At 42.9% G+C, this 144179-nt stretch overlaps 1 protein-coding gene across 4 annotated transcripts; it reads right to left on the reverse strand.

Moving 5' to 3' along the window:
* Positions 1-1799: 1799 nt before the first annotated feature.
* On the reverse strand, positions 1800-88771 carry setd7 (SET domain containing 7, histone lysine methyltransferase). 4 transcript variants are annotated; one of them, XM_034181002.1, is made up of 8 exons: positions 88615-88771; positions 82776-82905; positions 62274-62475; positions 48963-49152; positions 33501-33582; positions 33275-33392; positions 5936-6084; positions 1800-2300 (listed from the first exon to the last, which is right to left on the reverse strand). In XM_034181002.1, exons 1-8 carry the CDS (start codon positions 88652-88654, stop codon positions 2123-2125), a joined length of 1089 nt encoding a protein of 362 aa, XP_034036893.1. In that variant the 5' UTR covers positions 88655-88771; the 3' UTR covers positions 1800-2122. The 4 variants fall into 4 exon arrangements, with proteins under 4 accessions (XP_034036893.1, XP_034036892.1, XP_034036894.1 ...); XM_034181001.1 differs by having other exon boundaries at positions 5927-6084; XM_034181004.1 differs by lacking the exons at positions 1800-2300; positions 33275-33392 and having other exon boundaries at positions 5944-6084.
* Between the last annotated feature and the right edge of the window lie 55408 nt (positions 88772-144179).

Here is a 144179-nt window from a genome sequence, read left to right on the forward strand (position 1 = left end):
CCCAAAATGCATTGCGGGTCACAGGATGTGCTCACAAAACCTTAAAAATTAGCACATTACTTTAAAACTAAAACATATATCTGATATTTTCACTTAATAAAACTTCAGACATGACAGTTTCTCTTTTATTTGCAGAGGATTGAAATGCTTTTTATACAAGTGGCTCTCTTCTGTTAGCAAAAATTATAGCTGTGCGTCTGTTACAAAATTTTTAACAGGTGAGTGCTAAACTAATTTTAAAAATGCTTGTCGCTGTTCAGCTTTGTTTATTTTGTTTATCGGTTTAAAAGTTATCAGACAAAGATTAATCGGAAGATAATTGGTCCGATAATGGTTTTTAAAGTTATCTAAAAAGATAATCCGATAAAGAAAACATTATCTTCGATAATTATCTGTTATCGGAAGTGTGCCCACCACTGATTTGGAGGCACAAATAGACACAACAAGGCTTCAAGATGTACAGATTCCCTTCAGATCCGAACAGAAGAAACATTTGGGAAAATAAAAGTCAGCTGCCAACATCTAACGTAGATGTTAAAAAAGAAGCCATTGTTGTCCAACACTGGACAAACTGATGGACACTATGGACGATGCCAGTCAGCCTCTGCACACCATCATCAGCAACCAGACCAACAGACTGAGAAACTCCTTTGTCCCTCAGACTATCAGACTGAACAACTCCTCACTCAGGGGGAGGAGGAACAACAGGAAGACAGAGGACAGGAAGGAGACCAACAGTAGGAGCCAGTAAACCAGTACTGATCAGTATGTCTGGTATTTATATTTGCAAATTGCTTTTTTTTTGTTTACGTTTAATACTCTGTGTGCTTCTTACCCTGTGTGCTGCTACACAATGCTGCTGGAAACTCAATTTCTTCCCAAGGGATCAATCAAGTTCTACTAATCTAATTCATAAATGACACTGGACTATAAATCGTTGGACCTCTAAAACTAGTCAAAAGAAGAAGAAGAAGAAGAAAAAAAGCAACTTATACTCTGGAAAATACAGTATTTATTTTATGTCCCTCCACTATGATGAGTCTGTGGGACAGCATGTCCTCACATCTGCATGAAAGCAGACACATTTTCAAGACGATCATTAAATTCAAGATAGGGAATAAATATTTAAAACATGAGCAGCTTTGTGGGGTTTTGGGGCCTAAACCTGCAAATTAACCACTTTTAAGTGATTTCAGTTGTGACTATAATCGTGAACACAGTCAATCAGTAACAAAGGTAGATGTGCGGTAAAAAATGGCGACATCCTGGAGACATAAACATCTAAACATCTGCACAGAACCACCTCCTAAACACTCTGATCTCCCCCACAGGTCAACCAGGAGCTGCTCGCAATCAGAGTCCGTAGAAGTTCAAGCCACAAACAGGTGGAAGGAAGCATCACAACATGACGTGCGGCGCGACATGATGTGCGGCACACCGGCTTCAAAGCCACAGGACACACTGTGACGGCTTTGAGATCTTTGTTTCAGTGGGAGAGGAGAGGGGTAAGTCTTCCTCCCAGACTGTTCGTGGTCTTTAGCCCTGGAGTGGTTCCATTCTGAGCGCTGCACTGATGACGGCGCTCCTCTTTACCGCCGCGTGTACAGTGGATGTCCCCTGTGTTTGGTGTCCCTCCCACTCATGACCTCATCGTTGTTGCAGCTGCTGAGCAGTCGCTTTCTGTTCCATCGTCTGATGTTTCTGTGTTAAGATTGTCTGCTTTTCAAACGTTATACTTCCAGCCCAAGTGAACCCGCTGAAGCTGCGCCAACCACCAGGAAATGGGCGGGGCCATTCTAACCATCTGTTAGTGAAAACGCAGCTCTGAGACATTACAGACTTTTTGTTTTGCCAATATCTATCAAGCCAGTCCGAACGTTTGTCTGCAGGGCCATGTTTGGACAGGTTCTGTCCTCCTGCTGTGAGGAGGCGGAGCACGTGGTGGCTTCTTGCGTAGTTCTTCACTCACGCCACTGCCTCCAGAACAGTGAAGGTCTCCAGCGTTTCCCATTTGAACAGAAAATGAAGCCCTCTGACAAATCAACAAGAGCATGAGGAAGAGCATGTCCTGATGGGACAGGAAGAGGGACGCTGTCCCATCCACAGGTCAAAATCCTTCTTCTCACTGGTCATCGGGTACAGCCCGTTTCTGCTTAAACTCCTCCATCTCCTGCTTGTACCAATCAGGGGCGTCCAGCCCGTCGTGATCATAGCCGTAAGCAACAGTCAGCTCTTCACCTTTCTGCACCGGCCTCAGCGTTCGAATGCACTTGATTGGCCCAAAGCGAGGGTGGACAAACCTAAAGAAAAAAAGAAAAGAAAAGAAGAGTGAGCAAGAAACATGCTCAGCATGTGGAGCCGCTCCATCAGGCCCTCCAGGAACTCAATGCTGCAACCACAACAATTCAACCAACCCACAAAAATTCCGTGCAGTCCTGCAAAGCGAAACATAGAGAGAGAGAGAGAGAGAGAGAGAGAGAGAGTACAGAGCATCCAGAAAGTATCCACAGCGCTTCACTTTTTATGTTACAGCCTTATTCCAAAATGGATGAAATCATCATTTTTTCCTCAAAGTTCTACACACAATACGCCATAATGACAATGTGAAAAAAGTTCTAGTAGGTTTTTACAAATTTATTAAAAATGAAAGAACTAAGAAATCACATGTCCATAAGTATTTACAGTCTTTGCCATACAGCTCAAAGTTGAGCTCAGGTGCCTCCTGTTTCCACTGATCATCCTTGAGATGTTTCTACAGCTTAATTGGAGTCCACCTGGGGTCAATTGAGTTGATTGGACATGATTTGGAAAGACACACACCTGTCTACATATAAGGTCCCACAGTTGACAGTCAGAGGACAAACCAAACATGAAGTCAAAGGAATTGTCTGTAGACCTCAGAGACAGGATTGTCTGGAGGCACAAATCTGGCGAAGGGTACAGAAACATTTCTGCTGCTTTAAAGGTCCGAGTGAGCACAGTGGCCTCCATCATCTGTAAATGGAAGTTCAGATCCACCAGAACTCTTCCTAGAGCTGGACGCCCATCTAAACTGAGCAATCGGGGAAGAAGGACCTTAGTCAGGGAGGTGACCAAGAACCTGATGGTCACTATGTCAGAGCTCCAGCATTCCTCTGTGGAGAGAGGAGAACCTTCCAGAAGGACAACCATCTCTGCAGCAATCCACCAATCAGACCTGTATGGTAGAGTGTCCACACGGAAGCCACTCCTTAGTAAAAGGCACATGGCAGCCCACCTGGAGTTTGACAAAAGGCACCTGAAGGACTCTCAGACCAGGAGAAACAAAATTCTCTGGTCTGATGAGACAAAGATTGAACTCTGTGGCATCATGGTTCACATGACAGGATTTTAATATTATCTGTAGGTTTCCAAAACCTGAGAGACCACACACATGGAGATAAAAAAAAAAAAAAACATACATCTAACAGTGTTGGTGGTACAGTGTGTGGTGTTCAGCCACACGGTAACAACACTACACACCAACGGATTTCACACACCAACATTCCCAGGTCAGACAGGAAATCTCGCAAAATCTCGAGATTAAACGTGACTTCAGAGTAAACAGACAGAGATAGTTTGTAGACTATTTAAAACAGAGGGAAAAAAAAATGACACAAAAAGAAAAAGAAAAGTCGTTCTTTAAAGGAGTGGAGACAGCGCGACCACCGGACTTTCTGCTAAGTCAGAACAGCTGTTTTGATTTTATTTTCTGTCCGTGCATCCGCCGCTTTCTGATTGGCTGTACGTCACATATCGGGCCAAAAAAATCCAACATGTTGAATATCCCCGATTTGATCGGAGCGCCCCTGATGTCCTCCCAAGCAGATCAGAGTGCTCTGAACACACCACACATGGCAGGAATATCTGATAAGATTATCTTTAGCGTCATCACGATTGTCGGGGCGTCCTTAAGACTGTCAGAAGGGGAAGATCGGGTCCGATATCATCCTAATTATCCCGCTGTGTGAACCAGGCTTAAGGACCTTTGGGCAAGGTCCTTAATCCCCTAGTTGCTCCCGGTATGTAGTGAGCGCCTTGCATGGCAACAGCCTCACATCGGGGTGAATGTGAGGCACTGACGTGTAAAGTGCTTTGAGCGTCTGATGCAGATGGAAAAGCGCGATATAAATGCAGTCCATTTATTTCTTTACCATGTTTGGAGGAAACCAGGCACCATCCCTACAGTGAAGCATGGTGGTGGGAGCATCATGCTGTGGGGACGTTTTTCAGCAGCAGGAACTGGGAGACGAGTCAGGATTGAGGAAAAGATGAATGCAGCAATGTACAGAGACAACCTGGATGAAAACCTGCTCCAGAGAGCTCTTGACCTCAGACTGGGGCGACGGTTCATCTTTCAGCAGGACAATGACCCTAAACACACAGCCAAGATATCAAAGAAGTGTCTTCAGAACAACTCTGTGAATGTCCTTGAGTGGTCCAGCCAGAGCCCAGACCTGAATCTGACTGAACATCTCTGGAGAGATCTGAAAATGTCTGTGCACCGACGCTCCCCATCCAACCTGATGGAGCTTGAGAGGTGCTGCAAAGAGGAATGGACCAAACTGTCCAAAGATAGGTGCACCAACCTTGTGGCATCATATTCAAGAAGACTTGAGGCTGGAATTGCTGCCAAAGGTGCATCAACAAAGTACTGAGCAAAGACTGTGAATACTTATAGACACATGATTTCTTAGTTTTTTATTTTTAATTAATTTGCAACAATTAAAAAAAAACTTTTTCATGTTGTCATTATGGGGTGTTGTGTGCAGGATTTTGAGGAACAAAATGAATTCACTCCATTCTGGAATAAGGCTGTAACATAAAATGTGGAAAAACAGAAGCGCTGTGAATACGTTGTAGGTGCACGGTGCTGCTGAAAGCGGCACGGTGGCTTAGTGGTTAGCACTGTTACCTGACAACAAGAAGGTCCTGGGATTGTGTCACAGCAGGTCCTTTCTGTGTGGAATTTGCATGATCTCTCCATGTTCCTGTGGGTTTCCTCAGGGTGCGCCGGCTTCCAGCCACATCCAAAAACATGCAGATTTAGCTAACTAGTGTCTTTAAATGGTGCACAGGCGTGAGCGTGTTTGTATGTGTCCCTAACACAGACTGACGTCCTGTCCAGGATGAACCCCGCCTCACACCCTATGACTGCCCGTGACACTGAACTGGAGTAAGTGGGTACAGAGAACAAGTAAATCCTTTATAAATGGCGTTACAATGATGGTGTTATTTTACTCTTTCATGTTTAGGAGACACAAAAAGCAAAATATAAGAAACACATCTGGCAATATGGACAGTTCTAAACAAACAGCTATAGACACACAGTTGTGTTTAAAATAATAACAGTCCAACACCACCAACCAGACTGTACAGCTGTTCTTCACTTTGTTCCACAGCTCTGCTTCAAAAACAAACACCTTGTTTTCATCTTGGACTGATCAGGTTCTTCCATGTTCACAGACCAGCCCAGTCTCACATGTTTTTTGTACTCCTATCACAAAATGAGTCAAATTTACGTGAGTTTTTTTTTAAAACTCACTATTACTAACCCTACTCCTTCCCCCCACCCTAACCATAACCACCCCCCCCCCGCTTCACTTTTAATTTCGTGCAGCATCACAGAATGAATTTGTGCTGCTGTGACGACAATGAGGTGCTTTTTGTCACAATATCACAAACCAATATTTTATATTTTGTGCTGCTGAATCATGACTTGCCGTGAGACCAGGTTGTGGTACACAGACACTCACATGAGCGTACACGGTTCCTTATGGAGCGGAACCGGTACCAGAACCACTGATGTATGAGGGGACCTGGTCTTTCTCTGCATATTCCAAAAGCTGGTTCATTTGGGTTCTGAAAACCATTTTCCTGGGTTAGGAAAGTTAAGATGAGTACTCACGGGTCGTACTTGCAGTTGGGCGTGAAGGAGTGGTTCGCCTTGTGACCCAGGGAAGCACAGTATCGCCCCGTCTGGTCAAATGGCTGAGGGACATCGATGACCGTGTCCTCGTCCAAAGAGATGGTGTTTCCATTCAGTGCCCAGTCTCTGCTGTCGACCTGAGATGTGGAACCATGAATGACAAAGACAACCATTGACTTTCCATCATCAGAGCAGGAAGCATGAGAGGATCAAAGGACCAACACACAAAACTGCTGTAACGTCAGGTCTGTGTCTGTAGAACAGAACTGCACTCCTAAAATGGGTTTTGGTTTATTTTACACCGGACACACACACACATATATGTGTGTATGTATATATACACATTTACAAGGCCAACAGTAATAAACTCAAGTTGTTTTTCAATTAAGTAACAGTGGCTGAAGGCAAACTGCAGCCTTTCCAGGTGTCCCACGGGGCTCTCCCTCAAACATGGCACACCAACAAATGAAGGCACACAACAACAACAACATTATCAACACAAACAGCGACTGACGGGGTCCAAACCCTGTTCCTGATATTCAACCAACAAATAACACCCCAGGACAGTTTGTATTGTCAAAGTCTACTGTCGTGTTACAGCACCACCATGGGAAAAAACCTTCAAAGATCCTTTCAAAATCGTTGTTTGGATTGGTTCAATCATACGGCCCACACTTTGTAAAGATTCAGGACAAATTGTTGAAGGAATTGTTATGTGTCGGACACAGCTCGGAGAACCGACCAGCGTTTGAAGGACCCAGTATGAAATAAGCAGAGCACAGTACAAAGGCTAACTGAATTTAATACATAACAGTGATGTGATACAAAACAACAAAAGAGTGTGCGGTCTGGCGTGGTGGTGATACGGTGCGCTCCCAGCAGCGCTAACGGTCCGGAGCCAGAAGCCGTTCGGACCCAAGGACCCCGCCGACACCCCCCAGGTGGCCGCAACAAACCGAGTCTGTGAAAGAAGGAACCATTATGTGAGTCCACACTCTACACACAGAGAGACCACTCAAAGGTGTACATAAACAGCAAACACTTCCTGGCTTAATTACTAATCAGCTTCCCAACCTGCAGGCATGGAACATCCAGTTCACAAAACTCCACTGCAGTGGAAGCCGATACATGACTAACATACAGCTCAATATAATAAGGTGTGAGGGACACCACATTTACTGACTGTATAAATGTTAGTCACAAAATCTAACGTACCTCAGGAAGTGTGCTGACGAGCGTGAGACCTCACCCCCTCCTCTTTCACAGACCGTGCATCAAACCCTGGACGTTCTCTGCATCCACTGATGATGAGATGGCTCCCGAGACGACAATCTCACCCGTCTGGTCACAAGGTCGAGTCTCTGGCAAATACACACTGTATACTCCAGTCTTAAATGCCACCATGTTCCAATCCATATAGATGCACCACAGCTGTGAGTCCTGACGAGCCGCAGGTGATCAGGGTGAGGTCCTGATAACCTCAGCAACACAGCCACTCAGTCCCAAACGCAAGCCACCTGGAAGGAAAAACAAAAGACAGAAACAAAAAGGCAGCCAGGCCCCCCAGCCATACAACAGGAATAGTAACAAAAAAACAGTTTATCAAAAATAAAAAAAACAGCCAAAGATTTTTGAGGTTGAAGTGGGTGGGGCCTACACAATCAGCTGCAGAATCTTCCATGTAATCCTGATCCATTAGAATTTTCATTGTAGGCCTCCGGTTTCAGAGGTTATTGCCCAAACTATATTGTGGTGGCTGTATCGCCCCCATCAGGTCAGTTAAGGTATCAGTTGTTACAAATGTCCATAGTAAACATGTCCACCAAGTCTGGTATCTAAAAAGTAATTCTTTCATGAACGACAGCTGATTTTCTAAATGAGGCTGCACCAACTCAAATCCATCAACCACCAAAGAAGAAATATTAAAATCCAACACAGATCTTTGATGTGGCTCCATTCAGACCTTTTATGTGCCATGTTTTGTGACCACTGAGCAAGAATTGCCAGAGGAGAACCAAAAACACAGATTTGTTAAAAAAAAAAAAAAGGCCAAAAAGGCTTTTGTTAGGGTACAAATTTGAGGCACCAATGTTGCTAAATGCAGAACCATCATGGGAACCCAGATAACACAGAATTTAGATTTCTGGCCCAATGTTTGTGAAGTTATTGCTAAAAATCCATTTTGGTGATTAAAGGGTGGCTGTAGCGCTGCCATCGAGTCGTCTCAGGTGTCAGTTTTTGCAGAGCTTTATACTGGTCTTGACCACTAATTCAGATTTCAAAAGAGCAACTCTGAGCTATAAGAGATTCAGTGACACAAGCCACACCCATTCAACCTTAGTCACAAATTGTTGCAAAACAGTAAAAAGGCTGGAAAATTCATGCGATACCTTTTGTGTGGCTCACTTCTGATAAGGCAAAAATTATAGGGGAGTCGTAAAAAAAACAAAAAAACACTTTAACAAACAATTCAAAATGGCTGAAAATGTTCCATGCAAAACTGAGCGTGGCCAGTGATGTTATCTGAAGGGCACGCCAAAGAAACTTGATGTCAAAAAACTTTGATTCTATGTCTCACGGTTCAGGAGTAATTAGCCAAAAGGTTAATGTGGTTAGTATAGCGCCACTATGTGGTTTCTCAGTTTGTTTTAATGAGTAGTGGGCGACTTGACAAAGCTGCACCACAAGTTTCACTGCTGTCACTTTTATGGTCTCTGAGCAACAAATTGTATGAGTGAAGAGTAGGAATAGTTCAAAATGGCAGCAAAGCTACAAAACGGATGTAGGCGGGGCCAACATGGAATACCAGAAAGAAAGAACCGTCATTCTAAGATCCGGGAAGTTCCTGGTACTGAGGGTGTTGGTACTGCTGGCTGGAGTTCAGGTTCAAGTACCTTTGACCATTTTGGTGTTTTGTCCAGACAGTCTATGACTACTTCTGATGTGAGGGTCTGGTGTTCTCTCTTCTGTGTGTGTCTGTGTATGTGTGTATGTTTGTGTGCGTACAGTATTTACATCAGACATCTTCCATCTCCCATACCACTCCCAGACACTCATCTATGGTCATGAGATTTGGCTCATGACCGAAAGAACAAGATCACGAATACAAGCAGCCGAGATCAGTTTCCTCCGCAGGGTGGCTGGCGTTCCCTTAGAGATAGGGTGAGGAGCTCGGTCACTCAGGAGGAGCTCGGAGTTGAGCCACTGCTCCTCCACTTCGAAAGGAGCCAGCTGAGGTGGCTCGGGCATCTTTTTCAGATGCCCCCTGGATGCCTCACTGGAGAGGTGTTCCAGGCATGTCCCATCGGGAGGAGGCTCCGGGGAAGACCCAGGACATGCTGCAGGGACTATGTCTCGCAGCTGTCTTGGGAAGACCTCGGGGTTCCCCCAGAGGAGCTGGGGGAGGTGTGTGTGGATCAGGAGGTCTGGGCAGCTTTGCTTGAGCTGCTGCCCCTGTGACCCGACCTCGGATGACGCAGAAGAAAATGATGGATGGATGGATCTTCCATCTCCTCTGTCCAATGACTGTGTTTGGCACCTACATACAGGGTCCAGAACACAGACAGAGCAGCTCGTGTACAGACGTACAGGGTCCAGCACACAGAAAGAGAAGCTCGTCTACCAACATACTGCATCACCGTGGATCCTGTGTGTGTGACCTGAAGAAGCTTCACGTGGACCTATGCCCTCCCTTTGCTGCTCAATGTATCACCTATCCAGATGTAGCATGAGGCTATGAGTCACATCAGCTACAAAATGCAACTGAGGAAACAGAAGGAACAATAAATTAATTCTACATGCAACAAGCATTGCCGGCAGTGCAACAGAGGCTGCTTTATCTACAGTGGTTATATCCCAAAACAGAGCAGCTCCTGGGAATAAAAACACTTTGTTTCCATAAACAGAACTGGAGGACCAGGAAAAAGGGAAGGACAGTACTGCAAGTGTGTGAGGACCAACCCCGCCAAACACCCCCCCCCCCCCCCCCCAAACAAGTGGGATCAGTAACCACAGTATTCTTGTACGTACTCTCAATTCCAAACGACAGGAAACTGTACAATGAGAACAAAGTTGGAACAAAGACATTGATAGAGAAAATGCACACGTTGGCACAACACACATTTTATTTCTGAAGAAGAAACAGGAGGGCATGGAAGAACAAAGATGCCAGTGGAGATGGAAGCTATATTTCTAACAACTCCATGGAATCACATTTCCACAAACAGGAGCAGCCTGCCTTCATCAATCGATAAGAGCACAATGTCCCCTGCCGGGAAGTGCTGCTACATTCTGAAAAATTTCAAGGTCTTGTACCAAGGCTCCTGAAATTCCTCCTAAAAATGTGTGAGGAGTTGATTTCAGAATGCTTGGAACCTGTTTGGTACGGACAGACAGACAACATGAATCCCCCTTCGGCCTTCGGCCAGTGGGGAATAGAAAGCAGAAAGGGGCAGGGAAGGGTCAGAAGGATCCTTCAGAAAACTGGATCCCCAACAAAGAACTGTAGTGTGGATGGTTCAGGGTGTGAAGCACCTGGAGGCAGATCTTCATTCCAACAGGAGTCACAGCTGTGGAGTCAGCGTTCCTCTCTGAGGAGGCGGGACCACAGCCAGAGGCAGAACAGCGAGCTGGCTGTACGGGTCAGGCAAAAGGACAAACAGGCCATCTCCCAGCATGGGTTTTTTTTCAAGTTAAACTGAGGAAACAAATGTATAACTTGCAATGTTAAAGGGCACGTATTGGATGTGATTTTGGAGCATGATTTAAACTGACAGAGCTGAGTGGGGTTCCTCTGAGCACGTCTGTCCACAGGTCAGGTTCTTTTGCTTGTCATCTCTTTTCATGGAAGACTTTCCAGAGGGCCTGGTGATGAGCTGACCCATTTGGAACTAGAGAGAGAAAGACCCCAACAGCCGTGGATAGCTGGCAAACCTGCGACACTCCCCACTGTGGGAGGGTCAGTTCTACACACACTCTCATATGTAGCCCTGAATTTAATTTCCCTGGAGTCCCAGACTTATTTTCTTTTCCTCATCCTGGAACATTGGACCCGTGATTACGTCATTGTTTTAGGGTTACTTCCTCACTTTGAACTGAACTTATTTTTTTTGCATTAATTCATTACCCGGAAGTGGAAGCTCACGGTTGCTATGTCGGACCTCCTCCTCACCTGACTCTTGTATGTGGTCTCAACTGAGCCAGGATTGTGTTTTTTGGGTTATTGTTACTTGTGAATTTGAATGAAATAAGTTGAATCTGAAGGTAAAGAAATTCAAGTGATAAGAGTAAACTCAACACATGATTTATGCCCAATAGTGGGATATGATCTAGGTTTGGCCAAACCAATAACTATTTGGATACTTTTCCTTTGAAATGTTGATCATTTAGCTTTATGTGAAATGGAATAACTCCACTTTATGTATGTATACATGCATTTAAATCTGTACATATGTTCATAGGTACAACCCCAATTCCAATGAAGATGGGACATTGTGTAAAATGTAAATAAAAACAGAATACAATGATTTTCAAATCCTCTTCAACCTATATTCAATTGAATACACCACAAAGACAAGATATTTAATGTTCAAACTGATAAACTTTATTGTTTTTGTGCAAATACTTGCTCATTTTCAAATGGATGCCTGCAACACATTTCAAAAAAGCTGGGACAGTGGCAACAAAAGACTGGGAAAGTTGATGAAAGCTCAAAGAACACCTAATTGGAACATTCCACAGGTGAACAGGTTAATTGGAAACAGGTTAGTGTCATGACTGGGTATAAAAGGAGCATCCCCAAAAGGCTCTGCCATTCAAAAGCAAAGATGGGGTGAGGATCACCACTTTGCGAACAACTGTATGAAAAAAATAGTCCAACAACAATGTTTCTCAATGTTCAATTGCAAGGAATTTAAGGATTTGATCATCTACAGTCCACAAGGCTGGGTAGGATTACTTTGAAAGAATACATGTGGATTACATGTATGTATGTACATACATCTGGATTACTTGTAATCTAATTACTTTTGGATTACATTTCAAAGTAATCCTACCCAACCTTGACAGTCCATAATATAATCGGAAGATTCAGAGAAACTGGAGAACTTTCTACATGTAAGTGGCAAGGCCGAAAACCAACATTGAATGCCCGTGACCTTCGATCTCTCAGGCAGCACTGCATTAAAAACTGACATCATTGTGTAAAGGATCTTACCGCGTGGGCTCAGGAACACTTCAGAAAACCATTGTCAGTTAACAGAGTTCATTCACTGTTGGGGAATGTCTGTCACATGCAGACGATCTTTGTGATCTTCGGCTCTGTGCGCAGACGGCAGGGCCACGACACTGGAATATCGCACAAAACACTGGAAATATACTTTTTTGCTGCTTTTTTCTGATGGGAATGTACTCTGGAGACACTATGATGAAATAAGATTGAAAGCAGTGAGGCTTTTGTGGAAAGATCAGCAGCAGGAGGAAAGGCCCAAACGGAAGAGCCGCGGGTCACGAGCGCAGCTTCCCCGAGGCCTCGAGCAGCAACCGTGGATCCATCAGCGTGGTTACACCAGCGCGGATACACTGAGGCCGCACGCCACCAGTGCAGCGCAGATTCATCCCGGCTCGCGGTGACCAACAACACAGGCAGATAACATCGGCGATTGCCAGCGAGCAGCCAACAAGTCGACCATGGGGCCTAAGAAGGTTCTGACGGCGGAGGAGGATGATGACATTAAAAAGTCTCTGGACTTTTTATCGGAGGAGATTTCTGTTGTGAAACTGCAGCAGAAATCAATCATGGATCTGGTGGAGGAGGTAAAGGCGTCATGGCTCCAGAACGCCGAGAAAGACCGGCGTCTGGTTCATTTGGAAAATCGAGTAGCTGAATTGGAGCAACACACTAGAATTAATGACGTCATCATCCCAGGTCTTTACATCAAACTACGGTCCTATGCACGGGCGGTGATAGATGAGAGCGGAGAGGAGCCCAGTGAGCAGGAGGTCAGCTCTGTGGAGCAACAGGTGGCTGACCTCCTTCAATCCAAAGGTATAGAGATGGATTTGAGCAATATTGAAGCGTGCCACCCTCTGCCCCGGAGAGATGATGGTGACAAATGAGCCGTCATCATGAGATTTATTAACAGAAAACACAAAACCGCACTGTTAAAACAAGGAAGAAAACTGAAAGAGTCAAACGTTTTCATCAATGAACATCTGACCAAGCGAAATGCCGACATCGCCAGAAAAGCACGCTTCTTAAAGAAACAGGGAAAAATACAACACACATGGACTTCAAACTGTAAAATATTCATTAAATTGAATGGAACGCCTGAACAAGCAAAAGTCATAGCAATTAGAAACATCGAGGAGCTGGACAAATATGAACAATAAGGTATGAGGACTCAAACACATCACAGCACCATGAGACAGACTGGAGCAACCCACTCATCCACATCATCTACACCCGGAGACAAGAGGGATATAATGACCAAGGAAAATGATCTGTTTATTTCTGCCCAGGAGCTCTGTCTAGATACATTGAATTATAATAACTCTGCTAACCGCCCCTTCGAATCTGATAATGATCCAGATTCCTTTTTTAGTGAGAATATCGTGAGACAGTGCAAATATTTCACAGCAGAACAATTCAAAGATTATAAAATCAACGATGAAGATTTTTCAATTATACATTTCAACAGCAGAAGTCTTTCTCATAATCTGTCCACTATTAATGATTGTTTGAAAACATCCAAAAAAAGTTTTTCAGTTATTGCAATTTCAGAAACATGGTTAACTGAGGATAATAAAGATCTGGTATATCTTGATGGTTATGAACTGTTCCTGGTTAATAGGCAGACGAGAAGGGGCGGAGGCGTTGCACTGTATGTACGATCAGATTACAACTGTAAATTAGTTAACAACATGTCATTTACTGTGGACAACATCATGGAATGTGTTACCATAGAAATTACACTTATAAACTCCAAAACCATGGTTGTTTACAGAGCTCCTGGGGCAAATATTGACACCTCTGAAGACGTCTTGGGAATGTATAACAAAATTAAAAGAAATAAACACTTATTTGTCTGCGGAGATTTCAATATAGATTTTTTTTAAATCCTCACAATCATCCACAAATCACTTCATTTATAAACACCTTGTACTGTTTAGGACTGTTTCCAACCATCATTCATCCTAGCAGAATAACTATGGACTCAACAACTCTCATTGACAATATTTTAACTAACGCTGTATCCGGTAATCTTAGTGGGGGACTACTGGTCAGTGATATTACTGATCATTTGCCTGTTTTCTTAGTTTTTGCATTGGAGGGCTGTTATAAGTATCGAAGTAATACTAAAATCATGAGTAGAAAAGTAACACCTGAATCAATTGAAAATTTAAGGGAGGATTTATCAAGTCAGAATTGGTCAGATGTTTTTGTTGTTGATGTTGTCATATGATGCTTTTATTTCCATTATGTCCAGGTTATATGACACTGTCCTCTTGTTGACAAAGTGTACAAAAGTCAATACAGCAATAATCCATGGATAACTAAGGGACTTCAGAGGGCATGTAAAAAGAAAAAATTTACTGTATAAACAATTCATAAATCTATGAACTAAGGAAGCTGAAAGTAAATATAAAACATATAAGAATAAGTTAACCAACACCATGAGACTCAGTAAGAAAAGGTATTACAGTGAGTTACTTGTCAAAAGTAGAAATAACATAAAAAATACATGGAACATTTTAAATGAAATAATAAATAAGAATAGAACTACTAGACATTATCCTTCTTTTTTCATATTAATAATAACATCACAATTGATAACAAGTCCATTGCTGACCACTTTAACGAATACTTCGTTAATGTGGGTAAAAATCTTGCAAGTAAAATTGATTTGACTAATAACTTCTGGGTAAATAATTCAACATTTAACAAGTCTGTTTCAATGTTTATTGGTGGCACCTATGAAAGGGAAATACTTGATCTGGTTCATGGCTCAAAAAGTAAGAAATCGACTGATTTCAATAATTTGGATATGGCTTTATTAAAAAAAATTATTGACTGTATAGTAAAACCGTTCAGTTACATTTGCAATATGTCTCTTAGTACTGGTAAATTTCCCTCTCAAATGAAAATAGCCAAAGTAATACCTCTGTTTAAAACTGGTGACAAACACACTTTTTCTAATTATAGACCTATATCACTCCTGCCACAATTTTCCAAAGTTTTGGAAAAAATATTTGCTAAAAGATTGAATGATTATTTATTGAAGCAGGACATAATAAGTGAAGAACAATACGGATTCAGAAAGTTTTGAACTACATCACAGGCTTTGATGGACTTTGTGGAAAAAATAGCAACTGCAAAAAATTCTGCCTGCGTAGCCCCAGGGTTCAGTCCTTGGGCCATTGTTGTTTCTTTTGTATATTAAAGATATATGTTTGGTTTCTAAGTATGTAAGTTGTATTTTATTTGCGGATGATACGACTGTGTTTTGTAGTGGGGATAATTTGGGACAGCTCTTGGACAAGATGGAGAATTAATTAGATCAATTTAAACAATGGTTTGATTTAAATAAATTATCGCTGTCTATTATTCTTGCTTTCAATGCATCTAAAACCAGTCAAAATGACTCACAACGCACCGCCTCGGGTGATAATTGCCAACAGCACCGTTATACTAAAAACTTTTGGGGAGAACCAGAAGTTTGCAGATGGCAGTAATCCAAGTCTTGTCACGCCACACTTTTCCAAGTCCATGGACAGCAGTCCCTCCTCCCTGGGCCCCAACACACGAGCCTACCAGCCCCTTAAAACGTGACTCTGGCAAAGGCACATTCTGTAAGACAGGTTTACCAGACCCTGACAGTTATAGCACTGTAATGAAACCCCCCCCACACACACAGATACAAAACTCATTCAGAGGAGAGTTCTTTGGCTCGATAGGAATGGTTGTATTCCAGTTTAAGCCGTTCATCATTTCCGTCCTGTGTGTTGTCCAAAGCCTTGTAATTGTCCACCACTGGGTAGTTCTCCATATATCTGTCTAGTTGGGCCTTGAACATGTTGACACTTGGTGCTGTCACAGTATACAAATAATGACCAAATTCGTTCCATTGAAAGAATGTAAAAACGTTCATTATTTGTTTTACATAACAGCTAAAATAGATCCTTGTCATTTGATTTTGTATTAATTTATAAACAACAGAAAAGGGACTTAAATTTCGGTGTTCCACTGTAACGTGTAGTCCAGTGATGCTGTGCACTGACTTCAGACTTCCATTTAAAAAAAAGTCTTTGTGTAGTTCCTCAGTCCAGCCAAAAATCATGTCAGCTTTTCATCTGAACAGCTCTTCATGCATCCACACGGCTTACAGTGGAGTGGATTGTGTGTGTGTTACAACAATTTAGCACCGTCAGGTAGCCCAATCAAATCATTGTCTTGCTTGCGTCGTTGTCCCGCACGCATGCTCACACAACCGGGTCAGCTCTTGTACGCGTGTGTAGTATAAAAAAAAAAAAAAAAAAAAAAAAAAAAAAAAAAAAAAAAAAAAAAGACGTGTACATCCTCAGGACAGCGTAAACAAAAAAAAATCACGTCAGAAATTAGTCCAGCTTTTCATTCTAACTTCCTGCTAACAGCCTCCAGACAGCGCAGCGGATTTCTTTTGTGTGTGCGTGCACGTGTGTGTTGTGCATGCATGTGTGCGTGTGTGTGTGCGCAGAGAGCAATGGTACCAAAGGTATGGAACCAAATTTGCACTCTAAATGGAACCAAACTGCACTCTAAATGCAATGCAACACAAATGAGACAAATAATCCATGTCATGTGACTATTATATAGTCCAGAAGATCATGGGTTCAAATCCCCACCTGACTGGAAAATCCCTTGGGCAAGGCCTTTAATCCCCTATTGCTCCCAGTGTGTAGTGAGCGCCTTGTATGGCAGCATGTTGTGTGCTGGGGTGTTTGGCTGGCTTGGTTTTTGTTTTTCTGTTTCTCCCACCAGGTGGTATGCATTCAGGACTGAGTGGCTGAGCATTAGGACCTCACCCTGAACACCTGAGGCTTGTTATCACGTGCAGGTCATCAGGACTCACAGCTGTGGTGTATCTGTCTTGATCAGAGATTGCTGCACTTAAACCTTGAATGCACAGTGTGTGATTGCCAGAGACTCGACCTTGTGAGCAGATGTGTGAGATCGGCGTCAGGAGAACAATCTCACCATTACGGACGCAGAGACCGCTCCAGGTTTGACGCCACAGTCTGTGAAGGAGGACTGGGTGAGGTCTCACGCTCTTCAGCACACTTCCTGAGGTAATTTGGTTTTGGTGACTTTTATGAAGTAATGACAGTGGATTTGGTGTCCCTCACACCTTGTTGTATTGAGCTGTCACATTATGCTAATTGTCTAATCAGCTTCTGCTGCAGTGGAGATTTGAACTGAGTTGTTCCGTGCCTACAGGGTGAGAAGCTGATATATATTTAAGCCAGGAAGTGTTTGCTGATTGTGTGCACCTTTTGAGTTGTGTCTCTCTGTGTGGAGTTGGACTCACCTCATGTTTTCTTTCTTCACAGACTCGGTTTGTTGCGGCCACCTGGGGGGTGTCGGCGGGGTCCCTGGGTCCGAACTGCTGTGGCTCCGGACCGTTTGCGCTGCTGAGAGCGCGCCGTGTTTTCACCTCACCAGGCCGCGGACATTTTTGGTTGTTTATCACTAAACTCACTATGATTATTAAATTCTGTTATCTTTTGAACCGTGCTCTGCTTATTTTATGCTGGGTCCTGTCAAACGCTGGGTCGGTGCTCCGACCGCGTCCGACACATAACACAGCACCCTGACATTGGGGTGAATGTGAGGCATAATTGTAAAGCACTTTGAGCGTCTGATACAGATGGAGAAGCGCTATATAAATGCCATTTACCATTTACGTGACATACAAAGCACCAATGAAATGACAAGGATCCACTCAGCCGTTATATAATCCCAGCTGTTAAACTGTTCCATTGTGATACTATGTGATGACTAAAGAAAAGCAACCTTCTGTTGCACTTAGCCGTTCTGTGTGTTTGCAGACATAAGCGGTCTGCTCTTTACTTGACATTTGTTGTCATCAGGTGTGCAGTTCTTCATATCATATCTTCCGTATGCATATTAAAGGGTTATTAACCGAGCGTGAGGCCTGTACGGGGAAAATATCAGACCGAGGTCTGTACAAAAAAGACATTCCCGTACAGGCCGAACAAGCGAGGTTAATAATTGGTTTGTTATGTGGCTGTTCTGAGTTGTGTTTTCATCTTGTTGGTCTTCATTTTTCATGTCCACTTCAAACTCGTTTGCTGTTAATTCCTCCAGTTCAAACTCATCAGTGTAATAAAATTTGCTTGGAGAATGGTCCTCTTTCTCGCTCAGAATTTCTTTGTTCGCTTTTTGTTTTATTTTGTGCCGTGAAAACTGTAAACAAAGTCGCAAATCTGATACACAATCCGGACTGATTGTCACGGTAACGGTTTGATATGGGAAAATATCAGACCGGAAATCAGCCAATCACAGTGTGTGCACTGTCGTAGCCATATAATAATTAAAAGTTACTGATCAAGTCCCCACATGTTCTTCTATACACAACTTGAGAGCCTTAAGTCTGTCCTGGCATGAGAGTTCCCTTAATACTGGTACCTGTTTTGTGGCTCGTCTCTGGACACAATCAATCCATTCCATTAACTTCCACATGTAAGGTGACCACACAGGGGCCATGTTCAAGGTGTGGCCATATCAGTGACTTGTACAGAAGAGCGAAGACCTCCTCATCTACATATTTAAATGTCCTCCAGAGGAGTCCAGCAATCAATCAATCAATCAATCAATTTTTTTTTTATATAGCGCCAAATCACAACAAACAGTTGCCCCAAGGCGCTTTATATTGTAAGGCAAGGCCATACAATAATGATGTAAAACCCCAACGGTCAAAACGACCCCCTGTGAGCAAGCACTTGGCTACAGTGGGAAGGAAAAACTCCCTTTTAACAGGAAGAAACCTCCAGCAGAACCAGGCTCAGGGAGGGGCAGTCTTCTGCTGGGACTGGTTGGGGCTGAGGGAGAGAACCAGGAAAAATCTGGTTTTGCAATCTAATTTGCTTTTGAGATAATAGCTTCTATAAGGTTTTTCAAACCTGAGCTCTCTGTTAACGATTAGCCCCAAATCTTTTTCTTGTTGTGTAAAGGCTAGCGGTACCACTGTTGTTTCATCCACCATGGTATAAGCAGGGATTAAAGCAGAAAAAAAATATATATATATATACTCAACAAAAATATAAACGCAACACTTTTGGTTTTGCTCCCATTTTGTATGAGATGAACTCAAAGATCTAAAACTTTTTCCACATACACAATATCACCATTTCCCTCAAATATTGTTCACAAACCAGTCGAAATCTGTGATAGTGAGCACTTCTCCTTTGCTGAGATAATCCATCCCACCTCACAGGTGTGCCATATCAAGATGCTGATTAGACACCATGATTAGTGCACAGGTGTGCCTTAGACTGCCCACAATAAAAGGCCACTCTGAAAGGTGCAGTTTTGTTTTATTGGGGGGGGATACCAGTCAGTATCTGGTGTGACCACCATTTGCCTCATGCAGTGCAACACATCTCCTTCGCATCATCCGTGAAGAGAACACCTCTCCAACGTGCCAAACGCCAGCGAATGTGAGCATTTGCCCACTCAAGTCGGTTATGACGACGAACTGGAGTCAGGTCGAGACCCCGATGAGGACGACGAGCATGCAGATGAGCTTCCCTGAGACGGTTTCTGACAGTTTGTGCAGAAATTCTTTGGTTATGCAAACCGATTGTTTCAGCAGCTGTCCGAGTGGCTGGTCTCAGACGATCTTGGAGGTGAACATGCTGGATGTGGAGGTCCTGGGCTGGTGTGGTTACACGTGGTCTGCGGTTGTGAGGCTGGTTGGATGTACTGCCAAATTCTCTGAAACGACTTTGGAGACGGCTTATGGTAGAGACATGAACATTCAATACACGAGCAACAGCTCTGGTTGACATTCCTGCTGTCAGCATGCCAATTGCACGCTCCCTCAAATCTTGCGACATCTGTGGCATTGTGCTGTGTGATAAAACTGCACCTTTCAGAGTGGCCTTTTATTGTGGGCAGTCTAAGGCACACCTGTGCACTAATCATGGTATCTAATCAGCATCTTGATATGGCACACCTGTGAGGTGGGATGGATTATCTCAGCAAAGGAGAAATGCTCACTATCACAGATTTAGACTGGTTTGTGAACAATATTTGAGAGAAATGGTGATATTTTGTATGTGGAAAAAGTTTTAGATCTTTGAGTTCATCTCATACAAAATGGGAGCAAAACCAAAAGTGTTGCGTTTATATTTTTGTTGAGCATATATATATGTTCTCCACTCAGATTGCAATAGCCAATCACAGATTTCTGTCCATCATTTACCTGTATTTTGGCATGGTTGGTGCCAGAAAGTTATGTTGGATGCAAAGGGATCCAAAAAGGCTCGGACCAAAAGTTATACTGGATCAGTTCCCACTGACCAATAGCATTAGAGCTTACTGCCAACAGCTAGCCAATCAGAGTGCGGCATACAATTATTCATGAGATGACATCACTAATGACGTAGCGGAGGTCAGGAACTTGCTGACAGACGCTGGTTGAAAAAATGGCACCAAACATGTCAACAACAGCAGAAAATTGTCTGCCAGCGAGGTTTGGTGAGTTCACAGAGGAGGAACTGGTGGAAATATTGAACTCCAAGGATGCCAGAAACACTAAGAAGGTAGACAAGCACGCTACTGATGTTTAGAAGCATTCATATGTTGTTCACAACAAAATAAATTGATCTAATTTACTTGACACTTTGTTGTTTGCTTAATTTGGGAGGGGGGGAGAACATAACAATTGATGGATGGCAAGTCGTCCAACATAGAGAAATATTGGATGAAGAAAAGTTATATTGGCCTTGGCTATGCCTCGTCCAATATAACTTTTCTTCATCCAATATTTCTCTATGTTGGACTCCTTACCATCCATTATTTGTATTATATATATATATATATATATATATACTAGGGGTGTCACGATTCTCCAAATCCTCGATTCGATTTTATTTTCGATTTTAGGGTCACGATTCGATTCGATTCTCGATTTTCTTTTTCTTACAACAGAGCCAGGTTTAGATTAGTCTATGATCAGTCATTGGTTTGATTTATCAAAGTTGGGCTTGGTATAAGTGATACTTTTTGTAATACATTACATTAGGCACTAATGGTAAAATTTTAATAATTTAATTAAGATATAATGTAACAATCTTCTCAGTCAAGTGGAACAACAAAAACAAATATAACAATAATAACAAAAATTAGAGGTCACAGAGGGAACCTGCCATCTAGTGGCTTTTTTTGGTAGCAGCAGTGTGCGCTATTAAAATAGCAATGTGCAACATAACAAAATAATAAAACAAAATACAGTAACAGTCATGTGCAAAGTAATAGAACAATTAGAGCCATAACAAACTAAACTCTATCCTACAACAGTTGAACATAAAAAAATAAAACTTTTGGTCCCTGAGAATGACAACTGTCATTTTTCTTTAACTAAGGTATAACTTTATGTGGGGAGAAAGATGCTCATTAAGGTACCAAAACTATTAACATATTTGTGGCTAGACAAGACAACAGTTATTTTTATATTTTCAAGTTTTTGTTTAAGAAGATGAGAATGTCCACATTCTCTGGAGAAAGGGCTGCTCTGTGAGCAGTCACTTGGTCCCCTGCTGTGGAGAACACTCTCTCACTTGCTACACTTGTTGCTTGCACAGCAAGATAATGTTTGGAAAGCTTGGACAAATTTGGGTACTGATGCTCATTGTTTTTCCACCATTTCAGTGGATTTGCATCCACAGAAATTACTTTTGCCATCCTGTATAGCTCAATCTCCTCCTTGACAACATCAGGCCATGATTTTGGTGTTGTTGATGTAGTGGAGGCTGTGCTATAAAAGTCACCAAACAGTTCACTGAGTGTGATTCTCTTTGCTGGGGGGCTGCCTTCACTGGATGCTGCAGTTTCTGGGTTCTCTGCATGGTATTGGCTGGTCGCATTTCCTGAGGCCTGAGTCTAAAAAAGAATATAAATTTATGAATGTATCAGTATTTCAATTACAAGATAAATTTGCATCACTATTAATAGCTGACATTTCATCATATGAATTTCAATTGGTCACATACCTGTGTGGGATGCTTTTGTAGGATTTTCTCAGCCAGACTGTTGAATATCTCTTTCCGAGAGGGGTCATCCAGATGGGGTAAAGACTTGAACCGAGGGTCCAAGGCAGTGCTCTCATTCAGGAACTGTTGAAGACTGAGATCTGAATACCTCCCTTCAATGTTGGTTGCTATAGCAGATTTAACATCCTTCACAATCTGTGAATCTGTGCCAGTATGTTTCATTGTTGTGAGAATGGAGTGTTTGAGTGGCAGGATCATAGACACAGTGGGCTGCTGTTCTGAGCTCAATAGAGTTGTGATTGTTTTCATGGGCTTCAGAGGCTAAGCGTAAATTTGGTAAGATTGTAATTCACGTCGGCAGTAATGACACCCGGTTACGCCAATCGGAGGTCACTAAAATTAACATTGAATCGGTGTGTAACTTTGCAAAAACAATGTCGGACTCTGTAGTTTTCTCTGGGCCCCTCCCCAATCAGACCGGGAGTGACATGTTTAGCCGCATGTTCTCCTTGAATTGCTGGCTGTCTGAGTGGTGTCCAAAAAATGAGGTGGGCTTCATAGATAATTGGCAAAGCTTCTGGGGAAAACCTGGTCTTGTTAGGAGAGACGGCAGCCATCCCACTTTGGATGGAGCAGCTCTCATTTCTAGAAATCTGGCCAATTTTCTTAAATCCTCCAAACCGTGACTATCCAGGGTTGGGACCAGGAAGCAGAGTTGTAGTCTTACACACCTCTCTGCAGCTTCTCTCCCCCTGCCATCCCCTCATTACCCCATCCCCGTAGAGACGGTGCCTGCTCCCAGACTACCAATAACCAGCAAAAATCTATTTAAGCATAAAAATTCAAAAAGAAAAAATAATATAGCACCTTCAACTGCACCACAGACTAAAACAGTTAAATGTGGTCTATTAAACATTAGGTCTCTCTCTTCTAAGTCCCTGTTGGTAAATGATATAATAATTGATCAACATATTGATTTATTCTGCCTAACAGAAACCTGGTTACAGCAGGATGAATATGTTAGTTTAAATGAGTCAACACCCCCGAGTCACACTAACTGTCAGAATGCTCGTAGCACGGGCCGGGGTGGAGGATTAGCAGCAATCTTCCATTCCAGCTTATTAATTAATCCAAAACCCAGACAGAGCTTTAATTCATTTGAAAGCTTGTCTCTTAGTCTTGTCCATCCAAATTGGAAGTCCCAAAAACCAGTTTTATTTGTTATTATCTATCGTCCACCTGGTCGTTACTGTGAGTTTCTCTGTGAATTTTCAGACCTTTTGTCTGACTTAGTGCTTAGCTCAGATAAGATAATTATAGTGGGCGATTTTAACATCCACACAGATGCTGAGAATGACAGCCTCAACACTGCATTTAATCTATTATTAGACTCTATTGGCTTTGCTCAAAAAGTAAATGAGTCCACCCACCACTTTAATCATATCTTAGATCTTGTTCTGACTTATGGTATGGAAATAGAAGACTTAACAGTATTCCCTGATAACTCCCTTCTGTCTGATCATTTCTTAATAACATTTACATTTACTCTGATGGACTACCCAGCAGTGGGGAATAAGTTTCATTACACTAGAAGTCTTTCAGAAAGCGCTGTAACTAGGTTTAAGGATATGATTCCTTCTTTATGTTCTCTAATGCCATATACCAACACAGTGCAGAGTAGCTACCTAAACTCTGTAAGGGAGATAGAGTATCTCGTCAATAGTTTTACATCCTCATTGAAGACAACTTTGGATGCTGTAGCTCCTCTGAAAAAGAGAGCTTTAAATCAGAAGTGTCTGACTCCGTGGTATAACTCACAAACTCGTAGCTTAAAGCAGATAACCCGTAAGTTGGAGAGGAAATGGCGTCTCACTAATTTAGAAGATCTTCACTTAGCCTGGAAAAAGAGTCTGTTGCTCTATAAAAAAGCCCTTCGTAAAGCTAGGACATCTTTCTACTCATCACTAATTGAAGAAAATAAGAACAACCCCAGGTTTCTTTTCAGCACTGTAGCCAGGCTGACAAAGAGTCAGAGCTCTATTGAGCTGAGTATTCCATTAACTTTAACTAGTAATGACTTCATGACTTTCTTTGCTAACAAAATTTTAACTATTAGAGAAAAAATTACTCATAACCATCCCAAAGACGTATCGTTATCTTTGGCTGCTTTCAGTGATGCCGGTATTTGGTTAGACTCTTTCTCTCCGATTGTTCTGTCTGAGTTATTCTCATTAGTTACTTCATCCAAACCATCAACATGTTTATTAGACCCCATTCCTACCAGGCTGCTCAAGGAAGCCCTACCATTATTTAATGCTTCGATCTTAAATATGATCAATCTATCTTTGTTAGTTGGCTATGTACCACAGGCTTTTAAGGTGGCAGTAATTAAACCATTACTTAAAAAGCCATCACTTGACCCAGCTATCTTAGCTAATTATAGGCCAATCTCCAACCTTCCTTTTCTCTCAAAAATTCTTGAAAGGGTAGTTGTAAAACAGCTAACTGATCATCTGCAGAGGAATGGTCTATTTGAAGAGTTTCAGTCAGGTTTTAGAATTCATCATAGTACAGAAACAGCATTAGTGAAGGTTACAAATGATCTTCTTATGGCCTCGGACAGTGGACTCATCTCTGTGCTTGTTCTGTTAGATCTCAGTGCTGCTTTTGATACTGTTGACCATAAAATTTTATTACAGAGATTAGAGCATGCCATAGGTATTAAAGGCACTGCGCTGCGGTGGTTTGAATCATATTTGTCTAATAGATTACAATTTGTTCATGTAAATGGGGAATCTTCTTCACAGACTAAAGTTAATTATGGAGTTCCACAAGGTTCTGTGCTAGGACCAATTTTATTCACTTTATACATGCTTCCCTTAGGCAGTATTATTAGACGGTATTGCTTAAATTTTCATTGTTACGCAGATGATACCCAGCTTTATCTATCCATGAAGCCAGAGGACACACACCAATTAGCTAAACTGCAGGATTGTCTTACAGACATAAAGACATGGATGACCTCTAATTTCCTGCTTTTAAACTCAGATAAAACTGAAGTTATTGTACTTGGCCCCACAAATCTTAGAAACATGGTGTCTAACCAGATCCTTACTCTGGATGGCATTACCCTGACCTCTAGTAATACTGTGAGAAATCTTGGAGTCATTTTTGATCAGGATATGTCATTCAAAGTGCATATTAAACAAATATGTAGGACTGCTTTTTTGCATTTACGCAATATCTCTAAAATCAGAAAGGTCTTGTCTCAGAGTGATGCTGAAAAACTAATTCATGCATTTATTTCCTCTAGGCTGGACTATTGTAATTCATTATTATCAGGTTGTCCTAAAAGTTCCCTAAAAAGCCTTCAGTTAATTCAAATGCTGCAGCTAGAGTACTGACGGGGACTAGAAGGAGAGAGCATATCTCACCCATATTGGCCTCTCTTCATTGGCTTCCTGTTAATTCTAGAATAGAATTTAAAATTCTTCTTCTTACTTATAAGGTTTTGAATAATCAGGTCCCATCTTATCTTAGGGACCTCGTAGTACCATATTACCCCAATAGAGCGCTTCGCTCTCAGACTGCAGGCTTACTTGTAGTTCCTAGGGTTTGTAAGAGTAGAATGGGAGGCAGAGCCTTCAGCTTTCAGGCTCCTCTCCTGTGGAACCAGCTCCCAATTCAGATCAGGGAGACAGACACCCTCTCTACTTTTAAGATTAGGCTTAAAACTTTCCTTTTTGCTAAAGCTTATAGTTAGGGCTGGATCAGGTGACCCTGAACCATCCCTTAGTTATGCTGCTATAGACGTAGACTGCTGGGGGGTTCCCATGATGCACTGTTTCTTTTTCTTTTTGCTCTGTATGCACCACTCTGCATTTAATCATTAGTGATCGATCTCTGCTCCCCTCCACAGCATGTCTTTTTCCTGGTTCTCTCCCTCAGCCCCAACCAGTCCCAGCAGAAGACTGCCCCTCCCTGAGCCTGGTTCTGCTGGAGGTTTCTTCCTGTTAAAAGGGAGTTTTTCCTTCCCACTGTAGCCAAGTGCTTGCTCACAGGGGGTCGTTTTGACCGTTGGGGTTTTACATAATTATTGTATGGCCTTGCCTTACAATATAAAGCGCCTTGGGGCAACTGTTTGTTGTGATTTGGCGCTATATAAAAAAAATTGATTGATTGATTGATCAGAGAGTGTGATGAGATCTTTGGCATTCTTTTTAACATCTTTTTCTGAGTGCAGAATAAACAGCAGCTTGTTGCTCTAAGTAGCGTTTGAGCATGTCATAGCTGGAGTTCCACCTTGTAGTGACATCTTGAATCAGCTTGTGAGGAGGAAGCTGGAGCATCTCTTGTTTGGCCTTTAAGACAACTGCTGCAGTCGTGCTCTTATGAAAGAAGGTGACGACTCTCCTGACTTTGCTCAACAGACGAGAAATCTGGTTTACTCCCAACCCCTTCTGGGATGCCAGGTTTACTGTGTGCAAAAAACCCTATATGCTGTGACAATCCAGCTGCATTTGAGGCATTGACAATGTTTTTGGCATTATCAGTGGTCACAGGGATGGTTGTATTTTGTTTATCCAGTTTCCATTCTAATACTGCTTCCTTTAGCACTTCTGCCAAATTATCACTTGTGTGTGATTCATAGATAGGGCGAGTTTGAAGTACTGGATTTTCAATCTCCCAATCATTATTGACGTAGTGTGCTGTCACTGTAATGTAGCTCTCAGTTGCTCTTGAGGTCCAGCCATCTGTTGTTATGGCAACTAACTCCGCAGTGCTTAGACCCCTCAAAACTTTTTCTTTAGCATCTTCATACATGGAGGGCAACAATTTGGTTGTAAGATGCGATCTGCTGGGAATACTGTAGCGCGGCTCAAGTACGCTAATTAAATGTTTAAACCCAGCGTTTTCCACCACTGAATAAGGCTGCAGGTCTGCTGCTATGAATAGCCCTATAGCGTTAGTTATTGCTTTAGCGCGAGCTGAGGTCTGTGCAAGTTTCATTACAAACGAAGAGTCAATAGTTGGCTGGACCAATGATGATGTTTTTCCAGCCAAATCAACATCTTTGTGATGACGGCGAATGTGTCCAGCCATGTTCGTTGTGTTTCCCATAGCTGGGTAAGGCACACGCGTGTAGCACATTTTGCACACTGTTGTCTTCTTGTCGACAACACGAACGCTGTCGACATAACTCACCGCGAACGCAAAATATTTCCATACTGCTGATTTAAGAGAAGCAGGAGCGGCTTCCAGCTCCAGTAAGGCGTCCTTATCTGCACTTGCCATGGTGACATACTCTGCAGGTTAGCAAACTAGCGGCGTCAGCTACAGTGTACTGCGTCGCGTGCGTGCTTGCGCAGCTTAGGGGGCGGGATCGTCGATCCCCTTTTTGACTTCGAGGCTCGAGACCATGACGTAATTTCGATCGATTTTGATGAAATATCGAAATCGTGACACCCCTAATATATACACACACACACACACAACAAAACTTGCATATAATAGATTCGGATGGACCAACAAATTTTGTCCTTTATAATTGAAATCCGCTGTATGTATAAAAGGGATAAAATCCGTTACATGTATAAAATTGATAAAATCCGTTATATGTATGTGAAGGATTAGTTGCAGTCAGGAGGTGCTGAACGATCTAGTGGGAATCCCCAGCATGTCCCGTCTTAAGGCCCACTTTTATTCTTTGGCTTTTAACACCGTGTGAGTTGTACGGTCCTTGTGTCTTATTTTATTGAAATTTATTGTTTTATCATGGTTTTATTTATTTATGTATTATTTTATCTTATCTATTTTACTGTTATTATTGTTATTAATACTATTTTGCATGTTTATGCTTTTGCTGCGCAGCACTTTGGAGACTCAAGTCTGTTTAAATGTGCTTTATAAATAAAGTGGATTGGATAGGATTGGACATGCGCATGGCCCTTGTAAAGTTCTCCGTCACACTGGTGGGAAGAGCGGCTTTTTCTCAATTAATCTGTCCCTCAACGAGCTCCACTTCTTTATGCAATTATCAACCACCAAACCAATCGTATGGTACGTTCAATTTCCTGCATGAATCACAAGGTCATTTGAGCTGATCATCGTTCCTAGCCTCACGTAACCTTTGCAGGAATGTAAAGGTATTAACATGGATTGGAGCGTTTGGAATCAATAATATTATATAACATACATACATTAACATTAGTTTGATATATTTAGAGTGAGGGTCATGGTAGCTGAAGAAAAGTGTGCTCATTTCATTACATCAGCTTTCCATTCATGACACAATTATACAAAATTAGAAACTGCACAGTCATACACAGAAAACTGACTGAAAAATATTCAATTAAACTTATTTGAACTGATGTTCAATAGTCGAATAAAATAGCTGTGTAGATTCAAAACAAGGTTCTAGATGATGTCATGGAGTGAAATAATCAGTTTTAAAACTGCATGTCAGTGCTGCTTTATCATGTATCAGTGAGAATGAAACAGCTTCCACTGAACTAAGAGATTAATGAGACAATGCAACACCTGAACCACTTGTGTCAGAATTTAACTGTTTCATTGTCATTTTAAGTCGTTCAGACATTTCCAGGCTGCTCACAGTAAAATCATTGGGCGACTGGCTTCAAAGCAGATGAGCCATCTTTCAGCAAAAAACCCAGAATCAACACGCAAGCATCACTTCATGAACAGAAGAAACTCAGGAAACAAAAAACAAACCATTGATAGCCTACTGTTGTGGTGAGAAACATCACTGGAAGTTGTGTTGATTTCACAGACTTTGTCGTGGTGACAGAGACTCTGTTTTCCACGTGAATCAGACTTCAAGTGGTCGTGACACCAGAAACATTTTTGAAAACAGTAAATTTTATATCTTGCGTCCAACCTTGATTCTGTGTCAGGACGGCATCAGCGTGAAACCTGCCTTTTTGGCAGCCCACTTGACAGAAATCTGTTGTAGCGACAGAGAACTTTAATACATGGAATTATTGTACTTTTATTAGGCTGGAAACATAGCTGCCACTTTGCTGCCCATTCTTGTAAAGTGGAAAGATCTTGTTTTAACTTACACTCACACTGCTGAATAACTGGACTATACACCGTTGTGTCATCTGCAAATAGTCTCAGATGACTTGAAACTACTTTTGGCATGTCATTAACAACACTGATAAATAATACTGGAACTGGCACAGTACCCTGTGGCACTCTGCTATTTACATCAGCCCATTCAGACTTTGCTGCGTTGACACATACTCTTTGCTTGTGTCCAGTAAGAAAGGCGCTGATCCATTGTAAAAGGTTACCTTTAATGCCATAAGGTTCAACCTTTGCTCAGAGAAGCTTTATCAGTACAGAGTCAAAGGCTTTATAGCCCCATTCCACAGGACACCGTTCCATTAGAATGCCCCACGATCCAGTACAAGTGCAAAAACGGGATGTAACGGCTTACTCCAGCTTGCCTCCTATCAGGCTGTCTTATAAAGTGCAAGACCTGGAACCCTGCTCCAAAATGAAAGCAAAGCTGCGTCCTTGGCCAGGACCGCAGCAAATGCCGCTTCTGCTTCAAATTTTTATCCCAATGGACAACAATCAAACTAGATTCAAGCTGTACTCACTATTAAAGATGTTTGAGCATGATTGAAGCTACAAAGACTACAAACACCTGGAAGTGACCACGTAATTACGCCGATTTGGCAAATCTTCTTCTTTGTCTTTCGGCTGTTCCCGTTAGGGGGCGCTACAGCAGATCAATCATTTCCATCTCACGCTGTCCTCTGTCTCTTCCTCTGTCACACCAACCACCTGCATGTCCTCCCTCAGCACATCCATAAACCTCCTCTTTGGCCTCCCTCTTCTCCTCCTGCCTGGTGGCTCCATCCTCAGCATCCTTCTCCCTATATACCCTGGGTCCCTCCTCTGCACATGTCCAAACCATCTCAATCTCGCCTCTCTGACTTTGTCTCCAAACCGTCCCACCTGAGCTGTCCCTCTGATATGTTCATTCCTAATCTTGTCCATTCTCGTCACTCCAAAAGAGAATCTCAACATCTTCAGCTCTGTCACCTCCAGCTCTGCCTCCTGTCTTTTTGTTAGTACCACTGTCTCTAAGCCGTACAACATAGCTGGTCTCACTACTGTCTTGTAAACTTTCTCCTTCACTCTTGCTGATATTCTTCGGTCACAAATCACTCCTGCCACCTTTCTCCACCCACTCCACCCTGCCTGCACTCTCTTCTTCACCTCTCTACCACACTCTCCATTACTTTGAACAGTTGACCCCAAATATTTAAACTCATCTACTTTCACCACTTCTACTCCTTGTAACTGCACTATTCCACTGGGCTCCCTCTCATTCACACACATGGACTCAGTCTTGCTTCTGCTGACTTTCATTCCGCTTCTCTCCAGAGCACATCTCCACCTCTCCAGACTAGACTCAACTTGCTCTCTACTCTCACGACATATCACAATGTCATCTGCAAACATCATAGTCCATGGGGACTCCTGTCTGATCTCATCCGTCAACCTGTCCATCACCACTGCAAAAAAGAAAGGACTCAGAGCTGATCTTTGGTGTAATCCCACCTCCACCTTGAATGAGTCTGTCATTCCTACTGCACATCTCACCGCTGTCACACTATTCTTGTACATGTCCTGCACTACCCTAACATACTTCTCTGCCACTCCAGACTTCCTCATACAATGCCACAACTCTTCTCTTGGCACCCTATCATAAGCTTTTTCTAAGTCCACAAACACACAATGTAACTCTTTCTGGCCTTCTCTGTACTTCTCCAACAGTATTCTCAGAGCAAACACTGCACCTGTAGTGCTCTTTCTCAGCATGAAACCATTTTGCTGCTCACAGATCTTCACCTGTTTTCTAAGCCTAGTTTCTACTACTCTTTCCCATAACTTCATGCTGTGGCTGATCAGCTTTATGCCTCTGTAGTTACTGCAGCTCTGCACATCACCCTTGTTCTTGAAAATAGGAACCAGCACACTTTGTCTCCACTCCTCAGGCATCCTCTCACTTTCCAAGATTTTATTAAACAATCTGGTTAGAAACTCTACTGCCATCTCTCCTAGACATTTCCATACCTCCACTGGAATGTCATCTGGACCAACTACCTTTCCACTCTTCATCCTCTTCATAGCAGCCCTCACTTCTTCCTTACTAATCTCTTGTACTTCCTGATTTACTCTCACCACATCATCCAGCCTTTTCTCTCGCTCATTTTCTTGATTCATCAGCTTTTCAAAATATTCCCTCCACCTTCTTAGCACACACTCCTCACTTGTCAACACATTACCATGTGCATCTTTTACCACCCTAACCTGCTGCACATCCTTTCCAGCTCTGTCCCTTTGTCTGGCCAATCAGGTGCTTTTCTCCTTCCTTACTATTCAACTTCTTGTACAGCTCACAATATGCCTTTTCCTTCGCTTTTGCCACTTCTCTTTTTGCCTTAAGCCACATCTCCTTGTACTCCTGTCTACTTTCTTCATCTCTCCGACTATCCCAAAACTTTTTCGCCAATCTCTTTCTCCTGATGCTTTCCTGGACCTCTTCATTCCACCACCAAGTCTCCTTGTCTTCCTTCCACTGTCCAGATGTCATACCCAGTACTGTCCTAGCTGTCTCCCTCACCACATCTGCAGTACTTTTCCAGTTGTCCAAAACTGCTTCCCCTCCAACCAGTGCTTCTCTCACCTGCTCGCTAAATTTCACACAACAGTCTTGCTCCTTCAGCTTCCATCATCTGATCCTTTGTTGAGCTCTCACGCTCTTCTTCTTTATCTCTAAAGTCATCCTACAAACAACCATCCTATGCTGTCTAACGACACTCTCTCCTGCCAACACCTTACAGTCTCTGATTTCTTTAGCTTGCATCTCCTAGAAAGAATGTAGTCCACCTGTGTGCAACTTCCTCCACTCTTATATGTACGAGGTCTGTTAGAAAAGTATCGGACCTTTTTATTTTTTTCAAAAACCTGATGGATTTGAATCACGTGTGCTTGCATGAGCCAACCTTGAACCTTCATGCGCATGTGAACTTTTCCACGCCTGTCGATTGCATCATTTTCTGGTAAGCAGCCTTTGTGTGAGGTGTGTGTCATGCGCTCCGCGTTTTTTCATTCCAAGGAAAATAGCGGAACGACTGGAGCAGTGCCGCATCAAATTTTGCCAGAAACTGGGCAACAGCCAGGTGGAAACCATTCGGATGATTCAGACAGCTTTCGGTGACTTTTCAGTCGTGTGACTATTCGAGAAATTGTGGAAGAGCTGGGCATGTCACAACATGTCCTGTGAGACTTCAACACAGAGGCTCCACCATCAGAAGCTTCAGGAAAGAATTTCGTCACCACTCTTTTCATGGCAAAATCTTCTGTCACAGTGGAATGTGTCGAAAAAGTGCTGATGTCCACCTCTTCCACAATTTTTGGATAGTCACACGACGGTCCCACATCACCACAGCGTTCACTTTGGAAATGATCTGGTCATTTCAGCATGTTGATGGCCGACCGGAGCACGGCTCGCTCTCCACCGTTGTGCGGATGTCTTTAAACCGGTTGTACCGCTCCTTAATCTGTGTGATGCTCATAGCATCGTCACCGAAAGCCGTCTGAATAATCCGAATGGTTCAAAAATCTTCTTCAAAAAGGAATTTTTTCATTAAATTTACACCTCCCCCATTTCCAGCTAGTTGAAAGTGTGTCTGCTCTGAGCATTCCATATAAGAAAGAAGTGTTGGTTCCGCTCTCTCGCTCTGCAGAGTGTTATGAAAGACTTTAAATGAATTATAAAAAATATATACTGCCATTTATTTTGATATTTTTAACCATAATATCAGAAGAAAACATGAATAAAACACCTCATGTCTGTGCATTTTAAGACATATTTTATTACCCACTGAGACCTTATCTTTACATGAACGGACTCGATGCCCGTGGAGACATTTGAAGGAGGTGTGGGAGGTCTGCTGTGACAGAGGGACGCCTCAGAAGCTGGCAAATAAACACATAGAAACGCAGTCCTACCTCTGAGTGGGTGATGCGCACACCGTTGTAAAAGGCCATGACGGAGTCTGCGTCAGCGTCCGTCTGGGCAAACAAACCCTGTCCGGCTCCTTTGATCAGTGAGTCTGCCACAAACACTCTGAAACACAGAAACACCACGGCATCACTCGCACACTCAGCTGAACGCGCTTCTCCTCTTGATACATCCTGGTTGTCATGACAGGAGGTACGTGTGAAGCTGACCCACCTCTGGCTCTCGTAAGGGTCGGGCAGCAGCGTGTGCGTGGCGATACATGCAGACGTCGACTTATCGTGCGAGTACACAACACCTAAAAAAGGACAGTGATCAAAGTGAACAAAACCTGAACTTTGTTGAAGATACCCATGGATGGTGAACCTCGGCCGCTTAATTTTTTGAAACTCTACAAGCTTGTGCAAAATTCAGTGAATAGGTTCAGTTCAAAAATCACCGAAAAAAATAAAAGAAAAAAACAACTCAGAAATATGATAAACTCATAGTATTTGCACCTCTCATAACAACAGACTGTATGGATCAGCTATGATCTGTTACACTATGGACAGTCACACGTCTTTTCAATAACTACCATGAGCTCCACGGAGTCTGTCCGTTTACCGATTTGTCAACAGTCAGGTTTCTGTGCGGCAGCCTCCAAAATGTTGATAGGACAAATATTTTTTGAGAAATTCGCAATTTTAGCTAACCAGTAAACAATGGACATTGTGCTACCATGTACCATTTGAGGTTTTAACCCTCCGGGGTCCGAAGGCATTTTTTTGGGCAGTTCACTCGCCTGGCATAAATGTTTTATTATTGCTGTTAACAATCATGTTATTGGAGCCCACAATCATGTTTTATGTCTCTTTTTTTTCAGGACAACCTGTACTTTGAGAATATATATGTTTTTGTTGTGTTTTATAAGTGTAATAAAGGTTTACAATCAGAAATAAGAAAGGAAAAAGTAAAGCGGGAAAATAATTTTCCACACACATCAATCAATCAATCAATCAATTTTTTTATATAACGCCAAATCACAACAAACAGTTGCCCCAAGGCGCTTTATATTGTAAGGCAAGGCCATACAATAATTATGTAAAACCCCAACGGTCAAAACGACCCCCTGTGAGCAAGCACTTGGCTACAGTGGGAAGGAAAAACTCCCTTTTAACAGGAAGAAACCTCCAGCAGAACCAGGCTCAGGGAGGGGCAGTCTTCTGCTGGGACTGGTTGGGGCTGAGGGAGAGAACAAGGAAAAAGACATGCTGTGGAGGGGAGCAGACATCGATCACTAATGATTAAATGCAGAGTGGTGCATACAGAGCAAAAAGAGAAAGAAACAGTGCATCATGGGAACCCCCCAGCAGTCTACGTCTATAGCAGCATAACTAAGGGATGGTTCAGGGTCACCTGATCCAAGCCCTAACTATAAGCCTTAGCGAAAAGGAAAGTTTTAAGCCTAATCTTAAAAGTAGAGAGGGTGTCTGTCTCCCTGATCTGAATTGGGAGCTGGTTAGGAGAGGAGAGGAGCCTGAAAGTTTACACTAACTGTCAGAATGCTCGTAGCACGGGCCGGGGTGGAGGATTAGCAGCAATCTTCCATTCCAGCCTATTAATTGATCAAAAACCTAGACAGAGCTTTAATTCATTTGAAAGCTTGTCTCTTAGTCTTGTCCATCCAAATTGGAAGTCCCAAAAACCAGTTTTATTTGTTATTATCTATCGTCCACCTGGTCGTTACTGTGAGTTTCTCTGTGAATTTTCAGACCTTTTGTCTGACTTAGTGCTTAGCTCAGATAAGATAATTATAGTGGGCGATTTTAACATCCACACAGATGCTGAGAATGACAGCCTCAACACTGCATTTAATCTATTATTAGACTCTATCGGCTTTGCTCAAAAAGTAAATGAGTCCACCCACCACTTTAATCATATCTTAGATCTTGTTCTGACTTATGGTATGGAAATAGAAGACTTAACAGTATTCCCTGAAAACTCCCTTCTGTCTGATCATTTTTAATAACATTTACATTTACCCTGTTGGACTACCCTGCAGTGGGGAATAAGTTTCATTACACTAGAAGTCTTTCAGAAAGCGCTGTAACTAGGTTTAAGGATATGATTCCTTCTTTATGTTCTCTAATGTCATATACCAACACAGAGCAGAGTAGCTACCTAAACTCTGTAAGGGAGTTAGAGTATCTCGTCAATAGTTTTACATCCTCATTGAAGACAACTTTGGATGCTGTAGCTCCTCTGAAAAAGAGAGCTTTAAATCAGAAGTGTCTGACTCCGTGGTATAACTCACAAACTCGTAGCTTAAAGCAGATAACCCGTAAGTTGGAGAGGAAATGGCGTCTCACTAATTTAGAAGATCTTCACTTAGCCTGGAAAAAGAGTTTGTTGCTCTATAAAAAAGCCCTCCGTAAAGCTAGGACATCTTTCTACTCATCACTAATTGAAGAAAATAAGAACAACCCCAGGTTTCTTTTCAGCACTGTAGCCAGGCTGACAAAGAGTCAGAGCTCTATTGAGCTGAGTATTCCATTAACTTTAACTAGTAATGACTTCATGACTTTCTTTGCTAACAAAATTTTGACTATTAGAGAAAAAAATACTCATAACCATCCCAAAGATGTATCGTTATCTTTGGCTGCTTTCAGTGATGCCGGTATTTGGTAAGACTCTTTCTCTCCGATTGTTCTGTCTGAGTTATTTTCATTAGTTACTTCATCCAAACCATCAACATGTTTATTAGACCCCATTCCTGCCAGGCTGCTCAAGGAAGTCCTACCATTATTTAATGCTTCAATCTTAAATATGATCAATCTATCTTTGTTAGTTGGTTATGTACCACAGGCCTTTAAGGTGGCAGTAATTAAACCATTACTTAAAAAGCCATCACTTGACCCAGCTATCTTAGCTAATTATAGGCCAATCTCCAACCTTCCTTTTCTCTCAAAGATTCTTGAGAGGGTAGTTGTAAAACAGCTAACTGATCACCTGCAGAGGAATGGTCTATTTGAAGAGTTTCAGTCAGGTTTTAGAATTCATCATAGTACAGAAACAGCATTAGTGAAGGTTACAAATGATCTTCTTATGGCTTCGGACAGTGGACTTATCTCTGTGCTTGTTCTGTTGGACCTCAGTGCTGCTTTTGATACTGTTGACCATAAAATTTTATTACAGAGATTAGAGCATGTCATAGGTATTAAGGGCACTGCGCTGCGGTGGTTTGAATCATATTTGTCTAATAGATTACAGTTTGTTCATGTAAATGGGGAATCTTCTTCACAGACTGAAGTTAATTATGGAGTTCCACAAGGTTCTGTGCTAGGACCAATTTTGTTCACTTTGTACATGCTTCCCTTGGGCAGTATTATTAGACGGTATTGCTTAAATTTTCATTGTTACGCAGATGATACCCAGCTTTATCTATCCATGAAGCCAGAGGATACACACCAATTAGCTAAACTGCAGGATTGTCTTACAGACATAAAGACATGGATGACCTCTAATTTCCTGCTTTTAAACTCAGATAAAACTGAAGTTATTGTACTTGGCCCCACAAATCTTAGAAGCATGGTGTCTAACCAGATCGTTACTCTGGATGGCATTTCCCTGATCTCTAGTAATACTGTGAGAAATCTTGGAGTCATTTTTGATCAGGATATGTCATTCAAAGCGCATATTAAACAAATATGTAGGACTGCCTTTTTGCATTTACGCAGTATCTCTAAAATCAGAAAGGTCTTGTCTCAGAGTGATGCTGAAAAACTAATTCATGCATTTATTTCCTCTAGGCTGGACTATTGTAATTCATTATTATCAGGTTGTCCTAAAAGTTCCCTAAAAAGCCTTCAGTTGGTTCAGAATGCTGCAGCTAGAGTACTGACGGGGACTAGCAGGAGAGAGCATATCTCACCCGTGTTGGCCTCTCTTCATTGGCTTCCTGTTAATTCTAGAATAGAATTTAAAATTCTTCTTCTTACTTATAAGGTTTTGAATAATCAGGTCCCATCTTATCTTAGGGACCTCGTAGTACCATATTACCCCATTAGAGCGCTTCGCTCTCAGACTGCGGGCTTACTTGTGGTTCCTAGGGTTTGTAAGAGTAGAATGGGAGGCAGAGCCTTCAGCTTTCAGGCTCCTCTCCTGTGGAACCAGCTCCCAATTCAGATCAGGGAGACAGATACCCTCTCTACTTTTAAGATTAGGCTTAAAACTTTCCTTTTCGCTAAGGCTTATAGTTAGGGCTGGATCGGGTGACCCTGGACCATCCCTTGGTTATGTTGCTTTAGACGTAGACTGTGGGGGGTTCCTTTCTCTTTTTGCTCCGTATGCATCACTCTGCATTTAATCATTAGTGATCGATCTCTGCCCCCCTTCTCGGCATGTCTTTTTCCTGGTTCTTTCCCTCAGCCCCAACCAGTCTCAGCAGAAGACTGCCCCTCCCTGAGCCTGGTTCTGCTGGAGGTTTCTTCCTGTTAAAATGGAGTTTTTCCTTCCCACTGTGGCCAAGTGCTTGCTCATAGGGGGTCGTTTTGACCGTTGGGGTTTTTCATAATTATTGTATGGCCTTGCCTTACAATATAAAGCGCCTTGGGGCAACTGTTTGTTGTGATTTGGCGCTATATAAGAAAAAAGTTGATTGATTGATTGATTGAAAGCTGAAGGCTCTGCCTCCCATTCTACTCTTACAAACCCTAGGAACTACAAGTAAGCCTGCAGTCTGAGAGCGAAGCGCTCTATTGGGGTGATATGGTACTACGAGGTCCCTAAGATAAGATGGGACCTGATTATTCAAAACCTTATAAGTAAGAAGAAGAATTTTAAATTCTATTCTAGAATTAACAGGAAGCCAATGAAGAGAGGCCAATATGGGTGAGATATGCTCTCTCCTTCTAGTCCCCGTCAGTACTCTAGCTGCAGCATTTTGAATTAACTGAAGGCTTTTTAGGGAACGTTTAGGACAACCTGATAATAATGAATTACAATAGTCCAGCCTAGAGGAAATAAATGCATGAATTAGTTTTTCAGCATCACTCTGAGACAAGACGTTTCTGATTTTAGAGATATTGCGTAAATGCAAAAACGCAGTCCTACATATTTGTTTAATATGCGCTTTGAATGACATATCCTGATCAAAAATGACTCCAAGATTTCTCACAGTATTACTAGAGGTCAGGGTAATGCCATCCAGAGTAAGGATCTGGTTAGACACCATGTTTCTAAGATTTGTGGGGCCAAGTACAATAACTTCAGTTTTATCTGAGTTTAAAAGCAAGAAATTAGAGGTCATCCATGTCTTTATGTCTGTAAGACAATCCTGCAGTTTAGCTAATTGGTGTGTGTCCTTTGGCTTCATGGATAGATAAAGCTGGGTATCATCTGCGTAACAATGAAAATTTAAGCAATACCGTCTAATAATACTGCCTAAGGGAAGCATGTATAAAGTGAATAAAATTGGTCCTAGCACAGAACCTTGTGGAACTCCATAATTAACTTTAGTCTGTGAAGAAGATTCCCCATTTACATGAACAAATTGTAATCTATTAGACAAATATGATTCAAACCACCGCAGCGCAGTGCCTTTAATACCTATGACATGCTCTAACCTCTGTAATAAAATTTTATGGTCAACAGTATCAAAAGCAGCACTGAGGTCCAACAGAACAAGCACAGAGATAAGTCCACTGTCCGAAGCCATAAGAAGATCATTTGTAACCTTCACTAATGCTGTTTCTGTACTATGATGAATTCTAAAACCTGACTGAAACTCTTCAAATAGACCATTCCTCTGCAGATGATCAGTTAGCTGTTTTACAACTACCCTTTCAAGAATTTTTGAGAGAAAAGGAAGGTTGGAGATTGGCCTATAATTAGCTAAGATAGCTGGGTCAAGTGATGACTTTTTAAGTAATGGTTTAATTACTGCCACCTTAAAAGCCTGTGGTACATAGCCAACTAACAAAGATAGATTGATCATATTTAAGATCGAAGCATTAAATAATGGTAGGGCTTCCTTGAGCAGCCTGGTAGGAATGGGGTCTAATAAACATGTTGATGGTTTGGATGAAGTAACTAATGAAAATAACTCAGACAGAACAATCGGAGAGAAAGAGTCTAACCAAATACCGGCATCACTGAAAGCAGCCAAAGATAACGATACGTCTTTGGGATGGTTATGAGTAATTTTTTCTCTAATAGTTAAAATTTTGTTAGCAAAGAAAGTCATGAAGTCATTACTAGTTAAAGTTAATGGAATACTCAGCTCAATAGAGCTCTGACTCTTTGTCAGCCTGGCTACAGTGCTGAAAAGAAACCTGGGGTTGTTCTTATTTTCTTCAATTAGTGATGAGTAGAAAGATGTCCTAGCTTTACGGAGGGCTTTTTTATAGAGCAACAGACTCCTTTTCCAGGCTAAGTGAAGATCTTCTAAATTAGTGAGACGCCATTTCCTCTCCAACTTACGGGTTATCTGCTTTAAGCTACGAGTTTGTGAGTTATACCACGGAGTCAGACACTTCTGATTTAAAGCTCTCTTTTTCAGAGGAGCTACAGCATCCAAAGTTGTCTTCAATGAGGATGTAAAACTATTGACGAGATACTCTATCTCACTTACAGAGTTTAGGTAGCTACTCTGCACTGTGTTGGTATATGGCATTAGAGAACATAAAGAAGGAATCATATCCTTAAACCTAGTTACAGCGCTTTCTGAAAGACTTCTAGTGTAATGAAACTTATTCCCCACTGCTGGGTAGTCCATCAGAGTAAATGTAAATGTTATTAAGAAATGATCAGACAGAAGGGAGTTTTCAGGGAATACTGTTAAGTCTTCTATTTCCATACCATAAGTCAGAACAAGATCTAAGATATGATTAAAGTGGTGGGTGGACTCATTTACTTTTTGAGCAAAGCCAATAGAGTCTAATAATAGATTAAATGCAGTGTTGAGGCTGTCATTCTCAGCATCTGTGTGGATGTTAAAATCGCCCACTATAATGATCTTATCTGAGCTAAGCACTAAGTCAGACAAAACTCACAGTAATGACCAAGTGGACGATAGATCATAACAAATAAAACTGGGTTTTGGGACTTCCAATTTGGATGGACAAGACTAAGAGTCAAGCTTTCAAATGAATTAAAGCTCTGTCTGGGTTTTTGATTCATTAATAAGCTGGAATGGAAGATTGCTGCTAATCCTCCGCCCCGGCCCGTGCTACGAGCATTCTGACAGTTAGTGTGACTCGGGGGTGTTGACTCATTTAAACTAACATATTCATCCTGCTGTAACCAGGTTTCTGTAAGGCAGAATAAATCAATATGTTGATCAATTATTATATCATTTACCAACAGGGACTTAGAAGAGAGAGACCTAATGTTTAATAGACCACATTTAACTGTTTTAGTCTGTGGTGCAGTTGAAGGTGCTATATTATTTTTTCTTTTTGAATTTTTATGCTTAAATAGATTTTTGCTGGTTATTGGTAGTCTGGGAGCAGGCACCGTCTCTACGGGGATGGGGTAATGAGGGGATGGCAGGGGGAGAGAAGCTGCAGAGAGGTGTGTAAGACTACAACTCTGCTTCCTGGTCCCAACCCTGGATAGTCACGGTTTGGAGGATTTAAGAAAATTGGCCAGATTTCTAGAAATGAGAGCTGCTCCATCCAAAGTGGGATGGATGCCGTCTCTCCTAACAAGACCAGATTTTCCCCAGAAGCTTTGCCAATTATCTATGAAGCCCACCTCATTTTTTGGACACCACTCAGACAGCCAGCAATTCAACGAGAACATGCGGCTAAACATGTCACTCCCGGTCTGATTGGGGAGGGGCCCAGAGAAAACTACAGAGTCCGACATTGTTTTTGCAAAGTTACACACCGATTCAATGTTAATTTTAGTGACCTCCGATTGGCGTAACCGGGTGTCATTACTGCCGACGTGAATTACAATCTTACCAAATTTACGCTTAGCCTTAGCCAGCAGTTTCAAATTTCCTTCAATGTCGCCTGCTCTGGCCCCCGGAAGACAATTGACTATGGTTGCTGGTGTCGCTAACTTCACATTTCGCAAAACAGAGTCGCCAATAACCAGAGTTTGATCCTCGGCGGGTGTGTCGCCGAGTGGGGAAAAACGGTTAGAGATTTGAACGGGTTGGCGGTGTACACGGGGCTTCTGTTTAGGGCTACGCTTCCTCCTCACAGTCACCCAGTCAGCCTGCTTTCCCGGCTGCTCGGGATCTGCCAGGGGGTAACTAACGGCGGCTAAGCTACCTTGGTCCGCACCGACTACAGGGGCCTGGCTAGCTGTAGAATTTTCCACGGTGCGGAGCGGAGTCTCCAATTCGCCCAGCCTGGCCTCCAAAGCTACGAATAAGCTACACTTATTACAAGTACCGTTACTGCTAAAGGAGGCCGAGGAATAACTAAACATTTCACACCCAGAGCAGAAAAGTGCGGGAGAGACAGGAGAAGCCGCCATGCTAAATCGGCTAAGAGCTAGTAGCTACGCTAAGCTAGCGGATTCCTAAAAACACGCAAAGTGAATAATGTGTAAATAATTTAGAGGTAATTCAGCAGAAGGAGTGCTTTAGTTAAGGCACATAAAGATTACACTGGGAAACAAATCGTAATCTAGATAACTAGATCAATCTAACTGCGCAGATTAAACAGCTAACAGATACAGAAAAACACCGCTGTGCTCCGGAACAGGAAGTGATACAATACCGCAGTGAGAGCCAACCACCAGTAGAGGCAAGCAAGAGTCACTCAATTTATTCGAAACACAAAGCAAACTATAATAAACTGTTTTGACACTTTATAAAGGTAATTTGAGGTCTTGTGTGAAAGACTGTACAACAAAAAGGTTCAAACAATAAGCACAAATGCACATTTTGAACAATATATACAAAATGGTCTGTGCATTGTGTTTGTCTTCATCTCAAAGCAATTTCTGTCTGCTATTACACAAAGGTCACATCACAAACTTCTATTATGAAGTTGACTGTGTGTGTTGACTGTGGCTGCACTGTGAAAGCAACATTCACACTTCGAGTCTCATTCAGTTTGAGGAGCAGCCCCTCCCCCTCGCTCCACTGATCTGGTAAACAGTGCTTTATGCCGGAGCGAGAGAGTTTGCCACAGGCTTATACAGTAACATTCACAGGAAAACTCATCAAGCAATCCTGATACTCACACACACTTTGTTTGAGCACGTGAGATTGTCATCAGAGGCCCTCCGTCCGCTCCGTCTGCTCACTTTTACTGATCGCTGTGCGTAATGGTGCAGGGTGCATTGGAGCTAGCAGACAGGGGGCTATTCAAACCGCCAACTACTAACACATCACTCCTAAAAACAATCTTTGGTTTATCATGAGGTAAATCTGCCCTATGATTGGATGTTGGAAAACCATGTGACAGTGAACCAATTCTGATTGGACACTCACATTGTGCACGTCATCACACAGCTTCTATGAGGAGTACAAAGATGGTGGCTAGCTGGCTCAAAAGTCTGCGGAGTTAACTTATCAGCAAAAAAAGAGTAAGTTTCTATCTCATATCATTAAAAAGTTCTTTATAATTTAGTAAAGCTTGGTCTCAGCCGTCATATACGACGGCGTCGGCCCCACAGGGTTAAATGTTATTACTGTGGATCATGTTAGTTTAACAGCATTGTTATTGATTTGTAGCTGAATTGGTTTAGTCAGTTTAGTTAAGTTTTATGTTGCTGTCACCATGAGTGAGTTTAGTCTCATGCTGGTACCATGCATGAAATATGCAATGCTTTTAATGTCTTTCACCATTTTCTCTTTTGTCAAATTAAAAGCACCTGCTTACAGCAGATTGCAGAAAGACAAAAAAGCTATGGGTGCACACACTTATGATCACGCACAAACTGGGGAGAGCTGACATTTGCAGTTTGGTACATTTATGTATTTATGGTATGTATGGTCAAGGATGAATGGCGCCAAAACCGAACGTTGATACAATTCGCATTTTTAGAGAAGCTACATATATTAGCTAACAACACTGAACAATGGACATTAATATTTACACTCTGGAGTCACGCACCATTCCAACAGGGGGCAGTAAATCATCTATGTATTAAAAAGTGAGTGTGTGTGTTTTTATTTAGTAAGTTCAATGTAAGTACATAATATAATTGTAAATATGTAAAAAAAAAAAAATGGATGACACAAGAAAGAGAAAACACTTATTTCCATTGTGGTCCATTTAAAAATCAAATGACAAAACAGAAGTAAAAATAAAATACTACTACTACTACTAATAATAATAATAATAATAATGTGTATATGATAACAAGAAGGTCTGAGGTATTTTGAGGTCTAAGGTTCTAAAAACATTCTGGACTCACACACCATTCCAACTCCCTATAGAAACTTTGATAAATTTATTGCCACACTTGAAAAATGTCAGCTAACTATTTTATGAACATGACCCAATCTAGAGCCCATGGATCCCCACGGACAACACGCTAGTCATGTTTAGTTATTCTCAAGACTTTTGCAGTTAAAGCCCTTTCACACCGGGCCAACTTGGAGTTGTGTAACGCAGCATACTGACTATGCAGCCTATGCAATCTACACGACACTGAGCCGCCATGTGTAAATCTACATGACAATGAGCCGCTGTATGGCCCTTCTTTTTAAACGCAGTCCAAAAATAGACACTCCATCACAGTTCCGCAGTTGTGCGCTGTGCGCCAGGCTGCTGTCCACCTGTAATGCACCAGACCAGCTAGACCTGAACCACGGGTTCCTGGAGAGCCGCCTCTGTGCTCCTCGCTGGCTCCGCAGCTCTCTGGCTTTTTTTTTTTTTTGCGGCTTTAAACACACAAAACTTTATGTTTGTCCGTTTATTTCTGCAAAATTGCTCTTTTGCGCGCACGCTGCTGTTGTCCTTTCATGGACAGCCGCCTCTCTGCTCTTTCTGGCTTCCTTTCCATCCGTGGCTTGCTGGCTTTATTTTTTCCCTGGCTTTAAGCACAATCATTTTTACAACGTGAATCCACTTTAACTTTGTGTTAGTCCGTTTATTTCTGCAAAAGCGCTCTTTTGCGCGCGCGCTGCTGTTGTCCTTTCATGGACAGCCGCCTCTCTGCTCTTTCTAAGTGGCTTCCTTTCCATCCGTGGCTTGCTGGCTTTATTTTTTCCCTGGCTTTAAGCACAATCATTTTTACAACGTGAATCCACTTTTGACTTTGTGTTCATCCGTTTATTTCTGCAAAAGCACTCTTTTGCGCGCGGTGCCGTTCTGCATACAGAATGAGGTGGCCGTTTTATTATATACACATGTGGATCATTTTCTATATATGTATTTCTTTGTTTCTTCCACAGCTTACAAGTCACCATGATACAACTTTTAACTTTGTGTTGTCTTCAAAATCGGTCTTTTGCGCGCTCTCCACCTGTGTTGCCGCACAGCTCCTGCTCTTAGCTGCTCCACTGGAGTTATTATCTTTCATGGCTTTAAACACACATCCACTTTCACGCAGTCACCCAAATTTTAACTTTGTGTTCGTCCAATATTGCCTGAAATATCACTCTTTTGTGAGCTGGCGTTCTGCATAAATGCTTGTTTGAAGCGTGATGATGAGTCACTGCCTCAGTGCGCACACACAGCGGAGCTCATGTGATACATTAATTCCAGAAGTGATTAGAGGTATTTTCGGCATCCAAGGTTTGACAGAAAATGGTTAATCCGCTACAAAATAATTATTTTATATAGAGTCCAGCGCACAGAGCCAGTATAATTGTGTGCGCAAAAGCCGCTCCAAAAATAGCCTCTCAGGTCCTGCCTCAGTGCGCACACACAGCGGAGCTCATGTGATCCATTAACAAGATATTAAATTAACATACTTTTACATACAACAGATATCAACATACATACTTTTACAGGTAGGAACTGTTTTATCAAGCTATAAAAAAACATTAAAAATAATTACCTTAAGCTGTTCAAAATACATCCCACATGGAGCAGGAAAGAGAGGAAAAAAAAGTGTCCAGATGAAACAGTCCTCTGTGATGCCAGAAGTGATTAGAAGTGTTTTCAACATCCAAGGTTTGGCAGAAAATGATTAATCCACTACAAAATATATAGAGTCCAGCGCACAGAGCAGGTGCAATTGTGTGCGCAAGAGGAGGAGCCGCTCCAAAAATAGCCTCTCAGGTCCTGCGAAGGTGCCAGGCGCACGGATAATGGACTTTTAGCAGACTCGTAAGCACCACGCAAATGCCTCTAAGCCTTAGCAGTAACTCGAACACAAACTGCGCCACGCTGTTGTTGCTAAATTTTGAACATCTGAGCCACTATACTGCCACGATAGCTCACGAAACAAAAAAAACAGGGTGCGTGGCTCCTTCTTCACTCCTTCTTCACTCGGTGGGACCGAGGCTTAAATCTACTGCAATTGTACACAATCCTATGCCAGGGTGAAAAATCCTTTTAGGTTTTTCTTTTAATCAGTACAAGCCTGCATTCATAGATTTTATTCATCCCACTGGACTTTGCTGGCAGTGAAGCTTCAAAACCACAGAAGAAGAAGAGGCAGCCAAGCTTCCACGTTTATGAACTCCTATGGACAGATCTCCAGCAAGAGGACATGTCCACGTCCACGTCCACTCCTCATGGAGGAGTGCAGCTTCTTCTCTCATTACTGTGAAACATTAAATAAAGTCCATGAACTCCCGCTCACGGACGTATGACCAGTGAGAGGTCCACTGTCCACTCCTCATGGACAGATTGCGTATGTGACTGCTGGCTGCAGCTTCGTTTACCTCCTCAAGTTCTCTCATCATTGTGGCACATTAAATAAAGTGCATTAACTCCTGCTCACAGGCTGATCACCAGTGAGAGGACATGACCACCATCCAATCCTCCCAGATGCATCGCACGCATGATTGCCTGCTGCAGCTCTGCTACGCTTTCACGTTCTTGAGTTCTCTGATGGTTGTGGCCTGTTAAATAAAGTCCCTTAACTCCTGGAAATAATGTATTCTGACTTTTTCCAATGTATCAAATCCATCTGCATGTCCAGGCAGTCTGTAAAAACAGCGTCATGGAGCCAAGCTCCTCCCACCATGCCCACAAGGGGTTGTTTTTGTTTCCCCTGCACGCAAGTTACACAGCCATTCCAGTCTACTAGATACGCACCATAACGCAATTCCAATTAAGCCTGGTGTGAAAAGGGCTTTAATTTGCATCTTTTATTCTCGGTATGTTTCTTGTGACCCCATTGGCTATTTGCAACAAAACCTTTGTTCAGTGACCACGCAGCAATAGTTTATCCTTTTCAAGAGTGTTTTACAATTTTTGACTTTTTAGTGTCTGTTACATCTCTTTCTTTAGCCCATTTTGCCTGAGGCAAGAAGGAGTTCTGTCCAGAGATCAAGGTTCCATCATGTAGGATCCAGTGACCATGTACAGACTTTATTGATTTCTATTTATGTCCAGAGATCAAGGATCCATCATGTACATTATGGATCCAGTGACCATGTACAGACTTTATTGATTTCTATTTATGTCCAGAGATCAAGGATCCATCATGTACATTATGGATCCAGTGACCATGTACAGACTTTATTGATTTCTATTTATGTCCAGAGAGCAAGGATCCATCATGTACATTATGGATCCAGTGACCATGTACAGACTTTATTGATTTCTATTTATGTCCAGAGATCAAGGATCCATCATGTACATTATGGATCCAGTGACCATGTACAGACTTTATTGATTTCTATTTATGTCCAGAGATCAAGGATCCATCATGTACATCATGGATCCAGTGACCATGTACAGACTTTATTGATTTCTATTTATGTCCAGAGATCAAGGATCCATCATGTACATTATGGATCCAGTGACCATGTACAGACTTTATTGATTTCTATTTATGTCCAGAGATCAAGGATCCATCATGTACATTATGGATCCAGTGACCATGTACAGACTTTATTGATTTCTATTTATGTCCAGAGAGCAAGGATCCATCATGTACATTATGGATCCAGTGACCATGTACAGACTTTATTGATTTCTATTTATGTCCAGAGATCAAGGATCCATCATGTACATTATGGATCCAGTGACCATGTACAGACTTTATTGATTTCTATTTATGTCCAGAGATCAAGGATCCATCATGTACATCATGGATCCAGTGACCATGTACAGACTTTATTGATTTCTATTTATGTCCAGAGATCAAGGATCCATCATGTACATTATGGATCCAGTGACCATGTACAGACTTTATTGATTTCTATTTATGTCCAGAGATCAAGGATCCATCATGTACATTATGGATCCAGTGACCATGTACAGACTTTATTGATTTCTATTTATGTCCAGAGATCAAGGATCCATCATGTACATTATGGATCCAGTGACCATGTACAGACTTTATTGATTTCTATTTATGTCCAGAGATCAAGGATCCATCATGTACATTATGGATCCAGTGACCATGTACAGACTTTATTGATTTCTATTTATGTCCAGAGAGCAAGGATCCATCATGTACATTATGGATCCAGTGACCATGTACAGACTTTATTGATTTCTATTTATGTCCAGAGATCAAGGATCCATCATGTACATTATGGATCCAGTGACCATGTACAGACTTTATTGATTTCTATTTATGTCCAGAGAGCAAGGATCCATCATGTACATTATGGATCCAGTGACCATGTACAGACTTTATTGATTTCTATTTATGTCCAGAGATCAAGGATCCATCATGTACATTATGGATCCAGTGACCATGTACAGACTTTATTGATTTCTATTTATGTCCAGAGAGCAAGGATCCATCATGTACATTATGGATCCAGTGACCATGTACAGACTTTATTGATTTCTATTTATGTCCAGAGATCAAGGATCCATCATGTACATCAAGGATCCAGTGACCATGTACAGACTTTATTGATTTCTATTTATGTCCAGAGATCAAGGATCCATCATGTACATCAAGGATCCTGTGACCATGTACAGACTTTATTGATTTCTATTTATGTCCAGAGATCAAGGATCCAGTAACAACTTCATATTTATTTATTTTAAGACTCAAAGTGTTGTTGACATAGAAAACCTGTAAAGCCTACTTTTAGTACACAGAAAATTCACAGGAGGTAAACAGGGAATCGAAGAAGAATCGGATTGATAAGCAGAATTGAAAATGCCACAGATAGATAAAATCTTATCAATACCCATCCCTAATCGTATTGCATCATACCGCATTGTGAGGAATTGAATTACCATCAAATACATATCAAATCTCATCGAATCAGGAACAGGGGTATGTATGTATAATATCGCTGATAGTGTATTGAGATGCATGTTGAATCGTTATCAGTGATGAGATTCACACGCCTATACCCGACTCGTCAACTAATGATTTTCACTAGTCGACTAGTCAGTGACTAACTGTACCTGACTAGTCGACTAATAATTTTCACTAGTCGCCCCAACCCTGGACAGAATACACACTTAGTACATGATGTGTATGTCATAATGTTTAATTAAAAACACCATAGCAGACCAAACACTTTTTCTAAATTCTATAAAAAACAATGAATAATTTCTTGAGGCGGAAAAGCAGCCAAAAACATCCTCCTGAAAGTACAACTACCTAAATACCGCACAAACTGACACTGTTACTTACCGTTAGGTATCATTTCAAAATGCGCAGTGCCAGTTTCATCGAAAACAAGGTTAGCAAGTTGAGCTTCAATGAGTTCTCCATCGACAAAGGTTCCATAGAGAGCCGTGCAGCCATCAGGGTAGATGTAAGACACGGAGTCCCCAGTCATCTCCCCATCTTCATTAACCTCCCCAAACACACCGCCACCATCCTGGACACACACACACGATTCAATCACTTTATGACGATTGTGATCTCATGGATAAAAGATATTAAAAGTGCAGCGTGGGAGGTAAATTCAGCACGAGTCCCCTGCATGCAGATGGAGGAACATGTAAATCTGATGACAGTGAACGTGGAGAAAAGGAATGTCACTTTGAAGGCACAATGACATAAAGACAAGTTTTGTCGACTTGTACCATTATTGTCAGGACGCTGTAGCCAGATCAAAGTTTAGCCATGACAGACTTGGCTCTCAGCAGCAACAACAAAAGACTTGAGGTTTTTTCTTTTTTGCCTATTAAATTTAAACGACAGCTGTGTGACAGAGCTCACTGAATCAGAGCCACGGAGCCAACAGAGGAGGTCTCTGTGTGTATCACATATTGTTGGCAGTAAAGCTTTTGTGAAGATACAGAGCATCCAGAGAGTATTCACAGAGCTTCACCGTTTACACCTGTTATGTTACAGCCTTATTCCAAAATGGATGAATTTCTTTTTTTTTCCCTTCAAAATTCTACACAACACCCCATAATGACAATGTGAAAACATTTTTTCTTTTGTATGATTTTGAGCTCAGGTCCCTCCTGTTTTCACTGATCATCCTTGAGATGTTTCTACAGCTTAATTGGAGTCCACCTGGGATAAATTCAGTTGATTGGACATGAAGTGGAAAAAAGTCCCACAGTTGACAGTCAGAGCACAAACCAAGCATGAAGTCACAGGAATTGTCTGTAGACCTCTGAGACAGGATTGTACCAAGACACAAATCTGGGGAAGGGCACAGAAACATTTCTGCGCTTTGAAGGTCCCAATGAGCACAGTGGCCTCCATCATCTGTAAATGGAAGAAGTTCAGATCCACCAGGACTCTTCCTAGAGCTGGCCGTCTGTCTAAACTGAGCGATTGGGGGAGAAGGACCTTAATCAGGGAGGTGACCAAGAACCTGATGGTCACTCTGTCAGAGCTCCAGCATTCCTCTGTGGAGAGAGTAGAACCTTCCAGAAGGACAACCATCTTTGCAGCAATCCACCAATCAGGCCTGTATGGTAGAGTCTCCAGACAGAAGCCACTCCTTAGTAAAAGACACATGGCAGCCCACCTGGAGTTTGACAAAAGGTACCTGAAGGACTCTCAGACCAGGAGAAACAAAATTCTCTGGTCTGATGAGACAAAGATTGAACTCTTTGGCGTCCTGTAGGGATGGTGCCTGGAAGCATGGTGGTGGCAGCATCATGCTGTGGGGATGTTTTTCAGCAGCAGGAACTGAGAGACTAGTCAGGAAGGAGGGAAAGATGAATGCAGCAATGTACAGAGACATCCTGGATGAAAACCTGCTCCAGAGAGCTCTTGACCTCAGACTGGGGCGACGGTTCATCTTTCAGCAGGACAATGACCCTAAACACACAGCCAAGATATCAAAGGAGTGGCTTCAAGATAACTTTGTGAATGTCCTTGAGTGGTCCAGCCAGAGCACAGACCTGAATCTGACTGAACATCTCTGGAGAGATCTGAAAATGTCTGTGCACCGACGCTCCCCATCCAACCTGATGGAGCTTGAGAGGTGCTGCAAAGAGGAATGGACCAAACTGCCCAAAGATAGGTGCACCAAGCTTGTGGCATCATAGTCAAGAAGACTTGAGGCTGGAATTGCTGCCAAAGGTGAATCAACAAGGTATTGAGCAAAGACTGTGAATACTTATGGACATGTGATTTCTTAGGTTTTTTATTTTTAATACATTTGCAAAATAAAAAAACAACACTTTTTTCATGTTGTCATTATGGGGTGTTGTGTGTACAATTTTCAGGTAATAATGAATTTACCCCATTTTGGAATAAAACTGTAACATAAAATGTGGAACTAGAGCACCACGCTCGTAGAGTGCAAACCTCCACCAACACTAGTTTCCAATTCCACGGGCTCATGGGCGGGTGGGGGGATCTGTGTGTGAAGGGTCAGGGACTTCTGTTTCCTGGGAGTCCACATAGAGGAGAAACCGACCTGGGACAGATACACCACACACTTGGTAAAGAAGGCACAGCAAAGACTCCACTTTCTAAGAATCCTCAGGAAAATGAACATCAACCAGAGATGTCTGGTGTCTTTTTCCCCACTCTTGCCATGAGGAGCATCCTCACATACTGCCTCTGGATGTGGTTTACCAGCTGCATGGGGGCAAACAGGAAAGAGTTCCAGAGAAGATAACTGGGTGCCCTCTACCCACACTGGGGGACCTTCATGGCTCTGACTGTCTCAGGAGAGCCAACATCATCCTAAAGGACTCGTCCCACCCTGGACACTCTCTATTTGAGCTGCTGCCATCAGACAGATGGTACAGGACCATTAAATCAAGAACAAATAGACTGAAAAACAGTTTCTACCCAACTGCTCTTAGAGCTTTGAATGGAACCAAACAGCCAGGTCACATGACACACTTGGAATGAGGGAAATATTTGTTTGCGCAATATCCACGGCCACTGAAATATCCAGTTTTGTACATACTTTTCTCTTTTTTATATACAATCTATTTTGCTACTACATACTTTTATGTTCATTGTCTTTTAAGACCTTTCGAGTCTGTGTGGGGTTTACTCAGGTTTATATTTTGCACCTTACATTTTGTTGTACTGGTTACGACAACAAAGAATATGAATCTGAATAAAAGAATATGAGTTTGACCTTTTCAAGGTCAAAGTCCTGTTAGAAGTGACTTTCATAAGCTGAAATGTAATACAAAATATAGATCAAAAGGGTTGTCAATGCTAAAATCAAACATCCGCTAAATCCACAATCCGGTGTCACAGAGCAAATGGTCCGCCCTGCCTCCACTGCGCATGTCATTTCAGAGCTCAGCAGCTCTGTCAGGCGTGGCACAAACAGAGCAGGACACAAATGCAAACTCTCACTGCAGGTGCTGTTAGAATTAGGTTTAATCGTAAAACAGGCAGGGATTCGTACACAGGTGGTCTAGCGAAGGCAAAGGTACAGATAGATGTGTGGCTGAGGCTTGGTCCAAAAAACAGGCTGAGATAAAAAAAAACACAGCGTGGTGGTACTCAGAGGCAAAGACAAGTACGAGGTCAAGGGCAAAACAAGGTCAAACACTGGCAGGCTGATATAAAGGCTAAACAAGACGAGAAAGGGCTGGAAAGTGAAAAACATTCAACAATCGGGCCGTGAGAATAAGTTATGGACTGCATTTTTAACCAAAAACACACGTTTACTGTGACAACAAACTATTTGAAAATCTTGACATAAACTTTGTGTGACAATCACAAAGACCAGTTTAATTATTTCACATTGTTAGCAACATACTAATGTTCCTAATATCAGTGAGTTCTTTGAGTTTGTGTGGGCCTGGTTCCTTTGTCTCGTTGGAACCTGTTAGATTTTGCTCACTAACTTCAGTCGCGTTCTGTTGTTTTGTCACCAAACTTTGGGCTCCTTCTCGGCGTCCAGCATCAGTCTCAGTTTTTCAACAACAACAAAAATTTCTTCCTAAGTAACCCCATCACCACCCACCTTCTAAAAATCACACAGCGTGAATTCTGGCTGGTCCAGACCACAGTTTGACCAAAAATACACAAATGTTGAACTATCAACTATTTAAGCTCAAGCACTTGCAGGTTAAATCTTTCTTGAGGGCCGTGATTTTTCTTCATGTGACGAGGCCGACACTCGGACACAGACCGAGTCTTTCCTCCACATTAGACCCAGACATATGTGGCTGCACCCCCCCACAACAACAGTACTCGGAAGCTACACTTGATGCTAAACGTAAAGTGCATTTCACAAGTCAATAAAACGTCAAATGAGCTGACTCTTCAAAATCAACGAAGAATGATGGAAATATTGATGGACTGTGATTGATTTTTGGTCCTGAGAAGTGAAGTCCTGAACATGAGGAACTGAACCTGATAAACACTCAGAAACATCAGCCTCTCAGAAAACTGGACTTTGATGACATCATGGAAAGTAACAACCCCTTGAGGCTGTCTACGGAAAGTGTTTTTGTGGACTTTGAAGGTGAACAGGTCAAAATGGTTCAAATGTGTGTTTTATGGCCTGGTCACACAGCACTAATGAAGGGCAACGAAGCCCAAATGAAACAAGAAATCTGGACTTTCACGGACGTTCGTTGGCATCGTTTAACCTTCACACAGCTTCGTTCCTGCAGCTGGCGCTTCATCACAATTTTTAAGCAGTCAAAAACTTTGAACTAATGCCGCCAAAAACAATTGGTCTGTATTTTCTTTTGCTGTCGTTCTTGACGTTTTTTTTAAATCGTTTGCTTAGTTTTTATAATGTTAGCATTTAGTTTGACTTCATTCGCCAAGCTGAATGTTTTCATACAGTCCAGAAGCTGGTCTGTGAGTGCTGCTGTGGAGCAGAGATGCAGATGCTTCCTCCACGGGCAGTGCTGGTGTGTGGTGATATGGTGATAGTGAAGTTTATCTGCCAGGGAAGGAAATACAAAAAGTTCAGACTGTGGCCTGTTTCTGTAGACGTGTCCATAAAAATCATAGAGGGATATGCTTTGCAAACTTAATACCCATTACTACATTGGATGATGTTGAAATTGAGGATGGCCCAGTGGTTGTTCCAGCAATATCAAAGATCTTGTGTCTGCGACCTACAACGCGGGTGGAATGTCTCAAACCTAAACCTACTTCCAGGCAATCTTATGCTACTCTGGAACCACCCCTAAACCCAAAGACTCCAACTGTCAACCCCACTGAGGTCCTTAGACTGGGTCTCATTAACATAAGATCACTGTCCTCAAAATTATTGTTGATTAATGATCTAATTATGGATCATCACTTAGACATGATTGGGTTATGTGAAACCTGGCTTAAACCTACAGCTCTCCTCCCCTTAAATGAGGCCTGCCCACCGGCATACACCTTTAGTCACATGATGCAAAGCAAGGCTTGGGTGTTGATTCAATTTATAAATCTAGGTTTAGTTTATTAGCTGTTGGGAGTTACAAATATAACTCATTTGAGTATCTGATTCTCCGCTCTGCCCATGATGCTACGCATTGCTAAGGACATCATCATCATCATCATCAATTTTATTTATATAGCGCCAAATCACAACAAACAGTTGCCCCAAGGCGCTTTATATTGTAAGGCAAGGCCATACAATAATTACGTAAAAACCCCAACGGTCAAAACGACCCCCTGTGAGCAAGCACTTGGTGATAGTGGGAAGGAAAAACTCCCTTTTAACAGGAAGAAACCTCCAGCAGAACCAGGCTCAGGGAGGGGCAGGCTTCTGCTGGGACTGGTTGGGGCTGAGGGAGAGAACCAGGAAAAAGACATGCTGTGGAGGGGAGCAGAGATCAATCACTAATGATTAAATACAGAGTGGTGCATACAGAGCAAAAAGAGAAAGAAACACTCAGTGCATCATGGGAACCCCCCAGCAGTCTAAGTCTATAGCAGCATAACTAAGGGATGGTTCAGGGTCACCTGATCCAGCCCTAACTACAAGCTTTAGCAAAAAGGAAAGTTTTAAGCCTAATCTTAAAAGTAGAGAGGGTGTCTGTCTCCCTGATCCGAATTGAGAGTTGGTTCCACAGGAGAGGAGCCTGAAAGCAGAAGGCTCTGCCTCCCATTATACTCTTACAAACCCTAGGAACTACAAGTAAGCCTGCAGTCTGAAAGCAAAGCGCTCTATTGGGGTGATATGGTACTATGAGGTCCCTAAGATAAGATGGGACCTGATTATTCAAAACCTTATAAGTAAGAAGAAGAATTTTAAATTCTATTCTAGAATTAACAGGAAGCCAATGAAGAGAGGCCAATATGGGTGAGATATGCTCTCTCCTTCTAGTCCCCGTTAGTACTCTAGCTGCAGCATTTTGAATTAACTGAAGGCTTTTCAGGGAACTTTTAGGACAACCTGAAAATAATGAATTACAATAGTCCAGCCTAGAGGAAATAAATGCATGAATTACTTTTTCAGCATCACTCTGAGACAAGACCTTTCTAATTTTATGATATGTAGGACTGCTTTTAAAAAAGCAGTCCTACATATCTGTTTAATATGCGCTATGAATGACATATCCTGATCAAAAATGACTCCAAGATTTCTCACAGTATTACTAGAGGTCAGGGTAATGCCATCCAGAGTAAGGATCTGGTTAGACACCATGTTTCTAAGATTTGTGGGGCCAAGTACAATAACTTCAGTTTTATCTGAGTTTAAAAGCAGGAAATTAGAGGTCATCCATGTCTTTATGTCTGTAAGACAATCCTGCAGTTTAGCTAATTGGTGTGTGTCCTCTGGCTTCATGGATAGATAAAGCTGGGTATCATCTGCGTAACAATGAAAATTTAAGCAATGCCGTCTAATAATACTGCCTAAGGGAAGCATGTATAAAGTGAATAAAATTGGTCCTAGCACAGAACCTTGTGGAACTCCATAATTAACCTTAGTCTGTGAAGAAGATTCCCCATTTACATGAACAAATTGTAATCTATTAGATAAATATGATTCAAACCACCGCAGCGCAGTGCCTTTAATACCTATGGCATGCTCTAATCTCTGTAATAAAAATTTATGGTCAACAGTATCAAAAGCAGCACTGAGGTCTAACAGAACAAGCACAGAGATGAGTCCACTGTCTGAGGCCATAAGAAGATCATTTGTAACCTTCACTAATGCTGTTTCTGTACTATGATGAATTCTAAAACCTGAGTGAAACTCTTCAAATAGACCATTCCTCTGCAGATGATCAGTTAGCTGTTTTACAACTACCCTTTCAAGAATTTTTGAGAGAAAAGGAAGGCTAGAGAGTGGCCTATAATTAGCTAAGATAGCTGGGTCAAGTGATGGCTTTTTAAGTAATGGTTTAATTACTGCCACCTTAAAAGCCTGTGGTACATAGCCAACTAATAAAGATAGATTGATCATATTTAAGATCGAAGCATTAAATAATAGTAGGGCTTCCTTGAGCAGCCTGGTAGGAATGGGGTCTAATAGACATGTTGATGGTTTGGATGAAGTAACTAATGAAAATAACTCAGACAGAACAATCTGAGAGAAAGAGTCTAACCAAATACCGGCATCACTGAAAGCAGCCAAAGATAACGATACGTCTTTGGGATGGTTATGAGTAATTTTTTCTCTAATAGTTAAAATTTTATTAGCAAAGAAAGTCATGAAGTCATTACTAGTTAAAGTTAAAGGAATACTCGGCTCAATAGAGCTCTGACTGTTTGTCAGCCTGGCTACATTGCTGAAAAGAAACCTGGGGTTGTTCTTATTTTCTTCAATTAGTGATGAGTAGTAAGATGTCCTAGCTTTACGGAGGGCTTTTTTATAGAGCAACAGACTCTTTTTCCAGGCTAAGTGAAGATCTTCTAAATTAGTGAGACGCCATTTCCTCTCCAACTTACGGGTTATCTGCTTTAAGCTGCGAGTTTGTGAGTTATACCACGGAGTCAGGCACTTCTGATTTAAAGCTCTCTTTTTTAGAGGAGCTACAGCATCCAAAGTTGTCTTCAATGAGGATGTAAAACTATTGACGAGATACTCTATCTCACTTACAGAGTTTAGGTAGCTACTCTGCACTGTGTTGGTATATGGCATTAGAGAACATAAAGAAGGAATCATATCCTTAAACCTAGTTATAGCGTTTTCTGAAAGACTAGTGTAATGAAACTTATTCCCCACTGCTGGGTAGTCCATCAGAGTAAATGTAAATGTTATTAAGAAATGATCAGACAGAAGGGAGTTTTCAGGGAATACTGTTAAGTCTTCAATTTCCATACCATAAGTCAGAACAAGATCTAAGATATGATTAAAGTGGTGGGTGGACTCATTTACATTTTGAGCAAAGCCAACTGAGTCTAATAATAGATTAAATGCAGTGTTGAGGCTGTCATTCTCAGCATCTGTGTGGATGTTAAAATCGCCCACTATAATTATCTTATCTGAGCTAAGCACTAAGTCAGACAAAAGGCCTGAAAATTCACAGAGAAACTCACAGTAACGACCAGGAGGACGATAGATAACAACAAATAAAACTGGTTTTTGGGACTTCCAGTTTGGATGGACAAGACTAAGAGACAAGCTTTCAAATGAATTAAAGCTCTGTCTGGGTTTTTGATTAATTAATAAGCTGGAATGGAAGATTGCTGCTAATCCTCCGCCCCGCCCCGTGCTACGAGCATTCTGGCAGTTAGTGTGACTCGGGGGTGTTGACTCATTTAAACTAACATATTCATCCTGCTGTAACCAGGTTTCTGTAAGGCAGAATAAATCAATATGTTGATCAATTATTATATCATTTACTAACAGGGACTTAGAAGAGAGAGACCTAATGTTTAATAGACCACATTTAACTGTTTTAGTCTGTGGTGCAGTTGAAGGTGCTATATTATTTTTTCTTTTTGAATTTTTATGCTTAAATAGATTTTTGCTGGTTATTGGTGGTCTGGGAGCAGGCACCGTCTCTACGGGGATGGGGTAATGAGGGGATGGCAGGGGGAGAGAAGCTGCAGAGAGGTGTGTAAGACTACAACTCTGCTTCCTGGTCCCAACCCTGGATAGTCACGGTTTGGAGGATTTAAGAAAATTGGCCAGATTTCTAGAAATGAGAGCTGCTCCATCCAAAGTGGGATGGATGCCGTCTCTCCTAACAAGACCAGGTTTTCCCCAGAAGCTTTGCCAATTATCTATGAAGCCCACCTCATTTTTTGGACACCACTCAGACAGCCAGCAATTCAAGGAGAACATGCGGCTAAACATGTCACTCCCGGACCGATTGGGGAGGGGCCCAGAGAAAACTACAGAGTCCGACATTGTTTTTGCAAAGTTACACACCGATTCAATGTTAATTTTAGTGACCTCCGATTGGCGTAACCGGGTGTCATTACTGCAGACGTGAATTACAATCTTACCAAATTTACGCTTAGCCTTAGCCAGCAGTTTCAAATTTCCTTCAATGTCGCCTGCTCTGACCCCCGGAAGACAATTGACTATGGTTGCTGGTGTCGCTAACTTCACATTTCTCAAAACAGAGTCACCAATAACCAGAGTTTGATCCTCAGCGGGTGTGTCGCCGAGTGGGGAAAAACGGTTAGAAATGTGAACGGGTTGGCGGTGTACACGGGGCTTCTGTTTAGGGCTACGCTTCCTCCTCACAGTCACCCAGTCGGCCTGCTTTCCCAGCTGCTCGGGATCTGCCAGAGGGAAACTAACGGCGGCTAAGCTACCTTGGTCCGCACCGACTACAGGGGCCTGGCTAGCTGTAGAATTTTCCACGGTGCGGAGCCGAGTCTCCAATTCGCCCAGCCTGGCCTCCAAAGCTACGAATAAGCTACACTTATTACAAGTACCATTACTGCTAAAGGAGGCTGAGGAATAACTAAACATTTCACACCCAGAGCAAAAAAGTGCGGGAGAGACAGGAGAAGCCGCCATGCTAAACCGGCTAAGAGCTAGTAGCTGCGCTAAGCTAGCGGATTCCTAAAAACACACAAAGTGAATAATGTGTAAATAATTTAGAGGTGATTCAGCAGAGGGAGTGCTTTAGTTAAGGCACGTGAAGATTACACTGTGAAACAAATCGTTATCTAGGTAACTAGAGCAATCTAACTGCGCAGATTAAACAGCTAACAGATGCAGCAAAACACCGCTGTGCTCCGGAACAGGAAGTGATACAATACCGCAGTGAGAGCCAACCACCAGTAGAGGCAAGCAAGAGCATAAGCAGCTGTATTACTTTGTCACTGTATATAGGCCTCCTGGCCCATATTCTGAATTCTTAGATGAATTTGGTGTGTTCATTTCTAACTTGTCAACAAGTGCAGATAACATTCTGATTATTGGTGACTTCAACATTCATGTAAATAAGCCTTCTGATCCCCTTTGCAAATCATTTATGGAAATTGTGGATGTATTAGGATTCCGGCAATACATTCAGGACATGACTCACATTAATGGAAATACTCTGGGTCTGGTTCTCACACGTGGAATTGCTGTCACAAATACTGACATCATGCCTCTTACGTAAGTGGTCTCTGATCACTCACTTATTAAGTTTACAGTTTCGCTGCCATGTTTAGTGGAACAACAACCTTATATATCACTACAGCAATGTATCAACTCCTCAACTAAGACTGAACTTGAAGTTAAACTGCCTGATGTCTTAGCTTCACATTTGGAAAAATGCCCAATCAGTAGACAGTCTCATGGATTGTTTAAACTCAGTGCTCAAAAATACACTTGACGTGATTGCACCACCTTTATTAAAACCATGCCCCCCCAAAAACACAGTCACCTTGGTTCAATGATTATCTGCATGACCTCAAGCATAAAGCAAGAGGTCTATAACGGAAATAACGTCGTTCAAAATTAGAAGTATTCCACCTTGTGTGGCGTGATGCTATCTTAGACTATAATCATGCATTACTGGCTACAAAGCGGACCTACTACTCTGATTTGATCAACAAAAACAAGCATAACTCAAAGTTCTTGTTCGACACGGTGGCAACACTTATTCATGGACAACCACCTGTAGTTTGCTCTCCTTTTACAGCACAAGACTTCCTGGATTACTTTGAGAAGAACACAGAAGACATCAGGTTAAACATATCCCAGCATGCCTTAACCCAGCCACTACACCCTGCTATTGAGGTGGGCGCCATTACTGAGGTATTAACTAGATTTACAGAATATGATAGTCTCTCTCTAGGCATGCTGATAAAACTCGTAACGTCAATAAAAAGCACAACCTGTTTATTTGATCCTATACCAACAAAACTGTTTAAGGACTTGTGGCCCACTCTTGGGCCGATTGTGCTGGAAATTATTAATCTTTCTTTAACTTCTGGATCTGTTCCTAAATGTTTCAAATCTGCAGTGATTAAACCATTACTTAAGAAACCTAATCTTGACCCTAGTATATTGAAAAACTATTGGCCGATATCAAATCTATCATTTTGCTCTAAAATTCTGGAAAAAGTGGTTTCACGGCAGCTCATAGACTATCTTACTGAGAATAATCTCTTTGAGCCACTGCAGTCTACTTTTAGAAAATATCATTCCACAGAGATGGCTCTCACTAAAGTGGTGAATGATCTTCTGCTTACAATGGATATGGACACCACTACGGTTCTGTTGCTGTTAGATCTCAGTGCTGCATTTGATACAGTGGATCATCATATTCTACTTGATAGGCTGGAAAATCATTTTGGGATTACTGGGAGTGCCCTTGCATGCCTGACGTCATACCTGACCAGTTGTTCTCACTGTGTTTTGTAACACTACCTCTAACCTTAGTGGCATGAAGTCTGGGGTTCCGCAAGGGTTCATCTGAGGCCCCCTGCGTTTCTCCCTTTATATAGCACCCCTTGGGCACATATTGCAGTGTTCTGGGATTAACTTTTACCGCTATGCAGATGATACTCAGTTATATATGCTGATAACTGCTGGCAATCTCATCCACATAAAATCCTTAGAAGATTGCCTTGCATCAGTGAGAAGCTGGATGTCGAGCAACTTCCTACTTTTAAACTCTGATAAGACTGAAATGATGGTTCTAGGTCCAGTGAGACATCGGCATCAATTTGACCACTTAATGCTCAGCCTAGGCTCGTGTGTCATACATCACACTGACAAAGTGAGGAACCTTGGGATGATTTTGATCCTACATTGTCCTTTGACCTCCACATTAAAGATATTACGAGAACTGCTTTTTTCCACCTGCGAAATATAGCGAAGATTCGTCCCATCCTGTCTATGGCTGATGCTGAGACCCTGATCCATGCGTTTATCTCTTTTAGATTGGACTACTGCAATGTTCTATTTTCTGGTTTACCGCAGTCCAGCATTAGGGCTCTCCAATTGGTTCAAGATGCTGCAGCTAGACTTTTGGCACAAAGCAAAAAGTTTGACCACATTACACCCATTTTAGCGTCTCTTCACTGGCTTCCTGTCCCAGTGAGATCAGATTTTAAGGTTCTGCTACTAGCTTATAAAACTGTTCATGGACTGACACCTCCCTACCTAGCTGACCTAATTAAACCTTACGTACCGGCCCGGGCTTTGCGTTCTCAGGGTGCAGGACTACTATGTGTCCCTAGGGTGAATAAGACGTCTGCGGGTCACAGAGCTTTCTCTTATCATGCCCCTGTTCTGTGGAATGATCTCCCTGCATCAATAAAACAGTCAGATTCCGTAGAGACTTTCAAGTCCACACTTAAGACACACTTATTTTCCGTTTCACATGGTTAGCATACTGACATAGTATGTTACTATGCTTTATTACTCTTTTAAATTCATTTTATTAATAAACTGAGCGGGGCCGTGGCCTCAACTTTACCTAAATTCTGACTTCAACTGTGAGAGACAGAATCTAAAAAAATAAAAAATCCAGAAAATCACATTGTATGATTTTTTTAATAATTAATTTGCATTTTATTGCATAAAATAAGTATTTGAACACCTACCAACCAGCAAGAATTCTGGCTCACACAGACCTGTTAATTTTTCTTTAAGAAGCCCTCTTATTCTGCACTGTTTACCTGTATTAATTGCACCTGTTTGAACTTGTTACCTGTATAAAAGACACCTGTTCACACACTCAATCAATCACACTCCAACCTGTCCACCATAGCCAAGACCAAAGAGCTGTCTAAGGACACCAGGGACAAAACTGTAGACCTGCACAAGGCTGGGATGGACTACAGGACAACAGGCAAGCAGCTTGGTAGAAGACAACAACTGTTCTGATTATTTAGTAGAAAGTGGAAGAAACACAAGATGACTGTCAATCTCCCTCAGTGCTGCTGGAACCTCAATTTCCCTGGGGGAGTCTTCCCAAGGGATCAATGAAGTTCTATCTAATCTAATCTCAACAGTCAGTAAGCAGTGGGTAGAGACACACTGAAGAGACTGTTGGTGATCTGGACATTGTAGCCCAAGTAGCTTCAGAGACAGGATAAGGACAGAGAGGAGACATAGTGTACAGAAGAGACAAGGAAGAGAGTTGGGGACATACATTTAGAAGATACGACTGCCTGGAGGTGGGGGGAAGAGGAGGGTATCTGAGCCACAGACTTTTGGGATTCCACTCTCCAGGTGTTGAGCTGACTTACGGGGTAGTAAACCCAGCATGTCCCACAGCGGTTATTGTTTCTGTACTGTCCTTTAAACACCAGGCGGCCTTCTCCATCATACTCCTGAGCAGGCCCGTTCAGCTCACCGTCCACGTACGTCCCGTGGAGGACAGCGCCGTCTTCATATGTGTACACACCTTGGCCCTGAAGAGCGTCATCCACATAGAATCCTTCCAAGGTACTACGGAGCAGAAAAACAAGAAGAAGAAGATAGGTTCAATAAAATCACCTTTAAGCAACATTTTCACTGATATGTGTAACTGACGTAAGATTATCAAGTAACCATCGCGCACAACCAAAATGGGGCTGAAATGATGCATGAAACTATTTTAAGTTATAAGCTGTGACTCATAAAAGCAACATCTGCGGTTAAACGCTGACATATGGGCACAAACTGTGACCCATGTGTACCAACACTTTGGAGAGGGCTAAAATATGAGGGGCAGCGTGATATGCGTACTGATGCAGTGTGTGAGTGAGCCATAACTCATACATTCAAAAACACGTGTCACATTAACATTGTCGTGTTTGAAAGTGAGGCGCAACGATGCCGACAGGAGTCATTGGATCGCTTCCCACCTGGTGTGAGTGTGAATGTGGTTATATACGTGACCCTGTGATAGACTGGAGTCCTGTCCAGGGTGCCCCCCACCCCAAACTGGAATAAGCAGGAATGGAAAATGAATGAATTCCTCAAGCCACAGCTGCTGAAATGAAAACATATTGTGATGGACATAACTGGAATACTGCAATCATTTGGACAACGTGTGATTTCATTCCTGCTACACAGGAAAGAAGCAAATAGTTTAATTCCTGCAATGTTCTATTAAAAATGGACCCATGTTATTTTTGCCGGTGACACTTTCTGAGGAGAGACTTTATCTTAATAAAGACAGCAGTGATTACTGCCCAGCAGTGCACAGAATTCTGAGAAAAATAACAACTAATTGACTATTTATTTGGAAAGTTTCATGCTGGTTGTTGTTGTGGGATTTTTAAAGCTTGCTAAAGCGTCTTAGAAACTCAGCCACATGAGGTGTGCAACCAGTACATTCTGAGTGCCAGTCTCAAGCCTGGATAAATGAGTACGATTGTGTCAACCCAACATAACCATGCAGAGTACAAATCGAATTTCCATACCTGATCGGTTGAGGCCCGGGTTAACAACAACCGCCACCGGTGCTGTTGCGCAACAGGATGATGGTGGAAATTGGGCTACTGCTGGGCAAAGAAGAAGAAGAGGAAGAGAACGTGTCCACAGACAGCGGGAGAAGAGGAAAACTAGAAGGGTGGAAGTGAGAGCGGGGACTTTGAATGTTGGTAGTATGACTGGTAAAGGGAGAGAGCTGGCTGATATGATGTGGTGAACACCTACTTTAAAAAAAGGGAGGAGCACAGGGAAACATAAGAGTGGAGGAAGGTGCACATTCTTTATAGGAGATGCAAGCTAAAAGAAATCAGAGACTGTAAGGTGGTGGCAGGAGAGAGTGTCGTTAGACAGCATAGGATGGTTGTTTGTAGGATGACTTTAGAGGTAAAGAAGAAGAACAGAGTGAGAGCTCAACAAAGGATCAGATGGTGGAAGCTGAAGGAGGAAGACTGTTGTGTGAAATTCAGTGAGCAGGTGAGAGAAGCACTGGGTGGAAGAGAAGCAATTTTGGACAACTGGAAAAAGTACTGCAGATGTGGTGAGGGAGACAGTTAGGGCAGTACTGGGTGAGACATCTGGACAGTGGAAGGAAGACAAGGAGACTTGGTGGTGGAATGAAGAGGTCCAGGAAGGCATAAGAAGGAAGACGTTGGCGAAAAAAAGTTTTGGGATAGTCGGAGAGATGAAGAAAGACAGTAGTACAAGGAGATGTGGAGTAAGGTGAAAAGAGAAGTGTCAAAAGCTAAGAAAAAGGTATTAGTGAGCTGTACAAGAAGTTTAATAGTAAGGAAGAAGAAACAAACTTGTTTCTCCTTCTTTACTATTCAGACAAAAGGACAGAGCTGGAAAGGATGTACAGCAGGTTAGGGTGATAAAAGGTGCAGATGGTAATGTGCTGACAAGTGAGGAGAGTGTGTTGAGAAGGTGGAGGGAGTATTTTGAGGAGCTGATGAATGAAGAAAATGAGAGAAAGAGATAAGGCTGGATGATGTGGTGAGAGTAAATCAGGAAGTACAAGAGATTAGTAAGGATAAAGTGAGGGCAGCTATGAAGAGGATGAAGAGTGGAAAGGCAGTTGGTCCAGACGACATTCCAGTAGAGGCATGGAAATGTCTTGGAGAGATGTCTGGGGAGTGGAAATGAAGTGTGCTGGTTCCTATTTTTAAGAAGAAGAGTGATGTGCAGAGCTGCAATAACTATAGAGATATTAAGTTGATCAGCCACAGCATGAAGTTATGGGAAAGAGTAGTAGAAGCTAGGCTTAGAAAACAGGTGTCAATTTGTGAGCAGCAATATGGTTTCATGCAGAGGAAGAGCACTACAGATTCAATGTTTGTTCTGAGAGTGGTGGTGGAGAAGTATAGAGAAGGCAGTTACATTGTGTGTTTATGTTTTAGAGAAAGCTTATGACAGGGTTCCAAGAGAAGAGTTGTGGTATTGTATGAGGAAGCTTGGAGTGGCAGAGACGTGTGTGAGGGTAGTGCAGGATGCAATGTATTAGGGTATAAAAGGGCCACTACTCCTCCACATCAGCATGTGGTGCTGTGCGCATGTCACTGGATGTCCAGGTGATCACCATTAAACCGGTTGCAATGTATCTCTGCTTGTCTGTCTGACTCCTTCAACCGTTTGCATATTGATGTCATGTATGTGAGTACAACCCCAATTCCACTGAAGTTGGTATGTTGTGTAAAATGTAAATAAAAACAGAATACAATGATTTGCAAATTCTCTTCAACCTATATTCAATTAAATACACCACAAAGACAAGATATTTAATGTTCAAACTGATAAACTTTATTGTTTTTGTGCAAATATTTGATCATTTTGAAATGGATGCATATTGAAAAACTATAGGCCGATATCAAATCTATCATTTTGCTCTAAAATTCTGGAAAAAAGTGGTGTCACGGCAGCTCGTGGACTATCTTACTGAGAATAATCTTTTTGAGCCACTGCAGTCTGCTTTTAGAAAATATCATTCCACAGAGACGGCTCTCACTAAAGTGGTGAATGATCTTCTGCTTACAATGGATTCGGACACCACTACGGCTCTGGTGCTGTTAGACCTCAGTGCTGCATTTGATACAGTGGATCATCATATTCTACTTGATAGGCTGGAGAATCATTATGGGATTACTGGGAGTGCCCTTGCATGGTTGAAGTCATACCTGATCAGTCGTTCTCACTGTTTTGTATAATAACACTACCGCTAACCTTAGTGACATGAAATTTTGGGTTCCACAGGGGTCCGTCTTAGGCCCCCTGCTTTTCTGCCATTATATAGCACCCCTTGGGCACATATTGCAGCGTTTTGGGATTAACTTTCACTGCTATGCTGATGATACTCAGTTATACATGCCGATAACTGCTGGTAATCTCGTTCACATAAAATCCTTAGAAGATTGTCTTGCATCAGTGAGAAGCTGGATGTCTAGCAACTTCCTACATTTAAACTCTGATAAGACTAAAATGATGGTTCTTGGTCCAGCGAGACATCGGCATCAATTTGACAACACTCAGCCTCGGCTCGTGTGTCATACATCACACTGACAAAGTGAGGAACCTTGGGGTAATTTTTGATCCTACATTGTCCTTTGACCTCCACATTAGAGATATTACGAGGACTGCTTTCTTCCACCTGCTAAATATAGCGAAGATTCGTCCCATCCTGTCTATGGCTGATGCTGAGACCCTGATCCATGCATTTGTCTCTTCTAGATTGGACTACTGCAATGTTTCTGGTTTACCGCACACAGTCCAGCATTAGGGCTGGACTGCATTAGGGTTACTGCTGCCAGACCTTTGACATGAAGCAGAAAGATCAACCACATTACACCCATTTTGGCATCCCTTCATTGGCTTCCTGTCCCAGTGAGATCAGATTTTAAGGTTCTGCTACTAACCTATAAAATTATTCATGGTCTGACACCTCCCTACCTAGCTGACCTAATTAAACCTTACGTACCGGCCCGGGCTTTACGTTCTCAGGGTGCAGGACTACTTTGTGTCCCTAGGGTGAATAAGAGGTCTGCGGGTCACAGAGCTTTCTCTTATCGTGCCCCTGTTCTGAGGAATCAATCAATCAATCAATTTTTTTTTAATATAGCGCCAAATCACAACAAACAGTTGCCCCAAGGCGCTTTATATTGTAAGGCAAGGCCATACAATAATGATGTAAAACATTCCTGATGCAGGAATGACCCTGCATCAATAAAATAGTCAGATTCTGTGGAGATTTTCAAGTCCAGACTTAAGACGCACTTATTTTCCCTTCCATATGGTTAGCATACTGACATAGTATGTTACTATGCTTTTTCTGCTTTTACTATGCTCTTTTAATTTATTAGTAAGCAGAGCGTGCCGCAACCTCAGCTTTATCTAAAGTCTGGGTCTTTTATTGAAGGTCTTTCATACACTTAAGAAAATTCATGATCTGAGTTTATAAAAACTTGTTCTGTAAAATAGTTCCTTTGCTATTGTGATCAAAAACATTGAATCTCAATTCTAAGGCTGTTCTGTAAATATTCATTCATAAACTTAAGAATATTCATGTTCTGAGTTTATAAAAACTTGTTCTGTAAACAGTTTTCTTACTTTTGTGATCAAAATCATTGATTTGAATCTCAATTCTGAGGCTGTTCTTTAAATATTAATTCATACACTTTCAATTTATTTGAAAGTAACCATGTGCAATTAAAACATAAATGTCACCATTTGATGCATTGCACCAGAGTTAGCCTTAGGCTAATTTACATCTGCAGTCCCTGACCCGAATTAATATGACACATATAAAATCATCAAATATCACAAATAAATACAACCAAGATGTTAAACATCACTTAAATAAAAACATGTAGCGACACTACGTATTGTAAATAGAATGCCCCTCATAACAGCATGCACAGCACACAACACTGCCCCCAGTCTCTCACAGACACACACACACACACACACACACACACACACACACACACACACACACACACACACACACACACACACACACACACACACACACACACACACACACACACACACAAAAAAAACTTGTTCTGTAAACAGTTTTCTTACTTTTGTGATCAAAATCCTTGATCTGCATCTCAATTCTTAGGCTGTTCTTTAAATATTCATTCATAGACTTAAGAATATTCATGTTCTGAGTTTATAAAAACTTGTTCTGTAAACAGTTCTCTTACTTTTTTGATCAAAATAATTGATTTGAATCTCAATTTTGAGGCTGTTCTGTAAATAGTTTTCAAATAAACAATAAATATAGCAAATTCTGATCAATCCATATCAATTTCAGACTTAAAATAATGTACTAATTTAAGCCCAACCCATTTCGGGTTAAACCATGCCCAGTTCCAGTTTAGGCCCTGCCCACTCCGAGTACAGATACAGATTACTTAAGCCTGGGTCCCACCGAGTAACGAAGGATGAAGAAGAAGCAACGCATGTGTGTGTGTCAGAGATTATTTGACGAATGACCCACGTTTTCATCTATCACGTAACCGCTATGAAGGGGCCTCTATGTGCCTCTCTGTACCCCGCATGTGCCACGTAGCAGCCTCTAGTGAGCCACGACCGACCGGTCATTACAGCCTCGAATGGCTCACATCAGCCACACTAAGCCACGTAGTGCCTTGATAGCGCCATGATAACGCCATGTTGGCGCACGTTTAGGCATGGGTTTGGTCCAAACCTCCAGCCCTCCCACACCTGGTCCCTTTAAAGTGTGAGTTTTCAATTCACAGATTCACAGCAGCATTTAAAGATGTCACAGTTTTTTAAACACAGTCCAAAAATAGATGCTCCAGAACAGCTCTGCAGTTGTGCGCCAGGCTGCTGTCCACCTGTAATGCACAAGACCAGCTAGAACTGAACCACGGGTTCCTGGAGAGCCACCTCTGTGCTCCTCGCTGGCTCCGCAGCTCACTGGCTTTTCTTCTGCAGCTTTAAACACACAAAACTTTATGTTTGTCAATTTATTAATGCAAAATCGCTCTTCTGCGCACGCGCTGCTGTTGTCCTTTCATGGACAGCTGCCTCTGTGCTCTTTCTCAGTGGCTTCCTTTCCATCCGTGGCTTGCTTGTGCTCTTTCTCAGTGGCTTCCTTTCCATCCGTGGCTTGCTGGCTTTAAACACAGTTGTTTTTACACCGTGATTCCACTTTTAACTTTTTGTTCATCCATTTATTTCTGCAAAAGCCATATGGATTTGAATCACGTGTGATTACATCAGACATGCTTGAACCCTCGTGGGCATGCGAGAGTTTTTTCACGCCTGTCGGTTACGTCATTCGCCTGTGGGCAGTCTTTGAGTGAGGAGTGGCCCACCCTCTCGTCATTTTTTTCATTGTTTAGGAATGGCTCAGAGACTGCTGCTTTGTTTGATCAAAATTTTTTTAAAAACTGTAAGGCACAACTGAGTGGACACCATTCGATAAATTCAGCTGGTTTTCGGTAAAAATTTTAATGGCTGATGAGAGATTTTGGTCTGTAAGTGTCGCTTTAAGGACGATCTGTGCTCCGAGGCGGCGTCGTCTCGCAGTTTCAAGCTGAAAACTTCCACATTTCAGGCTCTGTTCACCCAGGTCGTCGTCAGAGAACAGAGAAGTTTCAGAAGAGGTCGGCATGAGGAGTTTATTCGGACATTCCACTGTTAAAGGAGATTTTGTAATGAAAGAACGTGCGGGCAGATTCGCATATCGGGCCGGACCCAACCGCGGGGGGTCGCGACAGGAAAAACACCTCCATTGGAAACCTTAACAGACAAGTTGGAACATGCCCAGCTGTTAAACAATTTCTCAGATACTCACTTGTTGAAAGCCATCAAAAGCCGCCTGAATTTTACAAAATGGTTTTCAACACGGAGGTGTTTTTCCTGTCGCGGCGCAGACGGATTTGCGGCGTCGTCACGGATCCAACTCGGCGAATTTGCCCGCACGTTCTTTCATTACAAAATCTCCTTTAACAGTGGAATGTCCGCATAAACTCCTCATGCCGACTTCTTCTGAAACTTCTCTGTTCTCTGACGACGTCCTGGGTGAACAGAGCCTTAAATTAGGATGTTTTCAGCTCGAAACAGCCAGACGGACGCCACCTCCGACCGCGCCGCACTGATCCGCTTTGTGAGCTGTCCGTAAAGCGAAAGAAACTCCACAATCTCTCATCAACCGTTAAACTTTTCACCGAAAACCAGCTGAATTTCTCGAATAGTGTCCACTCGGATATCCTTCACAGGTCCTGAAAAATTTTTGATAAAGCAATGCGCACCGTCTCCAGCAGCATCTCAGACAAAGGATTTCAGCCGAGAGGGCTGGACCAATCAACCAATCAATCAATTTTTTTATATAGCGCCAAATCACAACAAACAGTTGCCCCAAGGCGCTTTATATTGTAAGGCAAGGCCATACAATAATTATGTAAAACCCCAACGGTCAAAACGACCCCCTGTGAGCAAGCACTTGGCTACAGTGGGAAGGAAAAACTCCCTTTTAACAGGAAGAAACCTCCAGCAGAACCAGGCTCAGGGAGGGGCAGTCTTCTGCTGGGACTGGTTGGGGCTGAGGGAGAGAACAAGGAAAAAGACATGCTGTGGAGGGGAGCAGAGATCGATCACTAATGATTAAATGCAGAGTGGTGCATACAGAGCAAAAAGAGAAAGAAACAGTGCATCATGGGAACCCCCCAGCAGTCTACGTCTATAGCAGCATAACTAAGGGATGGTTCAGGGTCACCTGATCCAGCCCTAACTATAAGCTTTAGCAAAAAGGAAAGTTTTAAGCCTAATCTTAAAAGTAGAGAGGGTGTCTGTCTCCCTGATCTGAATTGGGAGCTGGTTCCACAGGAGAGGAGCCTGAAAGCTGAAGGCTCTGCCTCCCATTCTACTCTTACAAACCCTAGGAACTACAAGTAAGCCTGCAGTCTGAGAGCGAAGCGCTCTATTGGGGTGATATGGTACTACGAGGTCCCTAAGATAAGATGGGACCTGATTATTCAAAACCTTATAAGTAAGAAGAAGAATTTTAAATTCTATTCTAGAATTAACAGGAAGCCAATGAAGAGAGGCCAATATGGGTGAGATATGCTCTCTCCTTCTAGTCCCCGTCAGTACTCTAGCTGCAGCATTTTGAATTAACTGAAGGCTTTTTAGGGAACTTTTAGGACAACCTGATAATAATGAATTACAATAGTCCAGCCTAGAGGAAATAAATGCATGAATTAGTTTTTCAGCATCACTCTGAGACAAGACCTTTCTGATTTTAGAGATATTGCGTAAATGCAAAAAAGCAGTCCTACATATTTGTTTAATATGCGCTTTGAATGACATATCCTGATCAAAAATGACTCCAAGATTTCTCACAGTATTACTAGAGGTCAGGGTAATGCCATCCAGAGTAAGGATCTGGTTAGACACCATGTTTCTAAGATTTGTGGGGCCAAGTACAATAACTTCAGTTTTATCTGAGTTTAAAAGCAGGAAATTAGAGGTCATCCATGTCTTTATGTCTGTAAGACAATCCTGCAGTTTAGCTAATTGGTGTGTGTCCTCTGGCTTCATGGATAGATAAAGCTGGGTATCATCTGCGTAACAATGAAAATTTAAGCAATACCGTCTAATAATACTGCCTAAGGGAAGCATATATAAAGTGAATAAAATTGGTCCTAGCACAGAACCTTGTGGAACTCCATAATTAACTTTAGTCTGTGAAGAAGATTCCCCATTTACATGAACAAATTGTAATCTATTAGACAAATATGATTCAAACCACCGCAGCGCAGTGACTTTAATACCTATGGCATGCTCTAATCTCTGTAATAAAATTTTATGGTCAACAGTATCAAAAGCAGCACTGAGGTCTAACAGAACAAGCACAGAGATGAGTCCACTGTCCGAGGCCATAAGAAGATCATTTGTAACCTTCACTAATGCTGTTTCTGTACTATGATGAATTCTAAAACCTGACTGAAACTCTTCAAATAGACCATTCCTCTGCAGATGATCAGTTAGCTGTTTTACAACTACCCTTTCAAGAATTTCTGAGAGAAAAGGAAGGTTGGAGATTGGCCTATAATTAGCTAAGATAGCTGGGTCAAGTGATGGCTTTTTAAGTAATGGTTTAATTACTGCCACCTTAAAAGCCTGTGGTACATAGCCAACTAACAAAGATAGATTGATCATATTTAAGATCGAAGCATTAAATAATGGTAGGGCTTCCTTGAGCAGCCTGGTAGGAATGGGGTCTAATAAACATGTTGATGGTTTGGATGAAGTAACTAATGAAAATAACTCAGACAGAACAATCGGAGAGAAAGAGTCTAACCAAATACCGGCATCACTGAAAGCAGCCAAAGATAACGATACGTCTTTGGGATGGTTATGAGTAATTTTTTCTCTAATAGTTAAAATTTTGTTAGCAAAGAAAGTCATGAAGTCATTACTAGTTAAAGTTAATGGAATACTCAGCTCAATAGAGCTCTGACTCTTTGTCAGCCTGGCTACAGTGCTGAAAAGAAACCTGGGGTTGTTCTTATTTTCTTCAATTAGTGATGAGTAGAAAGATGTCCTAGCTTTACGGAGGGCTTTTTTATAGAGCAACAGACTCTTTTTCCAGGCTAAGTGAAGATCTTCTAAATTAGTGAGACGCCATTTCCTCTCCAACTTACGGGTTATCTGCTTTAAGCTACGAGTTTGTGAGTTATACCACGGAGTCAGACACTTCTGATTTAAAGCTCTCTTTTTCAGAGGAGCTACAGCATCCAAAGTTGTCTTCAATGAGGATGTAAAACTATTGACGAGATACTCTATCTCCCTTACAGAGTTTAGGTAGCTACTCTGCACTGTGTTGTTATATGGCATTAGAGAACATAAAGAAGGAATCATATCCTTAAACCTAGTTACAGCGCTTTCTGAAAGACTTCTAGTGTAATGAAACTTATTCCCTACTGCTGGGTAGTCCATCAGAGTAAATGTAAATGTTATTAAGAAATGATCAGACAGAAGGGAGTTTTCAGGGAATACTGTTAAGTCTTCTATTTCCATACCATAAGTCAGAACAAGATCTAAGATATGATTAAAGTGGTGGGTGGACTCATTTACTTTTTGAGCAAAGCCAATAGAGTCTAATAATAGATTAAATGCAGTGTTGAGGCTGTCATTCTCAGCATCTGTGTGGATGTTAAAATCGCCCACTATAATTATCTTATCTGAGCTAAGCACTAAGTCAGACAAAAGGTCTGAAAATTCACAGAGAAACTCACAGTAACGACCAGGTGGACGATAGATAATAACAAATAAAACTGTTTTTTGGGACTTCCAATTTGGATGGACAAGACTAAGAGACAAGCTTTCAAATGAATTAAAGCTCTGTCTGGGTTTTTGATTAATTAATAAGCTGGAATGGAAGATTGCTGCTAATCCTCCGCCCGTCTCTACGGGGATGGGGTAATGAGGGGATGGCAGGGGGAGAGAAGCTGCAGAGAGGTGTGTAAGACTACAACTCTGCTTCCTGGTCCCAACCCTGGATAGTCACGGTTTGGAGGATTTAAGAAAATTGGCCAGATTTCTAGAAATGAGAGCTGCTCCATCCAAAGTGGGATGGATGCCGTCTCTCCTAACAAGACCAGGTTTTCCCCAGAAGCTTTGCCAATTATCTATGAAGCCCACCTCATTTTTTGGACACCACTCAGACAGCCAGCAATTCAAGGAGAACATGCGGCTAAACATGTCACTCCCGGTCTGATTGGGGAGGGGCCCAGAGAAAACTACAGAGTCCGACATTGTTTTTGCAAAGTTACACACCGATTTAATGTTAATTTTAGTGACCTCCGATTGGCGTAACCGGGTGTCATTACTGCTGACGTGAATTACAATCTTACCAAATTTACGCTTAGCCTTAGCCAGCAGTTTCAAATTTCCTTCAATGTCGCCTGCTCTGGCACCCAGAAGACAATTGACTATGGTTGCTGGTGTCGCTAACTTCACATTTCTCAAAACAGAGTCGCCAATAACCAGAGTTTGATCCTCGGCGGGTGTGTCACCGAGTGGGGAAAAACGGTTTGAGATGTGAACGGGTTGGCGGTGTACACGGGGCTTCTGTTTAGGACTACGCTTCCTCCTCACAGTCACCCAGTCGGCCTGCTTTCCCGGCTGCTCGGGATCTGCCAGGGGGGAACTAACGGCGGCTAAGCTACCTTGGTCCGCACCAACTACAGGGGCCTGGCTAACTGTAGAATTTTCCACGGTGCGGAGCCGAGTCTCCAATTCGCCCAGCCTGGCCTCCAAAGCTACGAATAAGCTACACTTATTACAAGTACCGTTACTGCTAAAGGAGGCCGAGGAATAACTAAACATTTCACACCCAGAGCAGAAAAGTGCGGGAGAGACAGGAGAAGCCGCCATGCTAAATCGGCTAAGAGCTAGTAGCTACGCTAAGCTAGCGGATTCCTAAAAACACGCAAAGTGAATAATGTGTAAATAATTTAGAGGTGATTCAGCAGAAGGAGTGCTTTAGTTAAGGCACGTAAAGATTACACTGGGAAACAAATCGCAATCTAGATAACTAGATCAATCTAACTGCGCAGATTAAACAGCTAACAGATACAGAAAAACACCGCTGTGCTCCGGAACAGGAAGTGATACAATACCGCAGTGAGAGCCAACCACCAGTAGAGACCAGTGCTCACTCAAAGCCTGCCCACAGGCGAATGACGTCACCGACGCGTGAAAAAACTCACGCATGCGCACGAGGGTTCAAGCATGTCTGGTGTAATCTCACGTGATTCAAATCCATATAGTTTTTTTTTTTTTTTTTTTTATAAAACTGCCGGTTAGTTTTCTAATAGACCTCGTATTTTTTTGGGACACCCATATATATATATATATATATATATATATATATATATATATATATGGGTGTCCCAAAAAAATATACAACATTTGAAACACTTGGTTTGACCCTTAAATGCTACAACATTCATCACTTATGTTTCTTTTTTACTTGCAGAGACCCTGAAGTTTATGTTGATGCCAAGCAAGACTCAGGAAAATGCCAAGATTAACCAAACTACAGCAAACAAAAATTATTGAGTTTTGGCACCAGACCAAGAGTGTCAAACAGGTGCAGTGACTTGATGCTAGACTGATAAAATGCAGGGCCAGTAATGACACTGGTATGAAAAACTTCAACCTTTCAGCTTTCTATCCAGACATAAATTTATTTCCTAGACATATGCTTTGACCATTTTCTTTGCTGATAAAATGTTGCATATTTTTTGGGACACTCGATAATAAATATATATACGAGGTCTGTCCGTAAAGTAACGGTCCTTTTTGTTTTTTTCAAAAACTATATGGATTTCATTCATATGTTTTTACGTCAGACATGCTTGAACCCTCGTGCGCATGCGTGAGTTTTTCCACGCCTGTCGGTGACGTCATTCGCCTGTGAGCACTCCTTGTGGGAGGAGTCGTCCAGCCCCTCGTCGGAATTCCTTTGTCTGAGAAGTTGCTGAGAGACTGGCGCTTTGTTTGATCAAAATTTTTTCTAAACCTGTGAGACACATCGAAGTGGACACGGTTCGAAAAATTAAGCTGGTCTTCAGTGAAAATTTTAACAGCTGATGAGAGATTTTGAGGTGATTCTGTCGCTTTCAGGACTTTTCACAGTGCGAGACGTCGCACAGCGCTCTCAGGCGGCGTCATCAGCCTGTTTCAAGCTTAAAACCTCCACATTTCAGGCTCTGTTGATCCAGGACGTCGTGAGAGAACAGAGAAGTTTCAGAAGAAGTCGGTTTCAGCATTTTATCCGGATATTCCACTGTTAAAGGAGATTTTTTTAATGAAAGACGTGCGGGCGGATTGCAGCGTCGGCTCGCAGCCGCCGCGACGCTCCGCCACAGGAAAAACACCTCTGTTGGAAGCCTTGAGGACACGTTGGAACATCTCCAGCTGATAAACAATTTCTCATATACTCACTCCACTGAAAGCCATCAAAAGCCGCCTGGATTTTACAAATGGTTATCAACACGGAGGTGTTTTTCCTGTGCCGCCGCACCGCGTCCGCACGTCTTTCATTAAAAAAATCTCCTTTAACAGTGGAATATCCGGATAAAATGCTGAAACCGACTTCTTCTGAAACTTCTCTGTTCTCTCACGACGTCCTGGATCAATAGAGCCTGAAATGTGGAGGTTTTCAGCTTGAAACAGGCTGATGACGCCGCCTGAGAGCGCTGAGCGACGTCTCGCACCGTGAAAAGTCCTTAAAGCGACAGAATCACCTCAAAATCTCTCATCAGCTGTTAAAATTTTCACTGAAAACCAGCTTAATTTTTCGAACAGTGTCCACTTCGATGTGTCTCACAGGTTTACAAAAAATTTTGATCAAACAAAGTGCCAGTCTCTCAGCAACTTCTCAGACAAAGGAATTCCGACGAGGGGCTGGACGACTCCTCCCACAAGGAGTGCTCACAGGCGAATGACGTCACCGACAGGCGTGGAAAAACTCACGCATGCGCACGAGGGTTCAAGCATGTCTGACGTAAAAACATATGAATGAAATCCATATAGTTTTTGAAAAAAATAAAAAGGACCTATACTTTACGGACAGACCTCGTATATTTATTTCTTCCGCATCTTACAAGTCACCGTGATGCAACTTTTAACTTTGTGTTATGTCTTCAGAATCGGTCTTTTCCATGTTCTCCTTCTGTGTTGGTGCACAGCTTCTGCTTTTAGCGGCTTCACTGGAGTTATTTCTTCCGTAGCTTTAAACACACATCCACTTTCACGCAGTCACCCAAATTTTAACTTTGCTGTTGTTGTCCATTCGGCAGCTCCCATTCTGTTTGGGGTCGCCACAGCAGATACATTCAGATCTGCATTGGCCTTTGGCACAAGTTTTATGCCAGATGCCCTTCCTGACACAACTCCAGTTTTACCAGGAGAAACACAGCCACTGGTGTTCCGAAGAGGTTTCCCATCCAAGTACTAACCAGGTCCTGCACTCCTTAGCTTCTGAGATCTGATGGGATCTGGCTGACACAGAGCAGACCAGCTGCAAACAATAATTACAATAAATACAAAACATGAGATTATGTACAATACATCTCACCTGTGTTGACAGGTTTGATTGTTTATGAGCCATTTTTAAAAGCACTCAGGGTGGGACTGTCTCGTGTCCTTGTTGGAAGGCTGTTACAGTTTGTCCAACCCCTCACAGAGATGGTGTTTTGTCCTGTGGCAGTTCGTCTGAGGGGCACCTCACAGTCCCCTCTAGAAACAGACCGAGTGCTGACGTTAGGATATCTGTCTAATAAATTCCTCCAGAGGAGGAGGGGCAAGGCCATGGAGAGTTTTATAAATGAGACAAGCACGCTTAGTCATTATAAAATTGTTAAAACTTAAAAGATGGTATTTCTCCAGAATTTCACAGTAATGAGTGAAATATGGCTTTTTAGCAAACACTTTGACGGCTTTTTTATAAAGTTGCTCTAAAGGTTTTAGTGCTGTCATACCAGCAAATGACCATGTTGTGCAGCAATATTCAGTATGAGACAGGATCATACAGTGAAGGTACGATCTAGCAGCATCAGTCCAAATTAGGGATGGGTATTGATAAAATTTTATTGATATCGATGCCATTATCGATTCTGCTTATCGATCCGATTCCTTATCGATACCTCTTGTGAATTTTGTACTAAAAGTAGGCTTTACAGGTTTTCTATGTATTTCACTGAGTCTTAAAGTAAATAAATATGAAATTGGTCCCTGTATCCTTGATCTCTGGACATAAATAAAAACAAACAAAACAGTGTTTCACTTTGAAGTTATTAATTCCAACTGGATTCTATCGTTCTAACTTGACTCAGCAGAGAGACGCGCAGCGTTTGGAGCTGTGTGAACAGAACGGAGGACGATTCTCGTTTCTTTCTCTCAACAAGACAGGAGTCCCAGTTAGTGACTTTAATTTGCACAAAAGTGACTCACAATTTCGCATATTCAGGGATGAAAGTGGTGAAAAACAAAAAAAGATGAAACCCAAAATTACCCCCCAACACCACCTGCACGAAAATGTTTGAATTCTAGGAGCTCTGAAATGCAATCTGGGACTATTCCAGACAATAAACTGCAGTGAGTGCAGCATCCATTTAGTGAGGAAAAAAAAACAGCTTTCCTTATTCAAATTCATTCCAGTAGTATTCTGCTCTTACTAGGATGCAGCAGTTTTCTAGTTTGGCAGACAGTTCTGGAGGAAATCACTGAAGAAATTAACAAACTGAAAATATGGTTTGACCGAAACAAACTGTCATTAAACTTAAATAAGACAGGGATGAAGTGGAGGTGTGAGAGTCACGAGGTGTTCACAGGAAACACTTATTTATTTCTGTATGTATTTCTTTATTTATGTATGTTCATTGTTAGTTGGTTTTATATTTTCTGTTGTGTTTTTATTCAGGTTGTTTTTGTCTCTTTCTCTAAAATTGTATATAATCATTAGATTAGTTATTATTACTATTATTGTTGTGCTTGCTATTATTATTAATATATAAACAAAAATAAATTTAAAAAATATTACAATTTGTAATACATTTGACTCTTTTACAACAACAAACGCTTGACAGCTGGAACAGCTTAATGCTAACTTAACATTGGTCCCGTTTTTAAGTTATAAAATATATCTATCAACTGTTTCAGAAAACCATAACAGGTCGGTTTAACATCAAAAAGGTAAATAATAATCACAGCCATATGCTTTTTAGGGTTTTAGCGGGGGGAACGCGAAAGAAAAAATTAATGAACAAATCAATGATCGAAGCACTGCTTCGATCTGCGAATCACTGCTTCGATTGGTTCAAGGTTTAAAGCAAAGCCGCGCTGCAGAAAAGTTGATTACAGACCCGCTGCAGGGTCTGTAATCAATGTAGAGAAATTATAATTTTCCTGACAAACACCCCCAAAACAACAGCCACTCTGAAGGACTGATAAGGGAATCATTAAGTAAAAAGGTTACTGATGTCGGTGGATCGAATCATTTCTTAACGATACCCGAAAGGAACCAGTTCTTGATACCCATCCCTAGTCCAAATACAAAGCCTGATTTGTTTAAAGTTTTGAAGGTTAAATTTTACAGTGTTGACAACTTTTTTCACATGTTTTTTGAAGGAAAGATTAGAGTCCAAGATGATTCCAAGGTTCTTGAAATGGGATACCGTTTCAAGTACCTCCCCACCTATCGAAACTTTGAGACTGTTCTGCTCTACTGGTCTAGTTCAAAATGTCATACAAACTGTTTTAGTTGTGTTAATATTAAAAGCTCAGAAGCGATATTCTATCCATTAACCGAGTAATCAGACAAAAAATTATTTAATTTCATTAACTTACTTAAGCTTAATTTAACAGTAATAGCTGACACATAAAATAATAACAGTCAGTTTAATTAACAACCAATTCAACTCCTCTTAAAATAAATATTTTTATTGGCAGACTGCTTCTTCCAAGAAAGAAACGAGTCCATTTAAGTGGCTTTGGCATGTTCTGGATTTTAAAGATGACAGAAAAAAACATTTTAAATGTCTTTCTCCACACTGGTGTGTGTCTGTGTGTGTGCTCAACTCATTAAAAGGAGCCCGTGGTTGCAATGAAGACAATTCAAAGCATGTCAACCTGCTCAGAACAAAGGCTTGCCCTGCACTCCAACGCACTGTTCCTGCCGCAGGAACCTTTTACCTTTTCATGTAATAATCAATCTCTCTCTCTCTCTCTCTCTCTCTCTCTCTACCGCCGGCAGCCAGCCGAGCCGAGCCTTGAGAGACCACAGCGTATCTCAGTAAAAGAACAAAAATTCTGTCAAACTCTTCCAATAAAAAAAGCTCCTTCTGCGTGCATAGCTCCAGATAAGATGGTGTGAGAGTGACGAGTCTCTCATTCCCTCACACAAAGAGAGAGAGACAGCAAGAGAGAGAGAGGAGGAGTTAGTGTGAACAGCGGACTTTAGGTGCTACACGCTATAAAAAAGCAGCAAAGAAATCAAATCAAAATCAAATCAATTTTATTTATATAGCGCCAAATCACAACAAACAGTTGCCCCAAGGCGCTTTATATTGTAAGGCAAAGCCATACAATAATTACGGAAAAACCCCAACGGTCAAAACGACCCCCTGTGAGCAAGCACTTGGCGACAGTGGGAAGGAAAAACTCCCTTTTAACAGGAAGAAATCTCCAGCAGAACCAGGCTCAGGGAGGGGCAGTCTTCTGCTGGGACTGGTTGGGGCTGAGGGAGAGAACCAGGAAAAAGACATGCTGTGGAGGGAAACAGAGATCAGTCACTACTGATTAAATGCAGAGTGGTGCATACAGAGCAAAAAGAGAAAGAAACACTCAGTGCATCATGGGAACCCCCCAGCAGTCTAAGTCTATAGCAGCATAACTAAGGGATGGTTCAGGGTCACCTGATCCAGCCCTAACTATAAGCTTTAGCAAAAAGGAAAGTTTTAAGCCTAATCTTAAAAGTAGAGAGGGTGTCTGTCTCCCTGATCTGAATTGGGAGCTGGTTCCACAGGAGAGGAGCCTGAAAGCTGAAGGCTCTGCCTCCCATTCTACTCTTACAAACCCTAGGAACTACAAGTAAGCCTGCAGTCTGAGAGCGAAAATGAGAAATATATTTCTTAATTCCTTAATTATTTGCAGTACCGGGCGGTGCTCCTCTGTGCCGCCTAGCGTTAGAACCCTGATGGTTCCCATATTTTAGATGGCTTTGAGCAAGCCGTCCACTATTTTTGTGGCTGTCTTTTTTGAAAACTGACAGCTGGACGGCTCGCTGCCTAAAACTATGTACAACATTAATACTACCTGTTGGGTCCGCTTGGCAGGCTTGATGCATACAGTGGATGTTTTCAGTTCAGGTGCTGTAACACGGAAGAAGTACTGTTATGGAACGCTAATCCCATAAGCGGAAGTGAGCGCGCTGTGCAGATATCGTACACATAGTAGTAAATTCAATGAAGCCTCAAGGCAGATTATTTTGCCTCAAAGCATTTTAGTAATCGAACTACTCAAATTATTCAAGGAATCGTTTCAGCTCTAAAAGAGACCCAAACTAAGGACCTCATTGGATTCAGGGGTGGTTCCAGAGTAATATACAGTGTGGAAAATAAGTATTTGAACACCCTGCGGTTTTGCAACTTCTCCCACTTAGAACTCATGGAGGGGTCTGAAATTTTCATCTTAGGTCCATGTCCACTGTGAGAGACATAATCTAAAAAAAATAAAAATAAAATCTGGACATCACAATGTATGATTTTTTTAATAATTTATTTGTATGTTACTGCTGCAAGTAAGTATTTGATCACCTACCAACCAGCAAGAATTCTGTCTCACACAGACCTGTTAATTTTTCTTTAAGAAGCCCTCTTATTCTGCACTCTTTACCTGTATTAATTGCACCTGTTTGAACTTGTTACCTGTATAAAAGACACCTGTTCACACACTCATTCAATCACACTCCAACCTGTCCACCATAGCCAAGACCAAAGAGCTGTCTAAGGACACCAGGGACAAAACTGTAGACCTGCACAAGGCTGGGATGGACTACAGGACAACAGGCAAGCAGCTTGGTAGAAGACAACAACTGTTATGATTATTTATTAGAAAGTGGAAGAAACACAAGATGACTGTCAGTCTCCCTCGGTCTGGGATTCCATGCAAGATCTCACTTTGTGGGGTAAGGATGATTCTGAGAAAGCTCAGAACTACACAGGAGGACCTGGTCAATGACCTGAAGACAGCTGGGCCCACAGTCACAAAGATTACATTAGTAACACATGATGCTGTCATGGTTTAAAATCCTGCAGGGCAGCAAGGTCCCCCTGCTCAAGCCAGCACATGTCCAGGCCCATTTGAAGTTCACCAGTGACCATCTGGATGATCCAGAGGAGGCATGGGAGAAGGTCATGTGGTCAGATGAGACCAGAATAGAGCTTTTTGGAATCAACTCCACTTACCATGTTTAGAGGATGAGAACAACCCCAAGAAAACCATCCCAACCTTGAAGCATGGGGGTGGAAACATCATACTCTGGGGGTGCTCTTCTGCAAAGGGGACAAGACGACTGCACCGTATTGAAGGGAGGATGGATGGGGTCATATATTGCAAGACTTTGTCAAACAACCTCCTTCCCTCAGTAAGAGCATTGAAGATGGGTCATGGCTGGGTCTTCCAGCATGACAATGACCCCGAACACACAGCCAGGGCAACTAAGGAGGGGCTCTGTAAGAGGCATGTCAAGGTCCTAGAGTGGCCTGGCCAGTCTCCAGACCTGAACCCAATAGAAAATCTTTGGAGGGAGCTGAAACTCCAAACCTGAAAGATTTGGAGAAGATCTGTATGGAGGAGTGGACCAAAATCCCTGCTGCAGTGTGTGAAAACCTGGTGAAAAACTACAGGAAACATTTGACCTCTGTAATTTCAAACAAAGGCTACTGTACCAAATATTAACATTGATTTTCACAGGTGTTCAAATACTTATTTGCAGCAGTAACATACAAATAAATTATAAAAAAAAAAAAAAAAATCATACATTCTGATTTCCAGATTTTTTTTTTTAGATTATGTCTCTCACAGTGGACATGCAGCTAAGATGAAAATTTCAGACCCCTCCATGATTTCTAAGTGGAAGAACTTGCAAAATCGCAGGGTGTTCAAATACTTATTTTCCACACTGTATATGAGATGCCTAAGATTAGGTTTGGGTTCATTAAGTTCCATGCATGTTGAAGGTAGCAGACACAAAATATTTGATGTTACAGAAACAGCCAGTGAGGCATCCTCAATTATTCCAGTGTAGTTCCTGGCACATAAACTACACTGTCACCATAGTGGGTTTCCTGCACTAATTTCTGCACTAGGGTAATGGATTCCACAACCACATTTATAGTAATCCCTGCAGGTTCTCTACCTTCCATCCAACCTCCTTCTCCCATTATTACTGTTGTTACCGTATGCAAATCTGGAAGCTACATTTGACAAATTATCTATGATACAACATAGCAGGGGCTGCGTACAAACGGATAAGTGCATTGGTTTCCAGAGCAGAAGGTATCAGGTTTCAAGGCCACCCCTGCCCATTCTCCATGTAATGTGATGATGTGTCTGGAAGGGCATCTGGTGTAAATGTTGTGCCAAGTCAACATGCAGATCTGCTGTGGTGACCCTGAGTGAAAACAAGGGAGAAACTGAAGGGACTAACATATGTATAGCCCTCCAACATGCACATAAACATTTGAGGCACTGAGGGGAGTTTCCATTAGTGTATCTCATTCTTTCAGTACCTTCCATCAAAAAAGAAGAACTTGCCCTTGCCATTCTTTTCTCCATGTGTGAAGTGTCCTTCAAATCGATCACTGGATGAGTAGGTCACTGTACATAAGCCATGGGGTTGACAATCTTCATCCAGTGGACCTGAACACAAAGACAGTCATGATGGAAGTTCATTTTTCACACTTTAAGGAGCTATGCTGGTGAATTTTAACATATGAAAAGATGATTTTATGTGGATAAAAAAAATGCTCTCATTTATACGAGCAAAGCACTGTGCAGTCGCGCGAAGCTCACTCATGGCACACTGACTCCCAAACAGGAAGTGACAAATGTACTTCCTGGATCGACAATACATGAGATCTCGTATGATCTCACGGGAATTCGGCGGCAAGTTGAGACTAAAACAGGAAGTACCAAATTTTGAGTCCACAGTGAAACAGGAAATGTCAAACCCTAACCCTATTTTTTTATATACCTGTTCTTTGGTATGTTGTTTTTGCTGTTGTATTTAATCCTCTGTAAGGTTTCTGTGTAACTTTTTGTTTGTCTCATTAAATAAAACAAAAATAAAAAAAAGTAAAATGTTGAACACTTCCTGGACCGACACTTCCTGGTTTGACAATAAACGAGATCTCGTGGGATGTCGCACAAATTCACTGGCAAGTTGAGAATGAAACAGGAAATGCTGAATTTTGACTCCACAGTGAAACATGAAATGTCAAATATTGAACAGTTCCTGGCATGGGTGTAGCTGGGTTGCACTGAACTCCCCTGAAATCTGATTGGACACCCCAGGTGCCACCCAGATGATTGACATGTTGTGGCACCGCACCTCTATGTGAAAAGAGCCAGTTTGAAATCAGTGACACATATTGACTGCTAGGTCCCTCCTGTACAGTAGTTGCAGGTGTGTTCCACAAAAAGTTCTAATCCACCTTAGTAGAAGAACAATTTTTGATCCAGATGGTTGTTAACAGTGGCATTTCTCCTTTAACCCTCTGGGGTTTACGCCGTCGTATACGACGGCTGAGACCAAGCTTTACTAAATTATGAATAACTTTTTAATGATATGAGATAGAATGTTACTTTTTTGCTGACTGCGTAGACTTTCGAGCCACCGTCCACCATCTTTGTACTCCTCATAGAAGCTGCGTGATGATGTGAGCAATGTGAGTGTCCAATCAGAATTGGTTCACCATCATATTGTTTTCCAAAATCCAATCGTAGGGCAGATTTACCTCACGTGATAAACCAAAGATCGTTTTAGTTGTGATGTGTTAGTAGTTGGCCCGTTTGAATAGCCATCTGGCTGTTGGCTCCAATGTGCCCTGCGTCATTACGCACAGTGAAAGTGAAAGTGAGCAGATGGAGCAGACAGAGAGCCTCTCACACAATCTCACGTGCCCAAACACAGAGTGTGTGAGTTTCAATGATGCTCCGCTCCTCATTACCTGTGAATGTTATTGAATAAGCCTGTGGCAAGCTCTCTCGCTCCGGCGTAAAGCACTGTTTACCATATCAATGGCGCGACGGGGAGGGGCTGCTCCTCAGAGTGTGAGGAGCCAAAGTGGGCCAAAGTGTGAAAGCTGCTTTCAGAGCAGGGCAGAACACTCCAAAACACAGTAGAAGTTTGTGATGTGACCTTTGTGTAATAGCAGACAGAAATTGCTTTGAGACAAAAAAAAAAAAAAAAAAAAAAAAAACACAGACCATTTTGTATATACTGTTCAAAATGTGCATTTGTGTTTATTGTTTGAACCTTTTTGTTGTACAGTCTTTCACATATGAGCCCAAATTACCTTTATAAAGTGTGAAAACAGTTGTTTATTATAGTTTGCTGTGTGTGGAAAATTATTTTCTGCTTTACTTTTTCCTTTCTTATTTCTGACTGTAAAGCTTTATTACACTTAGAAAACACAACTATAGCATATATATTCTAAAAGCACAGGTTGTCCTGAAAAAAGAGACATAAAACTTGATTGTGGGATGCTGGGAGAGCTGTTAACAGCAATACTAAAACATTTATGCCAGGCGAGTGAACTGTCCAAAAAATGCCCTCGGACTCCAGAGGGTTAATCAGGTTGCCTTACATATACACGTGTTTCTCCTGTGATTTTAGATTAATAAAATGAGCAGGCAATAGCTGATTCATGCTCTGTTGGCTTACTTGAGATGTAAGATGCTACCCGAGTGTTTCTCAATTACCCTCAAAATTATTGGAACACTTGGTATTTCACACATTTTAATTTGTTGATGACATTTCAAATACAACCCCAATTCCAATGAAATTGGGAAAATGTAAAATGTAAATTAAAACAGAATACAATGATTTGAAAATCCTCTTCAACCTATATTCAATTGAATACACCACAAAGACAAGACATTTAATGTTCAAACTGATAAACTTTATTGTTTTTGAGCAAATATTTGCTCATTTTCAAATGGATGCCTGAAACACATTTCAAAAAAAGCTGGGACAGTGTGTCCTCAGTGCAGCTAAAAAAAAAAAAAAAAAAAAAAAAAATCACGTCAGAAATGAGTCCATCTTTTGTTATTTCTTCCTGCTAACAGCCTCCAGACAGCACAGTGGATTTGTTTTGTGTGTGCAGGCACGCACATGTGTGGGCACGCGTGCATGTGCATGTGTGGGTGTGCACGTACTCGTTAGGGCTGAAATGATTACTCGAATAACTCAATTACAAAAAAACGATCAAGGAAAATTCTGTGCCTCGAAGCTTCTTTTAACCTTGTAGTACATATGCCAGGCCTGTGTGTGGCGCTGTAATGTCCCCAGAAAAACAATAGAAGAAGACTAGAACATGCGCTCAGGCCGTGTAACAGCTAATAATTTAGCCCTTAAAGCTACGGGACACAGAGTAAAATAAAGCCTTTTAAGAGAAAGAGACTCCACACTGATCATCTGAAATAGACTGACTGCACATTTAAAGTGAAACAGTGTGTTTGTTATTAAAATCACATGGTCTGCTCCACGTGGTGAGTGACAGCCGGGTACCCACAGTCGAAGCCGGCTGCTGTCTGTTTTGTTCAGACTTGCTCTAAGTGTTTCGCTTTTTCTGGGCAACACACAATGCTTCACAAACACAGTAACTTGAAAAAAAACAAAAAAACTGCGAGGCTGCATGTTCAACCTCCTGCTGAAATACATCTGCTGAATCGCAGAGAAACAGGGATAAAAAAAAAAAAAAAACATCATGTAGGGATCCAGTCCACCAACCTTTAAAAAAAAAAAAAAAAAAAACAAAACCTCAAAATGGTTACATTTTACAAGTCAGGGGGAAAAAAAACAAAAGCAGAACAGAAAGCCACATCCCATCACCATTTCAGCAAAATGTCAAGACTTTGGCACAGGGACATTCTGCCATTGCTCAGGGAGAGCCCTGGACTATTGATGTTGTTTAAAAACGCAAAAGTACTTTTTATCAGATTACTCGATTTATCGCCAGAATAATCAATAGAATACTTGATTAAAAAATAATCAATAGCTGCAGCCCGAGTACTCATGCACGAGCGCACACACGTGCGTGCACGCATGCACATGAGAGTGCAATGGTACCAAACGTATGGAACCAAATTTGCACTCCAAATGAAACCAAGCCGCACTCTAAATGCAGTGCAACACAAATGGGATGAATTAATCCATGTCATGTGACATACAAAGCACCAATCAAATGACTAGGATCCACTCAGCCCTTATATAAAAGAGATTATTGCCTTTATATGAACAATGTTTGAGTCAGTTAATTATGCACGAGACAGTCCATTTGTGCACGCACGTCCTCCTGCTGGCGATCAGCGCAACCTGGACGTGGACATGTCCTCCTGCTGCCGATCAGTCCGACCTGGATGTGGACATGTCCTCCTGCTGCCGATCAGTCCGACCTGGATGTGGACATGTCCTCCTGCTGCCGATCAGTCCGACCTGGATGTGGACATGTCCTCCTGCTGGTGGTCGTTTGTGAAACAGGACTTAATGGACTCTTTTTTTAACGTGCCACAATTGACAGACGGGAGGAGGTGAAAAAGGAAGCAAAGTGAAGATGCTTCTGGCGGCCACGTGCGACGCACCATGAAAAGTGAACGGTGGACGTTGGACATGTCCTCCCGCTGGTGATCAGTCCATGAGGAGTGGACATGGACATGTCTGCTGAACGTGGAAACTTGACTCCCCTCTTCTTCTGTAGTTTTGAAGCTTCACTGCCAGCAAAGTCCAGGATGAGTAAAAGCCATCAATCCAGGTTTGTACTGATAAAAGGATTTGTCGTCCTGGTGTGTAGAATTGCGGAGGCTTGTTGAACAGTTAGCACAGTGTTGTGTAGATTTGCAAACAGTTGCGGTGTGTTGTGTTGACTAGCTTAAAACCCGCGTACTTTCTGCGTCCGGCGGTCTACGCTGAATGGGTCGTGTAGCGCACAGATTACTGCTGCATAGGGAGCAAAAACTCAGCGTAGAGCTGCATAACTCAGCGTAGATGCTATGCCACAACGCGCTACGCCACAACACGCAATGCTACGTTTGCACTGGTGTGAAAGGGGCTTTAATCTAAAATGGGCTGCTGTGGCCATGACAATTATAAGACAAGGACATAACGCCGTCGTACTCAATGGAACCACTGGTGTTTTAATCTCATTTAAACTTTTTATTTTGTGGCTTTTTGATTGTTTTGTTGTATTTGCTTCGTCTGGGCTGTTTTTGTGTCTTGAATAAAATATTTGAGTTTGATTATTCATCTCTACGGGTAAATGCGTGTGTAAATTAGAGGTGGGCAGATCGATCCTAATAGTAATAATAATAATATCGATACCAACGCTGGTATTGATACTGAACGATCCTCATGTAAAAAGATCGATACTCAAGCTTTTTTCTTTCCTGCACGCACTGACTGCTGCGCACGCAGATTCCTCAAAGTCTCCTCTCTGTAAGAGCAGCACTGTGTCACACAACACGGAGCAGCGCACCCTTGTGTTGTGGTTTGTCAGCCCTCTACCTCAGGAGATTTTGTTTTAAGTTGTGTTGAGTGTTTTTTTTTTTAACAAAAAGGTTGATTGTGATAATAAAGTATTTTGTTGTCATGTACAATGTTTTGTGAAAGTCTATCCTAGGTCTTTTGGATCCTTTGGATCTACACAGCTTAAATATGAAAAAGTATCGGTATCAGTATTGATACCGGCCATACTGGGCCTGTATTTACTTGGTATCGGATAAATACCAAAATTCCTGGTATCGCCCACCTCTAGTGTAAATAGAAGGCATTTATAAAGTGTTTTTCCATCTGCCTCAGACACTCAAAGTACTTTACAATGATGCCTCACACAAACACACTCACACCCTGATGTCAGGGTGCTGCCATGCACGGTACTCACGACACACCAGCAGCAACTACAGGACCTTAGTGATTTTCTGGTCAGGCTGGGATTTGAAACGAGCATCCTCTGGTCTCACGCCCAACGCTTAACTACGAGACCATCACCTCCCCCAGTGTGTCCATTTAAACCTTAAAATTAGACATGTTATTGAAGGAGTTTGTCGTGCGCTTGTTTACTATTACTTCACAATTCATAACGCTGTTGGTTGTGGTGATGAAACTAAACATTTGACGTTCAGATTACTCGCGCATTCACACAGCAGCGGCCCACGGAGGACCCCACGGGCGCTCTCACGCGCCTCCCACACGGCCTGCATAGGAAATAAAGTCCGCGGCTTGCTCGCGGCCCGCTGCAGCGCTGCTCGGGGACGCTTTCACCTTACGCAAACGTGAATGTTGAGGGACCGGGTTGTTTTCGATTTTAACAGTTGACCATAAGTTAGAAAAAGACAGTAATGTGTTCGTACCTTCCACCAGCTCCTCGGTCGTGTCCTCGTCACTGTCCATGCTAACAGACTGCGGGACGTAGAACTCGACGAGCCGCCAAAAAAGGAGCTCCGCTTCAGCCCCGGTTACACAACAAACGAAAAGAGACTCACAAACCACACGACAAACTAACACAGACACACACAAACCACACGACAAACTAACACAGACACACACAAACCACACGACAAACTAACACACACACAAAACACGACATACTAACACAGACACACACAAACCACACGACAAACTAACACACACACAAAACACGACAAACTAACACAGACACACACAAAACACGACATACTAACACAGACACACACAAAACACACGACAAACTAACACACACACAAAACACGACATACTAACACAGACACACACAAACCACACGACAAACTAACACACACACAAAACACGACAAACTAACACAGACACACACAAAACACGACATACTAACACAGACACACACAAAACACACGACAAACTAACACACACACAAAACACACGACATACTAACACAGACACACACAAAACACACGACAAACTAACACACACACAAAACACGACATACTAACACAGACACACACAAAACACACGACAAACTAACACACACACACAAAACACGACATACTAACACAGACACACACAAACACACGACACAAACCAACACACACAAAAACACGACATACTAACACAGACACACACAAACCACACGACATACTAACACAGACACACACAAACCACACGACAAACTAACACAGACACACACAAACCACACGACAAACTAACACACACACAAAACACGACATACTAACACAGACACACACAAACCACACGACAAACTAACACACACACAAAACACGACAAACTAACACACACACACAAAACACGACATACTAACACAGACACACACAAACACACGACAAACTAACACACACACAAAAACACGACATACTAACACAGACACACAAAACACACGACAAGCTAACACAGACTCACAAAACCACACGACAAACTAACACAGACACAAAACACACGACAAACTAACACAGACACACAAACCACACGACAAACTAACACAGACACACACAAAACACACGACAAACTAACACAGACACACACAAAACACATGACAAACTAACACAGACACACAAACCACACGACAAACTAACACACACACAAAACACACGACAAACTACCACAGACACACAAAACACGACAAACTAACACAGACACACAAACCACACGACAAACTAACACAGACACACAAACCACACGACAAACTAACACACACACACACACAAAACACACGACAAACTACCACAGACACACAAACCACACGACAAACTAACACAGACACACAAAACACACGACAAACTAACACAGACACACAAACCACACGACAAACTAACACACACACACAAACCACATGACAAACTAACACAGACACACAAAACACACGACAGACTAACACAGACACACAAACCACACGACAGACTAACACAGACACACAAAACACACGACAAACTAACACAGACACACACAAACCACACGACAAACTAACACAGACACACAAACCACACGACATACTAACACAGACACACAAAACACACGACAAACTAACACAGACACACAAACCACACGACAAACTAACACAGACACACAAACCACACGACATACTAACACAGACACACAAAACACACGACAAACTAACACAGACTCACAAACCACACGACAAACTAACACAGACACACAAACCACACGACATACTAACACAGACACACAAAACACAGGACAAACTAACACAGACACACACAAACCACACGACAAACTAACACAGACACTCACAAAACAAAAAGCCACAGAATAATTACAGAAAATCTCCAGCGGTCAAAACGACCCCGTATGAGCAAGCACTTGGCGACAGTGGGAAGGAAAAACTCCCTTTTAACAGGAAGAAACCTCCAGCAGAACCAGGCTCAGGGAGGGGCAGTCTTCTGCTGGGACTGCTTGGGGCTGAGGGGAGAGAATCAGGAAAAAGACATGCTGTGGAAGAGAGCAGAGATCAATCACTAATGATTAAATGCAGAGTGGTGCATACAGAGCAAAAAGAGAAACACTCAGTGCATCATGGGAACCCCCCAGCAGTCTAAGTCTATAGCAGCATAACTAAGGGATGGTTCAGGGTCACCTGATCCAGCCCTAACTATAAGCTTTAGCAAAAAGGAAAGTTTTAAGCATAATCTTAAAAGTAGAGAGGGTGTCTGTCTCCCTGATCCGAATTGGGAGCTGGTTCCAGAGGAGAGGAGCCTGAAAGCTGAAGGCTCTGCCTCCCATTCTACTCTTACAAACCCTAGGAACTACAAGTAAGCCTGCAGTCTGAGAGCGAAGCACTCTATTGGGGTGATATGGTACTATGAGGTCCCTAAGATAAGATGGGACCTGATTATTCAAAACCTTTCTAGAATTAACAGGAAGCCATTGAAGAGAGGCCAATATGGGTGAAATATGCTCTCTCCTTCTAGTCCCCGTCAGTACTCTAGCTGCAGCATTTTGAATTAACTGAAGGCTTTTCAGGGAACTTTTAGGACAACCTGATAATAATGAATTACAATAGTCCAGCCTAGAGGAAATAAATGCATGAATTAGTTTTTCAGCATCACTCTGAGACAAGACCTTTCTAATTTTAGAGATATTGCGCAAATGCAAAAAAGCAGTCCTACATATTTGCTTAATATGCGCATTGAATGACATATCCTGATCAAAAATGACTCCAAGATTTCTCACAGTATTGCTAGAGGTCAGGGTAATGACATCCAGAGTAAGGATCTGGTTAGACACCATGTTTCTAAGATTTTTGTGGCCAAGTACAATAACTTCAGTTTTATCTGAATTTAAAAGCAGGAAATTAGAGGTCATCCATGTCTTTATGTCTGTAAGACATTCCTGCAGTTTAGCTAATTGGTGTGTGACCTCTGGCTTCATGGATAGATAAAGCTGGGTATCATCTGCGTAACAATGAAAATTTAAGCAATGCTTTCTAATAATACTGCCTAAGGGAAGCATGTATAAAGTGAATAAAATTGGTCCTAGCACAGAACCTTGTGGAACTCCATAATTAACTTTAGTCTGTGAAGAAGATTCCCCATTTACATGAACAAATTGTAATCTATTAGATAAATATGATTCAAACCACCGCAGCGCAGTGCCTTTAATACCTATGGCATGCTCTAATCTCTGTAATAAAATTTTATGGTCAACAGTATCAAAAGCTGCACTGAGGTCTAACAGAACAAGCACATAGATGAGTCCACTGTCTGAGGCCATAAGAAGATCATTTGTAACCTTCACTAGTGCTGTTTCTGTACTATGATGAATTCTAAACCCTGACTGAAACTCTTCAAATAGACCATTCCTCTGCAGATGATCAGTTAGCTGTTTTACAACTACCCTTTCAAGACTTTTTGAGAGAAAAGGAAGGTTGGAGATTGGCCTATAATTAGCTAAGATAGCTGGGTCAAGTGATGGCTTTTTAAGTAATGGTTTAATTACTGCCACCTTAAAAGCCTGTGGTACATTGCCAACTAATAAAGATAGATTGATCATATTTAAGATCAAAGCATTAATTAATGGTAGGGCTTCCTTGAGCAGCCTGGTAGGAATGGGGTCTAATAGACATGTTGATGGTTTGGATGAAGTAACTAAAGAAGTAGGAAGGAGGAAGTAACTCTGACTCTTTGTCAGCCTGGCTACAGTGCTGAAAAGAAACCTGGGGTTGTTCTTATTTTCTTCAATTAGTGATGAGCAGTAAGATGTCCTAGCCCATAAAGCACACGACAAACTAACACAGACACACAAACCACACGACAAACACAGACCCACAAACCACAATCAATCAATCAATCAATCAATTTTATTTATATAGCGCCAAATCACAACAAACAGTTGCCCCAAGGCGCTTTATATTGTAAGGGAAGGCCATACAATAATTACGGAAAAACCCCAACGGTCAAAATGACCCCCTGTGAGCAAGCACTTGGCGACAGTGGGAAGGAAAAACACAACAAACTACCACAGACACACACAACAAACTAACACAGACCCTCGCAAAACACACAACAAACTACCACAGACCCACAAAACACACAACAAACTAACAGATAGACCCATAAAACACACAACCAGCTGACAGACCCATAAAACACACAACAAACTAACAGACAGACCCATAAAACACACAACAAACTAACAGAAAGACCCATAAAACGCACAACAAACTAACAGACAGACCCATAAAATGCACAACAAACTGACAGACCCATAAAACACACAACAAACTAACACAGACCCATAAAACGCACAATAAACTGACAGACCTATAAAACACACAACAAACCAACAGACAGACCCATAAAACACACAACAAACAGACAGACCCATAAAACGCACAACAAACTAACAGACAGACCCATAAAACACACAACAGTCACCCAAAACGACAGATATTCGCCAGAGTTAGATGAGGGCGAATAGCTGTCATTTTGGGTGACTGGGCGTGAACATCGGGCCTCTGAAAATGCATACTGCCCTCCAAAAGCATGTTATTGTATTAATATCACTCGCAGTAGTAGTAATAGTACTACCACCCACCTTGCTCCCACTGAGACCAATATTGCATCTGGTGATGGAGGTCCTCCTCCACCAAAAACCAAGAGGACCTCTGCAGTGTGGGACTCTTTCACTGTTTGTGAAAATGATCCCTCCAAAGCCATGTGTAAGCTTTGCAAGTCCAAAATAAGCAGAGGTAGAGATCCAAAACATTACAACATCTCTAGATAACCATCTGTTACATGTTCATTGCATGAGAAAGTCCACTGTATCAACCACCTCCTCCTCCACCTCTCCTGGTAGCATTTCTTCTCAGGACACTGGTGTTCAGCTGAGTGCTGCTAAGGGCTCACCTTCTTCTTCCTCTTCATGTCTTCTTCCTGATTCTCTCCCCTCAACCCCAACCAGTCCCAGCAGAAGACTGCCCCTCCCTGAGCCTGGTTCTGCTGGAGGTTTCTTCCTGTTAAAAGGGAGTTTTTCCTTCCCACTGTCGCCAAGTGCTTGCTCACAGGGGGTCGTTTTGACCGTTGGGGTTTTTCTGTAATTATTGTATGGCTTTTGCCTTACAATATAAAGCGCCTTGGGGCAACTGTTTGTTGTGATTTGGTGCTATATAAATAAAATTGATTTGAATTGATTTGATTCACCAACACTCACTGCATTTACAGCAAAGCAGCCATTCTCTGCAAACCATCCCCGGCCAAAAAACATGACGGAGATGATTGGTAAAATGATCTGCACTGATCTGAGCCTTTCTCTGTGGTGGAGAGGAGAGGTTTCAAGTCTTTTGTTGCCTTTTTAGAGCCCAAGTATACAATCCTGTCAAGGCACTATTTCAGTAGAACTGTAGTGCCTGAGCTGTATATGAGACAATGAGAGGGGAGCTGGTCCAGCTGATGGAGGTGTCATCAACCTCACGACCGATCTCTGGACCAGCAACCACAATGCCCATGCATACCTCTGTATAACTGGGCACTGGTGCACTCTTAGAAATGAAGGTATGGATTTGTCTTCTTAGGGGTATAACTGCTCGTCACTGGAGCAGGACCCTCACCAGGACAAATTTGTACCCCTGATATGAGGTACATTTATGGACCCTTGTGTATTGTACCTTACAGGAACACTTGTGTACCTTGTTAGTGGCAATTCTGTACCCCACCATCACACATTATGTACCTTTTTGTATAAGGTACTTTTATGTACCTTTTTGTAAAAGGTTCAGTTTTGTTCTTTTATGGTACTTTTTGTACTGTATATTGATGAGGCTATAAAAGAATTTGACAACTTTATTTAATGTTTTTTGGTCATTATCAAAATACAATTTGTTCAAAACAAACCTCTGCAATTTAACAATTTAAATTCATTTCAGGCTCAGCTATTACATTGTGTCGAAAAAACAAAAACAGTTTTCAACACCTAAATTAGCTGAAATGGGCACTGGCCCAGGACCAGTCGGTGCCCATTTTAGAACTGCCTTTGACGTTTTCTACTCAAAAAATAATAAAAAATAATTTATTAAAACATACTGGTTCCTGGTGCTGGAAACTGTTAATACATTTTAAAAATACAATTTCTTAAAATGTATTTGAAATAATTCGGACAAAGTTTCAAATACAATATTGAACAGAAAGAAACATGTTGTCAATAGCATAAACGTTGTATGCCTGATGATCTATACTCAACAAAAATATAAACGCAACACTTTTGGTTTTGCTCCCATTTTGTATGAGATTAACTCAACGATCTAAAACTTTTTCCACATACACAATATCACCATTTCCCTCAAATACTGTGCACAAACCAGTCTAAATCTGTGATATTGAGCACTTCTCCTTTGCTGAGATAATCCATCCCACCTCACAGGTGTGCCATATCAAGATGCTGATTAGACACCATGATTAGTGCACAGGTGTGCGTTAGACTGCCCACAATAAAAGGCCACTCTGAAAGGTGCAGTTTTGTTTTATTGGGGGGGGGGGGGGGGATACCAGTCAGTATCTGGTGTGACCACCATTTGCCTCATGCAGTGCAACACATCTCCTTCGCATCATCCGTGAAGAGAACACCTCTCCAACGTGCCAAACGGCAGCAAATGTGAGTATTTGCCAACTCAAATCGGTTACAACAACGAACTGGAGTCAGGTCGAGACCCCGATGAGGACGACGAGCATGCAGATGAGCTTCCCTGAGACAGTTTCTGACAGTTTGTGCAGAAATTCTTTGGTTATGCAAACCGATTGTTTCAGCAGCTGTCCGAGTGGATGGTCTCAGATGATCTTGGAGGTGAACATGCTGGATGTGGAGGTCCTGGGCTGGTGTAGTTACACGTGGTCTGCGGTTGTGAGGCTGGTTGGATGTACTGCCAAATTCTCTGAAACGCCTTTGGAGACGGCTTATGGTAGAGACATGAACATTCAATACACGAGCAACAGCTCTGGTTGACATTCCTGCTGTCAGCATGCCAATTGCACGCTCCCTCAAATCTTGCAACATCTGTGGCATTGTGCTGTGTGATAAAACTGCACCTTTCAGAGTGGCCTTTTACTGTGGGCAGTCTAAGGCACACCTGTGTACTAATCATGGTGTCTAATCAGCATCTTGATATGGCACACCTGTGAGGTGGGATGGATTATCTCAACAAAGGAGAAGTGCTCACTATCACAGATTCAGACTGGTTTGTGAACAATATTTGAGAGAAATGGTAATATTGTATATGTGGAAAAAGTTTTAGATCTTTGAGTTCATCTCATACAAAATGGGAGCAAAACCAAAAGTGTTGCGTTTTATTAAAATCCATTCATCATCCATCCTAACTGAGTGGGCAAAGAAATGGTGTTCAAAACGTAAAGGAAACTGTTATGTGTCGGACACGGTCGGAGCACCGACCCAGCATTTGACAGGACCCAGCATAAAATAAGCAGAGCACGGTTCAAAAGATAACAGAATTTAATAATCATAGTGAGTTTAGTGATAAACAACCAAAAATGTCCGCGGTCTGGTGAGGTGAAAACACGGCGCGCTCTCAGCAGCGCAAATGGTCCGGAGCCACAGCAGTTCAGACCCAGGGACCCCGCCGACACCCCCAGGTGGCCGCAACAAACCGAGTCTGTGAAGAAAGAAAACATGAGGTGAGTCCAACACTCTCAAATCAAATCAAATCAATTTTATTTATATAGCGCCAAATCACAACAAACAGTTGCCCCAAGGCGCTTTATATTGTAAGGCAAAGCCATACAATAATTACAGAAAAACCCCAACGGTCAAAACGACCCCCTGTGAGCAAGCACTTGGCAACAGTGGGAAGGAAAAACTCCCTTTTAACAGGAAGAAACCTCCAGCAGAACCAGGCTCAGGGAGGAGCAGTCCTCCGCTGGGACTGGTTGGGGCTGAGGGAGAGAACCAGGAAAAAGACATGCTGTGGAGGGGAGCAGAGATCAATCACTAATGATTAAATGCAGAGTGGTGCATACAGAGCAAAAAGAGAAAGAAACAGTGCATCATGGGAACCCCCCAGCAGTCTACGTCTATAGCAGCATAACTAAGGGATGGTTCAGGGTCACCTGATCCAGCCCTAACTATAAGCTTTAGCAAAAAGGAAAGTTTTAAGCCTAATCTTAAAAGTAGAGAGGGTGTCTGTCTCACTGATCCGAATTGGGAGCTGGTTCCACAGGAGAGGAGCCTGAAAGCTGAAGGCTCTGCCTCCCATTCTACTCTTACAAACCCTAGGAACTACAAGTAAGCCTGCAGTCTGAGAGCGAAGCGCTCTATTGGGGTGATATGGTACTATGAGGTCCCTAAGATAAGAAGGGACCTGACTATTCAAAACCTTATAAGTAAGAAGAAGAATTTTAAATTCTATTCTAGAATTAACGGGAAGCCAATGAAGAGAGGCCAATATGGGTGAGATATGCTCTCTCCTTCTAGTCCCCGTCAGTACTCTAGCGTCCGTAATGGTGAGATTGTTCTCCTGACGTCGATCTCACACGTCTGCTCACAAGGTCGAGTCTCTGGCAATCACACACTGTGCATTCAAGGTTTAAGTGCAGCAATCTCTGATCAAGACAGATACACCACAGCTGTGAGTCCTGATGACCTGCACGTGAAAACAAGCCTCAGGTGTTCAGGGTTAGGTCCTAATGCTCAGCCACTCAGTCCTGAATGCATACCACCTGGTGGGAGAAACAGAAAAACAAAAACCAAGCCAGCCAAACACCCCAGCACACAACAGGAACAGCATTTTTCCACATCGAACCCACTCTGGATCAGTGTTCAGAATGTATTTGATTTGTAGGAACAGTGGAATCCTGTCAGAACAAACCAATAATGAAGACATCATGTATTGCATACTTAACACAGTTCACAGTCACTTGGGAAACACGTTGCATGGGCTTAGTAAAATCCCTCTGACAGAATTGATAATCAGCTGTCAGTGGTTTTTGAGGTGCAGCAGGAAGTGAAACAAATGGTCTTTCAATGCTTTTCCCTGGAACATGTTCAAAATCGGCAAACGTATTGCCCGACAAAAACTCTCAACATTGTCTGAATTGATGTCTTTTGCTATGAGTGGTAGAAATATTGATAAAGTTTCGAGAAGGCTATTTTCTTAAAATATTGGTGTTTACCTTCAAACCACGTGCACCATAACAAACGTAAAGGACCATACATTTCCATAAGTCGAGCATAATGGATTAAATAATGACATTTTGGTGTAATAACATCTCCAAACACATTTCTGTCAAAAACTCCTCAACCAATGGATTGAGCAACAGAAGCTTCTCTTTGTTCACTTTAGGTGCCATGACAATTTCTGTAATTTCTTTACATAACAAAAAAAAATGCTCCAATATTTACAATTTAAAGGAACACGATGAGCTGAAGTAATCTGAACAGGCAGCATTTCTGCGATGCAGTCCCAGTAATACCTACAACATGCAGTCTTTCTGACAACTGAACAGGCTTGTTATTTTTGTCATTCTGACCAATGCACAGTCTTTTGAGCTCTTCATTTATCTCCCTTATTGTGATGTGTTTTTCTGTGGGACCTGTTATGTGTCGGACGCAGCTCGGAGAACCGACCAGCGTTTGAAGGACCCAGTATGAAATAAGCAGAGCACGGTACAAAGGCTAACTGAATTTAATACATAACAGTGATACAAAAGATAACAAAAGAAAGTGCGGTCTGGCGTGGTGCGCTCCCAGCAGCGCTAACGGTCCGGAGCCAGAAGCTGTTCGGACCCAAGGACCCCGCCGACACCCCCCAGGTGGCCGCGACAAACCGAGTCTGTGAAAGAAGGAACCATTATGTGAGTCCACACTCTACACACAGAGAGAACACTTAAAGGTGTACAAACAGCAAACACTTCCTGGCTTGATTACTAATCAGCTTCCCAACCTGCAGGCATGGAACATCCAGTTCACAAAACTCCACTGCAGTGGAAGCCGATACATGACTAACATACAGCTCAATATAATAAGGTGTGAGGGACACCACATTTACTGACTGTATAAATGTTAGTCACAAAATCTAACGTACCTCAGGAAGTGTGCTGACGAGCGTGAGACCTCACCCCCTCCTCTTTCACAGACCGTGCATCAAACCCTGGACGTTCTCTGCATCCACTGATGATGAGATGGCTCCCGAGACGACGATCTCACCCGTCTGGTCACAAGGTCGAGTCTCTGGCAAATACACACTGTATACTCCAGTCTTAAATGACACCATGTTCCAATCCATATAGATGCACCTCAGCTGTGAGTCCTGACGAGCCGCAGGTGATCAGGATGAGGTCCTGATAACCTCAGCAACACAGCCACTCAGTCCCAAATGCAAGCCACCTGGAAGGAAAAACAAAAGACAGAAACAAAAAGGCAGCCAGGCCCCCCAGCCATACAACAGGACCTTTACCAATAACCAATTTCACAGCCAATAGAATCACACCTTCTAACAAGTCATGCATGATATCTGGTGGTTGTGTTAAAGTAATCAAGGCCTTCAAAAGGAGATGGCTGATTAACACCATATGTTGCTGTGTCATCGGGACACTGTTCTACTCTCAGACGATGCTGTCTGTGAATGTCAGAAGTTCTCAAAAGAAAGTCCTCTTCTCTGAACATTTCTTTGATGTTTCTGTATGTGTTGCCATGCAGTATCTGCATATTCTTCCAGAGTTAAATGACATTTTAAATCCTCCAAGCATATGTGCAGATAAATTGTCACAAGATATAGTTGCAAGACCGGCAAAAAAATGTGTGTTCCTTTTGATCAACTGATACAGTAAATCCATGACTTGCTAGTCGTTTTAAATCATCAAGCAAAGGTTTCAAAACAATGTCCCAACCACATTTTTTCACAAATGAATAGCGTGTCAACAGAGCCAAATGAATATGCCGTTGAAGTGACTGATATTTTTTGTCCAAATTGCCAATTGTATAATACAAGCCACACAGTTTGTGTTTGTTTCTTTTTGCTCCTAAAGGGTTCACCACTTCAAATTCATCTTCATAGAAATGCAAACACAGTGCTGCTCTTTGAAAATATTCCCGTCACAATAGTCAGACAGAAAATTAGTATCTGGTGTATGGCTGGAAAAAGAAACATCCTTAATCTCCTCATTTGAACAGTAGTTTTTGAGGACCTTATGAATTGGCACGTATGAACAGCTACCTATTACTTTTCCTTTGTCATCTGTTAGTTTAGAATCCACAGGCTCTGCATTTTTGCAGTGTTCAGTAATGCAGTACGGAGATTGGATTGCCTCTGTTGCTTCTTTGAAAAAATCGTCCGACTGCATCACTCTAGCCAACTCAGGAATTTCAGAAATACTAAAACCGTTACTTTCCAAATGATATGCTTGCGATATACGTGTCGTCTAAAAGATTCAAATATTTTGAAAGAGGAACAACAGTTATTGATTCCCACATGAAATTTGGAAGTTGAGCTCATGGGCATGGACTAGTCCAATGTGTTGGATTAATTTAGTTAGTGTGAATACTCTGCGGGAACACTTTGACATTGATATGGCTGTTGCATCAATAAAGAAGATTTATTTTGCAGCTAACAGTTATTGGCAAAGCTTGGTCCCCCTCCAGTGATATTTTCGCAATATATCTTTGAAGGAAATTTAAAGTGTTCTTGAGGCTGCGTGGATACTGCATGTTGAAAATGAAGTATACACAGAATACAGCCATGACTCCATCCTCAATGCCAGAACAACGGCACACCTCAACGCTGTCCACTTTAACCCCATTTGGGACTCTGGTGGTGAATGTCTTTTTTCCAGTCTCCTTCCAGCAGCTGAATAGTAGGATACAGATGTACTGGGTCTTGCTGTAAAAGAAAATATCAAAAGTTATGTTATATACTGTATTATATCATTTTATGACTGACTAGGTCTTAAGATGTCGATTTTTATCTTTACATGTTTCAGCTGTCGTCAGATGAAACTTGTCAAGATAAATAAAGTTCAGGTAAGTCGAAGAAGGTATTCAAATGAGTGGTGAAGCATCTTCACATTTGAAACTTAAGTCCAGTTGACACAATTCAATGGTTTTCTTTTATATATTAAAAATATCGTTTAGGAAACATTTACTACATACCTCTCCAAGAGTAGTGAAATGATCAATCTTCTCTTTGAAAAATATTGGCATGAAAATGGCAGTTGCTCATAGATTGATATCTGTGGAAAAATATATATTACATTAACAGCGATAAAGCTGGTATCAGAGCACCAGGACATCACGTTGCTATATGTTGCTGACACTGCTCCTTATATTCATGAACTTTTGAAAGAGTTTAAAAATAACTTGTTCAATTTCATTTTAAATTGTCCAAATAACAATTTCCTTTCTGTTTCTGTACAAAAGCAGATTGTTGAGGATGTTCACTTTGTTTTTCCAAGGAGAGCTATGATGCTTTTCATTTTGTCATTTGGAAAGTAATGGTTTTGATTTCTGAAATCCCTTAGTTGGCTAAATGGATCCAGTCAGAAGATTGTTTTTCCAAAGGAACAACAAAGGCAATCCAGTCCTCTACTACTACTGCATTACTGAACACTGCAAAGACGTCAAAGTCTGATGAATATAAACTAATAGTTGGTTCAGGGAGTTCTGATTCAGAGCTCCTGACACTTTGATTGAGAACGCTTTGCCATCAAGCATCATACTGATTGAAAATGTCCAACACTGTTTAGTAACAATATTTTGACAACAAAAGGACCTACAAAAAAAAAAAAAAATCATAATTGAATTTGTATAATGTATATTTTTAACCACTGGCTGTATCCCATTGTAAAATTATTTTATATAACCATGAGCTTTCATATAACCAAAAGCTCTTGGTTATATGTAATTAATTTCTATTTGTGATTATATTTGATGGAATCCTCTTAGATCTCTGATGGCACTTCAGCTACTTTCTTCTGTACCACTTAACAATTTGTTGTTAGCATTTCTTTAAACTAATAGCAATTAATCGATTAACCAGTTAATCATGAGCACCCTTACTCCCTACCTCCCACTGCACGCCACTGAGTCAAACCTTGTGCATTTTCAGTCAGTGCTTCATCTTTGGCATCCTGGTAGTGATCAAAGATTGAAGTCTTCCCTCTTGTTTGCTCAAGTACTTTTGCACTGATGAATTTTAACTTGTCTTTAAACTTCTTTGATAAGTTTCCCACTTTTGGGTGGATACGCTCCAACTCATCAGCCAGCTACACAGAAGTTGTAGACGTCAATGATTAAAGAGCAAAGTGAAAGTGATAGACATGTACAGACAACACTTACTCCATTTGTGGTTCTTAAAAAGGGATACTTTGTCAAAATGTCCTCCACAGACATTCCTTCAGCAATCTCTTTTTGACGCCATGCAAATGTTTGTTGCATGCGATCTGGAACTACTGCATGATCAGGAATCATGTTTTTGTACTGCTATTTAGAATTTTCACATGAGCATCAATGGATGTTGCATCTTCTGTAAGTGTGACTGGTTCCTAAAAGTTAAGGAGAAATAAATTTATAAAACACACCGTAATACTTAAGTGAAAAGATATGTTGTGGGCTGGGGTGTTTGGCTGGCTTGGTTTTTGTTTTCTGTTTCTCCCACCAGGTGGTATGCATTCAGGACTGAGTGGCTGAGCATTAGGACCTCACCCTGAACACCTGAGGCTTGTTTTCACATGCAGGTCATCAGGACTCACAGCTGTGGTGTATTTTGTCTTAATCAGAGATTGCTGCATTTAAACCTTGAATGCACAGTGTGTGATTGCCAGAGACTCGACCTTGTGAGCAGACGTGTGAGATCGACGTCAGGAGAACAATCTCACCATCACGGACGCAGAGACCGCTCCAGGTTTGATGCCACAGTCTATGAAGGAGGATTGGGTGAGGTCTCACGCTCTTCAGCACACTTCCTGAGGTAATTTGGTTTTGGTGACTTTTATGAAGTAATGACAGTGGATTTGGTGTCCCTCACACCTTGTGTTAGTGAGCTGTCACGTTATGCTAATTGTCTAATCAGCTTCTGCTGCAGTGGAGATTTGAACTGAGTTGTTCGGTGCCTGCAGGGTGAGAAGCTGATGTATAGATTTAAGCCAGGAAGTGTTTGCTGATTGCGTGCACCTTTGAGTTGTGTCTCTCTGTGTGGAGTTGGACTCACCTCCATGTTTTCTTTCTTCACAGACTTGGTTTGTCGCGGCCACCTGGGGGGTGTCGGCGGGGTCCCTGGGTCCGAACTGCTGTGGCTCCGGACCGTTTGCGCTGTTGAGAGCGCGCCGTGTTTCCACCTCACCAGACTGTGGACTTTTTAGTTGTTTAGCACGTCTCACTGTTATGTTTATTAAATTCTGTTACCTTTTGAACCGTGCTCTGCTTATTTTATGCTGGGTCCTTTCAAACGCTGGGTCGGTGCTCCGACTGCGTCCGAAACATAACAACATAGGCATGCATTGAATACTGACCATGTGTTGTCGCTTTGTGGTTCCAGATGCAGAGTTACAGGACTTCTTTGAATTTTGATGACCAAACTTCTTCTTGAACTGGTGAACCTCATCACATTGGACCAAAGGCTCCTGCTCCATTTTAAACTTACATCTTAATGAAGCGTGCCATGTGTGCTAGTTGAGAAAGAGAGAGAATGCTTGTATGTACAGTGCATATACGAGTATAATCATCCAAAATAATTACAGCCACTTCTTCATTGGAATACCCTTTAGTAACCCTCTACAATCTATGAAATCAGGTGTTTCTTGATCTGTTGCTTTTTGCTGTTAGCAAATCATCTTAATTGATCAAAACCCAAATGAAAATTGTATTTTGTTTTTATTGTGCAGATTCAACTTCCAAATTACATAATTCTGGATGCAGTGTAGCATTATTTCATTTATAACAGTAACTGAAACAAAACAGTTACATAACCATTTCCTTCGATGTCCTTCAGGAAAGGATATTTCACGATGAGCATTTCTACTACCTGTACATACTCTGAATTTGTGGGATACCTACAATGAAAAGATCCACATATCATAAACATTAACACTTTGCCCTTAGCCCAACATTTGTGCCCACAATGTACATACTTACAGTGTGAATTGTGCCATAGCCTAATACAAAACTCTCACAATTGTGTGTCTGTCTTTTGAGTTCCTATGACATGGTTCTTTGTCATTGAGTTTGGTCTGTAGATTTGCAGGGAATGATGGGATTTCAGAATTTGTTGGAAATCTGTAATTGAATAAATGAGAAATAAATTCATTGTGTGTATGCAGCAGCCTCAAGAGAAATGCAATACCTTTAAGACTTTTTTTAATACTAATGCAACATTTAAGGGATCCTATTGTGCATTTTTCGTGTTCTTCCAATTCTAAATCAAAACGTCGACGTATATCTTACATTTTGTTCATTGTGAAGTCCATTAATGATCGAGAAATAAGAGAGCTTGGGATTGGGTCGTCGTAACGCTACGTTTTCTGGGATTTCTCGCGCATTCCTCAATAATAAGCCACTGGAGATTTAAACTGTAAAATACTAGTTATCGCTCACATAAAAACATTTTGACACCACAGTGTTTTACATATATTTACCAGTAGTGACCTAGAAGCTAACGGAGCTCTTTTATCTACTTTTTATATTGTTTATGGCCAATGTTAGTCCACAAACATGGCGAATTTCCATGGTAACAGTGAAGTTACAACCTTCGATCCCAAACTCACTAGAAACCAGTGACTTCCTGTTCAAAAATGCAGAATTGGTAAGTCCCACTGCTTCATTGCTCTAATTTACTTCAGTAAAAAACAGACTTTAATTGAATTAGTTTTATTGTTTTTACAAGTTTGGAACATGACACAGACACAAACACTTCGTGTACACCCGCCGTGGAACATGATACAGACACAAACACTACATGTACACCCGCCGTGGAACATGACACAGACACAAACACTTCGTGTACACCCGCCGTGGAACATGACGCAGACACAAACAGTACGTGTACACCCGCCGTGGAACATGACACAGACACAAACACTTCGTGTACACCCGCCGTGGAACATGACGCAGACACAAACACTACGTGTACCCCCGCCGTGGAACATGACGCAAACACAAACACTACGTGTACACCCGCCGTGGAACATGACGCAGACACAAACACTTCGTGTACACCCGCCGTGGAACATGACGCAGACACAAACACTACGTGTACACCCGCCGTGGAACATGACGCAGACACAAACACTTCGTGTACACCCGCCGTGGAACATGACGCAGACACAAACACTTCGTGTACACCCGCCGTGGAACATGACACAGACACAAACACTACGTGTGCACCCGCCGTGGAACATGACACAGACACAAACACTACGTGTGCACCCGCCGTGGAACATGACACAGACACAAACACTACGTGTGCACCCGCCGTGGAACATGACACAGACACAAACACTTTGTGTGCACCCGCCGTGGAACATGACACAGACACAAACACTACGTGTGCACCCGCCGTGGAACATGACACAGACACAAACACTTCGTGTGCACCCGCCGTGGAACATGACACAGACACAAACACTACGTGTGCACCCGCCGTGGAACATGACACAGACACAAACACTTCGTGTGCACCCGCCATGGAACATGACACAGACACAAACACTACGTGTGCACCCGCCGTGGAACATGACACAGACACAAACACTTCGTGTGCACCCGCCGTGGAACATGACACAGACACAAACACTACGTGTGCACCCGCCGTGGAACATGACACAGACACAAACACTACGTGTACACCCGCCGTGGAACATGACACAGACACAAACAGTTTGTGTACACCCCCCGTGGAACACAACACAGACACAAACAGTACGTGTACACCCGCCGTGGAACATGACACAGACACAAGCTTTGAAGGCAAAGTCAATGATTATTTGCATGAAAATCAATTAAAATCCTCCAGAGGTGAATTGGGTTTTAACAAGACTGCAGACTTAGAAAATTTTCTAATCCATATTATATGTTTTTGAATCCTCAACTTTTTGAAATTTTGCCTACAGCTGTATTAAGTGTGAATGAGAAAAAAAAAATTAAATTAGATGATTGATCTTGGCACCACCAAATTTAAATACAGAGCTCTCAGTGTGTGTGTGTATGTGTGTGTGTGTGTGTGAGTGTGTGTGTATGAGTGTGTGTGTGTGTGTGTGTGTGTGTGTGCTTCATAGATAATTGGCAAAGCTTCTGGGGAAAACCTGGGAAAACCTGGTCTTGTTAGGAGAGACGGCATCCATCCCACTTTGGATGGAGCAGCTCTCATTTCTAGAAATCTGGCTAATTTTCTTAAATCCTCCAAACCGTGACTATCCAGGGTTGGGACCAGGAAGCAGAGTTGTAGTCTTACACACCTCTCTGCAGCTTCTCTCCCCCTGCCATCCCCTCATTACCCCATCCCCGTAGAGACGGTGCCTGCTCCCAGACTACCAATAACCAGCAAAAATCTATTTAAGCATAAAAATTCAAAAAGAAAAAATAATATAGCACCTTCAACTGCACCACAGACTAAAACAGTTAAATGTGGTCTATTAAACATTAGGTCTCTCTCTTCTAAGTCCCTGTTGGTAAATGATATAATAATTGATCAACATATTGATTTATTCTGCCTAACAGAAACCTGGTTACAGCAGGATGAATATGTTAGTTTAAATGAGTCAACACCCCCGAGTCACACTAACTGTCAGAATGCTCGTAGCACGGGCCGGGGCGGAGGATTAGCAGCAATCTTCCATTCCAGCTTATTAATTAATCAAAAACCCAGACAGAGCTTTAATTCATTTGAAAGCTTGTCTCTTAGTCTTGTCCATCCAAATTGGAAGTCCCAAAAACCAGATTTATTTGTTATTATCTATCGTCCACCTGGTCGTTACTGTGAGTTTCTCTGTGAATTTTCAGACCTTTTGTCTGACTTAGTGCTTAGCTCAGATAAGATAATTATAGTGGGCGATTTTAACATCCACACAGATGCTGAGAATGACAGCCTCAACACTGCATTTAATCTATTATTAGACTCTATTGGCTTTGCTCAAAAAGTAAATGAGTCCACCCACCACTTTAATCATATCTTAGATCTTGTTCTGACTTATGGTATGGAAATAGAAGACTTAACAGTATTCCCTGAAAACTCCCTTCTGTCTGATCATTTTTTAATAACATTTACATTTACTCTGATGGACTACCCAGCAGTAGGGAATAAGTTTCATTACACTAGAAGTCTTTCAGAAAGCGCTGTAACTAGGTTTAAGGATATGATTCCTTCTTTATGTTCTCTAATGCCATATAACAACACAGTGCAGAGTAGCTACCTAAACTCTGTAAGGGAGATAGAGTATCTCGTCAATAGTTTTACATCCTCATTGAAGACAGCTTTGGATGCTGTAGCTCCTCTGAAAAAGAGAGCTTTAAATCAGAAGTGTCTGACTCCATGGTATAACTCTCAAACTCGTAGCTTAAAGCAGATAACCCGTAAGTTGGAGAGGAAATGGCGTCTCACTAATTTAGAAGATCTTCACTTAGCCTGGAAAAAGAGTCTGTTGCTCTATAAAAAAGCCCTCCGTAAAGCTAGGACATCTTTCTACTCATCACTAATTGAAGAAAATAAGAACAACCCCAGGTTTCTTTTCAGCACTGTAGCCAGGCTGACAAAGAGTCAGAGCTCTATTGAGCTGAGTATTCCATTAACTTTAACTAGTAATGAGTTCATGACTTTCTTTGCTAACAAAATTTTAACTATTAGAGAAAAAATTACTCATAACCATCCCAAAGACGTATCGTTATCTTTGGCTGCTTTCAGTGATGCCGGTATTTGGTTAGACTCTTTCTCTCCGATTGTTCTGTCTGAGTTATTTTCATTAGTTACTTCATCCAAACCATCAACATGTTTATTAGACCCCATTCCTACCAGGCTGCTCAAGGAAGCCCTACCATTATTTAATGCTTCGATCTTAAATATGATCAATCTATCTTTGTTAGTTGGCTATGTACCACAGGCTTTTAAGGTGGCAGTAATTAAACCATTACTTAAAAAGCCATCACTTGACCCAGTTATCTTAGCTAATTATAGGCCAATCTCCAACCTTCCTTTCTCTCAAAAATTCTTGAAAGGGTAGTTGTAAAACAGCTAACTGATCATCTGCAGAGGAATGGTCTATTTGAAGAGTTTCAGTCAGGTTTTAGAATTCATCATAGTACAGAAACAGCATTAGTGAAGGTTACAAATGATCTTCTTATGGCCTCGGACAGTGGACTCATCTCTGTGCTTGTTCTGTTAGACCTCAGTGCTGCTTTTGATACTGTTGACCATAAAATTTTATTACAGAGATTAGAGCATGCCATAGGTATTAAAGGCACTGCGCTGCGGTGGTTTGAATCATATTTGTCTAATAGATTACAATTTGTTCATGTAAATGGGGAATCTTCTTCACAGACTAAAGTTAATTATGGAGTTCCACAAGGTTCTGTGCTAGGACCAATTTTATTCACTTTATATATGCTTCCCTTAGGCAGTATTATTAGACGGTATTGCTTAAATTTTCATTGTTACGCAGATGATACCCAGCTTTATCTATCCATGAAGCCAGACAACACACACCAATTAGCTAAACTGCAGGATTGTCTTACAGACATAAAGACATGGATGACCTCTAATTTCCTGCTTTTAAACTCAGATAAAACTGAAGTTATTGTACTTGGCCCCACAAATCTTAGAAACATGGTGTCTAACCAGATCCTTACTGTGGATGGCATTACCCTGACCTCTAGTAATACTGTGAGAAATCTTGGAGTCATTTTTGATCAGGATATGTCATTCAAAGCGCATATTAAACAAATATGTAGGACTGCTTTTTTGCATTTACGCAATATCTCTAAAATCAGAAAGGTCTTGTCTCAGAGTGATGCTGAAAAACTAATTCATGCATTTATTTCCTCTAGGCTGGACTATTGTAATTCATTATTATCAGGTTGTCCTAAAAGTTCCCTAAAAAGCCTTCAGTTAATTCAAAATGCTGCAGCTAGAGTACTGACGGGGACTAGAAGGAGAGAGCATATCTCACCCATATTGGCCTCTCTTCATTGGCTTCCTGTTAATTCTAGAATAGAATTTAAAATTCTTCTTCTTACTTATAAGGTTTTGAATAATCAGGTCCCATCTTATCTTAGGGACCTCGTAGTACCATATCACCCCAATAGAGCGCTTCGCTCTCAGACTGCAGGCTTACTTGTAGTTCCTAGGGTTTGTAAAAGTAGAATGGGAGGCAGAGCCTTCAGCTTTCAGGCTCCTCTCCTGTGGAACCAGCTCCCAATTCAGATCAGGGAGACAGACACCCTCTCTACTTTTAAGATTAGGCTTAAAACTTTCCTTTTTGCTAAAGCTTATAGTTAGGGCTGGATCAGGTGACCCTGAACCATCCCTTAGTTATGCTGCTATAGACGTAGACTGCTGGGGGGTTCCCATGATGCACTGTTTCTTTCTCTTTTTGCTCTGTATGCACCACTCTGCATTTAATCATTAGTGATCGATCTCTGCTCCCCTCCACAGCATGTCTTTTTCCTGGTTCTCTCCCTCAGCCCCAACCAGTCCCAGCAGAAGACTACCCCTCCCTGAGCCTGGTTCTGCTGGAGGTTTCTTCCTGTTAAAAGGGAGTTTTTCCTTCCCACTGTAGCCAAGTGCTTGCTCACAGGGGGTCGTTTTGACCGTTGGGGTTTTACATAATTATTGTATGGCCTTGCCTTACAATATAAAGCGCCTTGGGGCAACTGTTTGTTGTGATTTGGCGCTATATAAAAAAAATTGATTGATTGATTGATTGACAGTGTGTGTGTGTGTATGTGTGAGTGTGTGTGTGTGGCAGTGTGTGTGTATGTGTGTGTGTGTGAGTGTGTGTGTGTGTGTGAGTGTGTGTGTGTATGAGTGTGTGTGAGTGTGTGTGTGTGAGTGTGTATGTGTGTGTGAGTGTGTGTGTGTGTGTGTGCGTGTGTGTGTGTGTGTGTGTGTGTGTGAGTGTGTGTGTGTGTGTGAGTGAGTGTGTGTGTGAGTGTGTGCGTGTGTGTGTGTGTGTGTGTGAGTGTGTGTGTGTGTGTGTGCGTGTGTGTGTGTGTGTGTGTGAGTGTGTGTGTGTGTGTGTGTGAGTGTGTGTGTGTGTGTGTGTGAGTGTGTGTGTGTGTGTGTGTGTGAGTGTGTGTGTGTGTGTGAGTGAGTGTGTGTGTGAGTGTGTGTGTGTGTGTGGTTATCTTAAGACTTGAATGATTGTCTACATCTGGTACCTGGTGTCACTTAGTGGTGACATGCTGCTAGAATGTGTTAAACATCTGATCTCACCAAAATTAGAGAGAATAAAATCAGGAAATGTGCACTGTGCAGCTTTTGTTTGTGATTTAGGTCAATGCATCTTTGTCAGTGAGGCTGATGAGAAACTGATGGTGACAGAGGTTCATTTTAATGACTGCACCAATCCAACTGAATAAAAGGTGGAAAAGTATTGGTCCTTTTGCGTTGAACTGAGAGGCTGATGTATTTATGGTGTATTACAGTAAATGCGTACAGATGGGAGATCGGTGAGCAGCTCATTGCTCATTGACTTTGACATTGTTCAAGGACACTGAGGAGTCTCCTCTCACTCCAAGTCAAATGTGGACGTTCCCTCCTACCCTCCCACTTTGTGCCTAAAACTCTTGAATATATTATCTGGGTTTATAGACGTTGTCATTGTGTTTATGTAAACATGCTATTTTCAGTTGGTTTTTCTGTGAACGCTTCCTGTTTGTGTCGTTCTGGGGGAAAGTGAACTTTGCTCTTCAGTGCCCTGATTATTACAACAACACTGTTTGTCCTGTTCGTTCCAGCTGACAACTATCACTGCCTGGAATGATGAGATTTATACACCAAACTGACCTGAAATGAACCGTGTACATTAAATTGAAAGTGATCAAATTACACATATTTGTATTGGGTTTGGTGGTGTTGTTCCAACTGAGAAACCCCGCCCCTTGAGCTTAATCTGCCTGGATACCGACCTTGAGAATATATATAAAATGTCTGTAATTCGGTTTGCGTTTGTGAACATCCACGCAAATTAAATGTAGCAGACACAGATTATTTGGAATATTTGTTTTAGTGAGTTTTCATCTCTTATTAATGTGATAGAAAGCATAAAAATTACATTTTGGTTGTATAGTGTTCATTTGCAACAGTCGTCGTGGGGATTCTCTATGTTGTTTAGACTATAGCACCTTTCTAGGATGCAAGGGATTATGGGATCTCTCAGTGGCACAAATTAAGAAACGATATCCATTCAGACAGGAAGCTATATGGGAAACCCTCCTGTTTAAAGCCAATATTCCCAGTGAAAAAGGTTTGTCCTGCTGGACAATCCACTGAATGATGTTTTGTTCAGGACTACTTACAGACATTAAACGCGATGACCCCTCTTATCTTTTTCTCCTTCTGTCACCTGTAGCGCCATGGCCTCGATTTGCCCTAATTAAATAAATACATTAATGCTGTCTCAACAAAAACCTGAATTTTCAACTGGAGACAGACTGTGCTTCCACTCTCAGATGAGAAATTCTAAAGTCATCTGGTGATCTTCAGATAAGCTTGGAGACGTCCCCTGATGGTCCAACACTGCTTCGCAGAGGAAAAACAAAACTGTAATTCAAAGTTCTTCAAAGGGGAGCCCTTGCTTTTTTTTATCAGTGAAGTTTTGGTCATTATGAATTACATGACATTATAATTGCTTCATGTCAGAATCTGAGCTTCTCAAGGCCAGGAGAACCCAAATTTTATGACTTCAAGCCTGGATAGAACCTCTCCTCATTGCCGGGGGACCCCTCCCCTATGATAACACGTGGTCATAAAACTTTGACTTGACAAGCAGCTATTATATTTAGGTTTAAAACAAAGGAAAATACCTTTCTTTAAAAAAAAAAAGAACTGTGTCAGTATTTCTTTTTATTCATATATATAAAATCATACATATAAAAAATTCTAATATGTTGTATTGTTTAATCAAACAAAATGTTTTGCATATAATCATTCCAGTTTATTGACATGTGCTCATTTTAACTGATATGTGTGTAAGTATGACCTTTCTGCATTATCTAAAATGTTGATGTTGAAGTATTCTGTTTATCCAAAAGATGTATCTGACTACTAATAATGTGTGTCCATTTGAATGTCTGAGAACAAATAGTTACCAAAATTGTTAATGTGTTTAAATAGTTGAATCATATCTGTCTACCTTCTGAGCACTTGAAGTTTTCTGTGAGATTACACACCCTAAATAGGTGGAGTTTGATGACGTCAGTCCCCTTTAAAAAGTTAGAACAGAGTCTTCTCTGCCCTTCTCTTGCAGCACTCTGCAACTCTCTTTGCTTCTCTCTCTTTCCTTAACATTTAATTTTTATTTTTAGGCCAAGGCCCATTGCTAAGCTAAGCTAAGCTAAGCTACCATGTGGCATTCATTCATTCATTCTTTTATTTTTGACAAATGTAAAGTTTTAACCTGATGCTTTAAGGTGCGTCAAGTCTTGTGAACTTTTAAGAGAACTTCCAAGCTGAGCTTTTCAAATTAATTAATTTACAGAAATGTGACCCTCCTTTTCTGTGGCTGTTTTGTTTTTCAACGCTTTTAAAGTTTTAACTTTTTTCTAGATTCACAAAGATTTTTAATCTGGCTCCAACAATCTTTTTAAAAGCCACCAGAAACCATCAAACACCTTCTACCTCTGGGTTCCTGCAAGCTGATGAGGGAGCTGATCTAAATCAGCAGCCAACATGTTGGTAAAGCATGCCGACACAAGCCGCTGGGATCGCCGGGGACACCGCTGAGTTAACCCCTTGACCCAAGTGAGCTCACGCTGCCCAGATCATGAATATTGACGATGAACGGATGGGACCGTCAGAACCACCTCTTCAACAGCAGCTAAGTGACCCAGTTCAAGGTTCCAGAAAAGGGTTTGTTGTCTGTGGATACAGGTGGCTCCTTTGTAAACATATTCATGTTTGTTTAATATTTTTCTTCATAATTGGCTTCAAAATTCATCAATAAATTCCAATCAGATTTATTTACTTAAAGTATTTAAGCTTCATCTCTGTAAATCCTCAAAGTCTCATGAGTTAGTAAGAATTGCGCCCATAAATTAACTTATTTGATCACTGTCCATAAAATGCCACTAAAATGTTCATTTCTTGTATAAATTGTAAATATTTCTGCTGTGGTTCATTTTGTGTTCATAAGGAAACCCTTGGTCAACCGTATCGTGTGAATTCAGACTTCAGATCAGAGACTGATTAAATTAAATTGAGATGGATTAATTCATTTGAGACTGATAAATTAATGAATGTTTAAATTAAAGTACCTATGTTATAAATAGGTGGTGCCCTGAGTAATAATTACATAATAAGATTCAAACCCTAAATTGTTAATTATTTTGGTGACTCATCAGATGGGCCTAATCTGATCTAATTAAATTTGTGAGTTTAACTACTTATTCATTACGTTCGCTATAAATCTAATGCTCCTGTGTGGAGGCTTTATTATTAAAACTGTTACACATCTATTGATGCTCCCGTGTGGAGGCATAAAGGGTAATAAATAAATAACTACGTTATGGTGCCCGCATGTGACGTTTTATTTGATAAATAATGTTACATTTTTATGGTGCCCCAGTGTGTTTTATATTATTAAATATCCGCTACACACCCCTGTGGGAGACCTTGCTTTCATCTTTTGTGACTCCTGATGTCTCTCTTTGGCACAAAGCTGGCACTGAGAAGGTAGACGGGATTTGGTATGGTCCACATCTCCCCTCTGAGCCTTCTAAACCATGCTTACCCATGACCTTTTCCACATGCAGGCTGTTCTGTCACATGGTGGAGACCATGTGACAAAAAGGAAGGATGATGTGTGGTGCTGGATGTTTAAAAATTAAAAAATTTCAACACCTCATGATGGATTTCACTGGATTACCCCCAGCAGAGGGGAAGAAACATTGGCTTGTGATTGTGGATGTGTTTTTCAAATGGGTTGAAGCATTTCCAATGAAGTAGAGAAGCTTGAATCTTCGACTGACTGGGTTGCTTGACGCAAGGACGTTTTGCTTCAAATCGCAGAAGCTTCCTCAGCTAAAATTCTTGCTCTGGTAGTCTGACTTCTGTCTTGACTCTTGTAGAGAAGAAATTCTTCTATGGAACTATGGAAACCACCTGGACAACTGAGAGCCTACACAGAAACATTTCCAATGAAATATGCTTCTCAATCAATCAATCAATTTTATTTATATAGCGTCAAATCACAACAAACAGTTGCCCCAAGGTGCTTTATATTGTAAGGCAAGGCCATACAATAATTACGTAAAAACCCCAACGGTCAGAACGACCCCCTGTGAGCAAGCACTTGGCGACAGTGGGAAGGAAAAACTCCCTTTTAACAGGAAGAAACCTCCAGCAGAACCAGGCTCAGGGAGGAGCAGTCCTCCGCTGGGACTGGTTGGGGCTGAGGGAGAGAACCGGGAAAAAGACATGCTGTGGAAGAGAGCAGAGATCAATCACTAATGATTAAATGCAGAGTGGTGCATACAGAGCAAAAAGAGAAAGAAACACTCTGTTGTGAAAGTGTCGTGACACGGACCCACAACAGGGGGCGTTGATGAACGGACAATGGATAAGCCAAAAGTAACAATTTAATGTTGTGAATCGCACAACAACATACAGACAATAACAATATGGTGGACTGTCAATCATACACCAGGTGACGTGTGGGCAGGCTCGACGATAGAAGACGCCTGGTGAGAGAAGAGCCAGATCCCCACACAGCTTCCACCACCAACGGAGCTGAAGAACACCGGAGCCGCCAAGCCCTGCGCCCCAGGTGGCCGCTGTCCTCAGCAGTCAGACCCGGTACTGCTGGCAGACAACAGAGACAGTCCTGATGAGTGTGAGTTCGCACACTCAGTAATCCCACAGTCAGTGTTTAGTTAGGAGGGAGAACCTCCACCTCCAATCACACACTCGTGCAGATCCTGTTTCACCACTTATCTGGTTTGGGGTGTGAGGCGAAGCCGTCGCTGATCACACCAAACGCCAATCCCACAGATAAGGACACACCAGGAAAACGGCTGCAAAGAAGTTCAGATTAATACTCAATGTGTTGAGTCAGCAGAGAAAATTACCTGAATGGTAGCTGATTTCTCGGCGAGGAGGTGGAGTTGCAGTCCAGCCTTTATGGTGATGGTGATGAGATGAATGAGTGACAGCTGGTGCTGAGGATGAGTGACAGCTGTCACTCCCAGTGGCTCCGGCGCCCTCTCGTGCTTGAAGCCCGCACTCCAAGCAGGGCGCCATCTGGTGGTGGTGGACCAGCAGTACCTCCTCTTCAGCGGCCCACACAACAGGACCCCCCCCTCAACAGGCACCTCCTGGCGCCCAACCAGGCTTGTCCGGGTGCCAGGCGTAGAATTCGGCCAGGAGGGCCGGGTCCAGGATGAAGCTCCTCTTCACCCAGGAGCGTTCTTCGGGTCCGTATCCTTCCCAGTCCACCAAATACTGGAACCCCCGGCCCTTTCGACGAACGTCCAGGAGTCGGTGCACAGTCCAAGCTGGCTCCCCGTCGATGATCCGGGCAGGCGGCGGCACCGGTCCGGGGGCACAGAGGGGAGAGGTGTGGCAGGGTTTGAGTCTGGAGACATGTAATACTGGATGTATCCGCAGTGAAGCTGGCAGCTTCAGCTTCACTGCGGATGGACTGAGGACCTTCACGATGGTGAAGGGTCCTATAAATCTGTCCTTCAGCTTCTGGGATTCCGTTTGCAGAGGTATGTCCTTTGTGGATAACCAAACCGCCTGCCCGGGCTGGTATGCAGGGGCCGGGGAACGCCGGCGGTCTGCATGGGCCTTAGCCCTCGTCCGGGCTCTGAGCAGGGCAGAGCGGGCGGTACGCCACACCCGACGGCACTTCCTCAGATGGACCTGGACCGAGGGCACCCCGACCTCTCCCTCCACTAGCGGAAACAATGGGGGCTGGTACCCCAAACACACCTCAAACGGGGAGAGGCCGGTGGCAGATGAAACTTGGCTATTATGAGCGTACTCGATCCAGGCCAGATGGTAACTCCAGGCCATCGGGTGCGCGGAGGTCACGCAGCGGAGGGCCTGCTCCAGTTCCTGGTTCGTCCGCTCTGCCTGCCCGTTCATCTGGGGGTGGTACCCAGACGAGAGACTGACGGTGGCCCCGCAGTTCCCTGCAGAAACTCCTCCAGACCTGGGAGGAGAACTGAGGACCACGATCTGAGACAATATCTGCTGGAATCCCATGCAGACGCACGACGTGGTGGACCAGGAGGTCTGCAGTCTCCTGGGCCGTCGGGAGCTTCGGGAGGGCCACGAAGTGGGCCGCCTTGGAGAACCGGTCCACTATCGTTAAGATGGTGGTGTTGCCCTGGGACGGCGGGAGGCCTGTGACAAAGTCCAGGCCGATATGAGACCAGGGGCGACGAGGCACAGGCAGAGGCTGGAGGAGGCCTTGGGCCTTGTGATGGTCGGCTTTGCCCCTGGCACAGGTGGTGCAGGCCTGGACATACTCCCGGACGTCGGCTTCCATAGACGCCCACCAGAAGCGCTGCCGGACCACTGCCATGGTCCTTCACACCCCTGGGTGACAGGAGAGCTTGGAACCGTGACAGAAGTCAAGGACCGCAGCCCTGGCCTCTGGTGGGACGTACAGTTTGTCCTTCGGACCTGTCCCTGGGTCCGGGCTCCGTGTCAGGGCCTCCTGGACGATCTTCTCCACGTCCCAGGTAAGGGTGGCCACGACAGTGGACTCGGGGATGATGGTTTCAGGGGGGTCTGACAGCTCGGTCTTGACCTCCTCTTCATGCACCCGGGACAGGGCGTCAGATCGTTGGTTCTTTGTCCCGGGGCGGTAGGTGATCCGGAAGTCAAAACGCCCGAAGAACAGCGACCAGCGGGCTTGCCTGGGGTTCAGATGCTTCGCGGTCCGGATGTACTCCAGGTTCCGATGGTCCGTGAAAACCGTGAATGGTACCGATGCTCCCTCCAACAGGTGTCTCCACTCCTCAAGAGCCTCCTTCACCGCAAGAAGTTCCCGATTGCCGACGTCATAGTTCCGTTCAGCTGGGGTCAACCTGCGGGAAAAGTAGGCACATGGATGGAGAACCTTGTCGGACTCCCCGCTCTGGGACAGCACGGCTCCTATCCCTGAGTCAGAGGCATCCACTTCAACAACAAACTGGCGCGTGGGATCAGGGCTGCACCAGAACCGGTGCAGTTGAGAACCGGCGTTTCAACTCCCTAAACGCGGCTTCGCACCGATCCGACCAGGTGAAGGGGACTTTTGTGGAGGTCAGGGCTGTCAGGGGGCTAACTACCTGACTGTAGCCCTTGATGAACCTCCGGTAGAAATTTGCAAAACCGAGGAACTGTTGTAGTTTCCTACGGTTCGTTGGTTGGGGCCAATCTCTCACCGCCGCAACCTTGGCCGGATCAGGGGCGACGGAGTTGGAGGAGATTATGAACCCCAAGAAGGACAAAGAAGTGCAGTGGAACTCACACTTCTCGCCCTTCACAAACAGCCGGTTCTCCAACCACCGCTGTAGGACCTGACGTACATGCTTGACATGGGTCTCAGGATCCGGAGAAAAGATGAGTATATCGTCTAGATATACGAAGACAAACCGATGCAGGAAGTCCCGCAAGACGTCATTAACCAATGCTTGGAACGTCGCGGGCGCATTGGTGAGGCCGAACGGCATGACCAGGTACTCAAAGTGACCTAACGGGGTGTTAAATGCCGTCTTCCACTCGTCTTCCTCCCGGATCCGAACCAGGTGATAAGCATTCCTAAGATCCAATTTCGTGAAAATTTGGGCTCCATGCAGGGGCGTGAACACTGAATCCAACAGAGGTAACGGGTATCGGTTGTGAACCGTGATCTCGTTCAGCCCTCTGTAATCAATGCATGGACGGAGTCCGCCGTCCTTCTTGCCCACAAAAAAGAAACCAGCACCCATCGGGGAGGTGGAGTTCCAGATCAACCCGGCAGCTAACGAGTCCCGGATGCAGGTCTCCATTGATTCGCGTTCTGGACGCGAGAGGTTGTACAGCCTGCTGGATGGGTACTCAGCGCCCGGTATCAAATCAATGGCACAATCGTACGGACGGTGCGAGGGCAGCGTGAGTGCCAGATCCTTGCTGAAGACGTCAGCAAGGTTGTGGTACTCGGCCGGCACCGCCGTCAGATTGGGGGGGACTGAAACCTCCTCCTTAGCTGTCACACCGGGTGGAACCGAGGATCCTAAACACTCCCGGTGGCAGGTTTCGCTCCACTGAACCACAACCCCAGACGGCCAATCAATCCGGGGATTGTGTTTTAACACCCATGGAAAATTCAAAATCTCTCGGGAGGTAGAAAGTGTTACATAAAACACAATCTCCTCCCTGTGATTCCCAGACACCACCAACGTCACTGGCTGTGTCTGGTGTGTGATTAGTGGAAGAAGGGTGCCATCTAGTGCCCGCACCGACAATGGTGACGGTAAGGCCACTAGAGGGAGCCCAACCTCCTTTGCCCATCTGCTATCCAGCAGATTCCCCTCCGACCCCGTGTCCACCAGTGCTGGGGCGTGAAGGGTTAGATCCCCACTCAGGATCGTGACTGCGATTCGTGCAGATCGTCGGGGTTTCCCCACGTGGGTGTTGTGACCCACCCTTAGCCCAGTCTCTAAGGACGAGTGCTGCTGTTTTGACCGTTTGGGGCATTCTCTCTGTGTGTGCTTGGTAGAGCTGCAGAGAAAACACTCTCCACGGATCAGCCTCCTTTGTCTCTGATCTGATCGTTTTTTGGCCCTGCTCGTTTCCATAGCAACGTCAGCAGGGGGAGCTGTTGTCACGCGGAGAGCCCTGGCAGTGGAGCGTGGGGAAGTCGGCTTCCTTTCAGACCCGGGAGGAAGAGGGACGGCTTGTTCCTGACCACGCCCCTTGTCTCGCTCCCGTCGGTGTTCCGTTAATTGGTTGTCTAACCGTATAACCAGGTCGATAAGCCCATCTAAATCCCGCGGCTCGTCCTTCGCCACTAGGTGCTCCTTAAGGACCAGAGACAGTCTGTTTACAAAGGCGGCGCGGAGCGCAACAGCATTCCAGCCGGCTCGCGCTGCCGCGATGCGGAAGTCAACTGCATACTTCGCTGCGCTCCGACACCCCTGCCGTATCGACAGCAAGCACACTTGAAGCGGTCTCGCCTCTATGAGGGTGGTCGAACAATCCACAGGAGAGGAGCCTGAAAGCTGAAGGCTCTGCCTCCCATTCTACTCTTACAAACCCTAGGAACTACAAGTAAGCCCGCAGTCTGAGAACGAAGCGCTCTAATGGGGTAATATGGTACTACGAGGTCCCTAAGATAAGATGGGACCTGATTATTCAAAACCTTATAAGTAAGAAGAAGAATTTTAAATTCTATTCTAGAATTAACAGGAAGCCAATGAAGAGAGGCCAACACGGGTGAGATATGCTCTCTCCTGCTAGTCCCCGTCAGTACTCTAGCTGCAGCATTCTGAACCAACTGAAGGCTTTTTAGGGAACTTTTAGGACAACCTGATAATAATGAATTACAATAGTCCAGCCTAGAGGAAATAAATGCATGAATTAGTTTTTCAGCATCACTCTGAGACAAGACCTTTCTGATTTTAGAGATATTGCGTAAATGCAAAAAGGCAGTCCTACATATTTGTTTAATATGCACTTTGAATGACATATCCTGATCAAAAATGACTCCAAGATTTCTCACAGTATTACTAGAGATCAGGGAAATGCCATCCAGAGTAACGATCTGGTTAGACACCATGCTTCTAAGATTTGTGGGGCCAATTACAATAACTTCAGTTTTATCTGAGTTTAAAAGCAGGAAATTAGAGGTCATCCATGTCTTTATGTCTGTAAGACAATCCTGCAGTTTAGCTAATTGGTGTGTATCCTCTGGCTTCATGGATAGATAAAGCTGGGTATCATCTGCGTAACAATGAAAATTTAAGCAATACCGTCTAATAATACTGCCTAAGGGAAGCATGTATAAAGTGAATAAAATTGGTCCTAGCACAGAACCTTGTGGAACTCCATAATTAACTTTAGTCTGTGAAGAAGATTCCCCATTTACATGAACAAATTGTAATCTATTAGACAAATATGATTCAAACCACCGCAGCGCAGTGCCTTTAATACCTATGACATGCTCTAACCTCTGTAATAAAATTTTATGGTCAACAGTATCAAAAGCAGCACTGAGGTCCAACAGAACAAGCACAGAGATAAGTCCACTGTCCGAAGCCATAAGAAGATCATTTGTAACCTTCACTAATGCTGTTTCTGTACTATGATGAATTCTAAAACCTGACTGAAACTCTTCAAATAGACCATTCCTCTGCAGGTGATCAGTTAGCTGTTTTACAACTACCCTCTCAAGAATCTTTGAGAGAAAAGGAAGGTTGGAAATTGGCCTATAATTAGCTAAGATAGCTGGGTCAAGTGATGGCTTTTTAAGTAATGGTTTAATTACTGCCACCTTAAAGGCCTGTGGTACATAACCAACTAACAAAGATAGATTGATCATATTTAAGATTGAAGCATTAAATAATGGTAGGACTTCCTTGAGCAGCCTGGCAGGAATGGGGTCCAATAAACATGCCGATGGTTTGGACGAAGCAACCAATGAAAATAACTCAGACAGAACAACCGGAGAGAAAGAGTCTAACCAAATACCGGCATCACTGAAAGCAGCCAAAGATAACGATACATCTTTGGGATGGTTATGAGTAATTTTTTCTCTAATAGTCAAAATTTTGTTAGCAAAGAAAGTCATGAAGTCATTACTAGTTAAGTTAATGGAATACTCAGCTCAATAGAGCTCTGACTCTTTGTCAGCCTAGCTACAGTGCTGAAAAGAAACCTGAGGTTATACTTATTTTCTTCAATTAGTGATGAGTAGAAAGATGTCCTAGCTTTACGGAGGGCTTTTTTATAGAGCAACAAACTCTTTTTCCAGGCTAAGTGAAGATCTTCTAAATTAGTGAGACGCCATTTCCTCTCCAACTTACGGGTTATCTGCTTTAAGCTACGAGTTTGTGAGTTATACCACGGAGTCAGACACTTCTGATTTAAAGCTCTCTTTTTCAGAGGAGCTACAGCATCCAAAGTTGTCTTCAAAGAGGATGTAAAACTATTGACGAGATACTCTAACTCCCTTACAGAGTTTAGGTAGCTACTCTGCTCTGTGTTGGTATATGACATTAGAGAACATAACGAAGGAATCATATCCTTAAACCTAGTTACAGCGCTTTCTGAAAGACTTCTAGTGTAATGAAACTTATTCCCCACTGCAGGGTAGTCCATCAGGGTAAATGTAAATGTTATTAAAAAATGATCAGACAGAAGGGAGTTTTCAGGGAATACTGTTAAGTCTTCTATTTCCATACCATAAGTCAGAACAAGATCTAAGATATGATTAAAGTGGTGGGTGGACTCATTTACTTTTTGAGCAAAGCCGATAGAGTCTAATAATAGATTAAATGCAGTGTTGAGGCTGTCATTCTCAGCATCTGTGTGGATGTTAAAATCGCCCACTATAATTATCTTATCTGAGCTAAGCACTAAGTCAGACAAAAGGTCTGAAAATTCACAGAGAAACTCACAGTAACGACCAGGTGGACGATAGATAATAACAAATAAAACTGGTTTTTGGGACTTCCAATTTGGATGGACAAGACTAAGAGTCAAGCTTTCAAATGAATTAAAGCTCTGTCTGGGTTTTTGATTCATTAATAAGCTGGAATGGAAGATTGCTGCTAATCCTCCGCCCCGGCCCGTGCTACGAGCATTCTGACAGTTAGTGTGACTCAGGGGTGTTGACTCATTTAAACTAACATATTCATCCTGCTGTAACCAGGTTTCTGTTAGGCAGAATAAATCAATACGTTGATCAATTATTATATCATTTACCAACAGGGACTTAGAAGAGAGAGACCTAATGTTTAATAGACCACATTTAACTGTTTTAGTCTGTGGTGCAGTTGAAGGTGCTATATTATTTTTTCTTTTTGAGTTTTTATGCTTAAATAGATTTTTGCTGGTTATTGGTGGTCTGGGAGCAGGCACCGTCTCTACGGGGATGGGGTAATGAGGGGATGGCAGGGGGAGAGAAGCTGCAGAGAGGTGTATAAGACCACAGCTCTGCCTCCTGGTCCCAACGCTGGACAGTCACAGTTTGGAGAATCCAAGAAAATTGGCCAGATTTCTAGAAATGAGAGCTGCTCCATCTAAAGTGGGATGGATGCCGTCTCTCCTAACAAGACCAGGTTTTCCCCAGAAGCTTTGCCAATTATCAATGAAGCCCACCTCATTTTTGGACACCACTCAGACAGCCAGCAATTCAAGGAGAACATGCGGCTAAACATGTCACTCCCGGTCTGATTGGGGAGGGGCCCAGAGAAAACAACAGAGTCCGACATTGTTTTTGCAAAGTTACACACCGATTTAATGTTAATTTTAGTGACCTCCGATTGGCGTAACCGAGTGTTATTACTGCCGACGTGAATTACAATCTTACCAAATTTACGCTTAGCCTTAGCCAGCAATTTCAAATGTCCTTCGATGTCGCCTGCTCTGGCCCCCGGAAGACAATTGACAATGGTTGCTGGTGTCGCTAACTTCACATTTCGCAAAACAGAGTCGCCAATAACCAGAGTTTGATCCTCGGCGAGTGTATCGTCGAGTGGGGAAAAACGGTTAGAGATGTGAACGGGTTGACGGTGTACACGGGGCTTCTGTTTAGGGCTACGCTTCCTCCTCACAGTCACCCAGTCAGCCTGCTTTCCCGACTGCCCGGGATCTGCCAGGGGGGAACTAGCGGCAGCTAAGCTACCTTGGTCCGCACCGACTACAGGGGCCTGGCTAGCTGTAGAATTTTCCACGGTGCGGAGCCAAGTCTCCAATTCGCCCAGCCTGGCCTCCAAAGCTACGAATAAGCTGCACTTATTACAAGTACCATTACTGCTAAAGGAGGCCGAGGAATAACTAAACATTTCACACCCAGAGCAGAAAAGTGCGGGAGAGACAGGAGAAGCCGCCATGCTAAATCGGCTAAGAGCTAGTAGCTACGCAACCTAGCGGATTCCTAAAAACACACAAAGTGAATAATGTGTAAATAATTTAAAGGTGATTCAGCAGAAGGAGTGCCCCAATCAAGGCACCAAACAGGCCATGAAGCAGCACAGGCAACGCACGACAACAGCGAACGCACGACAACAGTGCTAAAATAAAATAAAAATCAACTAAACACGCTGTGGAGCAGCACAGATAACGCACGACAACAGTGCTAAAAGAGAAAAAAATAAAATAAAATAAAAAAATAAAAAAATAAAAACGAAAGCGTTAGCAAGCTAGTTAGCTTGCCAACGCTGATGAAAGTTAGCTGATAAAAGTGCTCCGTCGCGATGTTTTGACCGTTAGAGGTCTTCCTTAGGCGTTGGAGCACAGTAAAAAAGTAAAAAAAAAAAGTAAAAAGGTAAAAAAGTCGGAACTCCCTCACAAACTCAGTATAAACCGTTAGGAGCCGTGAATTCTGCTCCCAAAGCGCCATAGCCCAGGCGCGTGCCTCTCCTCGAAGCAAATTGATCACATAAGCCACCCGGCTGGCGTCTGCTGCGTACATGACGGGACGCTGTGAAAAGACGAGCGAGCACTGCATCAAGAAGTCCGCGCACGTCTCCACACAGCCTCCGTACGGCTCCGGAGGGCTTATGTATGCTTCAGGGGAAGGTGGGGGGGTTCGTTGAACGACCAGCGGAATGTCTGTTTCTGGCACACGGTCAGCAGGAGGAGGTGCTGCAGCAGCGCCCTGAGCACGCGCTTCCACCTGGGCGGTGATTTCCTCCATCCTACGATTGAGAACACTGCTCTGCTCGGTAACTAAGTCCAACCGAGCGGTAAAGGCGGTTAAGATGTGCTGCAGCTCACCCAACACGCCTCCTGCTGGTGCCTGTGCACCTTGCTCTTCCATTGGCTGTTCAAGCGATGGTTGACGCCCCTCGGGATCCATGACGCTGGCCGAGAAATCCTGTTGTGAAAGTGTCGTGACACGGACCCACAACAGGGGGCGTTAATGAACGGACAATGGATAAGCCAAAAGTAACAATGTTGTGAATCGCACAACGACGTACAGACAATAACAATATGGTGGACTGTCAATCATACACCAGGTGACGTGTGGGCAGGCTCGACGATAGAAGACGCCTGGCGAGAGAAGAGCCGGATCCCCACACAGCTTCCACCACCAACGGAGCTGAAGAACACCGGAGCCGCCAAGCCCTGCGCCCCAGGTGGCCGCTGTCTTCAGCAGTCAGACCCGGTACTGCTGGCAGAAAACAGAGACAGTCCTGATGAGTGTGAGTTCGCACACTCAGTAATCCCACAGTCAGTGTTTAGTTAGGAGGGAGAACCTCCACCTCCAATCACACACTCGTGCAGCTCCTGTTTCACCACTTATCTGGTTTGGGGTGTGAGGCGAAGCCGTCGCTGATCACACCAAACGCCAATCCCACAGATAAGGACACACCAGGAAAACGGCTGCAAAGAAGTTCAGATTAATACTCAATGTGTTGAGTCAGCAGAGAAAATTACCTGAATGGTAGCTGATTTCTCGGCGAGGAGGTGGAGTTGCAGTCCAGCCTTTATGGTGATGGTGATGAGATGAATGAGTGACAGCTGGTGCTGAGGATGAGTGACAGCTGTCACTCCCAGTGGCTCTGGCGCCCTCTCGTACTTGAAACCCGCACTCCAAGCAGGGCACCATCTGGTGGTGGTGGGCCAGCAGTACCTCCTCTTCAGCGGCCCACACAACACACTCATTGCATCATGGGAACCCCCCAGGAGTCTAAGTCTATAGCAGCATAACTAAGGGATGGTTCAGGGTCACCTGATCCAGCCCTAACTATAAGCTTTAGCAAAAAGGAAAGTTTTAAGCCTAATCTTAAAAGTAGAGAGGGTGTCTGTCTCCCTGATCCGAATTGGGAGCTGGTTCCACAGGAGAGGAGCCTGAAAGCTGAAGGCACTGCCTCCCATTCTACTCTTACAAACCCTAGGAACTACAAGTAAGCCTGCAGTCTGTTTGTTCGACCAAGCCTCAGCCTTACGCCTGCCTGTACCTTTGCTTCAGTACTGGACCTGTGTACCGAATCCCTGCCTGTTACAACAATTAAACCTAATTCGAACTGCACCTACTGTGAGTTTGCATTTGTGTCCACCCGGTTTGTGCCACGTCCTGACAGAACAATCTGGCCAAACATTGACACAGCAAACTCCTCACCTGCCATCACAGCTGAAGACCTTGCTGCCATTTGAGACATTTTCTCAGAAATCGACTTCTTTTTTGATTGCTTTTGCTCCTGCTTCACACCCAAGAAGGGGTATGATTATCTCAAACAAGCCCTGGACCTTGTAGAGGCTAACACTTGGCTGTGTGACTATTTCCCAGCCCTGGAAAGGCTGGATAAGTTGTTTGCTGCAGAGAAAATCCCAGACTGTATTGCACAGCCCAAGCTCCACCTGTCATCTAGCCTCTCGCTTACAGACAGCGACTTCGAAGGGGAGGACGTCGAGGATGAAATATCATCTGAGGCTGAAGGTCAAGTGCTTCAAGACATTGCCACAGTGTTTTTTTTAGTGTTTTTTTTTTAGTTTTTGGGCTGTTCTAATCGGTGGCAGACACAGAAAACGTTTGAGGCAGTAGATCAAATATTGCAGGCTGAGCCTGACATCATTGTTGCATATCCGGACTTAGCAAACATTAAAACTCTGTTCAGGCAAGGACAGATCCCTCCTTATATAGAGGACCCCATGCATTTTATGTTGAATCAGCTATCCACAATTTAGGTTTGAACACGCCTCATTTCATCACCCTCTCTGATGTTGCTGTCTCACTTCCTCCTTCACCAACTTCAGAACCAACAACACAGCAACACAGACCATGCCCAGCCCACTGCCAATGCTGGCTCCACAGAGCACATTAACGTGAACGGCAGTCGGGCCACACCAGCCAGAAAGTCAGATGCACCATCCGGTAGCGATACCGTCACTGCCCACTCCTCATCTGGCCCCACAGGCTGCACCAAGGAAGAAGCGCTCGCCTCAGCTCCTGGCCTTGGGTCTTGCACGGTCCTCTGCCACAGACGCTGAAGCGCAATCTTTGCCCGACCCTCTGGAGGGATGACGTCAGTGGATTCACCCACAGAGTCATCGGGAAAATCTACGTCACCTTCGCGCACCTGCTGGGGCTTCCACAGTGTTCCCACTTCCTTTCTGAGCTGAGCCGTCCACGCATTCTGAAGCACCTGCTTAAACGACACGCCACCTGAGCATTCAGAATTGGAGCTCTCACCACCTGAATCTTCTGCCATGAATCATGCTGCATGCTCGCCACAACAAGGCGTGGAGCAGCTGATCTCGCCAGTGTTTACCGTTAACCCTTCAGAGGGACCCACGCCGCTCAGTACCTCCAGCACGCACTCACTTCCGGAGCCGCCAACACTGCTCACGCCTTCAGAAGTGCCAGCTCTACTGGAAAACATCATGGCTCTGTGTGTGGAATCTTCTGCAACGCGCCTTCTTCTGAAGTTATCGGCATCTTGGGAGCACCCGCACCATGCCCATCTCCAGGAGATCCCATCAAGTCTGCATCACCAGCACTTCCACCCTTGGCCAAAGTGACAGTACCGCGCCAAAAAAAGAACAAAGATGACTCTACTGGTAGGACTGTTAGTTTTCCCCTTTGCTTACTTATAGTTCTTGAAATACTTTTCCTTGTATTGTGTATGCTAGAAAAGCAGTTTTTTTCTCTCCAACCTTTTTGGGTTGTCTCTGGATATGGTATCTAGGGGATTGACAATATTTCCTTTCATTTTGTTTTTCTGTGTACCTATATGTTTATGGACCAGGCACCATTCACATTTTTGTTTGAAACCAATCCACCTCTCACTTTGTAGCTTTGTTAAGTTCCAGGTCTTTTTTTACATCCTCAATTTTTGGTTTGTCCCTAAATATGGTTCATTGGATTTTTCTCCATATGCAAGCTTTGGTTGACCAATTTTTTTCTCCTTTTTTGTTCTTTTGTTGGTTGGTTCCATTTTGACAGCTCACTCAGTCCTGTTCATAGGGTTTCTTGGTTTTCCTGGTCCTTTGCCACACACTTCTACTCCCCTAGTGGTACCTTTGTTAAATTATTCAAGGATTCAAGGATTCAAAGAATTTTATTGTCATATGCACATAGGAACATGTTCCCTGCACAATGAAATGTGTCTACTGCATTTAACCCATCCTAATTGCCAGTTAGGAGCAGAAGTCGCCTTTAGGCGCCCGGGGACCAGCTCCAGATGTACTTCCCTGCCTAGGTCAACAGCAGGGATGAGCAAACCATGACCGGCTCTTTACAGACAACACATACATAACACACATAGGCCGGCCCGGTACATGAACACATATAAAAGCACACACAAGGTAAAAAACGTGGGATAGAAAAACCTTCATAGCTGCTGCATTACACAGCAGCAATGCAGGGAAAAAAAACCCATCAGCACAAAAAACAATGATCACACACACAGACAGGAGATGAAAGACGACAACCGAGATTTGAAAGTCCAGGTTATCAGAACACCCGGAGGCAGCCTTTAGGCGCCGTCAACGGCCTTGTCCGACCATCTGGAAGGAGGAGGGGCTCAGCCCTGAACAGTTCACTGTCCACAGTCAATGTCAGAGATGGAGAAGCTGAGGGAGGGAGAGACTGGGGAGCGAGACATAAGTGTTGTCCTTCCTTCAGGAGGTTTTTATCACAGCAGCCTTGAAGTGCAGCTGTGTTTTCGGGAAGCCAAATGAATAGCCAGGTTAGCAGATGCCTGAAAGATTCCACAGTCTGAGAACAGAGTGGCTCTCAATACATCTGAATGTAGAACAGAGATGCTGTCTTACTGATGATCAAAGCAGTTTTCCAGCGCCGCTATCCTCACGGAGATGGAGATGGTTTCCAACGTGCGGTTAACACCCGCCGATTGAGCTGACATTGCCCTTCCAATCAAATCAATCATGTGGGGCAGCCTGGATGGGCCAATTATTGTTGCTTCCACCTTCTTAAGTTTACGGTAAACCAGCGCTATGCCCGCTCCACACAGCAGAAAGCCGGTCACCACCAAGCCAAATATATACACATCTTCGACGTCCTCCACAGACAGCGTGTAAAGGCACATGACCTGCCATCTCCTCCATGAGTCCATCACGTAACCCATCACATGCGTCCCGGCAGGACAGGTCGGGTCCTCCGCCCCCGAATGTCTTGTAGAAAAAATAGTGTCAACTGCATTCAGAGACCACTTTAACAGATCCATTTTTATCGTTTTCCAGAAGAGCAAAGCTGCAGCCTCACAGACAACACGCCACAGAAGAAGGAAAGATAAGGAGGGAGGGAGAGAAAAATGCGTCCGTCTCAGCCGAGTGCAAGCTGGCAAAAAATTGCTTTCTTTTGACCCCATCAGCCTTTCATTTTGTTGGTTGATCATAGTACAGAAACAGCATTAGTGAAGGTTACAAATGATCTTCTTATGGCCTCAGACAGTGGACTCATCTCTGTGCTTGTTCTGTTAGACCTCAGTGCTGCTTTTGATACTGTTGACCATAAAATTTTATTACAGAGATTAGAGCATGCCATAGGTATTAAAGGCACTGCGCTGCGGTGGTTTGAATCATATGTATCTAATAGATTACAATTTGTTCATGTAAATGGGGAATTTTCTTCACAGACTAAGGTTAATTATGGAGTTCCACAAGGTTCTGTGCTAGGACCAATTTTATTCACTTTATACATGCTTCCCTTAGGCAGTATTATTAGATGGCATTGCTTAAATTTTCATTGTTACGCAGATGATACCCAGCTTTATCTATCCATGAAGCCAGGGGACACACACCAATTAGCTAAACTGCAGGATTGTCTTACAGACATAAAGACATGGATGACCTCTAATTTCCTGCTTTTAAACTCAGATAAAACTGAAGTTATTGTACTTGGCCCCACAAATCTTAGAAACATGGTGTCTAACCAGATCCTTACTCTGGATGGCATTACCCTGACCTCTAGTAATACTGTGAGAAATCTTGGAGTCATTTTTGATCAGGATATGTCATTCAATGCGCATATTAAACAAATATGTAGGACTGCTTTTTTACATTTGCGCAATATCTCTAAAATTAGAAAGGTCTTGTCTCAGAGTGATGCTGAAAAACTAATTCATGCATTTATTTCCTCTAGGCTGGACTACTGTAATTCATTATTATCAGGCTGTCCTAAAAGTTCCCTGAAAAGCCTTCAGTTAATTCAAAATGCTGCAGCTAGAGTACTGACGGGGACTAGAAGGAGAGAGCACTTAGACCCACTGTCGCCAAATGCTTGCTCACAGGGGGTCGTTTTGACCGTTGGGGTTTTTCCGTAATTATTGTATGGCTTTGCCTTACAATATAAAGCGCCTTGGGGCAACTGTTTGTTGTGATTTGGTGCTATATAAATAAAATTGATTTGATTTGATTTGGTTTTTCCTTTTTCCTTAGAGATGTCCATTTATTTCTCAGCTCATTTTGTCACTTGCTTTTCTTTTTGTTCATTGGTCTATTGTTTTACTTTTTGGTGTCAGCAGAAGTGGTCCTTATATTGGTTCTCACATATTGTTTGTACGTGGGTTGTGTTCCCATTGTCTGTGGTCCATTTTCTCCCAGCTGCTTTTGTGGTTTAATTGTTTTTCTTTAATTAATATTTTGTCACACCTCGTTATTCCATACCCATGTTCCGTTTATGAGAAGGTTTTTCTCTCTATCAGCAATACCGTCAAGTTACTTTTTTATGGTGGCCTTTGCAGTTCCATAGATCCATGGCCCTAGGGGGTAGGAACTACTCTGATGTTTTATGTCTCTTTTCAGACCCAGGTTCACCCAAGGTTTCTGCCACCTGTCCCAGCCAGTCTCTCTCCTGGCCGCTCCTGAACCTTCCTTAGTTCTGGATAATCAACAGGTCCAGTTCCCTGACTCACCGATTGTGCCTTCCAGCTGTTCCCTTGGTCCCACTGTGGGTTCTGCTAAATCCTGTTGTCGGCCTCTGGCCTTTCCGTTTTACCTTTGCCTGCCTCGTGGTCGCCCCCCAGACTCGGCAGTTTTCCTTCTGCCAGACTTCCCATTGGATCCCCGCCTTGTGTTTGGTTACCCTCCTGTTAGACGTTTCCTGCGGTGCTGGCCCATGTTACCGGTTTGTGGTGCCTCTGGCCGTTCCCCTATCCCTCCACCCATAGTCGGCTTGGGTCCATGGCCTTCTGGGGCCCGTCGGTGTCAGTCCCGTTGGTGGGGTGTTGGGGGGGGGGTGCTGTCATGGTCTGGCCCTTTAGGGCCTTCTGTCATAATTATGGTCTCGTATCCACGTTCATGCTCTGACTCTTCTGTCTTGTCGTGCTCAGATTATCATTGATTTGGTTTCCGTTCATCATCTTTGGATTTGTTCATTCATAGTCAAGTCAGTCTTTGTTAGTTATGTTTATCACATTTTTCTATTATGCTTTAGTCACAGGTTTTGGTTATTATTTGCCTTCAAGAGTTTTCTCATCTGGTTATGTTCTGTTTGTTATTTATTGCATTCATTGCTTATCAGTTAAATGCTTTTATTTATTGCACTATTTTGTAGTCTCTGGCTTTTGTCATTCTGTTCATTATGTAGTCTTAGTTTATGCTGTCACCTCACTATTGGTTATTGCATTCACTTTTATAGTTTAATCCGTCTCACTCCGATTCTAGTTTTGATTATGATCATTGATCTCCTTGTTTTTGACAAGGCAGCCGGGTGCCAGGCACCTGAAGCAGCTGGACCTGCAATGCAGACTCCCAGATCAGGTTTACGTGTAAAATAAGTCATCGTCTTTTATTTAAGGTTGAGGTATGGTACACGGGTGATCAAACAGTGGAGCAGAGGTACAAACAGGGTCAGGCAAAAACGTAGTCATATTCAAGCAGGGTTCAGAGGCACAAGCAAACACGGACATCAGGGATGAGGCGAAAGGCGTAGTCAAAACACAGAGCAGATTTCAAAGAACACGGCTAGGCAAAACAAGAGCTAAGATGTGTACACATGATGACAAACTGGCGGGGAAGTGGTGGCAGGGAGGTGGTTAAATAGGACAGGAGTTAATAAGGTGCACGTGATGAATCTAGAAATGGGGGCATAGCTAGTGAACAAAGCTTAAACACTGTGCAAGATGGGGAGGAAGAGAGTGCACAAAGTGAAGTGATGTAGGATACAGAGATGACTGAGCAGGTGTCAAGAGTGAGAGTGAAAGAAAACACAGAGCCGACAGAATCAAAGTGTGAGACAAAGACATTAGCAGCTGCAGTGCTGAGGAGTAAACGTAATAAGATGGATGTGAGGGCAAACTGAAAACAGAGCTAACACAGAATATAAGACTTCTACAACAGGAACTGAAATCAAACATGAGCATGAGAACAAAAATAAACTACATGAGAACTGATCAGGAAATCAATACTAAAGCAAAACTAAACAGGATCAGACTAATAAACAGAAAGCAAAACCCTATATAAAAGTACAACAGAAAATAACCAAAATGAGAACAGCAAAAAATAAACAGATGAAAGCTAAATGAAAAACAATGAAAACACAAACCAGATGAACAGAACTCGAACGGAACTGAACAATGGTTAACATATAAAAAGTGACAAAGAAAAGTGGCAATGAAAACATAACAGAATAAACCATGATGAAAAATAAACTACTAATAAATCAAAGCTGGGGCGCGTGAAGGGAAAAAGAAAGAGGAAAAAACTGAATCGACGCCCAGTGCCGGCCAAAATCGTGACAGTTTTCTGCCATTTACTTAGTTCTGTCAGGTCTTGTTAATATATTATTCTGTTTTAGCTTTGCTCATTGTTCGCTGTTTCCCTCACGCCTGTTCAAGTATGTTCCCACTCCATATGACTGCACCAGCCATTGTGTCTTTGTCTCACACTTTGATTCTGTCTGCTTTGTATTTCCATTCACTCCCGCTCTTGCAACTGCTCACGTGTCTTTGTTTCTTTCATCACTCCACTCCTTGTTTTCCTGCCTTCACTCTCTGGCACTTACCTTTGTCTTCCCTGGTCACGACCCCTTCCAGAACTTTCACTGACACCTACGTCTTGTTCCACTAATTACACCACCAGTTATTTAAGCCCTCACAGTCTCACACCTCAGTGCCAGATTGATGATTGTATTTCACTTTCCAGCCGTCACACCTTGCCACATTTTGTCTTGTATTCAGCCTGCCGGTATTACAACCACTGGCAAAAATGATGGAATCACCGGCCTCGGAGGATGTTCATTCAGCTGTTTAATTTTGTAGAAAAAAAGCAGATCACAGACATGACACAAAACTAAAGTCATTTCAAATGGCAACTTTCTGGCTTTAAGAAACACTATAAGAAATCAGGAAAAAAAATTGTGGCAGTCAGTAATGGTTACGTTTTTAGACCAAGCAGAGGGAAAAAAATATGGAATCACTCAATTTTGAGGAAAAAATGATGGAATCATGAAAAACAAAAGAACGCTCCAACACATCACTAGTATTTTGTTGCACCACCTCTGGCTTTTATAACAGCTTGCAGTCTCTGAGGCATGGACTTAATGAGTGACAAACAGTACTCTTCATCAATCTGGCTCCAACTTTCTCTGATTGCTGTTGCCAGATCAGCTTTGCAGGTTGGAGCCTTGTCATGGACCATTTTCTTCAACTTCCACCAAAGAGTTTCAATTGGATTAAGATCCAGACTATTTGCAGGCCATGACATTGACCCTATGTGTCTTTTTGCAAGGAATGTTTTCACAGTTTTTGCTCTATGGCAAGATGCATTATCATCTTGAAAAATGATTTCATCATCCCCAAACATCCTTTCAATTGATGGGATAAGAAAAGTGTCCAAAATATCAACATAAACTTGTGCATTTATTGATGATGTAATGACAGCCATCTCCCCAGTGCCTTTACCTGACATGCAGCCCCATATCATCAATGACTGTGGAAATGTACATGTTCTCTTCAGGCAGTCATCTTTATGAATCTCATTGGAACGGCACCAAACAAAGTTCCAGCATCATCACCTTGCCCAATGCAGATTTGAGATTCATCGCTGAATATGACTTTCATCCAGTCATCCACAGTCCACGATTGCTTTTCCTTAGCCCATTGTAACCTTGTTTTTTTCTGTTTAGGTGTTAATGATGGCTTTCGTTTAGCTTTTCTGTATGTAAATCCCATTTCCTTTAGGCGGTTTCTTACAGTTCGGTCACAGACGTTGACTCCAGTTTCCTCCCATTCGTTCCTCATTTGTTTTGTTGTGCATTTTTGATTTTTGAGACATATTGCTTTAAGTTTTCTGTCTTGACGCTTTGATGTCTTCCTTGGTCTACCAGTATGTTTGCCTTTAACAACCTTCCCATGTTGTTTGTATTTGGTCCAGAGTTTAGACACAGCTGACTGTGAACAACCAACATCTTTTGCAACATTGTGTGATGATTTACCCTCTTTTAAGAGTTTGATAATCCTCTCCTTTGTTTCAATTGACATCTCTCGTGTTGGAGCCATAATTCATGTCAGTCCACTTGGTGCAACAGCTCTCCAAGATGTGATCACTCCTTTTTAGATGCAGACTAACAAGCAGATCTGATTTGATGCAGGTGTTAGTTTTGGGGATGAAAATTTACAGGGTGATTCCATAACTTATTCCTCAGAATTGAGTGAGTCCATGTTTTTTTCCCTCTGCTTGGTCTAAAAAAGTAACCGTTACTGACTGCCACAATTTTTTTCCTGATTTCTTATAGTGTTTCTTAAAGCCAGAAAGTTGCCATTTGAAATGACTTTAGTTTTGTGTCATGTCTGTGATCTGCTTTTTTTCTACAAAATTAAACAACTGAATGAACATCCTCCGAGGCCGGTGATTCCATCATTTTTGCCAGGGGTTGTAGACCTTGTTTTGTCCTCGACCACGTTTTTGTCTCTGCCTTTGATTGCCACCACGCTGTGTATTTTGAGCTCAGCCTGTTTGTTCGACCAAGCATCAGCCTTACGCCTGCCTGTACCTTTGCTTCATTGCTGGACCAACTGTGTACCGAATCCCTGCCTGTTACAAAGATTAAACCTAATTCTGACTGCACCTGCTGTGAGTTTGCATTTGTGTCCACCCGGTTTGTGCCGCCTGACAGACATATTGTTTTAAATTTGCAAAAGTGTGACAACTCAGATACCATGTTATGTTTTCATTTGTATATAGTGGTTGAATTATTATTTTATTGATCATATTTTTGATCAAAGGGAGGAAGTGTCAAATTCTAAATATTGCATGTTTTACTAAATCTTTTGTTTTAACTAAATGTACTGTTCGACAGTCCTGTCACCTTCTGTATCTAAAAGTTAAGACATGGAGAGTAAACTCCTCTTTAACGGGTGCAGACAGACGCCAGAGGGACGCTGGTGCGTGCTATTGCACACAGAATTTTGAAATGTTCAAATGTCATGCTATGTGGCACGATCTAATCTCCAACACAACGTGGAGTAAAGAAATGAACAGAGTGAGTGGTGACGTCAGCAGATTGCATCAGAGTGCAGCTTGTCTGAAAGATTATAACGAAGTTAAATCTGTTATAAACACACTTTAACAGCTGCAAACAAGAAGGAAAGTATATGCAACTGATTTATCAAGCTATGACAAGGTAAACATGACAAATAATGACCTTTTTAGACAGCTCAAAATGCTTTCTGCAGCTTGTTAGGCTCCAGCCTTCCCTTGCCTTATCACACAAATGATCTCTGAGTGACACTGTAGAACTCAACTCTGGTCAGTGGCTCACAGCGGGACATTGTTGATCACAATGCAAGAAGAAGCACTGTGGACAGTCTCATAGTGGTACATGGCTTCGAGACCTCCAAGTGACTCTTGATCCACGCCACAATGAATAGACATTCTTGTAGATGAAAGGACCCTTTGATCATCACAGCCCTGTCATTCTTATAGATAGGAGAACAACCATTGTTTCTTTTTCATTAACTCTGTGTTTATGTTTGAATGTATTCTCTCTTATCACTGTATGTGTAACTGCCCACTGTCCCGAAAAATGTATTCTCTTTTAACACTGTATGTGTAACGGCCCACTGTCCCGAAAGATGTATTCTCTTTTAACACTGTATGTGTAACGGCCCACTGTCCCGACAGATGTATTCTCTTTTAACACTGCATGTGTAACGGCCCCCCGCTCGGACAGATGTATTCTCTTTTAACACTGTATGTGTAACGGCCCACTGTCCCGACAGATGTATTCTCTTTTAACACTGTATGTGTAACGGCCCACTGTCCCGACAGATGTATTCTCTTTTAACGCTGTATGTGTAACGGCCCACTGTCCCGAAAGATGTATTCTCTTTTAACACTGTATGTGTAACGGCCCACTGTCCCGAAAGATGTATTCTCTTTTAACACTGTATGTGTAACGGCCCACTGTCCCGACAGATGTATTCTCTTTTAACGCTGTATGTGTAACGGCCCACTGTCCCGACAGATGTATTGTCTTTTAACACTGTATGTGTAACGGCCCACTGTCCCGACAGATGTATTCTCTTTTAACACTGTATGTGTAACGGCCCCCCGCTCCGACAGATGTATTCTCTTTTAACACTGTATGTGTAACGGCGCCCAGCTCGGACAGATGTATTCTCTTTTAACACTGTATGTGTAACGGCGCCCAGCTCGGACAGATGTATTCTCTTTTAACACTGTATGTGTAACGGCCCCCCGCTCCGACAGATGTATTCTCTTTTAACACTGTATGTGTAACGGCCCACTGTCCCGACAGATGTATTCTCTTTTAACGCTGTATGCGTAACGGCCCACTGTCCCGACAGATGTATTCTCTTTTAACGCTGTATGTGTAATGGCCCCCCGCTCTGACAGATGTATTCTCTTTTAACGTTGTATGTGTAACGGCCCCCCGCTCCGACAGATGTATTCTCTTTTAACACTGTATGTGTAACGGCCCACTGTCCCGACAGATGTATTCTCTTTTAACACTGTATGTGTAACGGCCCACTGTCCCGACAGATGTATTCTCTTTTAACACTGTATGTGTAACGGCCCCCCGCTCCGACAGATGTATTCTCTTTTAACACTGTATGTGTAACGGCGCCCAGCTCGGACAGATGTATTCTCTTTTAACACTGTATGTGTAACGGCCCACTGTCCCGACAGATGTATTCTCTTTTAACGCTGTATGTGTAACGGCCCACTGTCCCGACAGATGTATTCTCTTTTAACACTGTATGTGTAACGGCCCCCCGCCCCGACAGATGTATTCTCTTTTAACACTGTATGTGTAACGGCCCACTGTCCCGACAGATGTATTCTCTTTTAACGCTGTATGTGTAACGGCCCCCCCGCCCCGACAGATGTATTCTCTTTTAACGCTGTATGTGTAACGGCCCCCCGCCCCGACAGATGTATTCTCTTTTAACGCTATATGTGTAACGGCCCCCTGCTCTGACAGATGTATTCTCTTTTAACGCTGTATGTGTAACGGCCCACTGTCCCGACAGATGTATTCTCTTTTAACGCTGTATGTGTCGACAGATGTATTCTCTTTTAACGCTGTATGTGTAACGGCCCACTGTCCCGACAGATGTATTCTCTTTTAACGCTGTATGTGTAACGGCCCCCCGCTCCGACAGATGTATTCTCTTTTAACATTGTATGTGTAACGGCCCCCTGTCCCGACAGATGTATTCTCTTTTAACACTGTATGTGTAACGGCCCCCCGCTCCGACAGATGTATTCTCTTTTAACGCTGTATGTGTAACGGCCCCCTGTCCCGACAGATGTATTCTCTTTTAACACTGTATGTGTAACGGCCCCCCGCTCCGACAGATGTATTCTCTTTTAACACTGTATGTGTAACGGCCCCCCGCTCCGACAGATGTATTCTCTTTTAACGCTGTATGTGTAACGGCCCCTTGCTCTGACAGATGTATTCTCTTTTAACGCTGTATGTGTAACGGCCCACTGTCCCGACAGATGTATTCTCTTTTAACGCTGTATGTGTAACGGCCCCCTGCTCTGACAGATGTATTCTCTTTTAACGCTGTATGTGTAACGGCCCCCCGCTCCGACAGATGTATTCTCTTTTAACGCTGTATGTGTAACGGCCCCTTGCTCTGACAGATGTATTCTCTTTTAACGCTGTATGTGTAACGGCCCACTGTCCCGACAGATGTATTCTCTTTTAACGCTGTATGTGTAACGGCCCCCTGCTCTGACAGATGTATTCTCTTTTTTTTTAACTTTATTGTCATTTCAAAGACAATAACATTAACACTGTCCTGAGACTGGGCATCACATAAAAATCAATCAATCAATCAATTTTTTTTATATAGCGCCAAATCACAACAAACAGTTGCCCCAAGGCGCTTTATATTGTAAGGCAAGGCCATACAATAATTATGTAAAACCCCAACGGTCAAAACGACCCCCTGTGAGTAAGCACTTGGCTACAGTAGGAAGGAAAAACTCCCTTTTAACAGGAAGAAACCTCCAGCAGAACCAGGCTCAGGGAGGGGCAGTCTTCTGCTGGGACTGGTTGGGGCTGAGGGAGAGAACCAGGAAAAAGACATGCTGTGGAGGGGAGCAGAGATCGATCACTAATGATTAAATGCAGAGTGGTGCATACAGAGCAAAAAGAGAAAGAAACACTCAGTGCATCATGGGAACCCCCCAGCAGTCTAAGTCTATAGCAGCATAACTAAGGGATGGTTCAGGGTCACCTGATCCAGCCCTAACTATAAGCTTTAGCTTTATGTTTTGTGATGTAACTTCTTATTTGTAAATACCTATAAAAATCGCTTGTTGGTAACTCAAATTTAGCTTTTAGTTGAGCGAAACTTTTCATAACATTTCCATCAAATAACTGATTCAGTGTGATGAGTCCCCTCTTGGCCCACCCACGAAAACCACTATCTAAAAAGGAAGGAAAAAACTCAATATTTCCACTAACGGGCATAGCTTGTGAGAGGACAGCCTTTCCCTTTAACTGCTTTTGAATCCTATTCCAAATGGTTAAGGTATGTTTGACCCAAATATTTGTGATTTTAATTTTTTTCATTGCCTGCATGCTGAGAAATGGAAGTTGTGCTAGGGTAAATCCTGGTACAGAATATTCTTCCATAGAGACCCATTGCTTCTCTAGATCACTAATGATCCATGCCACCATAGCTCTAATTTGGGCCGCCCAATAATACAGTCTGACGTTCAGCAGATTTAATCCTGCATTTTCCTTAGGACTCATTAAGATTTTAAGACGTACTCGTGGTCTTTTGTTCTGCCAAATAAATTTTGAAATTAATTTATTCAATAATTTAAAAGTGGATTGTGGGATTAAAACAGGGATGTTTTGGAACAGAAATAATAGTCTAGGAAGAATATTCATTCTTATACATTCAATTCTCCCCAGGAGAGAGAGCGGTAGTACATCCCATCTGTTTAAGTCCATCTTAATTTCTTTCAGCAATTTATCATAGTTAGCTGGGAATAACTGTGTAGTGTTAGATGTGAGAATTACTCCTAAGTATCTGAACCCTTGCTTGGAATGTCTAAATGAAACCAGATTATTCAATTGTGATGGCCAATCCCCTGAAATCATTAAAGCTTCTGACTTGTTAGTGTTGATTTTATAACCTGCTACCAAACTATACTCTTCAAGGCTATGGAGCAGAGCAGGAACAGAAATTATAGGATTATCCAGGAATAACAAAATATCATCTGCAAAAAGCGACAGTTTATGTTGTACATTGGATTCATCTCTTATTCCCTGTATGGAAGGGTTGGATCTTATAAGTTCGGCTAATGGTTCTATATACAGAGCAAATAAAGAGGGAGAGAGAATTTCGCCCTGCCAAGTGCCGCGTCCCAATGAAAAAAAATCAGAGCAATGACCATTGACCCTCACTCGTGACCTTGGATTCTTATAAAAAGTCTGGACCCATTTTATGAACACCTCATTGAAGCCCATGTATCTTAGTGTCTTATGTAGAAAGTCCCCGTCTACCCGATCAAATGCCTTCTCAGCATCCAAGCCGAGAAGCATTGATGGGGTGTTTATATGAATATCCGAGAAATTGAGCATGAGCTGGACATGCCCCAACATGTCCTGTGAGGCTTCATCACGGTGTTGCTTTGCGCCATGCGGCTCTGCCGTGACGCGCGGAATTCCTCCACACATCTGTCTCAATGTGCCGAAAAAGTGCTGATGTCCATGTCTTCTGCAATTCCTGTGCTAGTCAGACGACATACCGGATCAAGACAGCGTCCAGTTTAGAAATGAACGGCACATTCCACTGTTACAGGAGTTTTTGTCATGGAAAGAGGAGCGGAGGAATCCCGCGCGTCGCGGCGGAGCCGCATGGCGTAAAGCAACGCCGTGATGAAGCCTCACAGGACATGTTGGGGCATGTCCAGCTCATGCACAATTTCTCGGATATTCACACGACTGAAAAGCAACCAGAAGCCGTCTGAAAGCCACCTGAAAGCCGTCCTGAGAGATCAACACGGAGGTGGTTTTGTTCCCGCGCCGTGAGCAGCATGGTGGCGCATTCATCCGCTTCTTTTTCCATGAAAAAAACTCTGTAACAGTGGAATGTGCCGAAAAAGTGCTGATGTCCACGCCTTCTGCCTTTTTGTGAACGTCAGACAACGTCCCGGATCAACAAAGCCTTCACGTTGGAAATTATCTGTCAGGATTTGGGTCCTGTTTGCTGCTTTCCTGGTTTTGGTTTGCTTATATTGTTTTGTCTCTTGCTGGGGGTTTTTTCCTGTCTGGATCTGTCTGTCGCTTTCTCTGTTGTCTGTCTGTGTATTCTGGTGGTGGGTGTGTCCTTCTCCCTGGCCACTCCTTCTTTCTGGGGCGTTCCACACACACCTGCTCTCAATCTGTACATCACCTGGGTGTACATAAGCTCCTTTGTTTGCCTCATTTCTTCGCCAGATTGTTGCGCCTTGTGCCTACTCTCCAGCTCTGTATTGTATTCTTGTCCTGCCTGCTTCACGTGTGTTACGACTACCTGCCTGTATCCTCGACCACGCCTACTGCCTGATGTTTCTGTTTGTATCACTCTTGTTGGACTGCCTTTCCGTGTACCGAACCTCGTTTACTGTTTCAGTAAACTGCTGTGTCTTACAGAGCTTGTTGTCAGAGTCCTGCATTTGCGTCCAGCCTATTCCGCCCTTCAGACCTGTCAGAACAATCTGGCCAACAATGGACGCAGCGGACTCTACGACTTTCCAGCTTGCGGTACGTCACCACAGTAAGCAACTTGCCCAGCAAGAGGATCAGCTCACCGCTCTTAGTACCAGTCTTGGTGAGTTAGCTCAGCGACAGGATGCTTTCATGACGTCCGTGAGCTCCCAGTTGGAACAGCTCCTGTCAAAACTTCCTATTCAGGCCAGCCCGGACCCAGCAAGAAGCAACACCTGCTCCCCGGTGCCACTTCTACCTGCCGCCATGACGACCATTGCACCGGAAGCAGCCATCTGTACTCATCTTTCCCACCCTGAACGATTCTCCGGGAGGAAACTGGTGACGTCATGCCCTTTATCACGCAATGTGAGTTGCATTTTGAACTGATGCCCTGTATGTTCCCGTCCGATTGGACGAAGATAGCATACTTGATCTCCCATTTGTCGGGCCGGGCTGCGGTGTGGGCTACTGCGGAGTGGAGCCGTCAGTCGCCATCTTGCTCCTCCCTTCAAGCTTTCACCGCGGCGCTCGAGCAGATATTCCAGCACACACCGCCGGGACGGGAGGCGGCGCACTCCCTACTGAGGCTCAAGCAGGGCACTCGCCGAGTGGTGGATTACGCTGTGGGCTTCCGCATCCTGGCCACCAAGCGCGAGTGGAATCCAGCTGCACTTCAGGATGTGTTCTTCCAGGGACTGTCCGCCGAGATTCGTGATAAGCTGATCGCCGCCGAATTACCCGAGGAGTTGGACGAGTTGATTGCACTGGCAATCCGGATCGACCGACGTTTGGCGGAACGATCTCGCCGCGAGCCGCCTCGTCTGCCCCGGCGCGCCTTCGCCTCGCACCCGAATCCCACCATGGCTCTTCACTCCAACGTCAAATGGCCTGGGACTAACGAGCCGACGCAGCACGGCCGCATGCATCTGTTGCAGGAGGAACGACAGTGGAGACGTGACGAGGGACTGTGTTTCTATTGCGGTAAATCAGGTCATTTGAATGCTTGTTGTCCAGTCAGGGGTGCTTCTGCAAGACCTCAGGCCTTAGTACGGGTGAGTCACAGCTCTATTTTTTCTTCTAATTCGCAGAATTATATTCCTGCTCAATTGCAATCTGATCACAATTCAGAAATGGTGCATGCCCTCATAGATTCTGGGTCTGATGCCAATTTAATATTACTCTCCCTCGCCAAGTCCTTGCACCTTAAATTGTTTTCCATCTCACGACCTCTGGCAGTCAGGGCGGTGGACGGACATGAGCTTGGGAGAATCACTCATCGCACTCAGTCCGTCCAACTAATTATCAATGAGAACCATGTGGAAACAATCAGTTTTTTAGTGCTGGATAAAATGACTCACTCCATCATTCTGGGGCATCCCTGGCTGCAACGGCACAGTCCCAATTTCGACTGGGCTAAGGGTACGATAACTGGATGGGGGCCTTCGTGCCCCGGAAAATGTTTAATCAGCCATAAGCTAATGCCTATGCTCATTCAGATGGACCTGGCCGGGGTCCCGCCTTGTTATCATGACCTTGAAACAGTGTTTAGTAAATCTAATGCTAAATCACTCCCACCTGTATGTACGATTGCGCCATTGACTTGTTGCCTGGGGCCAGTCCTCCCCGAGGGAAATTATACTCGCTGTCCACCCCTGAACGTACCACCATGCAGGCATACATACAGGAATCGTTCGACGCAGGATTAATATGGCCCTCATCGTCCCCTGCAGGGGCAGGATTTTTCTTTGTGGAGAAAAAGGATAAGACGCTTCAGCCTTGCATAGATTATCGAGGGTTAAACGACATAACTGTGAAGAACCGTTATCCCTTACCTTTGATGTCGTCCGCTTTTGAATCACTGGAGGGGGCTAAAGTATTCACCAAATTAGATCTCCGTAATGCTTATCATTTGGTCAGGATTAGAGAGGGGGACGAATGGAAGACGGCGTTTAACACCCCCTCCGGTCACTACGAGTATTTGGTGATGCCATTTGGGCTTACCAACGTGCCGGCTGTCTTCCAGAACCTAGTTAACAATGTACTACGGGAGTTCTTGAATAAATTCATGTTCGTATATCTGGATGATATACTGATTTTCTCCCCTGACCTAGAAACGCACACCCAGCATGTACGGACCGTGTTACAAACCCTTTTAAGGAACGGATTGTATGTCAAAGTGGAGAAATGTGAATTCCATAAGCCTACTGTATCCTTTCTGGGTTTTGTTATTTCGGAGGGCAAGATTCAGATGGATCCTGAAAAGGTGGCTGCAGTACGTGATTGGGCGGTGCCCAGTTGCCGTAAAGAAGTTCAGAGGTTTTTGGGATTTGCAAATTTCTATCGCAAGTTCATCCGAAATTTCAGTTCGGTCGCTGCGCCACTTCATAATGTAACGTCATCGCTACGTGTGTTCAAGTGGACACCGGAATGTGATGAGGCCTTTAAGATCCTAAAGCAACGGTTCACTACCGCCCTAGTGCTACTCCTTCCTGACCCCGCACGGCAGTTCGTTGTTGAGGTTGATGCATCCGATGTAGGCCTGGGAGCAATTCTGTCTCAGATGTGTCCCACAGACAAACATTACATCGTGTGCCTTTCTTCCCGTAAGTTGTCTGCCGCAGAAGTGTACTTATTGCATCGGCGATCGGGAGCTGCTTGCGGTCAAGGTGGGCCTTCGGAGGAGTGGCGACACTGGCTTGAGGGGGCACAGATACCATTCTTAGTCTACACTGATCATAAGAATTTGGCTTATTTACATTCTGCAAAGTGACTAAACGCTCGCCAGGCTCGCTGGGCAATATTTTTCAGCCGATTCAACTTCGAGATAACTTACCGGCCCGGGTCAAAGAATGGTAAACCAGACGCCTTGTCCAGACAGTTTGATGATCCAATGTCTCCAACAGATCCCGGGTAATATTTTGCCATCCACCATGATTTGTTTCTGCCGGATCACTTGGGACATTGAATCACGCAATAAAGGCCTCACTTGAAGATGAAAACCATACCTACCGAATGTCCTGCTGATCGATTGTTTGTTCCGGTTCCTCTTAGGGGGGGCAGTTATCGAGTGGGGCCATAGCAGTCGGTTTTTCCTGCCATCCAGGTATTAAAAAGACTATGTTTATTCTCCAACCAGCGGTTTCTGGTGGCCTGGTATGAGTAAGGATGTTACTGGAATTTGTAATGCCTGTCAGGCTTGTGCCATGCACAAGTCCTCCACTTGTCCTCCTTCTGGGTCAATTACTGCCTCTGTCAATTCCTAGACAGCCCTGGACTCATATCTCCCTGGACTTGTTACTGGACTACCCCCTTCAAGGGGACACACAGTAATTCTCATTGAGCGCCTTGGACAAACTGTTTGTTGTGATTTGGCGCTATATAAGAAAAAAGTTGATTGATTGATTGATTGTTGTTGATAGGTTTTCCAAAATGTGTCATTTTGTGCATTTGCCGAAATTGCCTTCTGCCAAGGAGTTAGCAGAACTAATGCTCCAACATGTTTTTTCGTGCTCCATTGGTTTCCACAGGACATAGTCTCCGACCGAGGTCCACAGTTCATCTCGGGATTTTGGAGGGAATTCTGCCGTCTCCTAGGGGCCACCTCCAGTCTCACTTCCGGGTACCATCCGCAGGCAAACAGTCAGTCCAGAACGGTGCTAATCAGGAATTGGGAGAAAGGTTGTGTATTTTGTGCTCACAACATCCATCCACCTGGTCCTTACAATTGTCATGGATTGAATTAGCACATAACAGTTACCGTCAGATTCTTCTGGGTATTCGCCTTTTCACGTGCTTTTTCGGTCATCAACCTTCTTTGTTTACCCCTGCTGCAATCTCCGGTTCTGTCTGCCCTCAGTTTGATCGTTCGGTGCCAACGGACCTGGGAGCGGGCTCGTGCGGGCGCTCGTCCGTTCTTTCGGCTCTTTATAAAGCGCGGCCGATTGCAGGCGGACGGACGCTCCGGCCTATACTGTTGGTCAGAAGGTGTGGTTGTCGACGCG

The sequence above is a fragment of the Thalassophryne amazonica genome, chromosome 11, assembly GCF_902500255.1.
Source record: "Thalassophryne amazonica chromosome 11, fThaAma1.1, whole genome shotgun sequence".
Taxonomy (NCBI): Eukaryota; Metazoa; Chordata; class Actinopteri; order Batrachoidiformes; family Batrachoididae; genus Thalassophryne; species Thalassophryne amazonica.

Coding starts and splice junctions, on each gene's coding strand:
- setd7 (XM_034181001.1), bottom strand. CDS start 88,654: ATGGACAGTGACGAGGACACGACCGAGGAGCTGGTGGAAG. Junction 82,906..88,614: donor GACCGAGGAGCTGGTGGAAG/GTACGAACACAT, acceptor CTTTGTGTTCAG/GTCCACTGGATGAAGATTGT. Junction 6,085..33,274: donor TGCGCATCACCCACTCAGAG/GTAGGACTGCGT, acceptor TCCACATCTCAG/GTCGACAGCAGAGACTGGGC.